The sequence below is a fragment of the Panicum virgatum genome, chromosome 7N (assembly GCF_016808335.1).
Source record: "Panicum virgatum strain AP13 chromosome 7N, P.virgatum_v5, whole genome shotgun sequence".
NCBI lineage: Eukaryota > Viridiplantae > Streptophyta > Magnoliopsida > Poales > Poaceae > Panicum > Panicum virgatum.
The window spans coordinates 28212535-28342098 of record NC_053151.1 but is presented as its reverse complement, the minus strand read 5'-3'; the positions used below and the strand labels follow the sequence as shown (position 1 = coordinate 28342098).

At 47.9% G+C, this 129564-nt stretch overlaps 10 protein-coding genes, 1 non-coding gene and 2 pseudogenes across 15 annotated transcripts in view; 5 read left to right on the top strand and 8 right to left on the bottom strand.

The window, feature by feature from the left end:
- Positions 1-46097: 46097 nt before the first annotated feature.
- On the top strand, positions 46098-48009 carry LOC120682967 (annotated as a pseudogene).
- A 6470-nt stretch (positions 48010-54479) lies between these two features.
- On the top strand, positions 54480-55150 carry LOC120680486. The gene has a single exon (XM_039961982.1). It carries the CDS (start codon positions 54551-54553, stop codon positions 54941-54943), a length of 393 nt encoding a protein of 130 aa, XP_039817916.1. The 5' UTR covers positions 54480-54550; the 3' UTR covers positions 54944-55150.
- A 4239-nt stretch (positions 55151-59389) lies between these two features.
- Positions 59390-60805, top strand: LOC120681098 (3-ketoacyl-CoA synthase 6-like). Its single transcript, XM_039962640.1, has one exon. The coding sequence runs from the start codon at positions 59390-59392 to the stop codon at positions 60803-60805; it is 1416 nt and encodes a 471-aa protein (XP_039818574.1).
- Positions 60806-63267: 2462 nt separating this feature from the next.
- On the top strand, positions 63268-73193 carry LOC120681905 (ABC transporter B family member 29, chloroplastic-like). Of its 2 annotated transcripts, none has more exons than XM_039963572.1 (10): positions 63268-63903; positions 64360-64446; positions 64531-64593; positions 64732-64998; positions 65491-65574; positions 65951-66167; positions 66251-66336; positions 66896-67083; positions 72424-72559; positions 72671-73193. In XM_039963572.1, the coding sequence occupies exons 1-10, from the start codon at positions 63283-63285 to the stop codon at positions 72818-72820; spliced, it is 1899 nt and encodes a 632-aa protein (XP_039819506.1). In that variant the 5' UTR covers positions 63268-63282; the 3' UTR covers positions 72821-73193. The 2 variants fall into 2 exon arrangements, with proteins under 2 accessions (XP_039819506.1, XP_039819505.1); XM_039963571.1 differs by having other exon boundaries at positions 64531-64638.
- A 93-nt stretch (positions 73194-73286) lies between these two features.
- On the bottom strand, positions 73287-79544 carry LOC120681904 (protein transport protein Sec24C-like). The gene is made up of 14 exons (XM_039963570.1): positions 79137-79544; positions 78972-79037; positions 78305-78358; positions 78026-78198; positions 77723-77909; positions 77453-77592; positions 77227-77381; positions 76520-76601; positions 76316-76431; positions 75703-75795; positions 75331-75454; positions 74806-75077; positions 74006-74214; positions 73287-73904 (listed from the first exon to the last, which is right to left on the bottom strand). Exons 1-14 carry the CDS (start codon positions 79468-79470, stop codon positions 73693-73695), a joined length of 2217 nt encoding a protein of 738 aa, XP_039819504.1. The 5' UTR covers positions 79471-79544; the 3' UTR covers positions 73287-73692.
- Positions 79545-82721: 3177 nt separating this feature from the next.
- LOC120683970 lies at positions 82722-84470 on the bottom strand. The gene has a single exon (XM_039966054.1). The coding sequence runs from the start codon at positions 84318-84320 to the stop codon at positions 83028-83030; it is 1293 nt and encodes a 430-aa protein (XP_039821988.1). The 5' UTR covers positions 84321-84470; the 3' UTR covers positions 82722-83027.
- A 673-nt stretch (positions 84471-85143) lies between these two features.
- Positions 85144-86278, bottom strand: LOC120683028. Its single transcript, XM_039965040.1, has one exon. The coding sequence runs from the start codon at positions 86177-86179 to the stop codon at positions 85391-85393; it is 789 nt and encodes a 262-aa protein (XP_039820974.1). The 5' UTR covers positions 86180-86278; the 3' UTR covers positions 85144-85390.
- Positions 86279-88139: 1861 nt separating this feature from the next.
- TRNAC-GCA lies at positions 88140-88211 on the top strand. The gene has a single exon. It is a non-coding gene; the product is annotated as a tRNA-Cys (tRNA).
- Positions 88212-88547: 336 nt separating this feature from the next.
- LOC120683977 (alpha carbonic anhydrase 1, chloroplastic-like) lies at positions 88548-91229 on the bottom strand. 2 transcript variants are annotated; one of them, XM_039966060.1, is made up of 7 exons: positions 90644-91229; positions 90496-90537; positions 90210-90327; positions 89796-90004; positions 89463-89672; positions 89163-89345; positions 88548-89062 (listed from the first exon to the last, which is right to left on the bottom strand). In XM_039966060.1, exons 1-7 carry the CDS (start codon positions 90842-90844, stop codon positions 88931-88933), a joined length of 1095 nt encoding a protein of 364 aa, XP_039821994.1. In that variant the 5' UTR covers positions 90845-91229; the 3' UTR covers positions 88548-88930. The 2 variants fall into 2 exon arrangements, with proteins under 2 accessions (XP_039821994.1, XP_039821995.1); XM_039966061.1 differs by having other exon boundaries at positions 90210-90298; positions 90644-90729.
- An 8517-nt stretch (positions 91230-99746) lies between these two features.
- On the bottom strand, positions 99747-103498 carry LOC120682120 (glucan endo-1,3-beta-glucosidase 14-like). Of its 3 annotated transcripts, none has more exons than XM_039963879.1 (4): positions 103135-103498; positions 100866-101905; positions 100358-100514; positions 99747-100054 (listed from the first exon to the last, which is right to left on the bottom strand). In XM_039963879.1, exons 1-3 carry the CDS (start codon positions 103214-103216, stop codon positions 100452-100454), a joined length of 1185 nt encoding a protein of 394 aa, XP_039819813.1. In that variant the 5' UTR covers positions 103217-103498; the 3' UTR covers positions 99747-100054; positions 100358-100451. The 3 variants fall into 3 exon arrangements, with proteins under 3 accessions (XP_039819813.1, XP_039819814.1, XP_039819812.1); XM_039963880.1 differs by having other exon boundaries at positions 100358-100566; positions 100866-101911; positions 103135-103445; XM_039963878.1 differs by having other exon boundaries at positions 100866-101911; positions 103135-103441.
- A 1984-nt stretch (positions 103499-105482) lies between these two features.
- On the bottom strand, positions 105483-108589 carry LOC120682122 (annotated as a pseudogene).
- Positions 108590-112659: 4070 nt separating this feature from the next.
- Positions 112660-113450, bottom strand: LOC120682121 (PLAT domain-containing protein 2-like). The gene has a single exon (XM_039963881.1). It carries the CDS (start codon positions 113364-113366, stop codon positions 112794-112796), a length of 573 nt encoding a protein of 190 aa, XP_039819815.1. The 5' UTR covers positions 113367-113450; the 3' UTR covers positions 112660-112793.
- A 15531-nt stretch (positions 113451-128981) lies between these two features.
- LOC120683782 (protein BIC1-like) overlaps positions 128982-129564 on the bottom strand; it is a 1068-nt gene continuing 485 nt past the window's right edge. The window contains exon 1 of the mRNA XM_039965866.1: positions 128982-129564. This exon is cut by the window's right edge and continues 485 nt beyond it. Coding sequence (XP_039821800.1) covers positions 129237-129564 — 328 coding nt within the window. The 3' untranslated portion in view covers positions 128982-129236.

Sequence of the window (129564 nt, the reverse complement as noted above, 5' to 3'; positions counted from 1 at the left end):
CAGTGCTGTCGGGTAAAATCCCGATTAAACCACTTGAAACAGGATCGACAAAGCAGTTCAGAGAATACAGCATTTCGCAATTTTTACTGTACAGAGAATGAAACCGAATTATTATTACAAACCAAGTTTGAATTTATAAAAAGACAATAGAGTTCAAGAGTGACGGAAAACGAACGATAGTCTAGCGACGAAACAAGACGTCATGATGAAGCTCGTACTTGACGTCAGCCCCATCCTCAGATGAACCACCTGAAAAACAAAGCCACAAGCAAGGCTGAGTATACTAATACTCAGCAAGGCTTACCCGACTAAGGGTATATTTAGCCCTTTATCTAGACATGCAAGGCTTTTGGCTTGAGGGGTTTGTTTGCCGAAAAGCAGTAAAGAGTAGATCCTTAATTTCAGGTTTTAGCTTCCAAATTCTAGTTCAATTAACCATTCTATGTGAGCATCTATCCAATAGCATACATGGTGGGAAACAATTATCTTTCATCATCCAGCCAACCATATTCATCATCATCATCTTTCACTTCTTACTCTATGTGGCAAAAGGGTTAAGCAGTCCCAAACCGTGAGAAGCTGACGATTCGAATCGAATTTGTTAACCTGGCCAGGCAGACCTAACACACACGCATGGGGATCGATATCTCGCTTCGCCCACGCGACTTTTCCCCTTTCTTTCCGGGTTGTGGATCAGGGTCACCCACTTCGACTACAAGAATCCACGCCACGGTACGACGCCGTGTCGTGAGCCTTCTTGCACCCGCATGTGGCCGGATGAGAACAACGTTCCAAGAGGGTGAGGGAGAAGTCCACTCGCCGGGCCGATCAGGTACTTAAGCTTACCGATTACCATATTTCTCGGCATGTGGTTAGTACGTTCAAAAGCTTAACCACCACTACCACACACTGTGGCCTTATCATCTTTCACTAAACAGACGGGGTACCACAAGTACCACAACCCCGCCCGTGAGCCTTATAGTTGCAGTATGTAGTAGACATTCAACTCCTATAGTTCTCGCGAGTGACAGGAAATCACTCGACTTCTACCGAACCATTAGCCTAGCCATCTAGCGACCTACACATACTAGTGTTCAAACATAGGTACCTAGGATCATGCAGCTAAGGTTCCAAGCAACTCCTGCAAACTTAAATGCGCAAGTAGATAAAAATAATAATAAGTTGCATAAATTTAAAATAGATAGGACATGCTCCGGGGCTTGCCTGGGAATAACACTAGGTTAGTGTTAGTTAAAGGATAATTGCTCGGCGACCATCTGCCTTCGGTCGTACACATTGGGATCCATCCGTCCATCTTCTGGATGTGTCCACCATTCATCGTCTTTTGGCTCGACACCAACGTCGCGTCCTTCACGTGATTCATCTATCGTACCTAAATGAAATGCAACAATACATATGTATGAATGCACAGTTTCGAGTTGCTCAACAATGTAGATGTTATTTTTTTCCCTCACGATAAAGTTGTAGTCCAACATGATGTGAGTTTGGAGAGGAAACTTATCAATTAATATTTCCTGGGCAGTCATTTATAGAGTAAGAATTTAACACAATTTAATTCATAAAATCAAAGTGGGGTTTTCATTATATACCAAAACATACAAAAGTTATTTCTTCTAACAAAACTAAAGATAACATGCTTTGTCCAAAACTATAATTACCCATAGCTCGTGGGGTTGAAATTTTGATGCAAGGAGCAAAACTGAAGTACCAACTTACAATAAAATTTTCAGCTATTTTCATGAAGCAGATTAAACATGAACAATAAGTTAAACAACTTTTGCTGGGATAAAAATTTATTTTTACAGGACAAAGTAGGAAGTTATTGATTCTCAAACTTGGCATGCAGGTTTATCTACTCAAAAATCAAGCTCTAGTAAAACTATGAGATTTTTCTAATGAAGGAAACTAGGGTTTTTTATTTGCAAAGTTTATTCATGATTAAATCGAAAGGACTAGTTATACATTACTAAAAATTCCCAAAAAAAAAATTTAGCATCTAGAAACAAAGATAAGGCTGTCGTAAAAATTTCAACTAAAGAAAACTAGTATAGAATCCTGTGGATTTAAATCTATTTAACATAGGCATAAACCAAGATCTAATGAAACCTATAGCTAGAATTGTCAAAATGTCCTCAAATTTTTACAGAAAGCTATTCATCTAGGGTGTAGCACACTTTCCAAAAACTAGCCTTAGTTCATGACTACAACAGGAGATACATTTGTGTGCTATTTAATATAATCTTTATCTTAAATTAAAATAGAAGCATAATATGAACATGTGACTGTAACAAAACTTGTAGGTTATGATCTAAGGATTCCAAAAAAATTTAGTTTTTATTTTTCTGGTTTTTCTACGATTTTATATGGAATTTACAAGTTTGCTGTTTTTGAAAACAAAAGAAAAAGGAAACGAACTTTTGCATCTAGGCCCCTGGAAGTTTGTTTCTTCTCAGGGAAGGTCCCTGGCGAACGGGATAGAACAGAGGAGAGTTTGCGCGGCATTTTCCGGCGAGGGGAGGCACCGAAGGTGGGGGCTAGGTTGGGGGGAAATGAAGAGGAGTTCGAGCCGCACCTGCAGATGGTCTCGATGGGGGTTGGGGTGGCCCGTAGCGGTCTGTCCGACGGCTGCGGCACTCCGGCGAGGGGGAGGCGGCTTGGCTAGGCTTGGGAGCTCCGTTGGGGCGAGGTGAAGCCGTTCCCGGGGTTGATTGGAGCTGTGGGAGGGCGGATGTGGGAGCTCGACGTAGAGCGGGCGGGCGGCGGCGGTCTGAACCGCGGCGGCCCTGGGCGGAGGCGAGCGGGTCGAGGAGCTGCGTCATGGCGAGAGGAAGCTCGCTGCGGGGTCTACTCGGGCGGAAAGGTGCCGGAGGTGGGGTCTCCGCGGTGAGCCCGTGCTCCGCGGCAACAATGGCGGCGGCCATGGCCGTTGTTCTGGGCGAGCTCGGGTCGGTTTGCGTGGGCCAGAGAGGGAACGGGGAGAGGGAGGGTGGGAACGCATGCTGCGTGAGCTCAAGGGAGAGGAGAGGGCCGAGGGAGCAGGGGAGATGGAGAAGTGGCACACGGCACGACTCGGCGCGTCGACCGTCCTCGGCGTGCGCGTAGGGAGATGGCGCCGCGTGGAGAGGTCGAGAAGCGTCGGGGAGGAACTGGGGGCACGGCGCGTGGCCGACCAGTGGACGGGATGCCGTCCCCGACATTTGCCGGCGATGAACGGCGTCGTCACGGCGAGAAACAGAGAGGAGGGAGGAGAGATGGTGGTGATGTCAAAGCTGTAAATAACTCGAAGTTCCAAAGTCCAGTTCGTAAACTCAGCTTTTCTCCTTCTTCATGGCCTCAAACGAAAAAATTTTGAATACCAAAGTTGTTCAAAATCTCTAGATCTACAACTTTCGTTTTAGGCAAAAGTTCATTTGAGGCTTCGTTTGAAACGTAAAATTTAAAACTTGTGTACGTTTGAAAAGTTACTATACGTTTCGAAATTCAAATTTTTCTCCCATTTTTGTGTGGCAACTCGAAAAACTTTGAATACGAAAGTTGTTCGTCTTTTGAAAACCTACAATTTTGGTTTTGGATAAAAATTCATTTGAGTTATATTTTAGAAATTATTTTCAAAGCAGATTAGTTTGAAATTTGACAGATAGTTTAAATCTTTGAATAATACGGTTCAAAGGACCTGTCATTTTATGTTCAAACTTTTATTTTCTCTCTTTGACTTCAACAAAACTTTGATTTAACATGATTTTAGAGAGATGCCTATTCGATTTCATATGTATACTTGCATTGGTTTACAAAATTATTTACGGTTTCTGACCTATGCATCTATACACATACACATGCATGCACACATAAATGTATTCGATTCCATTAGGATAAAGTCAAAATAGAGAAGGTTGATGTTGGCGATATAATCCTTTTGTTCTCACGCAGGGGAGGTGGAGTACCGGGTGTCAAAAACTAGACTGGAAGATCGTCTGAGCACCGATACCCTTCTTTGGTAACTTGTCTAACTTTGTGCGTTTTATGCCCTCTTGTTCCAATGGTAATGGCATAGATTGCTTGAGCATCTGGGAAGATTAAACGGAGTCCCTTGTCTACCACCTCTTGGAGTCTTCCCACATTCACATCTATTACCAGTTCCTTCGATGATTGTCCTCTTCGCGTCTTCAGAAGAAAGGCTTAGTCGATTTGGGATCCGATATATAGATCTCCATACAGACAATAGAGACAAAGTTGAGGAAGGCTCACGCGACACATGCGCGGGCCAAGTGATAGAACCTGGTGTTGGGTGTTCATAGAAGACTCTCACTCGTTTCTGCCGTAGTACTGCCAGTCGTTACTAATAACACCACTAAGGAGCATATCTCTAACAAGAATTTCCCGGGTATGGTATTATGAGAAAGATGGATAGCGAAATAATGCATGGACGAGTATTATGAGAAAGATGGATAGCGAAGAGGTGATCCAAATACAAGGTATGGTATATGAGTGGTAGAGATTAATCGTGCTACTGTGTGAACTAATCAATTGTTTTTCTACACTAAAAAGCTCCAGGGCTTCAGTTTTTCCAGCAAGAGTCTGTGGATAATATATGCGGACACAATCACCACCAAAGTTGGCTGAAAAGGACCGGTGAACTATTCTAGTACCAACATATAGCAAGATTTTGCAGAGAAGAGAGGATCTAAGTCCTGGAAGAATCAATTTCTCAATCTGGTGGTGAATCTAAATAGAAAATATATCAAGGTGAGTTTTTGCTCAAGGACATTCTTGCTCAAACTGGTGATTAAATTAAATAGTATGATGCGAGATGCATATGCTCAATGACCATAAGAATGATGCATGCTCGAGACGTATGATTGCAATGCTGGTGCAATGCAATGACGAAATGTTTTATACGCAATTCGAGACGTATGATTGCAATGCTGGTGCAATGCAATGACGAAATGTTTTATACGCAATTGAAATGGTGCTTATGACATGATGCAATTGCCACGATGCTGACCCAAATTTTGCATACACTATGATGCAACGATGATGATGTTCTTGACAGATGCATGTATGGGATGCATAAGCATGATGCACATATGAGTAAGTTGATGATGCACATAGCGCAATGCGCATACCGTACCCATTTTTCCGCGACTAAAACTCGTTAGCCCTATACCCTTGAGTAAAGATCAGAAGTTAGGACACTAATAAGGTTGCATATAAAGGGATTGCAGTGAGTTACGTCACACATACCTAGACACCAGCGCGCTCCTAGTAACTCAATCATGTGGCTGCAGCGCACACGAGAGTCTAGGTTCTGTCGCGGCATCAAGGTCACGTAACTAAACACCACCACAAGAGAAATCAAGAGTGGCAACCCAATAGCGCCAGCAACGACAAGATAGGAACCGAAGACAACCCACGAAGTGGTACTCAAACGCATACCCATTAGTCAGTCTATAGATTCCCGATCATGATGCAACACCATGCACTGACGAATGACATGAACTGAAGTGATGCGTGATTATTGCATCAAGGACCGTATTTCAAAAGTTATTATTATCATGAATCTTTTTAATTTATCCAAAATTAACTGAGCAAGAATGAAAATACAAATTTTTTAATGTTGGAATCAAGGTAGCCAGCAAGATCAGGCATAACACCAAGAGGAATAGAATGATTATTTATGGGGTTTTGTTAACAAACATCATGGCTTAGCCAGGGAGCCATGAAGGAAAAAGAAACAATGGTTTTGATAGGAATAGATTCAAAGCATTGATCAAGGGTTGGATCGATTGACAAGTTAAGATCAATGGTAAGGTTCACGCAAGACCCAAAGCCACTAACTTACAAAAGGACCTTCTCAACTCAAGATTGAACTTGCATATTACGTCGGTCGCATTACTACAACAGAAAACCTAGGAGGACATTCAGATAAGAGCAACACATTTTAGTAAAACAACATAACAAGAAAGGCAATCAACCAAACCAAGATATGCCATGATGCATGCACGTCCTATACGTCCTCACAAAACAAAACAACTACTAAATAACTTTGGACTTACGGGGTTAGCACCGGTGGCTTGGCACAAATTACGTCTCTCCCTATATATATTTAACCGAATTCTATTCATTCTTAACCTATCGAAATCGGGGTTAGCGTACCTACAGGAAATGAACAACATAATTATAGATAAATATTCACAACTGGACCCTTCGTGCCAGCACTCACAAACGGCCCCCATGTGTCCTACGCCACATGGGTAACGCATACGCAGTTGCCCACATATTCACCCATACATTACCGTTCACTATAGAAACGGCAGCCATACAATTTTCGCCGTATGGCCAACGTTAACATACGCCACTGAGGTAGCGTATTCACGAGTTCCTTTACTCCCAATATAATCGATTGATGGTCGGTATATTGGCAGCAGCTCAAGTAGGCCACTGCTTGAGCACAGTGTTCGGTTCGCATCACCGACGGGAAGGTCAGACTCACTCAGCTGACTGAGTATACTTTACTCCCAATATAGTCAACCGATAGTTGGTATATTGGCAGTACCTCAAGTAAACCACTGCTTGAGGGCAGCGTTCGGCTCGCATCACCGACGGGAAGGTCAGACTCTCTCAGCTGACTGAGGATCCTTACCTTCTTACCTTAGCGTAGGTGCGTCGTTACAGAATTTAAAGGTTGATTGTGCACAAAAGTAAAGTTTGACAGAAATGTAAAGTGCTGGAAGTCAGATATAAATAAACCATAAATAGATAGCCACCTAGCAACTTCCCATAATTTCCCCTAGGGCTTTACGAACTATGCACAATCCTTAACGGACCAACGCATTTGCAAATGCGATTTTTGTGATCAAGTTTTAAGAAAACAGGTTTTAAAGGTTTGTTACACTCTATGAAGTATGCTTTGTTGCTCTGAAACCAGCTGTGGCAGTCCTGCCTAAATTAATCTGGTTTAAGTGTGCTAACCATCATCGAAACAATAACTAGGGTTAACACGCACTTAAAACGGAGTAATCCGGCAGTGCTGTCGGGTAAAATACCGATTAAACCACTTGAAATAGGATCGACAAAGCAGTTCAGATAATACAACATTCCGCAATTTTTACTGTACAGAGAATGAAACTGAATTATTATTACAAACCAAGTTTTAATTTATAAAAAGACAATAGAGTTCAAGAGTGACGGAAAACGAACGATAGTCTAGCGACGAAACAAGACGTCATGATGAAGCCCGTACATGACATCAGCCCCATCCTCAGATGAACCACCTGAAAAACAAAGCCACAAGCAAGGCTGAGTATACTAATACTTAGCAAGGCTTACCCGACTAAGAGTATATTTAGCCCTTTATCTAGACATGCAAGGCTTTTAGCTTGAGGGGTTTGTTTGCCGAAAAGCAGTAAAGAGTAGATCCTTAATTTCATGTTTTAGCTTCCAAATTCTAGTTCAATTAACCATTCTATGTGAGCATCTATCCAATAGCATACATGGTGGGAAACAATTATCTTTCATCATCCAACCAACCATATTCATCATCATCATCTTTCACATCTTACTCTATGTGGCAAAAGGGTTAAGCAGTCTCAAACCATGAGAAGCTGACGATTCGAATCGAATTTGTTAACCTGGCCAGGCAGACCTAACACACACGCATGGAGATCGATATCTCGCTTCGCCCACACGACTTTTCCCCTTTCTTTCCGGGTTGTGGATCAGGGTCACCCACTTCGACTACAAGAATCCATGCCACGGTACGACGCCGGGTCGGGAGCCTTCTTGCACCCGCATGTGGCCGCATGAGAACAACGTTCAAAGAGGGTGAGGGAGAAGTCCACTCGCCGGGCCGATCAGGTACTTAAGCTTACCGATTACCATATTTCTCGGCATGTGGTTAGTACGTTCAAAAGCTTAACCACCACTACCACACACTGCGGCCTTATCAACTTTCACTAAACAGACGGGGTACCACAAGTACCACAACCCCGCCCGTGAGCCTTATAGTTGCAGTATGTAGTAGACATTCAACTCCTATAGTTCTCGCGAGTGACAGGAATCACTCGACTTCTACCGAACCATTAGCCTAGCCATCTAGCGACCTACACATACTAGTGTTCAAACATAGGTACCTATGATCATGCAGCTAAGGTTCCAAGCAACTCCTGCAAACTTAAATGCGCAAGTAGATAAGAATAATAATAAGTTGCATAAATTTAAAATATATAGGACATGCTCCGGGGCTTGCCTGGGAATAACACTAGGTTAGTGTTAGTTAAAGGATAATTGCTCGGCGAGCATCTGCCTTCGGACGTACACATCGGGATCCATCCGTCCATCTTCTGGATGTGTCCACCATTCACCGTGTTTTGGCTCGACTCCAACGTCGCGTCCTTCACGTGATTTATCTATCGTACCTAAATGAAATGCAACAATACATATGTATGAATGCACAGTTTCGAGTTGCTCAACAATGTAGATGTTATTATTTTTCCCTCACGATAAAGTTGTAGTCCAACATGATGTGAGTTTGGAGAGGAAACTTATCAATTAATATTTCTTGGGCAGTCATTTATAGAGCAGGAATTTAACACAATTTAATTCATAAAATCAAAGTGGGGTTTTCATTATATACCAAAACATACAAAAGTTATTTCTTCTAACAAAACTAAAGATAACATGCTTTGTCCAAAACTATAATTACCCATAGCTCGTGGGGTTGAAATTTTGATGCAAGGAACAAAACTGAAGTACCAACTTACAATAAAATTTTCAGCTATTTTCATGAAGCAGATTAAACATGAACAATAAGTTAAACAACTTTTGCTGGGATAAAAATCTATTTTTACAGGACAAAGTAGGAAGTTATTGATTCTCAAACTTGGCATGTAGGTTCATCTACTCAAAAATCAAGCTCTAGTAAAACTATGAGATTTTTATAATGTAGGAAACTAGGGTTTTTGATTTGCAAAGTTTATTCATGATTAAATCGAAAGGACTAGTTATACATTACTAAAAATTCCTTAAAAAAAATTAAGCATCTAGAAACAAAGGTAAGGCTGTTGTAAAAATTTCAACTCAAGAAAACTAGTATAGAATCCTGTGGATTTAAATCTATTTAACATAGGCATAAACCAAGATCTAATGAAACTTATGGCTAGGATTGTCAAAATGTCCTCAAATTTTTACAGCAAGCTATTCATCTAGGGTGTAGCACACTTTCCAAAAACTATCCTTAGTTCATGACTACAACTGGAGATACATTTGTGTGCTATTTAATCTAATCTTTATCCTAGATTAAAATAGAAGCATAATATGAATATGTGACTGTAACAAAAGTTGTAGGTTTTGATCTAAGGATTCCCAAAAAAATTATTTTTCATTTTTCTGATTTTTCTACGATTTTATATGGAATTTACAAGTTTACTGTTTTTGAAAACAAAAGAAAAAGGAAACAAACTTTTGCATCTAGGCCCCTGGAAGTTTGTTTCTTCTCAGGGAAGGTGCCTGGCGGACGGGACAGAACAGAGGAGTGTTTGCGCGGCGTTTTCCGGCGAGGGGAGGCACCGGAGGTGGGGGCTAGGTTGAGGGAAAGGAAGAGGAGTTCGAGCCGCACCTGCAGATGGTCTCGATGGGGGTTGGGGTGGCCCGTAGCGGGCTGTCCGCGAGCGCCAGCGGCGGCCCTGTGCTGCGGCTGCGGCACTCTGGCGAGGGGGAGGTGGCTTGGCTGGGCTTGGGACCTCCGTTGGGGCGAGGTGAAGCCGTTCCCGGGGTTGATTGGAGCTGTGGGAGGGCGGAGGTGGGAGCTCGACGAGGAGCGGGCGGCCGGCGGCGGTCTGAACTGCGGCGGCCCTGGGCGGAGGCGAGCGGGTCGAGGAGCTGCGCCATGGCGAGAGGAAGCTTGCTGCGGGGTCTACTCGAGCGGAAAGGTGCCGGAGGTGGGGTCTCCGCGGTGAGCCCGTGCTCCTCGGCAACAATGGCGGCGGCCATGGCCGTGGTTCTGGGCGAGCTCGGCTCGGTTTGCTTGGGCCAGAGAGGGAAGGGGTAGAGGGAGGGTGGGAACGCATGCTGCGCGAGCTCAAGGGAGAGGAGAGGGCCGAGGGAGCAGGGGAGATGGAGAAGTGGCGCACGGCACGGCTCGGCGCGTCGACCGTCCTCGGCGTGCGCGCAGGGAGATGGCGCCGCGTGGAGAGGTCGAGAAGCGTCGGGGAGGAACTGGGGGCACGGCGCGTGGCCGACTAGTGGACGGGATGCCGTCCCCGACGTTTGCCGGCGACGAACGGCGTCGTCACGGCGAGAAACAGAGAGGAGGGAGGTGAGATGGTGGTGATGTCAAAGCTGTAAATAAGTCGAAGTTCCAAAGTCCAGTTCGTAAACTCAGCTTTTCTTCTTCTTCATGGCCTCAAAAGAAAAACTTTTGAATACCAAAGTTGTTCAAAATCTCGAGATCTACAACTTTTGTTTTATGCAAAAGTTCATTTGAGGCTTCGTTTGAAAGGTAACATTTAAAACTTGTGTACGTTTGAAAAGTTACTATACGTTTCGAAATTCAAAATTTTCTCCCATTTTTGTGTGGCAACTCGAAAAACTTTGAACACGAAAGTTTTTCGTATTTTGAAAACCTACAACTTTGGTTTTGGACAAAAATTCATTTGAGCTATATTTTAGAAATTATTTTCAAAGAAGCTTAGTTTGAAATTTGACAGATAGTTTAAATCTTTGAATAATACGGTTCAAAGGACCTGTCATTTTATGTTCAAACTTTTATTTTCTCTCTTTGACTTCAACAAAACTTTGATTTAACATAATTTTAGAGAGACGTCTATTCGATTTCATATGTATACTTGAATTGGTTTACAAAATTATTTACGGTTTCTGACCTATGCATCTATACACATACACATGCATGCACACATAAATGTATTCGATTCCATTTTCTTGGTTGATTATGCATGATATCATATTTAATATTTCTTACTTAGCATTTTAAAACTCTGGGATGTCACAACGTGGAAACCCCCACCTTTCTTGGTGAAGCTCCTTTGTGGATAGCGGGATCAAGGTGGCCGTGGTTGTGTTCATGGAAGAGACAACGTGGATGTAGGTGTGCCTCTGTGGCTAACCGAACCACGGGATAAATCCTCGTGTCAAAGAGTTTGCTTCCTCTCATCCCTCCTTTCAAGTTTCCGCATTTCATACTAGCAATCTTTGTGTGCCTTTATTTTCATAGAGTAGTATCTTGATAGGATTGGCTATAGGTTGCTAAACTCTTTTGGGATGAGAGTTTCACAATAGAAGAACCGTAGTTGCACATTTAGATAGCACATTTTAGTTTAAGTTTTGTGCAAATTAGTTAGAGCCATAGGTTAAGTTTTTAAGTTGTCTAATTTATCCCCTCCCCCTCTTAGGCTAGAGCACCCGATACACTTTTAGGATTTTAATTCAGGGGTCCAGAAAAATTGAATGAGGAGAGATGAGAATTCACTCAAGCAAAGGATAGACACTTTAGCTACATAGTAATCAGCGGAAAATATTGAAATTCATCTAGATACTTAGCACCTTATTCTTTAGGCGATAAGAAAGTAGTAGCTTAGTATGGGTTAAGTAGAACGGTTTAAGCACTTGTGCACCATTAAAAAGAACGAAAGGGTGTCCTAGTCGTCCTTTGGGTATGGGACAAGCAGTGCTGGTGGTTATATTCAGTATCCTGCCTCGTTTTCTTTTCGATCGATTTGGTAACCTTCAGAATCAATTGCGCTATGCCAGGCGCCCGATGAAGCGCTCCAGCTACGTACATGAACTTGCTGGGTCGTCTAGCTCTGAAATAGTTAGGCAGCTAAACTAAAGAACAACCACTCGTATTCTCGAATGGAAAAAAGGTGTTGGAGAAATAGACAACTATAAGTTTAAATTCCGAACTAGATTTATCATGACGAGAATTAAACCTAGCATGCATGACTCTAACATATTAGACAATACGTATATTATAAATATGATCTCAAAAAACATGATTATGAAACAAATCTGATCACAAAATACGTACTGTGCGGGAGCCGCCGGGAAGACGAAAGGCGCAGATGAGACGAAAACAGTCCTTCGAAAAGAGCGCAGCAACCGGCGTTGCAGACGACGGTACGGCGCAGCTCCTGACTTGGACGGAGGACGAGCCGTGGCGAAGAAAATGAGCAGTCGTGCTTAGCGCTTCCCAAAAACCTTATTCGCCCTCTCCCGGTGCAGGATCACAAGAGCGAGCGGTTCCGGAGACCTGCTCTCCCGTTCGCCGGTGCACGCCGTCGTTCGGGATGGATTAGACTATGATGGCGGCGCAGCAGCGAGAAAGAGGCAAAACTCTAGGTTTGTAACCCTAGCTCAGTTTTGTAACTTTAGTTTGAGTTGATGTGTACTCTGATGGTAGCATATGAGTTAGATATATAGGAGATCCATAGGACCTCCTCAACTTCCCCTAGCAATGTGGGATTAAAAGTTTGCACCCTAGCTCACTTCCTTTATGCACTATGGGCCTTTGAGATTTATTTGGAATTTCTGAAATTGTTCATAGGCCTAGCCCAATTTCCATCAATCCCCCACCAGATCTCAAATACCCATCAGAGATTTTACCTATCTCTCATTACTGTTTATATACCAGTCTTTCAGCAAGGACTGTTAAGTTGAACTCTCACTTAGAGCTTCAAGCTACACTCATTCACAACTTGAACAACGGACTAAGCCTTGAATTACAAGTTTTGTGCGAATAAGATTCACTCAAAGCCCGAACCAGTACACGGCAGCCAGTAGCCTGCTCCGCGATTGGAGCATATACGTCGTACTCCCTGGTCTCTTCATGAGTTTACTAGAGATCACCCAAATCTCACAGAGTGCGACGTTAGACAGTCCGACTCATATAGGTGTGTTCTTTTAAGAATGCTCTGTAGGACAGCACCTTTGCTCATTAGAGCCAACAGAAACATATTAAGGCAAATAGCCAACCTGCCTTACAGCAACTGAGAGTATTGCATCTTTTCTTAGAGAGGATTTAACCATTACTCTCCTCAGTTCACTATCAGCTTGTTCTCCCCAAGTCCTAATTCACGGGATCTCTGATCATATAGGTTGGGTTACCACTGTGGCAACTTATACGGGTCTCACACTCATCTCTCTTGATGCACTATCTATCACATTCCGTGATAATCCTTTTGTAAAGGGATCTGCCAGGTTTTTGTCTGTTTGAATATAAGTCACACTTATCACTCCGGAATTTCTCAACTTCCTGACAGACTTTAGTCGTCTTTTAACATGTCTTGATGACTTTGCATTATCCTTAGCACTGTTCACTTTGACTATCACCGTTTGATTGTCACAGTTCATAAGAATGGCCGGCACTGGTTTATCAACCACAGGCAAGTCCATCAAGAGCTCACGCAGCCGCTCTGGCTCAACAGTGGCTGTGTCCAAAGCAGTAAGTTCTGCTTCCATGGTTGACCGCGTCAAAATAGTCTGTTTGCAAGACCTCCATGATATCTCACCACCTCCAAGGGTAAACACATACCCACTCGTGGCATATAGCTCATCAGCGTCAGATATTCAGTTCGAATCACTATATCCCTCAAGCACAGCAGGGTGCCCAGAATAGTGAATCCCATAACTCATAGTACCTGCTAGATAGCGCATAACCCTTTCAAGTGTATGCTAATGATCAGTACTCGGGTTTGACATGAACCTGCTCAATTTGCTCATAGCAAAAGATATGTCGGGTCTCGTTGCGCTAGCTAAGTACATGAGTGAATCAATAATATGCGAATATCTCAGTTGATCTTTGGCAATTTTTCTATTCTTCCTCAACATTACACTGGGGTCATAAGGTGTTGGAGAAGACTTGCTGTCGATATAGTCAAAACAGCTCAAGACCTTTTCCACATAATGGGATTGTGAAAGAGTAATCTCATTCTCAACCTTAATAAGCTTGATGCTAAGGATAACATCAGCTTCTTCCAGATCCTTCATATCAAAACTCTTTGATAGAAAGGACTTGACCTCATTGATCACATCAATGTTTGTGCCAAAGATCTATATGTCATCCACATATAAGCATAATATCACTCCTCCACTCCCACCATAGCGATAGTACACACATCTATCAGCCTCATTAATGACAAAGCCTACAGAAGTTAAAGTTCTGTCGAACTTCTCATGCCATTGCTTAGGTGCTTGTTTCAACCCATACAAAAACTTCAAGAGCTTACACACCTTGTTTTCTTGACCTTTCACTACAAATCCATCAGGCTGATCCATGTAGATCTCCTCATCCAACTCTCCATTTAGGAAAGCTGTCTTAACATCTATCTGATGAATGGTAAGACTATATGAGGCAGCCAAGAAAATTAATGCTCGAATAGTGGTCAATCTAGCGACAGGTGAATAAGTATCAAAGAAGTCTTTGCCTTCCTTTTGTGTGTCCCTGTAGCAACAAGTCGAGCCTTGTACTTGTCAATAGTACCGTCAGGCTTAAACTTCTTCTTGAATATCCACTTACATCCTACTGGTTTGCAACTATAGGGTCGTTCAGTGAGCTCCCATGTCCCATTAGAAAGAATTGAGTCCATCTCACTTTGGACTGCTTCTTTCCAATCATCTGCATCTGAAGATGCATGTCTCTGCAATGGACGTGGGAGTATTTTCCACAAGGTAAACATTGAAATCGTCACCAAAGGATTTTCACTGTCATCCTTCTCTAGGACATGCTCATGTTCATCGGATTGTTCAGAAGACTCGATAGGTGCTGCAGGTTGAGGAGTTATCTCTGTCGAAAATCTAGAATTGCTATGCATATCTTTCATAGGAAAAATATTCTCAAAAAAATGTTGCATAATGAGATTCCATAATAGTATCAACATGCACATCTGGTATCTCAGATTTAACCATTAAGAATCTATAAGCAATGCGCCTCTGAGCATATCCTAGAAAGACACAATCCACTGTCTTAGATTCCAACTTGCGCTTCTTTGGAATAGGCACATTAACTTTCGCTAACCACCCCCACGTGCGCAGATAAGTGATGGTTTTCTCCCATTCCACATCTCATATGGAGTTTGATCTTGATTCTTGTTTGGAACTTTATTCAAGACATGACACGAAGTCAATACAGCCTCCCCCCACCATGCCTTAGAAAGACCAGCTGTGTCTAACATGGAGTTAACCAAGTCAGTCACCGTACAGTATTTTCTCTCGGCAATTCCGTTTGATTCGGGAGAATAGGGAGGCGTCCTCTCATGAATAATTCCATGCTCCTCACAGAATTCATCAATATTTTGGAAAAATACTCGCCACCACGATCTGACCTTAGACGTTTGATCTTTCTCTCTAGTTGATTCTCAACTTCAGCTTTATAGATTTTAAAATAGTCTAACGCTTCGTCCTTAGTTCGCAACAAATAAACATAGCAAAATCTAGTCGCATCGTCAATTAACGTCATGAAATATCTTTTCCCACCTTTTGTCAACACACCATTCATCTCACATAAATCAGAATGTATGAGTTCTAGAGGTGCCAAGTGTCTCTCCTCAGCAGTCTTGTGTAGGGTTGAAAACGGTCGGGATATATACCGTTCCGTTCCGCTCCGATTTCTACATTTTACCGGCTCGTTTTCGTATTTTCGGACAAATTTGGAATAAATACGAAATACGGGATGTCAAATTCGAAAACGGGTCGAAAACAGTTTGCCCTGTATCCCGATCGTTTTCGTATTTCCCGTATTTGATCGGGATATCCCGTTTTCACAAATTCGAAATATCCCGTTTTTTACAGCCCAAACCCACATCCTGTTTGAGACTTTTGTTTTATTCTATATGTGGAACAAATTAAACTATTTGTCTATGAGATTCTCTCCTTTGCACTACTATGTGTGAAGTGTGGTCGTGTCGTGGCTGTGAATTTGTTCAATGTTCTATCTTTATGTGTGGGATTGAGAGTTGTGGTTGACTTGTGAGGTTGTTAATTATTACCATGTTTACAAATACTTGTGCTATTAATATTTGTCTAGTGTTTTCATGTATGCATGTCAAGTTTGTCAGATGATTGGGTACGATACGATCGTAGTGGGTCGGTGTTTCCGTTTTGCCTTTCCGTAAACCGTTCGCTTTCGACACATTTCCATTCGAATTGGTTCGTTTTCGAAATACCGTGAGTCCGTATTCGTATTCGTGTTCGACTTGTTCGTTTTCGATATCGTTTTCATATTAAAATGTAAAAGTGAAAACGATAAAGGGGTTATCCCGACCGATCCTGACCGTTTTCAACCCTAGTCTTGTGAGGCTTCCGAGGTTGCTTTGATTGCACACAACTATGGCACTTAGAATCTTTGGCAATGGAGAATTTCGGAATTAAACACATGCTGGAAAGCCGAGACATCAAACCAAAATTAACATGACACAAACTTGAATGCCAAACACTCGCATCATCGCTAACGTTGCCACAAATATGGTTCACCGACTTATTACAAAAATCAGCAAGAGAAAAGCAGAACAAGCCTCCGCAATCATAGCCTTTACCAACGAATTGTCCATGTTTCGACACGACACACTTATTGGACTCTAACACTACCTTAAACCCGTCCTTGCATAGGACTGACCCGCTGACTAGATTCTTGTTGATAGTGGGCACATGTTGCACGTTCCTCAGCTGCACGATCTTCCCCGAAGTAAACTTTAGATCTACCGTGCCAACACCATGAACAGAAGTATGTGAGTCGTTCCCCATCAGCACGAAGAAGTCCCGAACAGTCTGGTAAGAAGAAAACATAGAGATGTCAGCACACACATGAATATTAGCACCCGTATCAAGCCACCAACTCGTGGATTGAAAAAACTGAAAGAACTGTAGGTAAATTACCGTACCCATCTCCAGTGTTGCTCATGGTCACCATGTTGACATCTTTGGACTCATTTGCTTTCTTGGCCCTGCGGTCTGCCTGATCTGGGCACTCCTTGGAGAAGTGTCCAAGCTTACCACATGCATAGCACTTTTCCAAAGCCTTGTTCTTCTTCTTCTTGAAGGTAGTGGTCTTGTTAGCCTTTTTGTTCCCTTTATTCTTGCCACGTGGGAACTTCTAGACCAGGTTGACGCTGGACTGACCTTGATCTTCTTTCTCAGGTACGTCCTTCTTCCGAGCCTTTTCCTCAACATCAAGAGTCGCTATCAGATTTTTAACTGATATCTCCTGTCTCTTGTGTTTCAAAGTTGTGGCGAAGTTCCTCCACTGGGAAGGCAACTTTGCAATAATACATCCAGCCACAAACTTGTCGGGAATATGACACTTAAGGAGATCAAGATCCTTGACAATGCACTGCACCTCATGCGCCTGTTCCACCACAGAACGGTTATTCACCATCCTGTAGTCATGGAAACTCTTCATGAGGTACAGTTCATTGCCCGCATCTGTTGCATCATACTTTGCAACCAGAGCATCCCACAACGTCTTCGTCTCTGTCTCATTAATGTACACACGGACTAATCCGTCTGACAGATTGCTAATGATACATCCGACAAAGAGATTATTGGTCTCATCGTACTTCTTCTGCTCTTCAGCAGTAAGTACGCCCTCAGGCTTGCCAAATCTCATGTCTCAGATGTGCATAGCAGTAAACCAGAGGTGAACCTTGGACTTCCAGATCTTAAAGTTCACGCCAGTAAACTTTTCTGGCCTCAGTGACTCAGCGAAACTAGCCATTGTTAAATCAACAGATTGCCTATTATAAGGTTTTTGAATTGTTGGAGAAATAGACAACTGTAAGTTTAAATTCCGAACTAGATTTATCATGACGAGAATTAAACCTAGCATGCATGACTCTAACATATTAGACAATACGTATATCATAAACATGATCTAAAAAAACATGATTATGAAACAAATCTGATCACAAAATATGTATTGTGCGGGAGCCGCCGGGAAGACGAAAGGCGTAGACGAGATGAAAACGGTCCTTCGAACGGAGCGTAGCAACCGGCGTTGCAGACGACGGTACGCCGCAGCTCCTGACTTGGACGGAGGACGAGCCGTGGCGAAGAAAATGAGCAGTCGCGCTTAGCACTTTCCAAAAACCTTATTCGCCCTCTCCCGGTGCAGGATCACAAGAGCGAGCAGTTCCGGAGACCTGCTCTCCTGTTCGCCGGTGCACGCCGTCGTTCGGGATAGATTAGACTATGATGGCGGCGCAGCAGCGAGAAAGTGGCAAAACTCTAGGTTTGTAACCCTAGCTCAGTTTTGTAACTTTAGCTTGAGTTGATGTGTACTATGATGGTAGCCTATGTGTTAGATATATAGGAGATCCATATGACCTCCTCAATTTTCCCTAGCAATGTGGGATTAAAGGTTTGCACCATAACTCACTTCCTTCATGCACTATGGTCCTTTAAAATTTATTTGAAATTTCTGAAATTATTCGTGGACCTAGCCCAAATTCGATCAAAAGCACTGTCAGCGAACGACAGGGAACTTCCGAACCACACCGACCGTCGTCAACTTGACCTGTTGTTCGTTCGTTGTCATTGCCCTTCGATCATATCGTACGTGTGCTCTCCAGCTCTGGTCGGTTCCAACCTCTGATGCGACGTCGATCCGTGTCCATTATTCCTTTCCGAGCTCCAGCTACCTCTCGCACTTTGCTATGCACGTTAGTTCTCCATCCATCTCATTATTCCCTCCCGAATCGACTCAACAGCTTTCCTTTTGCGCAAGCACAACACGATCGCCGCCGGCCAAGGGAAGTGAAGGGAGATGCTTCATTCACGCGCGCACTATAGGTTCGTCCAGTCCATAAGTTTGTCATATATTACCTTTATCTGACGAATCTTTAATTTTCCCGGTCTTGAAATTAAGAGGCATCAAGTAAATTATGATTTGAATTTTGGTACAAGTAAGTATATATATATATATATATATATATATATATATATATATATAATGGAAGGTGGTTAACTCTTAAAGGATGATAAACTTAATTCACAAGATCTTGTAGAACAAGTTTCACTACCAGAAAAATGATTTGTAGTAATACCCTATTTCATTTTAGGGGCGGATACAAAAGTAACCCGTTCCTACGAATGGTGGAGGGTCACCGTAGCTTTTGACCTGCTCCACAAAATACAATTTAGGTGCAGGTGACACCATCAACCGCCCCTACAAATGAGCCTCATTTTCAGGACGGACGATGGTGTCATGCCCGCCCCTAAAAAGAGCATTTTTAGGGGTGGGTGACGCCATCACCCACTAAAAATGGTGGCATTTCTATGGGCAGGCGAGGCCGGCCTCACCCGCCCCTAAAACTACATTTTAGGGGCGGTTGATGGTATGACCTGCCTCTACAAATGGTATCACGCGAAAAATTTTATAATTTTTTCATATGATCTCGGATAAAGTTAAATTTTATATCAAAATTATAGAGAATGACGAGATCTAAAACTTTGTAGTTGTTAACCTTTTCATTTAAAATAATTTAATGGTCTAATAAATTATTATAAATTCTTTATTAGCTATAACCTTATAGTATCTCATATAACTCAAGTCATATTTTGAGATTTCCACAATCTTAGCCTTCATATACACCGAAATGTACTTGGCATATTTCTTTTGCTTCTATAGTTCACAGTAACCAAAATGTAAAAGTTTCACTTTTTTGTTTGTTTTGTTATATGTAAAGATTTAAATGAGTTTTTTTATAAAATAGATAAATACTTTTAGGAGCGTGTGGTGGTGTCACCTGGCCCTTGAAATGAATTTGTAGGAGCGAGAATTTCAGACTTAATATAAAGAGTGATATACCCCGTCGCGAGGTTTGAGTTAGGTGGTTCGAATCGCAACTCAATTTTTTTGTATTTTTATTTTCTGGATATGGATTTGTAGGGGCGGGCTATGGCATGACTCGCCTGTAGAAATCGATTTCTAGAGACGGATCACGCGATGACACCCCCTAAAAATGGTATTTTTAGCTGCGAAAACTAGGAGTGCGTACCGTATCCGCCTCTAAAAATATATTTATTTTTACCCGCTCCTAAAAATGTTTTGTATAGTAGTTTTATAATAGCGCAGTATCATGAGAAATAGTAATAGGGTTTCTATATGGATCATGCAAAGGTAATAATAGTGTTAATACATGAAACATAATGGGGGAATCCAGGTTTGAGTCCTCAACTTGGCACGGGTGCTCATATTTTTCTGGATTTATTTAAGGATTTAACCGGCACTATTCTTTCTGTGGTTGTCGATAGTGAGATGCATGTAGTGATTTTGTCAATCTCGACTATCTGCAGCTCAGTCTCTCGGAGGTGCTCATAGAGGTAGGGTTGTGTGCGCGTATTCATAGATATGAGTGTGTGTACGCACATCTGCATATGTGTTTCGAAAAAAAAGAAGACATGAAACACCATCTCCCTACATGGACTACGATGCACCTGTGAAAAGTAGATTTTGGATGGCCAAATGTTTGCCTTGTAGCCCCAGATGATCCAGCCCGTTTAGGGTCAGAAATTCCTTAGATACTATGTCATGAAGAAAATTCAGTGGGAACTGTCCCCAAATCTGCTCCCCTGCAGACCTATCCTAGATGACCGACCCGTGGGTACCCAAAGCATCCTACAGATCGAGATGACCTGCAGTTCCTTGGCTCTTACTGCGCGTTTGCATCATCAGCTCGGCTCCAACCTCCAGGAGAAGTTGGCTCAGCTCTCATCTGATGCTGGAAACTCATTGCCCCGCCACCGCTCTGCATGCGTCCCGCAGGTCTGCAGTCTACCACTACCACTTGTGGGTTAGCACCCCGCCACATCCACCATCGCCGCCGTCGCCGGAACCGCGGGCTCCCCCATTGGTACGACTTGTGCCGGTAGGAAGCGAGGTCGGTGGTGAGGGCGGACACCTTGATGGTGAGCACGTACGGTCGCTAGCTGTGTGCATTGGTCCTACTCGTGGAGAAGAGCGTCCATGTTGCGCTAGTCATGCTCACATCATCAGCTCGGCTCCAGCCTTGAAAAGATCTTGGTGATGTTTAGAGGGGGTGAACAGGCGAACCTGAAAAACTCGACAAATTCTTCGAAATAATTAGTCCTGTCGGAACTTCCGAATCTGTGTAGTAAGTTCCGACCCCACAAAAATATATATGAACAAAATTCAAAAACTAATATAAAATCAAAAAAACCTGTTTGAATCAAAAGTTCACTAAGGTGTAGTAGAGCAACCTGCAAGTGATCTTGTGAACTAGAACAACTCAAGTGAGTAGATCGAGTCAAAATAAGCTCTAGGTCAACCAGAACAAGTATCAACAATGAAATGCGAAGACACAAGGATTTGTTCCCAAAGTTCACACCCACAAAGGATGCTACGTCTCCGTTGAGGAGCTCACAAAGAGCCGGATTGCCCTATAACCCTTATCCTCACCCAATCCACCATTTAGGAGGATTGAGTACTCACTAGCTCGTGTCCACAAAGAACGGGATAATACAAACTTCCCGGGGCACACACACGAGAGGGCGCTCCACAGGCGATGCCAAACTGTTTAGGAGCAAGCTCCAAGAGTAACAAACGCGAATCACCAAATGGAGATGCTTCTAGTGCCTTGAAAAGAACTTGGATGCTCACTCTAGGTCAAGAACTCAAGCTCACTCACAAATCTAGTTCACACCCAATCCCTTGCTTGGATTCACTCGAAGATTTAACACTTGGAGGGATTGGGGAAGTGTTTTGAAAGCTTGAAAGAGTGTGGTGTTCGTGGGGAATTAGCAGCCCTGAATGGAAGAGGTGAGGGGGTATTTATAGAGGCCCCTCAAAAACTAGCTGTTGCATAAGTTTTATGTGATTGTCGAAACTTCCGACACTTGGTCGGAACTTCCGACCAGTTCATTTTCAAACAGCCGAGAGGGGTTTGTCGGAGACTACATAGGACCTCCGAAGAGGGGGTCGGAACTTCTGACCCAACAATTTTTCTCTGGCCGAGGACCCTTTGTCGGATGAAGGATGATACTTCCGTTTGGGGGGGGGGGGGGGGTCGGACCCCTACTGCATTTTTTAGGTTTAGTGCCAAACTGTGCATTGTGTCGAAAAACGGATTGTTAGTTTCTTTTCTAGACACTATAGCATCTCTAGACTGTAGTTTCGCATCTCTCTTAATAGCACGGTGCTTCCTATACTCAAATTCAAAATAGGAAATAATGAAATTCCACAATGAAGCTTATGCACCGATCCATTAGCGAATTTAGAGTCGATACTTGCTCTTTTCAATTCCAATGATTTTAAATCCTGCTCATAACTCAATAAACACATTAGCTCCTTAATTGTGCATGTCATTATCATCAAAACCCACTTAGGGGGCCAAATGCACTTACAAGCCTCCCCCCAGGAGAAGTTGGCTTGGCTCTCATCTGATGCTGGAAACCCATTGCCCTGCCACCGCCGCTCCGCATGCACCCCGCAGGTCAGCGGTCTGCCACAACCACTTATGGGTTGGCACCCTCTCATCCACCATCACCGTTGTCGCCGAACCTGGGGGCTCCCCCATTGGTATGAACTTGTGCAGGTAGGAAGTGAGGTCGGTGGTGAGGGTGAATGTGACATCCCAGCCCAGGGCTTAATAAGATTGATAGAATACTTATGCCAACAAGTTGCAACTTCTTTTTCCAGAAGCCGATCTCCAAAGAACTTCGAGGTAAGTGTGCTTGGCCCGGAGAAATTTAGGGATGGGTGATTGACTGGGAAGTGCTTCCCGGGTGCGCACGAGTGAGGACAAAGTGTGCAGAAAAGATTGGTGTTAGTATGTGAGGGTAGTCTATGTCCTTTTTTTAGGAACAGGGCAGTCTATGTCCTAGCTAAGCTGCCAGATGTAAGCGGGCCCAGCCTCTAGGAGGTGGGACGTTACAGAATGATATCAGAGCCGACTCTCGTGGTATCACGGGCGCATGTGGGTCAGGGGCACAGGCATGGTCCACGGGCGCGTGGCGGGTCTGTGCGCGGACATCTGGGATGCACCGTTGGCACAGATTAATCGGTCTCCTATGGAGGTGAGGATGTGACATCTCGGCCCAGGCCTTAATAGGATTGATAGAATACTTATGCCAATAAATTGCAACTTCTTTTTCAGAAGCCAATCTCTAAAAAACTCCGAGGTTAAGTGTGCTTGGCCCGAAGAAATTTAGGGATGGGTGACCGACAGGGAAATTCTTCCCGGGTGCGCACGAGTGAGGACAAAGTGTGCAGAAAATATTGATGTTGGTCTGTGAGGGCAGTCTATGTTCTAGTTAAGCTGCCAGATGTAAGCGAGCCCGGCCTTGGGGAGGTGGGATGTTACAGCGAATGCCTTGATGGTGGCGACCGTGGTGAGCGCGGCCACTAGCTGTGCGCATCGATCCTGCTCATGGGGGAGAGCATCCATGATGCGCTCGTCACACTTGTGTCATCAACTCGGCTCTAGCCTCCAGGTGAAGTTGGCTCTCATCTAATGCTGGAAACCCATTGCCCCGCCACCACCGTTGTACATGCACCCCGCAGGTCTACGATCTGCCACCACCGCTTATGGGTTGGCACCCCCCCTCATCCACCATCGCCGCCGTCACCAGACCCGCGGGCTCCCCCATTGGTAGGAACTTGTGTAGGTAGGAAGCGAGGTCGGTGGTGAGGGCAAACGCCCCGATGACGACGATCATGGTGAACGCGGCCGCTAGCTGCGTGCATCGGCCCGGCTCGTGGAGGAGAGTGACCATGAGGAGACAAGGAGGGTGAGGTCACTGCCACAATGCATTGTGATGATGAGCACAACATGGACGAGAGAGTCCTGATGAGTGATGACGCCCGCTGGTCTTGAGCTCGGCGTCCGCCATGGTCGGCAAGTCATAGAGCTTGAAGAGGCAACGACGCTTGATGCACTGCTTCAGCGGCTCACGCCGCTTAGTGTTGAGCATGGCTTGGTTGAGTTCTGCGAGGGCGGTGGGAGCTAAAGGAGCAGCAGTCCTCGGATTGCTGCAATGCCCACAAGTCAGGCATCTGGGATGGGTCCTCACGGGTCGTGGTCTAGGGACCATCCGCACCAAATTTTTTCCCTGTGTCAAGGGCCAATAGTTTAGAGTACGGATAACCCCTTAGAGGCTGCAGATGTTCGTGGTGGCGCAACCCTGATGCAATTACTACAAGGATAGCCATACCAATAAGGAAGAGTAAAATGCACGAGTGGTCCTCAAACTTGTCTTGATGTGTCATCCCAGACCACGAACTCCCAAATCATCCCCTTACCGCACCTAAACACTGTTTGGGTCTCATTAGAGATCCTATTGGGTCTAAACTAGAGGTTAGTGCATACGTGGCTTGCCAAGTAGGTCAGCTGACGTGGATCTAGCCATCTTAGTCACCAAAAGGAATTGCAAAACCCCCCACATCCCTATTGTCCTTTCATTCCTGGATATTCCCGCCTATTCCATCTCCTCCGGTGGCGGCGAGGTCGATGGAATTCCTAGCCACGGCGGCTCTCGGTGGCTTGACAAGGGGATAGGACTAGGTGGTGGTGATTTGAGCACTGGATAAGTCCGCCGCTACTACTATCTAGGATGGTGGCGCGATTGCGTGAGGAGGGAGAGGTCCCTCCCGAGTACGGTGAGTTGATCAAGACCTCCAGTCAGTCCTGTTTAAGCTATGTAATTCGGTAGGTTTAGGGCATTGGTGGTGTAGGATGCTCTTTGTTAGGCTTGTTGATTTGGGTGTAGTACTATGGTTTGGGCAATTTAATCAAGATTTTTCTTTTTGCCTGCAATGTAGGTGAGGGTAAGGAGTTCACTGTTGAAGTACACCATGGCTGTTTCTTTGTTGGTGCTGGTTAGCTACTATCAAATGTGGATGAGAAAGTCGACTGGTTCGATCATGTGGAGACAGATACATGGTCTTTGCTCTAGTTTAAGGATTTTCTAGAGCAGTTGGGATATCCTACCAATCCAAGTTTGAAGTTTTACTGGTTATTACCAGGCAAGACATTAGCAGATGATCTTAGGGTGCTTGTTGGGGACCATGACATAGCTGTGGAGCATAACTACAAGAATATGGTGGTTTACTTTGATCATGAGGACAACATTGGGGGGTCTTGATTGGGATGATATTGTAGTGAAACCCCATAAGAGTTGAAGTTGTGGACAAAATACCTAGTGAGAAGCTCCCTGTTTTCTACACTGATTTGGGGAACATAAGAGTAGAACAGAATGTGACAGCATCTGCTGAAGACCCTGTACATGCAGATGGAGAAGATGATAGTGATATTTCAGATGATGACTCTGTGGTTAGTGATTCTGAGTTGGAGGATGATGATGATGACCATATTTCAATTTCACATGATGCCCCATGTTGATACATGAAATTGTTCAAAATTCTCACCTAATAAAGTTGGCCTCTCATCCTTTGTTATTAAGGACTTAGAAAAATCTTCAAGTCTTTGATAAAATCCTAACAACTATCCATCTTTGAGTTAGCTTTCTACAATCCAAACATAATCAACCCAAGTGCTTATAGCTATACCATTGTGATCCCCATCATGATCACTTCATTTGTTTATCTTGACCAAAAGTTGAGTGTTTAGGCAAAATTTAAAATTTCAAGCTCCCAACATTGCATTTCTTGAATCTAGTTTGAGTCTTTCTCCAGGAACATGAGTTTAAAGTATCCAAAGTTGTTACATTTGACTCAATCACGCCCTTTTGTAACTTGTTTCATTATAGTTGACTTGGTTAACTCTAGGGTTGACTTAAATTTGATCACCTCCTCCTTGATCCATGATTAGCTTCATATCCTTTCATGTGATCTTTATTCGACTTCAGAGTTCACAATTAATCCTTTAGTGCTTAATACTTGGGGTGTTACATCGTATTTTACATGGACTCATTATACATTTATTTTGCCTCCAAGTTCATATGGAAATCAAAATACTATTTTTCTATAAATTTTTGTTTTATATTTTTTATTAATTGTATTTGTCGTGGGGTTTCTAGGGGTACCCACAGCCGGGTGGCGGAGCGCACCCGCCTATTCCCAGAGAGGGAGTATTCGGGGAAGTACTAGGCGATGGGGCTGAATCTACGCTGAGACAAGGACTCAAGAACACACGGTTTTAGAGTGGTTCGGGCCGCCGGAGCGTAATACCCTACGTCCACTGGGAGATGTATTGTTCTTGGTGGTGTGTATGAACCTATCCTCCGCTGGCCTTGGCTCTTGCTCAGCCTGAGGTTTTCTAGCGGCGTCCCCCCCTTTTATAGATCAAGGGGGAGCGGATACATAGGGCGTTGATGCCCCGACAGGTGGGCCCAACGTGACTGTGACTACAGTGGTAGCGAATCTTTACTGCTGCTCTCCTGACTCAGGGGGGTCTTTTCTTGTCCCGTCAACTAGGCGCCCGTTTGAGTAGCGTAGCTTGCGGCGTGGCCTGCTGAGGCTATTATGTAGCGTCATAATGGGCGAAGCTGAGCCGTCGTATCCATCTGGTAGACGCAGTATGGGCGGCGCCGGCGGCTCCACTGCCTTGGTAATATGCGATCAATAGTATCCCCTGGTCAATGAAACTCCTCAGCTTCTGTCATATCAATGCAGACGTTCACCTACTGCAATAAATGCAATGGTGGGTGAACGTTGGTATGGAAACCCAAACGGCCATGTCTGGCAGACACGTGGCGGCCCCGGACCACCCCGACGCGGGGCGTCGATCTCTTCCCTTAGCGAGGGGCCCGGTTATTATACAGGGGGTCCGGGACCCCATGAGGGGTCCGGGACCCTGCGGGGGTCCGGTCTCCTCGGGGAGGTCCGGAGCCCCGACTGCTTGCGCACGAGTTCCTGCCTTTTCCGGGACACGTGGTGTCTCCGGACCTTTCCCTACTGAAGATCGGACCAGGCCGCTGCTGGGAGAACAGGACTCCGGACCGCAGGGGTCCGGCTGCTTGGATGTAGTTAAGGATAACTACAAGATCCTTGCCTAGACACAGCAAGAGGGGGTACCCCAGTCCTGGGGTACCGACAGTGGCCCCCGCCCTGTCGTGGTGCTGCAAACCACAGCCGGGTGGCGGAAGGCACCCGCCCTAGCCCAGAGGGTGTGTACTCGGGGGTTAGCTAGTCTTAGATCAATCTTCCTCAAGAACTCGATGAATACAACCGGATTTAGAGTGGTTCGGGCCGCCGGAGCGTAATACCCTACGTCCACTGTGTGTTGTATTGCCTTCCACAAGAGTGAGAAGGTGCGAGAGTTTCAGCCTGTCTAGATTGTGGAGATTGTCCTGTGCACTGCGGGCACCTCCCTTTTATATCTCAAGGGGGCGCGTACACGGCTGTTGGATCCCCGACAGGTGGGCCCAACGATGCGATAAAATAACGAGGTGTTCACACCTTATGGCGTTGCAGGCGAGGGAGATCTCTCTCTTGGATTCGCTCGCCTGCTCCCGGAGCCCTCCGTCCATCATGTCTTGGCGCTGTCTTGTCGAGACGGAGCGCGACGCAGCTAGTAGCATCGCCTGTTATGTAGCTGAGCGGCTATGTAGGGAGCGGCGCAGGCGGCATGATGGAAAAGTGCCGGGCCGTCGTATCCATTTAATGCGGCAGACGGGCTCTGCGCGGCGCGGCTCAGGCGGCTCCACTGTGCTCCTTGGTAATACGCGGCGCGCAGCGGGGCCTGTCAAAAGGCTGTCCTGTGTACCGCGGTGGCAGAGCACGCCTTGTCCATCGCATTAAATGCGGTAGGTGGGCGAGTCTTCCTGCGGAAGACTCGCGCACAACCCCACGTCTCCGGGACACGTGGCGGCTCCGGACCCCTACATGGTGAGGGGAGTCCGGACGGGCGCAGGAGGCTCCGGACCCCTCTGGGGGTCCGAGGCCCCGGCGGTCAGCTCGGAGCTTCCCTTTTGTGTAGACACGTGGCGTCACCGGACCCATCCTCAGGCGGGGAACGGTCCGGGGCCGTTGGCCTGGTGAGGGAAAAACCTGGCCTGTGGGGCCTGGCTACTCCATCTTTCCCGCGCAGCTACGGGTAACTACGCGGGTCCTGTCTTGCTGCAGTAAGAGTGGGTATCCCTGTTACAGGGTACCGACAGTGGCCCCCGGGCCCACTTTGGGAGAGGTACAAACCCACAGGTGGGGCCACTTCAGCGATTTGGCTCTGTATAGCTTGAAGCTCCTTTCTGCAGGGGTCTCGACCGGCCTTGACCACCCGTCGGGTTGGATGTTGCCTCATCACGTCGCAACGGATTACTGACCAAGGGCCCCACGATAAGTGGTTCACCCAGTCACACGCGCGACGCTCGGCATTGTTGCGGCCGGAGTAAACGAATCATTTACCACCGGCGCAGCTCCCGGAAAGCTCGGCCGCGCCTACGATTAATGCGCGCACGTCGGCTCGGCTTCCGCCTTGCTTTACGCGCGTGGGCGACGGTTCGGATCCCGCCTTTTCGCACCCTCGTTGATTACCCACCCTCCTTGACAGGTGGGCCTGGGCCCCCACGTCATGGACTGGGCGGCTAACTCCGGGTGCGGGCGTCGCTTGAGTTCTGGCGACGGTTCCGGGGCGCGCTGGTTGAGTCAGGCTTTATAGCGGGGCATACCGCATTCCACGGTTGCTTTCCCGCATTCGTCTTCTTCCTCCAGCCTTTGCGCCCCTTTGCCTCCGAGCCTTCCTCGCTCTTCTCTCCCCCCTACACAAGCTCCTTCCTCACCCACCAAGAGATGGCGTCCCTTGTTCATCCCCGTCGCTTCCAGACCGAGGGAGAACTGAACACAGTGCGCCGCCTGCTTGGGTGGAGCGCTCAGGAGACCGGCTGGGGCGTGCGAGCAGGCTCGGTTCCCCTTGGCAACCTCCGCGCCGGGGAGTTCGTGCTATTCACCTCGCACATCTCCGCCGGCGTGGGACTGCCGATTTCTTCATTCTTGCTGCTGCTGCTGGAAGACTTCGGCCTCCAACTTCAGCATCTGACACCGCACTCCCTCCTCCTGACGTCCATCTTCGTGCACCTATGCGAGATGTTCGTAGGAGTTCGGCCCTGCGTCATCCTCTTCCGCTACTTCTTCATTCTGGTGAGGTCCGGAAGGAGCAGGGACGAAGTGGGAGGGTACTACTTCCAGATAAGGAGCGACCTGCCGACTCCTTACATTCCCGGCCTTGCTGGCGGAAGGTGGGAGGAGTGGCGCAGGGATTGGGTGATCGCCACCACCGAAGCCAACGAGCGCCTTGCCCTGCCGACCGCGGGGCCCGCCACCGACAAGGCATCTTGGAGGGCCAAGCCGTCACTGCAGCCGGAGTTCGACTCCGTGCTGGACAAGATCAGGTCACTGGCGGAGAGCGGCCTCACCTCATGGCACGTGCTCGGCGACTTCGTGAAGCGGCGGATCGCCCCCCTGAAGCAGCGGCCACGACCGGCGTGGAGCTTCACCGGCCTCAACGACTGCAGCAGGACCCACCGCGGGGAGGGAAGCGACCTGACCCAGGAGGCCTTGGAGGTCCTGGTGCGGAACGTGACGGGAGACACCTTCATCCCGGAGAACCTGATCCCCCCGCAGGGCATAGTCCCCCTCTGCGAGGACTCCGCGAGGGTGGCAGTGCTGGCAACCCTGCCGACTCTGGACGACGGGGGACTGGCCCCACGCCAGACCGGAGGCGACGTGAACCGCGAGCTCCGGATCCCTGGCACGTCCGGGGATCAGGCTACGCTGGGCGCTGCGGGGTCCGGCGTCACTACGAAGGGGAAACAGGCCGCGGCTAGCAGCGCGGCCGCGGCCGGTTCTAGCCGGGCTCAGAGCAGCTCCGGTGCGTCGTCGGGGGACGCAGGCCGGCGGAGGCTACTCCGGGGCGACGGGACCCTGGTCTCGGAGCCCGCCGCGAAGCGCCAGAGATCTTCTGAAGGCGCAGGCCAAGGTAGCTCCCGGGCTGCCGGCCCCCACGGGTCCTCTGGCGCAACTGGACCACCACCATCGCCGCCGAGGAGCTCATCGCGCCGGCAGCGAGAGCAGCAGCAGCAGGAGCAGCCGCAAGAGCAGCGGCAGCAGGCGCACGGACGGCAGCAGCAACAACAGGTGCGACCCCGAGTTGCGCCCATGCCGCAGCCGCAGGAACAGCAGCAACGGGTGCAGGCCCGGGTTGCGCCTGTATTGCAGCTGCACGGGCAACAACAGCAACAGCAACAGCAGCAGCCACAAGAGAAAAGGCCCGGGCTCTGGGGACGCTGGGTACCCGGTACTGTTGGGTTAGTGTCATCCTGCTCTCCTTGCCTGTGCCGGTGTTCTGTTTGTTTTTGTTGATGGCTTTTCTGCTTTGCTACCAGGGCTTCCCGCCCCAGCGGTTCTTCTACCACCGTTGGCACATCAGCAGGTGCCCGGGCGGCGGCGACCTCGGCATCGACAGCGACGGTGGCAGCAGGTGCGGGACCCTCAGGTACGGCGTCCTGCTGCTTACTTCGTGGCACATGATGCGATGCTGACTGTCATGCCATTTCCAGACTCTGCAGTGCTCAGTGCAGCAGTGGCGGCGGCGGTGGCGCCGGTGCTGGGTGCAGCCGCACCCGACACGGTGGTGGAGGTGCCAGTGCAGAGCGCAGCCGCTCCTGACACTTCGGTGGAGGGGGCACCCGACGCGGCCGCGTCCGCTACGGCAGCAGCGGGAGTGCCGGAGTTAGGCTCGGCCGCGCCCGACTCGGCAGCAGCAGCGGGGGCGCCGGAGCTGGGTCCGGCCGCGCCCGACTCGGCAGCAGCAGGAGCGCCGGAGCTGGGTCCGGCCGCGCCCGACTCGGCAGCAGCAGGGGCGCCGGAGCTGGGCTCGGCCGCTCCCGACTCGGCAGCAGCAGGGGCGCCGGAGCTGGGCTCGGCCGCTCCCGACTCAGCAGCAGCAGGGGCGCCGGAGCTGGGTCCGGCCGCGCCCGATTCGGCGGCGGCGGAGGCGCCGGAGACAAGTGCCGCAGCGGAAGCCCCTACCTCCAGCTCCGGTCCTGTTGCGGAGGAGGAGTTGGAGGTGGTGTTTGGCAGACGGCTCCTGCAGCTCCAACCCCCGGAGGAGGATGCGACTCCGCTTCCTCAGGTGCTGTTGCGAGTTCGGCGGTCGATCGAAGAGGCAACCTCCTCCGCCGAGGCGGCCTTCCGGCGGGAGTGGTTTGCACTGGAGAGCGAGCGCCAGCGCCTCTCCAACTGGCACACCCGCCTGGAAGCGCACACGAAAACAGAAGCCTCCCGCGCTGCGGAAGCTCGGTCGAAGCTCAAGTCGGACCAAGAGGCCTACCGAGCCAGCCTTAAGAAGGTGTTTGACCGAGAGCTCGCAGTGTCGACCCGGGAGAAATCCTTGGCGCAGCGGGAGCAGGACTTCACCCTGGAGGTTGTTGGCTTCGCTGCTCAGCGGTCCGACCTCGAGGCTCAGCTCGCAGTTCAACAGTCCGAGCTGGAGACTCGCAGCGAGGACCTCGAGTTCCGGAGGCAGGAGCTCGACGTCTTCTCTGCGACTCTGCAGGGATGGCGCGAGCAACTGCAGGAGAGAGCCAGCCAGCTGGCTGCCGACGAGGCGGATCTGGAGGAGGGCCGGAAGTCCCTCGCTAAGCGGGAGGCTCACGCCACCGGCATAGAGAAGGAGCTCGGGCGCCAGCGAGACTCGCTCAAGAAGCAGAAGGCATCGGTGGAGCAGAGGGAGGCCAAGCTCGAGGAGAGGTCCCGCGAGCTCGAGGAGAGGTCCCGCGAGGTGGAGGTGGCCAAAGCGACCCTGGACACCCGGGTGCAAGAGGCTGTCCGGGAGGCGGTCCAGAAGCACCAGGAAGACCAGCGCGCTGGAGCTCAGCGGATTGCTGACTGGGCGGCCGAAGCGAGCCTCGCACTGGTGCCATTTGGAATGAGCCCGATCCAGGTGGCGGAGCCGCCAGCTTCGATAGCTGACGCCCTCCCAGTATTGAGCTCTGCTTCGGACAGGCTCCAGCGCCTGGGGCCGGTCCTTACTGGACAGCTTGAAACCGAGGGCCGCGAGCTGATCCGGATGGTGGCGGAGCACATCCTGACCTGCCTCCGGAGCCACGACCCGGCCATCTCGCTGGCGCCCGTGGTCGATGGCCCTGTAGCAGAGACGGAGGCCGCCGCTCGGGACAGCGTGCGGGAGGTCGTTGACTTCGTCGCCGCCTACTTCAAGCGAGAGCCTGCGGACCCTTAGGCTGGGGATTGTATCTTTTTTCCTTTGCATTATGTAACAAACATTGTATTAGTTGAAAGTTTTTGAAATAGAAGAAACTTCAACTTAGCTATTTGTCGATTGTTGATTTGCGGTATGCGGCATCCTGGCGCCCCTGGCCCCCTGGCGGATAGGTTCAGTTGTTTGGACCTGTCTGCCACGTGAGCCGTAGAAGATACTCCGGACCTCCTTGGGCACAGGTGTCACATAGTTTGTAAGACGAGCAAGCTTCTTGTTCCCTGCGTAGCATACAGAACTACAGAGAGAAGAATCAAATTTGCTTATATGGTAGCAATGATACTGCAACTTAGCTGTTTGGCGCATGCAGAATCCATTCATGGTGTCTGGGACAAGGTGGATGCTCGGGCCCCCTGGGAGATAGACTCAGTTGTTTTGAGTCTGTCTACCATTGAAACCAGACCTTGGTCTGCATGAAGGCTTTGAAGCGGATGCCAGGACCCCCTGGTAGGTAGGCTCAATGGTTTGAGGCTGGCTACCACCCTAGAGGCGGCTTAACCTGTGTACCACTTCAAATTCACAGCTTAGTAGCAGGCCCGCGGGACTTATCCCTGACCAGTGCCAAGCTGGTACAGGGTCCGGGGCTCAAGATGCGCAGGTCCAGGTTGGTCAGTGCTTGTTACAGAGTGGTGGAGTGCGTAGGCTTAGGGTCGGAACCAGGCTAAAGCGCTACGCAGGGCTCCGGACCATTCCAGGAAACAGCACGATCTTTCCGGACCTGGCTCCACTGTCCCAGACCCTTCGCAGCAGTGGGTGAGGCCACTTTGCTGTGCTCGATCCTTTGAGATATAGTGCTGGACATGCCGTGTTGGACTTAGGAAGCCAGCTCTTGAGTTGGGACGAGGTCCGGGCCCCTAATTACCCGGCTCCAGGTACTAGAGCACTCGTTACAGGGTGGTGGAGAGTGCAGGCTTTTGGGTACGGAACCAGCTAAGCGGCTACACTGGGCTCCGAACCGCCCCAGGAAACAAGTACCCGCTCCCCAGAGTAGGTCTCTAGGGGCCCGGACCCTTCTCCAGCAGCAAGAGGGTCCGGACCTGTACGGTAGTCCAGCAGCTCAATGCGGATCTTAGTTGCAGCAGCAAGAGTGGAGGTCCCGCGGGGGTTAGAAAAAGGCGAAAATTCCGAGAATCGAAATACGTAATTTAGCTTTGACACAAAGATAGAACTAGGAGAAATTCTTTCCTTTGCAATCTCGATGTTCATGGCTTGCACGATGGATACCAGAGGCCGGGTTTATGAGGTCGGACCTCTACCGCTCTGAGTCGCGCGTTAGCCGACAGTGCGATGGGTGCTAGAGGTCGGGTTTACGAGGGTGGCCCTCAACCGCTCTGGGCCGCACGCTGACTCTATCTTATTACAAAGGAAATGTTATTTCCCTGCTCTGCCTAGGTGTAAAACTTACGCAGATGCTCTATGTTCCACGGGTTGGGCAGCGGCACTCCGTCTTCTGTGGCGAGGCGAACGCATCCGGGCCGGCATACCTCCGTAACCTTGAAAGGCCCCTCCCAGCTGGGGGAGAGTTTGTGGAGCCCCGCTCGGTTCAGGATCCGCCTGAGGACGAGGTCGCCAGCCCGGAGCTCCCTACTGTGCACGAACCGTTGATGATAGCGCCGGAGCGCCTGGTTGTAACGTGCATTTCGGATTGCTGCTCGCCACCTTCGCTCGTCAACGAAGTCCACGTCATCGCACCGCAGCTGCTCCTGCATGGATTCGTCAAAGGCCTGGACCCGTGGGGAGCCCAGGTGAATTTCTGGGGGAAGGCATGCTTCGGCCCCGTAGACCAGGAAGAACGGAGTCTCCCCGGTAGCTCGGCTGGGTGTGGTCCGGTTGCCCCATAGTACACTCGGAAGCTCGTCAACCCATTTGGCTCCATGCTTTTTCAAGCAGTTGTAGGTGCGGGTCTTGAGTCCCCTGAGGATCTCTGCATTCGCTCTCTCAACCTGTCCATTGCTGCGGGGATGTGCCACGGACGCAAAGCATAGCTGGATGCCAATGTCCTCACAGTACTCTTGGAAGAGTCTGCTTTTGAATTGGGTCCCGTTGTCCGCGATGATGCGGTTTGGGACGCCAAATCTGCACACAATGGACCTGAGGAATGCGACTGCTGATTTCTTAGTAATATTCACCACAGGAGTAACTTCCGGCCACTTGGTGAACTTGTCGATGGCGACATAGAGGAACCGGTACCCGCCGACAGCCCGGGGGAAAGGCCCCAGTATATCCACACCCCACACAGCGAATGGCCATGAGGGTGGAATCATCTGCAGGGCCTGAGCTGGGGTGTGTATTTGCTTTGCATGGAACTGGCATGCTTTGCAGGACCTTACCAGCTCAGCCGCATCCTGGAGTGCTGTTGGCCAGTAGAAGCCATGCCGAAAGGCCTTGCCAACAAGCGTGCGAGAGGAGGAATGACTTCCGCACTCGCCTCCATGGATCTCCGCGAGCAGTTCGCGGCCCTCTCTCTGGGAAATGCATCGCATGAGGATTCCGTTGGCGCCACGGCGGTAGAGATCCCCTTCTACCACCGCGTAGCGTTTAGCCAATCGGACTATGCGCTCAGCGGACACATCGTCATCAGGGAGGATGTTATCCTTCAGGTAACCCCGGATCTCGGAGATCCATGCATCGGGGGCTCCCAAAGCAGGTAGGAGTGGCTCCGTGAGGTCACCAGGTTCCTCATCAGAACACACAGCCCCGGTTGGGCACCATAGGTGGAATGCTGACGGGATCGCTAGCTTCGAGGTGCCAGCTTGGTCCCCCTCACCCGGCTCGGTAGGCTGGGCGGTAGGTTTCAGCAGCCGTCTTTCAAAGACACCCTCGGGCACAGGTGCCCAGGTAGATGCTCTCGCAGAGAGATCATCTGCTGCTGAGTTGTGCTCGCGGGGAACGTGTTGCAGCTCCAAGGCGTCGAAGTCCTTCTCGAGCTTCCTCACGTGAATGAGGTATGCCGCGAGCTGGGGATTGTTGCAGTTGCAATCCCCTCGGACCTGCTTGATGATCAGCTGGGAGTCCCCCTTCACCAGAAGCTGCCGGACCCCCAATGAGAGGGCTTGCGTCAGGCCGAAGATCAGAGCCTCGTATTCCGCCATGTTGTTAGTGGCCTTGAACTCAAGGTGCACCATGTACTTCAGCTGATATCCGTTTGGGTCGATGAGGACCACTCCAGCCCCGGACCACTTCTCGCGGGCGGACCCATCAAAGAAGAGTGTCCAGTGAGGCTCGGTGAAGACTGGTGTCCTGATTTCCGGCTCCGGGGGTCCAGCATTTATGACCGGACCCCCAGGGTTGCTTGGGGAAGGAGTCCACTCCGCTATGAAATCAGCCAGGATCTGGCTCTTGACCGCGTGGCGTGGCTGGAAATCCAGTTGGAATTCTGCCAGCTCTGCTGCCCACTTGGCGATATTGCCTGTGGCGTTGGAGTTGTGTAGGATTGCTCTTAATGGGTAAGAGGTCACTACAACAACTCGGTGTGCTTGAAAGTAGTGGCGCAGTTTCCTGGACGCAATAAGTATTGCATAGATAAGCTTATGCGTCTCAAGATACCTGGCCTTTGCCTCGTGGAGGACTTCACTGACGTAGTAGACTGGCTTTTGGACGGTCCGGACCCTAGTCCCTGGGTCCGGCTCGTCCTTGTCCATCACATCCGTCCCTTGGGCCCCCAGTGGTTCTGGGTTCCCACCGAAATGAGGCTCCCCCGGACCTGCCTGTGCAGGGCCCGGACCTTCAAGCTGGGGCGAGGCTGACGGGCCCCCGTGTCCGGGGTCCGGCTCACCACCCTTGGCCAAGGAGTCCTTGGTGCTCCCCTGGGGAGTTTGCTCCATCCTTTCGGCGACCAGCACCATGCTGACCGCCTCCGCAGATGCAGCAAGATACAGAAACAACGGCTCACCGGGTTCTGGAGCCACCAGTACTGGCAGCGAGGTGAGGCGCTGCTTCAGCTCCTGGAAGGCTTGTTCAGCCTCTTCGGTCCATGAAAATGGACCGGACCTCCTCAACAGCTTGAAGAAAGGAAGGGCCCTCTCAGCCAGCCTCGATATGAAGCGGCTAAGAGCAGCGAGAGATCCAGTAAGCTTCTGGACATCCTTGATACGGCTAGGAGGCCTCATTGCTTCGATCGCCTTGATCTTGGCTGGGTTTGCCTCAATGCCTCGATGTGAGACCAGGAAACCTAGCAGCTTCCCCGCTGAGACGCCGAAGATGCACTTCTCTGGGTTCAGCTTGGTGCGCGTGGCGCGAAGACGGTCGAAGACGAGGGACAGGTCCTCCACTAGTGTTGACCCTACCTTAGTCTTGACCACAATGTCATCGACATAAACCTCAACAATATTCCTAATTAGATTACAGAAGGTTTTGTTCATAGCTCGTACAAACGTGGGTAAGGCATTCCTTAGACCATACGGCATGACAATGTAGCAATAAAGCCCATCTACTGTTACAAAGGCAGTATGCTTCCTATCCTCTCTAGACATCTGAATCTGGTGGAAACCAGAGTATGCATCTAGGAAAGACAAAAGTTCACACCCGGAGGTGGAGTCCACGATCTGATCGATACGCGGAAGAGGATAGGGGTCTCTTGGACATGCCTTGTTGAGGCTGGTGTAGTCGATGCACATCCGGAGCTTCCCGTTGGCCTTTGGGACGACGACCGGATTGGCCAACCACTCGGGATGGTGGACCTCCTCGATGAAGCCGGCGTGTAGGAGCTTGTGGACTTCTTCGCGGATGAAGTTCTGCCGCTCCACGGACTGCTTCCGAGGCTTCTGGCGCACCGGCGTGGCGTCAGGGTAGATCCTCAGATTATGCTCGATCACTTCCCTGGGGATCCCGGGCATCTGTGACGGTTCCCAGGCGAACACGTCGACATTTGCCCGGAGGAAAGCGATGAGCGCGTCTTCCTATTTCTCCTCCAGGTTTCCCGCGATGCGGGTGGTCCTGGTGGAGTCTGTTCCAATCTGTACCGACTTCACGAGAACTTGGTCCGGGTCAGATGGTTGGACCTTGGGAGCCTTTGCAGGCGCCCTGGGTTGCGAGGTGGACGGATCCTCCTCGGAGCGTGCAGCCTCTGCCGCCAGAGTATGCAGTCTCTCAACTGCAGCGACGGCAGCGGTGCGGTCACCCTGCACGGTGAGGACTCCGGCAGGGGAAGGCATCTTCAGGACCAAATACCCGTAGTGGGCAATGGCCATGAAGCGGTAGAGTGCCAGTCGGCCAATGATGGCGTTGAACGGAAGGTTCACCTCCGCAACATCGAACATGACGCTCTCTGTGCGGAAGTTCTCCTCGGTCCCGAACGTGACCGGCAATGTGATGCTCCCCAGGGGGAACACCGGGTGTGGGCCCACTCCGGAGAATGGGCGAGAGGGAGTCAGCTTGGACTCTGGGATCTGCAGCTGCTTAAATGCTGCATAACTGATGACGTTGAGACCAGCTCCACCGTCAATCAGCACGTGGTAGAGCCTCACGTTGGATATGACAGGGGCGGTGACTAAAGGTAGCACACCAGCTCCGGCCATATTCTCCGGGCAGTCGGATGGCCCGAAAGAGATGGTGGTGTTCATCCACCTCTGGTGCGGCGCCGCCCTCGGGACCCCCGGCTTCACCGAAAGGACCTCCCGGCGAAGGGTCTTCACGTCCCGCCGGGAGACAAGCTCCCAGCTCCCGCCATACATTACGTACAGCTTCTTGCGGCGGTCGCCGTTGTCGGAATCGGAGTCGTCGTTGTGATAGACGCCCTTTAGCTCTCGGGCGGGGGATTGGTACCCCAGCTCCTTCTCCCCGGCCGCGGCCCCACTGCCAGAGGCCTTCTCCTTGCCGGCCCGCTGGCGAGGAGGGGGTGAGCCATCCTTAGAGGACTGCTCACGCCGCCCACTGACCCGTTTCGCGAGCTTTTGGATCTCGCGGCAGTCAGCGGCGCTGTGGCGAGCGGTGGGATGCACTGGGCATGAACCTCCGCTTCCACCTTGCGGGCGAGGGCGTTTGCCGTGTGTATTCTGGCCTCCAGCCGCTGCAGCCGCAGCCGGCGCCGCTGCTGGCGCTGCTGCTGCAACGACTGGTCCGCCGGAATGCGGCTCCCCGCAACCTCGGTTCTTCTTCTTCTTCTTGCCACCGCCCTGAGCGGTAGCACTGGAGCCACCAGCTTTGGTGTCTCCATCTTGGGGGGCTGAGTGCCATGCACGGCCCTCAGCGGCCCTGGCACACTTGTCTGCCAGGGAGAAAAGCGTAGTGACGCTTTCCACCTCGTGCGTCGCCAGCTTCTCGAGCATCTTCTCATCACGTACCCCCTGACGGAAAGCAGTAATAATAGATGCATCGGAGATACGAGGAATGGTACCCCGTACCTTGGTGAAGCGCGAGATGAAAGCCCGAAGCGTTTCCCCGGGTCTTTGCCTCACGGCGTGAAGGTGTGCCTCCACACCATGCTGCTGGTAGGCGCTGGCGAAGTTCGCTGTGAACCTCGCACAGAGCTCTTCCCAGGACTGGATCGTCCCGGGTGTGAGATTCATGAGCCAGGTCCGGGCTGGCCCAGACAAGGCTACATGAAAGTAGCTTGCCATGACGGCGCCGTTGCCACCAGCCGCTGTGATGGCGGTAACGTACACCTGCAGGAATTCCGACGGGTTAGTAGTACCGTCGTACTTTTCCGGCAGGTGGGGGCGGAACTTGGGTGGCCACGCCACGGCGCGGAGGTGCTCCGCAAGCGCAGCACAGCCCACCCCGGCCACCGGTGCGCCCGACTGAATCCGGGCGTTCACCGGAGGCCTGGGTGCCGCCGCGTCCAGATCAGCATTGAGGTTGCGTCCCTCAAAGTTGAGGCGGCGCTCTCGCGCCCTCACGACAGCGATGCGGGCATCCTCCCCCGCGCGCCGGCGGTTGAGCTCCGCCCGCAAGTCTTCTGTTCGTGCACCCCTCACGGTAGGGGAGCGCACAGATGCCGATGCACCGCCCTGACGCTGATGGTAAGGTACCACCGCGTTGCCAGGCGGAGGTCGTTGCCCAGTCTTTGCAGAACTGGGGGAGGCCTGAGCCAGATGGAGGAGACGATCGACGTCGTCCCGCCACTGCCTCAGGGCGTCTGGCGAGGCTGCCTCAGCCGGGGGGTTGCGAAGCAACTCCCTAGCAGATGCCAGCGCTCCGCCGCTCGCAGCCTGTGAGGGGACCCTTGACGGGCGCCCTGACTCTTGCCGGCGGGCGGCACGCGCCACCGCCAACGGTGCCTGCTCCACAGGCACAGTTGCCCCTGGAGCAGGGACGCGAGAGGCATGTGGCGTGGAGGACGCCACCCCCTCCGTCATCTCCACGTCGTCCACGCGAACCATGGGGACGAAGAAGATGATGGAATGCGACCAGCTAGAACCCCCTACCTGGCGCGCCAAATGTCGTGGTGCTGCAAACCACAGCCGGGTGGCGGAAGGCACCCGCCCTAGCCCAGAGGGTGTGTACTCGGGGGTTAGCTAGTCTTAGATCAATCTTCCTCAAGAACTCGATGAACACAACCGGATTTAGAGTGGTTCGGGCCGCCGGAGCGTAATACCCTACGTCCACTGTGTGTTGTATTGCCTTCCACAAGAGTGAGAAGGTGCGAGAGTTTCAGCCTGTCTAGATTGTGGAGATTGTCCTGTGCACTGCGGGCACCTCCCTTTTATATCTCAAGGGGGCGCGTACACGGCTGTTGGATCCCCGACAGGTGGGCCCAACGATGCGATAAAATAACGAGGTGTTCACACCTTATGGCGTTGCAGGCGAGGGAGATCTCTCTCTTGGATTCGCTCGCCTGCTCCTGGAGCCCTCCGTCCATCATGTCTTGGCGCTGTCTTGTCGAGACGGAGCGCGACGCAGCTAGTAGCATCGCCTGTTATGTAGCTGAGCGGCTATGTAGGGAGCGGCGCAGGCGGCATGATGGAAAAGTGCCGGGCCGTCGTATCCATTTAATGCGGCAGACGGGCTCTGCGCGGCGCGGCTCAGGCGGCTCCACTGTGCTCCTTGGTAATACGCGGCGCGCAGCGGGGCCTGTCAAAAGGCTGTCCTGTGTACCGCGGTGGCAGAGCACGCCTTGTCCATCGCATTAAATGCGGTAGGTGGGCGAGTCTTCCTGCGGAAGACTCGCGCACAACCCCACGTCTCCGGGACACGTGGCGGCTCCGGACCCCTACATGGTGAGGGGAGTCCGGACGGGCGCAGGAGGCTCCGGACCTCTCTGGGGGTCCGAGGCCCCGGCGGTCAGCTCGGAGCTTCCCTTTTGTGTAGACACGTGGCGTCACCGGACCCATCCTCAGGTGGGGAACGGTCCGGGGCCGTTGGCCTGGTGAGGGAAAAACCTGGCCTGTGGGGCCTGGCTACTCCATCTTTCCCGCGCAGCTACGGGTAACTACGCGGGTCCTGTCTTGCTGCAGTAAGAGTGGGTATCCCTGTTACAGGGTACCGACAGTATTGGCATAGTCTCTTTGATATTTTAATTATAATTGCATGATATATTTATTTAAATATAGTGCCTTTCTAGCTAAAGTTGAATTGGGATCCTATTTTTCTATTGTATTAGACATGAACTCTTTATTTCTTGAGTTAAATATACCCGTGACCCTCAAATTTGTCCCGAGATGCCACTTAGGTCCACGAACTCGTAAAACCGAAATATGACACCTTAAACTTGTTAGTTGTGGCACTTAGGTCCATACCCCTTGGCATGGTGCCACATGACATGAATATATGCAAAAAAAAAAAGCCCCTCCAAATTTGCCATCTTCTCCTCTCCGGTCTCAGCGGCCTCCCAGCGCTGGCGGCAGCCCACCTCCACCGGGTCCGCCGCCTCAATGGCCCGGACCACCTTGAGCGTGAACAGCTCGTGGTCCCCGATCCCAACGCCGCAGCCCTCCTACTCGGCGCCCTCCCCTTGGAAGCCCTTAGCACGTCCAGGAGCCTGCGCAGCTCCAGCAGCTGCTCCGGCATCGGAGGACGATGACGACGTGGGCTTAGAGGAGCCGGCGGCAGCGTAGGACCAGATGTCGCGGCGGTAGCGCGAGAGGAGGTGGCCTCGGGCACGGATAGCTATGCCGGCGTGGGGCCTCACATTCGTGGCGGTGGAGACGGAGGAGATGGAAGCGGGCACCAAAACGGCGGCCGGCCGCGGTTGGAAGCTGGGCGCACGGACGGTGAGAGCCATGGCGACTCGATGGGGCGGGGGCGGCGGGAGCGGGCGGCTAGCCATCGCGGGGTGGTGCGGAGGGGCTCTCGTGCCGGACCAAGGCATCCGCCGGAGCGCCGCCGCCCCATCGCCTCCCCTAGTGTTGCGCCGCCGCGCAAGGCAGGGGCCGGGGCCCTGCCCGGCCACCGGGCCTGACAGCGCACAGGTGGAGGTGTGCGGCTGCCGGCGCTGGGAGGCCACCGGGACTGGAGAGGAGAACATGGCAAATTTGGAGGGTTATTTTTGCATATATTCATGTCATGTGGCGCCACGCCAAGGGGTATGGATCTAAGTGGCACAACTTAACAAGTTTAGGGTGGCAGATTTCGATTTTGCGAGTTCGTGGACCTAAGTGGCACCTTGGGACAAGTTCGAGAGTTGTTGGTGTATTTAACTCTTATTTCTTTATTTTCTTATCAATATAGATGGAAAATTACTTTTATAATTTTCTACATATTTAATTCCGAATTATGTTCTATATTAATTGTATTTAACATGGACTCTTTGATTTAATCTTATTCGATATGGGCCCTTTTGTTTAACTACATTCGACATGCATTCTTTAGTTTATCAGATTCAAAATGGTTTTTTTTGGTTAATCTAGATCGTTATATCATCATAAAATTTAATGGTGCATATACTTTTTCCAATAATTTCTACCATTTATCGGCAAACGTGGTAGATTCTAACACTTTCGAATTTTATTACTTCATTTCTACGAAGATAGGTAAGCAACTCCTCCCCCACCCCACCCTTAAAAAAACTTAATTAGGTTCGTTGTAGCGTCCAAAATATATTGCACAAAGAATGCATTAGTACCATTTGGGCCAGTTGGATAAATTACATGTGCATTCAATTGCCTGTTTCTTTTTTCCATCCCAAGATGGATGCACATTTAGGCCTCATTTAGGAGGGCTTGTACCGGCTTGGACTTCATCTATTCTGCGCAAATTGAGGCACTATAGTATGGAGTTGTTTTGTAAGTCAAGATAAAAGTAAACTGGACATCGGATGAAGCCACTTTTTCCTTCACCGGTGAAGCCGTTTGGGGGGAAGTCCTCCCAATGCTAATTTTACCTTCGTCCGTGACTTCCGTTTCCAGCGGTCAATTTTTTCAACAATGTTCTCACGTGGCGGGGCCACCACTCACCACCCACTTCTTTACTGCCTTCCTGCATCTGGCAGTGCCCCCCACTCATCTTTCTCCTTCCTCCCGCTCCCCCTCAGATCCATCCCTGCGCGCCCTTCCTCCTCCTTCCTCTTGCACTCTCGGCGCGGCGGCGGCGGCCGCCGCGGGGAACTCCGCCGGCAGCGCGGCGGCGGGGAGCTCCGCCCGCGAGCTCGCCCACGGCAGCGGCGGCCCGGGGTAGTAGCGGTGTTTTTTCTTTTTATTTTGTGGATGCAAAGTTTTTAAAGAAAATTCACAAATTAAAAAAATACCAAAGTTCTTTTGTTTGTTGGATGCAATTTTTTTTACCTCGAGTTTTTTTTGTTTTGGATGCAAAAAAATTTTACCTAAATTTTTTTGTTCTGAGGCAAATTTCCCTCTTCAATTTTTCGCAATTTGTTTCTCAAATTTTTCTATCTGAATTTTTCTCTATAAAATTTTTCTCGTCAAATTTTCTGTCTATTTTCTTTTCAAACTTTTTTCTTGAAAAATTTTCTTGAAATAAAAAAATGACAAAAAACTTACTAAAATAGGAAAAAATGGACGGTCGGAAAATCGACCGTAGGGAACTTCTCCCTACGATCGACCGTAAACTAGACTCACCCGGAAGTCCTGGCAAATAATTGCTTGGCTTCTTTTCCTTCCCTAGATGCATGGCCATTTAATTTCCTGATTTTTTTTTCCTTTTCAAGACTTGGTTCATTAAGGTGCACACAGCAGCATACGGCTTGTTTGTACCTCATAGAGATTATGAGAATCTAAATAGTGGATATGGATTATAAGAATCCGGATAGATTCTGACTAATAATAATGTGAGTTGTTGGATATCTATCTGGAGTATAATCTGAATCCACCCATAAAAAATGTTCTCTCTCTCTCTCTCCAAATAATCTTCAAATAGTAAGGTTTAGCAGGATGGTGGGATTCTTGTAATCCTGACGTTTTGATCCTTATAATCCACACAAGAATCTGGACTGTTTAGATCTTGTTGGAATCTTTAACTGATTTCTATGATCTCTATGCATGAGACCAAACATGCTCTTAGTTAATTAACAACTTTAGTTAAGTCACTAAGTGTACCTGGGCATTCTTATTCCCTGACAAGACTGCTAAGAGTCAAGGCATATTTTCTTCTCCTCCTATTTTTTTTAGGGAAATCAACCGGGGGGGCGAAAGATCCCCACCTGAATATATTGATCCACAGATGCCGACAAGCCGGTAATGGACACTAATTACATGACTGACATTCGCAGGTCCAGAGAGTACAAAAGGGGAGAAGAGAGGAATCACCAAACAACATCAGAACAATACACTCCAACAAGGTCAAAACTACAAGACTAAAGGTTAGCCCCCCACAACGGGTGCAAGTCGACATTTGCTGAACAAAGCCACCACCAGGTGTTGGCACTCCCACAACCTCCATTCCACATGCGACTGTAAAGCTTTGAGTCGAGAAGACAGACAACAGTCGTGATTTGCAACATCTAGGGAGTACATCCGGGATCCAATCGCCATCCGCCAACGCCGTTTGAGGGGAGGAATCCCCAAAAGGGGGAGGACCAACGATAGGAGAATGAGGAGATCCAAGAGAGGGGATCATGGTCCCGCAACCCAGCATAAAGTGAGATGACGCAATCAAGGAACATGGACGATGGCTGGAGCACATCCACTGGTGGCGGACATTCAGGCAGTAAACATCTTGAGCACCATTAAGGGAGGGATTGCCCGAAGGATCTTGTACGTCACTTGGTGACGAACTGGTAAGGTGCCTCCACAACGACGCCTGCGGCGGTCATCCAAGGGAGGAGAGCGCTGCGATGACGCCTTTAAGAAGGTGAACGGCGCCCGAGGGCGTCGCCGTCGTCGGCCCGACAAATCGAGCTTAGCTTTTGCCATGAGCTCTCCGGAACCCTGTAGCCGCAAGAACCAAAGCACAAAGACCATCCTCACCTCCACGGAACCCGAGCATTCGAGCACCACCGACAGGCATGGTGTGATTTAGCATAGCCAAGCTGGCGCCTCCACGGCCACGCCATGCTGCTTGAGCCCTTAGCGGCTCGCACGAGTAGCAGGCAGTAGCGACCACGCCATGCTGCTTGAGCCCTTGGCGGCTCGCACGAGCAGCAGGTAGTAGCGACCACGCCTTGCTGCTTGAGCCCTTGGCGGCTCACACGAGCAGCAAGGTGCAGTGGGGAGGAACGACTCAAACCTGGCTCTGCACGGTGGAGGAAGCTGGGGCAGCCAGCTGAGCAATCCCTGTTGGAGCCGCCCGCCATAGTGCCGGCACTGCGCTGCTTGAGCCCTTGACGGCTCGAGAGCGAGCAGCAAGGCACCACACCATGGCCTGGAGCCGCAGAAGCTCCAACCCGGCTAGCAGCGCCACCTCAGGCCACCGCAGAAGCTCCAACCCAGTCAGCAGCGCCATCTTCGCGCAGCTGGGAGGCCTCGAGCCCCGGGGGCACCAGATCCGGTAGGAGGAGGACGGGATCCGTCCCTAGGGACCCTAGATCTGTTGCCTCGGCAGGCAGCCATGGTCACGGACACCATTGTAGTAACAAGCTTAAAGGGGAAGAAAGGGGAACGGAAGAAGGGAGTAGCAGGGAGAGAGGAGGCTGCTGGTTCCTCCTATATCAATACTCATATCGAAACGGATTTCCCGGGAGAGTCATATCATATCCAACTTTTGCTGCTGGTAGCCCACTGCACAGATCTCTGGTATTTCCAGTCGTATTTCTCCACGTGGAAAAGGTATAGCACACATGGCCTGCGCAGGCACAGCGCTCCGGCCTGCGGCTGAACCAGTATAAGTAGCATAGCGCCCCTCCGTCCTCCGCTCATCGCATCCTTCGTTCCCCGCCTGTTCTTGCATTGCCAGCTAGCACTATACGTGAGCGAGGGCAATGTTAGCTCCTGTAATAATAGGGGTTGCTTTCGCGTGGTTGCTGCTGTTGCAGCTCGCCGGTGCGTCCCATGTCGTCTACAAGGACGTTGAGACGGCGGCGGTGGCGGCGGCGAACGTGCCGCCGTCCATCGTCGACCCCCTCCTGAGGACCGGGTATCACTTCCAACCCCCCAAGAACTGGATAAACGGTAATGAAAACCTCCTGAACTTGCTACTATCGTCGATCCGGCAGCAACCAACACGAACTGAACAAGTTTCACAACTCTTTATCTTGTACCTTAGAGGTCACATACAGTGAAAAGAAGACTATACCATTTTTACTGCTTACTGTACTTGTTGCCAGCGTTTAACTCCATCTTTATCTTTTCCGGTGTGCTTTGCATCGGCGGCGTAACTTTGCAACTTCAGATCCCAACGGTATGTATCTGCTGGACTTTGTATATGTCATGCATACCTGGCAATTTCATTTATGAGGATCACAGCACATTCAATAACATGCAAATGGAGGAACTCTGCTCTGTGCTCTCTCTCTCTACTGTTGCTGCTAGCTGAACAAATTTTAGTTTCCTCTCAATTTATTAGTTCCATCTCGATTCATGTTCTATTACAAATTTCGATTTGACGAAACTGCAGCGCCCATGTACTACGAGGGCTGGTACCACTTCTTCTACCAGTACAACCCCAAGGGCGCCGTGTGGGGCCACATCGTGTGGGCGCACTCCGTGTCCCGCGACCTCATCAACTGGGTGGCGCTGAAGCCGGCGATCGAGCCCAGCATCCCGTCCGACAAGTACGGCTGCTGGTCGGGCTCGGCGACGATCATGCCTGACGGCACGCCGGCGATCATGTACACCGGCGTCAACCGCCCGGACGTGAACTACCAGGTCCAGAACGTGGCATACCCGCGGAACAAGTCCGACCCGCTGCTCCGGGAGTGGGTGAAGCCGTCGCACAACCCGATCATCGTGCCCAGGGGCGGCGTCAACGCGACGCAGTTCCGGGACCCGACCACCGCGTGGCTCGCCTCCGACGGCCAGTGGCGGCTTCTCATCGGCAGCGCGGCCGAGGGCGGCGCCCGCGGCGTGGCGTTCGTGTACCGGAGCCGCGACTTCCGGCGGTGGAGGCGGGCGCGGCGGCCGCTGCACTCGGCGGCCACGGGGATGTGGGAGTGCCCGGACTTCTACCCGGCCGCCCCGAGCGCACCGTGGCGGGGCTCGACGCCTCCTCCGCGCCCGGACGCCCGCAGGTGAAGTACGTGCTCAAGAACAGCCTCGACCTGCGCCGCTACGACTACTACACCGTCGGCACGTACGACCGGAAGGCCGAGCGGTACGTGCCGGACGACCCCGCCGGCGACGAGCGCCACCTGCGCTACGACTACGGCAACTTCTACGCGTCCAAGACGTTCTACGACCCCGCGAAGAAGCGCCGGGTGCTCTGGGGATGGGCCAACGAGTCCGACACCCGCGCCGACGACGTCGCCTAGGGGTGGGCCGGAATCCAGGTCCTTTTGGATCTTCCACGACGTGCACGCGTGTCCTTGCCGGCGATCTCGAGCTGTCCGTCCATTTTGCTCGTGTTCAGAAGTCAAATCATCACAAGATGTCGAATTGTCGATGACGCCAGTGTTGAGATGTTACTGGTTGTTGCCAGGCGATCCCAAGGACGGTTTGGCTCGACTTCAGCGGGAAGCAGGTGATCCAGTGGCCGATCGAGGAGGTGGAGGCCCTCCGGCACCAGCCGGTCACTCTCAAGGACACGGTGATCAAGCCAGGAGAACACGTCGAGGTGACGGGGACACAGACGGCACAGGCTGACGTGGAGGTGAGCTTCGAGGTGTCGAGCCTGGCGGGGGCGGAGCCGCTGGACCCGGCGCTCGCCCACGACGCGGAGAGGCTGTGCGGCGCCAGGGGCGCGGACGTGGAGGGCGGCGTGGGGCCGTTCGGGCTGTGGGTGCTCGCCTCCGCCAACCTCGAGGAGAGGACCGCGGTGTTCTTCAGGGTGTTCAAGGCCGCCGGCAGCGACAAGCCCGTCGTGCTCATGTGCACCGACCCGACCAAGTAAGTTAGAGATGCAGCAGACGCCATGGCTACACACGTAGTCATCACATCACATACTGATCTAGAACTGCACTGGCTTTTTTTGTCTCACTCTTTCTCTTGGACACAGGTCATCTCTCAACCCAGATTTGTACCTGCCGACATTTGCAGGTTTTGTAGATACAGACCTTTCAGACGGCAAGATATCTCTGAGAAGCTTGGTAAGCTTGCAATTCGACAAAAAAAAAAGATCCATTCGCAAGCTGGACAATTCTTTTCATTCCTTAACCGTTGTTCTCACACATTAACTTTGTGTGCAGATCGACCGGTCGGTTGTTGAGAGCTTTGGAGCCGGGGGCAAGACCTGCATCCTCTCGAGAGTCTACCCGTCGCTCGCCATCGACAAGAACGCCCACCTCTACGTGTTCAACAACGGGAAGGCGGACGTCAAGGTGACGCTTCTGACGGCATGGCAGATGAAGAAACCACTCATGAACGGCGCCTGAAAATCTTAGATGGACCAATCACAGCAGTGTCTCCTGGTAATCCTTTTTGTATTTCAGATGTCATCCAGAATGATTGTCGTGGTCTAGCATGCTATAATCTTTCCGGTTATGGATGAGTCTTCTCTGAATAGAGATTTGATGTAAAAATATCCTCCAACATTTCTCACTAGCTAAGATAGATAACAAAAATAACTTTCTAGAGTGTACTACACAAGATATAGAAAAGCTATTGGAGAATGAAAACATATAGAAAACGATTTTTACGTAGAAAGCTCTCTAAATAATAATTTAATTTTGTGCAATTTAGAAAGACTCTTGGAGATGCTGACATCTACCAGTGATATATGGATCCAGATCCACGTGCTGTGGTTCCTTCCATTTGGTATTTTGGTTGCATCTTTTAATAGCAAAAAAAGTCCTTGACCGTATATATTATCCTCATATATAACATTTTTGTTCCACTAGTCTATCAACCCGTGCGGAATTAGAATTAATATAAAAAGGAGGTTAATAATAATAATTATCTATCTCACGCCTTTTTCATATTTTAAATACTCTAACACATACTTTAAAACATATATTTATCATTATCTAGTTACAATAGATTTCATTTTGCATCACACCTCCATATGTATTCAATATATGTTTAGTTGAACTATTTGTTTGTGAATTGGTATTCTTATCTCTTCCATCATACATGAATATATGGTAACATATATTTTGGGTAGTATTTTTATATAAATAATAATAATAATAATATATTATTAATAATAGAAATAGTAATTTATAATTTTATATTGATGCACTTTAATATATTATTATAATTATACAATTTAGATTCAAACTTATGAGTAATTTAACTTGTAATAATACTGATATAATTGGATAATTTATATGCAAATTTGGGGAGGTATTTGTATTATTTTTATAATGGCATATGTGAGTAATTTACACAAATATTATGGGTTACTTTATATTATTTTCGTAATGGCAGATGTGGGTAATTTAGATACATGTTTAGGGGGCTATTTTAGTCTATTTTCATAATGGCAAAGGTGGGTAATTTATTAGGAAAGATAATAGATCCGATGATTATTATAATTAGAATTGTTGGGTTGATGGCCGGATGTTTCTGATTTTTGTGAGAATTTATAGAATTTCTCTATTTGTTTCAAAGTGTCCACCTAGGATCATAGGTGGCTTCATGTGCCAGAGGAGTCTCCAATTAGTAATAGTAAGATGTCACCCAAATACAAACAATTTATCTTCTCTAACAATTCAAGGTGAAAACGGTGGGGAAAGCCCCCAAACTTGTTCTTGGATTCAAAATTTTCCTTAGCAAAAAAGTTGAATAATCTCTGAAAATGGATATCGTAGCAATGCTTAGAGAAAATAAGTTATTCTAGGAATTATAAGACTGATTAATAAGGAAATAAAATGATCTTACTTGCCCTTATTTATTATGCATATTTGGCATTAATTGACTGTTGCATGCACATGGCCACTCTAAATGGGGTAAGAATGACTTGTTTTTAAGAAAAAGGTAGAATCCCAAAATGGCTTGTTATTTATTTATTTTTTGAGATGAAGGGATTAGTTTGTAACATAACATATATGGAGCTTTCCCATGATTTGATCCAAATTTGTATCATATGCACCTGTTTTTAAAACATGGTGCCACCAATAACTACTATCTCTGTTCTTAAATATATGATGTGATTGATTTTTTTTCATTTGTTTGACAAGTTAAATATGTTTTGATAATAAACATAGTGATACTTATATTAATTTACTTAATACATTTATTAAGTGGATATTATTGGTCAAAGTTTGAGAAAAATTAACGGTATCAGAACAGAGATAGTAAATTTGTAGAGCAGAATGGAGCTTAAACATTTTTTCTGAGATGCGTGCTGATCTAACCCAATCCTTAAGGGTTGAACTTGTGCAGCTTACCTTTTTTTAACATTAGTTTATTAGCGTCACATAATCACCAAAATTCCAGCAGTAGAGATGGAGCACTCCATTTGTATGCCAAGTCAGTAAGCCACTAAACAAATGTAGCATGTTTACTAGGCGGCTAAAACAAGCTGCTAAAGGCGCTACTATATCCGCGAAAAGGGAAAAGAAAAGTCGAAAAGACACAACACCAACAGAGGAAATAGACCATCAACTGAACCTATCATCGTTCGCTACCCTTCACACCCACACCCACACCCACACCCACACTGCTCTCAGTTCCGATCATGAGTTGTAGCCTTCGATTCGTCAGTCGTGTCTGTTTCTTTTTCGACTACTATGCATGCATGTTCTTCAGCATAACATTCCCTCTACATTCTCTATTTGCTCGACTGTGGCTGGCGGCTGGTGCTAATTTATTATGAAAAAAAGTACCGCTGACTGGCTGGTGGCTAATAGTTGGTGCTAATTTGGTGTTTGAGAAAAAACACTACTGGCTGGTTGGCTGATAAAATAAGGGAATAGAGTGGCAGCAAGAGGAAATGCTTCGCACACTGAAGAACAGCAATCTTGTGGCCCTTGCATCGATGGCGCAGACTCACAACGTCAATTCTCCGAATCAGTCCGACCCACTTCTCAACTACCGATCATTAGGACATTTTTTTAGGTAGACTGTGCTTAAATGCTAGTGTTTTTCTTTTTTCGCACAAATTGAAAACAACACACTTGCTCCAAAAAAAAGACACTTTTAGTTTAGTAATTCTTTTCAAATAAGTCAGATGAACAAATATTTTGATTTTTGACGAGCTTATAATATTAGTTCTAAGATATAAAGTTTTGTTTCACTCAAACAAATTTTATTGCAGTTGAAGTAATAGCATTTTCCTTCTAAGACAATTTATCCAAAATATTAATTATTTTTCATCCTAAAACTTAAACATATGTTCAAAATTCATCAAAAATAAAGTTCCACATCCATAACAAGTGTTGTTAAGAAAAAGTCATCCAAACATATTAAACTCTTGTCCTGATAAACACGAAAATAGAATTAAAAATTCTAATTCTCAATTTAGGAATTATGATTTTTTTATTATATGTGAATGATGTCATAGTTTTGAAAAGGAGGGACATCATGAGTTATATTAAAACATGTACATTAGTGTCGTATAATAGACGGTATTATATATGTTGCTATATAAGCTTAAGATGATTTAACAAGACAATTTATATTGTCTTTGGTAATTGTATATGAAAAGAAATATTACGGACAACATACTAGCAACAACTCAAAGAATTATGAGGGAGTATCTACTATATTTCTAGTAGTTGTACATTTTAACTTATGCCGGTTGGTTCGCGAAGCAACCATCCCGTTCTCTCATCTTCATCTCACTCCTCTAAATTATTACAAAAATAGATTTTTTTAGTATTCTTAATCCTGCTTTGAAGTACAATTGTAGTTTTACCTTTATTTTTTAACTTTATCATGTTGCTCTCTATTTTTCACAGTTATTAGAAATTTAACCTTGGTTTTTGAGTATTTGTCTCTACTTTGACCGCTGACTAGGGCTAGAATTGTATTGACTTGTGAATAGTAAAGAGTAAAATTATAAAGCTAAAAAAATAAACGTAAAATTACAGTTTTATTTTAAAGTATGGGTAAGGACGCCAATAATCCAAAAATCTATGTTAAATTGTAGGTGGTTTGGAGGTTACGACCAACCGAATTTTCTTTTATTTTTAACCTATTTTTCAATATTATTTTAAAAATAACCCACCCGGATATATATTTGCGGATCTAACCCTTTTGGTCGCGCCGGTCTGCGTGGCGTGACAAAAACACGCTGTCGCGCCACATGCATTGGCGTGACAAGATGTGCCACGTTGGCATGCTTCGGAGCGCTCGGAAGGGGTCTGCCAGCTCATATTCCACATGTCAACCTTGTCACACCACTCCCACCGGCGTGACAGTACAGCCTTGTCATGCCACCCCCGCTGGCGTGACAAGGTATGACTTTACAAAAAATCATATCTTTTTCATACGAACTCGGATGGAGATGATTTTTATACAAAAATTGTATATCTCATTGAGATCTACAACTTTGTAGTTTTGAGTTTTTTCATTTGAAGTCATTAAGATAGTTAAATAATTGATTTAAACTTTTGACAGCATATTAAGCACTTTACCTCTATCGGATCATCTTTAACTTGACATGTTTATCATGGTTCTACAAATTAAGTTCTATATAATGTTTGATATATGAAATAATATGGACTAAATAATAATAGTTCGATAAGAGATACAATAAGAAATCAAACTATATCATCCTTGTGTATGAAATATAATGCAACACCCTAGATATTAATTATAGTTATAAGCTAGATCAAGTATTTTTTTGAAAGATTAAGATCTTAAAATATGATAACAGTTTGAAAAAGATACAAATGTGTAAGTTTTATACTAGTAATTAAGTGGTTTAGATGAAATGAGTAATTTGTTGTTCTCCATCTTATGACCTTCTTTTCACTGTATCTCCTTTGGTCAGTGCAACGCTTATCAATTGCACTGCTTGATTTGGCTAGCCAAGATCATCGCTCAAGGTGCCTCCATGGTCCCACCACTCTAGATATATATTATATTAATAAGCATGTGTTGTTATAGAAAAAAAAGAGCCACCATGTTCGTCGAGAGGGTCTAGAAATTTATACATTAATCTAAAAAGGAGAAGGATTTACACCATTGGATTTTACGAAGAACTAATGATCTAAACTGACTCAAGAGGCCATATCATATACAATTGAAAAATATCTAATTTCATAATTAAAAAATTAAAAAATTAGAATATAATTATAGAGTCCATGCCGAATACAAAAATTCGTCAGACTTTCCCACCCAATCAAGACTACGTCGTATGGCACGTCTAATGGGGATCAAAACAGGTTGATCCTAATAGATGGAAGTAAAATGATGGGGCATGATGACGGGTCAAAACAACATAATATATGGATGCAAAAGAATGACACAATTATTGATTGTTTTATATGCTTATTTGTATATGGGCTTCCAACAGCGTTTGGGACCGTAAGAAATTCGGCACAACGGTAGTAGAGAAGTCTCCATACAGGTGATGGTGGCAAAACGGTTGTACATATGCACATGTACCTTCGGAGTTGATTTGTATAAAATAGATATAATGTATATGCACATAATTTGATAGGCAATGTGAAAATATGTATAATAAGACTTAGTGATGTATAGTGGTTGAAGAACAAACTCTAGGGAAACAAACAAAATATTCTGCTACAACAAAGTATTTATAATAAAAAAACAAAATGTAGCAAAACTAGCCACGCTATTAGCATGGACCAACTCACAAGTTAAAGCTATAATTAATAATACCTAGAGTGTTGCATTATATTCCGTACTCAATGATGATATAGTTTGATTTCTCATTGTATCTCTTATCGAACTATTATTATTTAGTCCATATTATTTCATATATCAAACATTATATAGAACTTAATTTGTAGAACCATGATAAACATGTCAAGTTAGAGATGATCCGATAGAGGTAAAATGTTTAATATGCTGTCAAAAGTTTAAATCAATTATTTAACCATCTTAATGACTTCAAATGAAAAAAGTCAAAACTACAAAGTTGTAGATCTCGTTGAGAGATACAATTTTTGTATAAAAATCATCTCCATCCGAGTTCGTATGAAAAAAGATATGATTTTTCTAAAGTCAGACCTTGTCACGCCAGTGGGGGTAGCGTGACAAGGCTGTACTGTCACGCCGGGGTAGCGTGATAAGGCTGTACTGTCACGCCGGTGGGAGTGGCGTGACAAGGTTGACACGTGGAATATGAGCTGGCAGACCCCTTCCGAGCGCTCCGAAGCATGCCAACGTGGCACATCTTGTCACGCCAATACATGTGGCGCGACAGCGTGTTTTTGTCACGCCACGCAGACCGGCGCGACCAAAAGGGTTAGATCTGCAAATATATATCCGGGTGCATGGGTTATTTTTAAAATAAAATTGAAAAATAGGTTAAAATAAAAAAACCCGAGCAGCCAAGGTACGTACGTACCTCAAGGTATGCACGAAGCGGATGATGGCATCTAGAATTCTGAAGTCCGAAGCGAGTCTTCTGCAGGTTTCGTTCGAGGACCGATCAGAGTTGAAACACCGCGCCACTCTATTGTAGAGCTAGATCACCCGCGACAGAGGAGAGGGCGCATGCATGTATAGCTCAGCAATAGACCCTGCGCTCCGGTGGACTCGCTCTCCTGCCTCGCCGCCAGCACGGCGGCATCTCACTCCCATTGCCTCGCTCGTCTCACAGTCACAGGTAGCCCGCGCCCGCTGCCCCGCTCCGCAGCCGCGCGCGCACCCACCACGTACCCTCCGCGCGCGACGCCCGTCAGTCCGTCCGTCATCCCGCCATGGCGCCCTAGCCGCTACTTATCCCTCACCGAGCCTCTCCCCCGCCCGCCCTGCCTCTCCCGTTCCCGTGCTCCCCGGCCTCCTCCTCGCCTGACCACTCGGCTCCGACGACGACGCCGGCCCCGCCACCTCCACATGGCGGACGACGCCGTCGCCGGAGCGGCCGGTCGTCCTTGCGCGCGCCCGGCCCCGCCGGCGGCGTCCAGGAGGCAGCAGCACGTCGACGACGGCGCCGGCTGCGACGGCCACCGCCAGCACGACGTGATCATGCTGAGGCGGACGAGGAGCGGGCGGGCGTTCCCGCCGCCGATCTCCGTGATCGGCAAGGGCGGGCGGCCGTGGCTCAGCCTCCGGGCGCACCGCGAGGGCGGCCGCCTGGTGCTGCGGGAGATGCGCCTGCCGTCGCAGGAGCTGCTGCAGCCCTGCAAGGAGGACGGCAGGTTCAAGCTCCTCATCCACCCGGAGGCCGGCGGCCGCACGGCGGCGGCACCGCAGGAGAGGCAGGGGAAGGATAAGGGCTGCTCTTGATCAGCTGATGCCTGATGACCAGATGATCTGCCACCACGTCGTGTGTATGTACGGGCTGGCTCGTTGATAAATTAATTCGGGTAGATCTCCCTGTTTAGTTATTGATGAGAGCGCTCGAGTTCTTGCTTTTGCTTGCCTGCAACCATTGTCCACAATCTTTGATTGCCTTCCGGCAAGTTAATACAGCATGGTCGGAGCATTGAGTCATTCCTGTGTTGTCCAAGCACTTCGCACTGTTGAGTGTATTTGTTTTAGGGCAAGTTTAATGGCTTCGCCTGCTTCCTGCTGGCTGCTGGCGGCACGTGCGCGCCATAGTGGTGGATCCCTCAGCTATTTAATGCATTGCTAGCTAGCTGGCTAGCTGCTCAGCTAGTAGCGGCGCGCGCAGCACCTCTTCACTGGCCGCGAGACAATCTTTTGACGGTTTTGATCGCATGATTAGTATGTGTCGGTTAATGTAGTATTTATGGCTAATCATGTACTAATTAGGTTTAAAAGATTCGTCCCGTCGTGTACATCCAAACTGTGTAATTAGTTTTGTTATTTAATTACATTTAGTGCTCCATGTATGTGTCTAAAGGGAAAGTCACAAATTTCGAGATGAAAATTTTTTGAAACTAAACGCGCCTATAGATTCTAATTTGAAGAGTGCATATATAAATGGTGAAAATTTTATTGTAACAAGTATTTTTAATTTTTTTTTTGTGGGTGCATTAGCACCCACTCCTCCCTATATAGCTTCGCCCCCTGTTCCCGTGGCACCAAACAGCAACCCCTTCAACATGCCTGCATGGCTGCATCAAGCGCGTTCGCTTCGTGTTGGCAAAAAAAATTTAAAAAAATAAAAAATCCACTTTTTGTCCAATGGTAACCATGCATCTACAGAGATCGATCCTAGGTGTTTTTTTTTCCGCTAAAGCTAGCTGGTGCTAATGTCATGGTAATGTTCATGTGCATCTAAAAGTATCCATTGGTGCCATGTGACCCGATGGCTAGCTTGCTGCTAATCTTACTAATTATAAGTTACGTAGCAAACTACACTTAACTACTTAAGAGCCCCCCGGTTAAAGTTCAAGAAAATGTACCGACCAGGCAATCAAGCTATATCCAGACGGTTGCCATGATAAACATCTGGGTAAGAAAACAAAATGAATGTGAAACGGGTTGCCATGATGCATATATGCTAGACACACGTGTGTCGTCGTGGTGACGGGTGACAACCACAAACCGCATGCACACTAGAAAAAAAATCCTTATCCTTTTTCAATTTGGGTAGATTTTTTTTTGGAGGGGGTTGTCTTTAACACCAAAATATCTCTACCCCCAATTCATGGTGTCTATAGATGATGCTTAAAGAAAAAAAAAAGAGTACTCATACACACTACCTTCCCAATACATAGTTTCTGTGATAAATTAAAAAAAAATCTTATCCAATCCTCTCTCTTCTCTCTCCTTGCCTAACTCTATCACTCTTCTCTCTTTTTTGATTCTTGTGTAGACATGGTGTCTTGTATGAAAAACTATGACCCTGTTTGGAACATTAGCTCAAGGCTAATTTTGAGGGTTAATATTTAGCCTTGAATTGGTTGGCTAAGAATTAACCCAAGATAGACTGTTTGGATCCATGGGCCCTCTCTCTCCCATTCTTATGTCTAGATTTGTGTGCATCCTCACCTTTTTGTGGGGACCATATAAAATTAACCTCATTATCACCTCCGGTATAAGAATTTTGGGAGGGATAATCCACTTTATCCCAAAATTATCCCACATATTTGGATGCATAAGGGATAATTTGGGGGCTAAAATGTGAGGGCTAAGGATTATCCCTAGTATCCAAACAGGCCCATATCTATCTTTTCTTTCATTAATTCTCTTGTCATGTCACCAAATTGTTTATGTGGCAGTACCATTAATGCTAAGCGTGGCGGATAACTATCCACGGATCAGGATGACCTACATGCAGCATAGATGACACCAATATATTTTTAAAACCGCTAGATCCAGCCTTGGCTCTCCAATCTTCTCCAGACCAGATATCTAAAATTGTGAACTGGTTTTATGTTTTCAACATTAATTACTTGAAGCACATGAATCCATATGCATGATTGATTCGACACACATTTATGAATTTTCAGTATAGGCCGCCGGACCATACCACTGACCACTCCAAATCTCAACGTATGGGCAGAAAACTATATATATATTCTGGAATTTTTTATCTTCCGTGAGATCTGGGTTGATAGACCTTCCACTGTTTTAGATTAGTGCTACAGTAGTAGATGGATAATTAAGATGCGGCAGAGGAACAAGCCAACTAACCATGTCTATAACACGATGCACAATTTGATTGAAGGGATGTCTGGGTGATTAATTATTTTAAATTCCAAATTTGAACTGCATTTCTCTCTCAAACCATTAATATATTTTTATGCTGTTTGAACTGTCATATTGTTTAGAATGAAATAAAATAATGACGTCTAATATGTGCACAATTTAATTCTTTTCTATTTGAATATTAGGAATATATATACTGCTTCAACATTTCAAATATACGTTCTTAAGATTGTAAGTATATTATTTCGACGCTCCTGTATATATAGGATGTTGAGCTACTTTATCCAAAATGTTATTTTATTATCGAATTTAAGAAAATGTTGGCATATATAAATGTATGAATCTATTATCTTAATATTTGATCAACAAACGGAGTCTCCACGTTCGCTTTTCAAAGTCTAGAAATTCTCACGTTAATCACAGAAAAAATAAAATAAAATAACCCACCACTGTCATTACGAAAGTTAGCCTAAAATACACATATACATATTTATAAAATACTCACCAGTGCAATTAAAATATATTTCTATTTATAAATATAAATCTGTACATCGTTTTGCATATCAAGCTACACAAATAATTAACATATTTTACCGCACGTATATCTTATTATATTACCAAAATCCCAAATGCACCTTCACGATTATATTATTATTAGTAAAAATAAACAAGATAATTCTAGGTTTTGCACTATATTAGACTACCACCTAACCTGCAGTGATCATGATGAGAGGGTGACCAAAGTTGGGCCAGCAATGAGGATCATAGAGTTGGAGGCTAAGTGCAAGGGTAAGCACCGCGCCGCAATGTTCTTCATTCTTCGTGGAGTCTGGAGACTGTCCATCACCTACTGCCTACTGGTGATGTCTGAACGTGCATGTCCTCAGGCCCAATGCAAGCACAAGGCCACTGCACGTCCAACCTAACCATTTTTCACAATCCACCTGCATCTCTGTCCTTGCCGAGGGAGGGTCATTGACATTACTCCAAATATTTGTTGCCGACATTGCTACAAGATACTACCGCACCTCGCAATTAACACCACAAGCTCAAAAAAATTAACACCACAAGTAGATCAGGAACTAGGACAATATCGATCATGCCATGATTGATATAGTAAACTCATCAGGCTTGAACATGAACATAGGTTGCTGAAATTCTAAACGAAATCTTGTGCTCTGCATTATAGAGATTTGTTGGCTTCCGAAAAGCAATAAACTTGGATCAATTGTTCTCCAATAGAAACTAGGCCATGGAGGCATGACGCCATGCAACAGATGATAGAATTAAACATAGTGCAACAAACGACCAAGAGAATCATAAAATAGGGAAGCTAGTAAAAGAACAACTGAGTCAGTTAAACTAAGCAGTGGGCAGCATTACTGCAAAGGCTGGCGGATAAGAAACATGTTTACTACTACTACTAGCGAATGGTAGCAGCTAAGATCGAGGAGATAGGCAGTCGTGACATGATTAGGGTTAGCCATGCGGCCACATCACTGACAAAGAAAGATGTAGACAAAAGGAGACACCACTGCACTAGCAGCAGAGAAGCACTCTTGATTACTAAAGCAAGTAGCATATATTGCAAGAAAAATTTAAGTTTATGAATAATAATTAGATAAAAATGTAAGATATATTTAGAATATCATTACTAGCCGTCTAAATGCGCGTATCACCTCACTAGTTATACATAAGTACATAACCATAGTTTGATATGGAGATTAGACTAAAAATAAAAATTTAAAATATTTCCAGTACCTTGAGTTTAGGAGGTAGGCATGCATTGCAAGCTTGAATTAAAGATTGTGCTACAAATCTAAAAATTTCTGAAAATTGGCCTAGGAGTTACACGTTTCCTCATCAGTCATCACTAGATCTTTAGTCAGCATGTGAGGATGGGGAGGGAGTGATAGATGATACTGATGTGTCGCACTTCGCCAACTCCCAAACTCCCAACCAAACCGTTTGTCCCTAAGTTAATACCATTGGCTTTCCCTTTAAATAGTCCTCGTTCCACTTCCACCACACCCATGCATAGATAGAATACCGTGGTGCAGAGTGCAGACCAACCCAGACCAGCTCGCCATGGCGGTGGTAGCTGCAGTCACTATGCTTCAGCGAGCATGGACAGTCAGCTACGGCGAGCTCGTCGGCTTGCTTTTGCTTACTCCAGTTCACGTCCTAATGGTAGTGATCCTGCTGGGGGCCGGCATGGCCATGTTATGGCGAGCACGCAGACCACGGGACGTGTACCTCGTGGACTACGGCTGCTTCCTGGGCGAGCCGCACCACAGGATCACCTTCGCGATGGCCGTGGAGCACGCGCACCTCATGACCTCCCTCATCGACAATGAGAGCGCCAGCTTCATGGTTCGGCTGTACGAGCGGTCCGGGATCGGCGAGGAGACCAGCGTGCCGGATTCCTTTCGTTACATGCCCCCCGAGCAAGGCATCGAGGCATCCCGCGAGGAAGCCGAGCTGGTCATCTTCTCCGCAGTCGACAAGGCGCTCGCCAGGGCCGCCCTGAACCCCGACGGCATTGACGCGCTCGTCGTCGCCTGCAGCTTCACCACGCTGACGCCGGTGTTCGCCGACGCCATCGTGAACAGGTACAAGCTCCGCGCCGACGTGCAGAGCGTGAACCTGTCGGGGATGGGGTGCAGCGGGGCTCTCATCTGCATCGGCCTCGCCAAGAGCCTCCTGCAGGTGGCACCGCCCGGGAGGCGCGTCCTGATCGTGGCCACCGAGATCCTGTCGTCGATGTTCTACGCCGGGACCAAGCGCGAGATGCTCGTGCCCAACGTGCTCTTCCGGATGGGCGCCGCCGCCATGATCATGTCCAACTCGCCGGAGCGCGCCCGCTTCCGGCTCGGCCCTGTCGTGCGCACGCTGACCGCTGCGCAGGACAGGGACTACCGGTGCGCGTTCCAGGAGGAGGACGACGAGGGGGTCACGGGCATCAATCTCTCCAAGGACCTGCCCGCCGTCGCCGCGAACGCGCTCAGGAGGAACATCACCGCCTTGGCTCCGGCCGTCCTGCCCGCGTCCGAGCTCCTCCGGGTGGCCTTCTCCTTCCTCGGGCACAGGTTCCTGGGCGGGCGCGCGGAGGAGAGGTGCTACCGCCCGGCCTTCCACAAGGTGTTCCAGCACTTCTGCATCCACCCGGGCGGGCGCAGGGTGCTCGACGAGGTGCAGCGGGGCCTCGGCCTCTCCGACGGCGACATGGAGGCGTCGCGCATGACGCTGCACCGGTTCGGGAACATGGCGAGCAGCTCGTTGCTGTACGAGCTCGCCTACATCGAGGCCAAGCGCCGGATGAGCAAGGGTGACCGGGTGTGCATGATCTCCTTCAGCCCCGGGATAGACTGCAGCAGCGTCGTGTGGGAGTGCATCAAGCCGGCGGCGGACCCCGAAAACGGACCGTGGGCTGGCTGCATCCACCGCTACCCTGTCAAGCTCCACCGCCAGATTCTCAAAAGGACACATGAGCAGCAGGAGCATCACATGCGTCCAATCAAGAACTGAAGGAAGTGTGTGTACGGGAATGTGTTCACGGAGGACACAAATAAAGCTGGGTTTTGATTGCCGGCTCTTCACCACCGGTCGAATGATTACGTGATGGTCACGTTGAGAAGATCTAAATTTTTAGTAATAATCGCTGAGCGAGTCGGTTCAGTAATTTCTATTCATGTTTTGTTATAATTTTAGGATCAACGTTATTGGGTTGTGCTGATTTAAGATGAACCGGCAAAAATGCAGTGCCTAATTCTGAAGCGTGAAAAACCTCAAAGCAATGCGTGTCCCTTTCTGATTCGCAAAAGTGAGAGAGCACAGCACAAGCATGCACAGGTTTTTTTTTTGCGAATAAAGAGAGATTTCAATAATTGCTCAAAGAACTGTTACAATCCTGAGCAATTAAGTGTTCGATACAAAAAGGAGAACGCTCTCTCCATACTGCACTATGGTTAAGGCGCTTCGCCATTTGCGCGAGCTCATTAGCAACCATGTTCCTATCTCTCTTTATATGCTTCACAACTAGCTGAGGGAGTATCTTCACAAGATAAGGATGTATGGAATTATGGATTTTTTCTGAGGAGAACACACCGCAGTTGCTCGCAAATACACACACAGTTACTCCTATGAATACACGCATGCAACCCTACCCTCATGAGCATCTCTGAAAGACTAAGTTGTTAGATCCTCGAAATTGATGAAATCACTATATGCGTTTCACTGTCGAGGCCGCGTCGGCTACCACTAAAATAGTGTCAGTTAAATCATAAAATAAATTTACGAAAATACGAGTACAACGTGCCTATAACTCAAATCTAGGTGGATAGGTCCCACCACAAGGAACCTTACCAGTCGATATGCTCAAGTCAAAGGGCTGGAGAAGCAAAAGAACGAGTGGCACCCATTTTGGACATCTTAGAGAAGTGACATCGCAAAGGATCTTTCTGTTGTCCTGGAAGTAAGGATGGATTCAGATTTAATATGGATGAAATCAAACCCGAATGTCAACTTTTACCATATTTAATATTTTAATCTAAATACAGATTTTATCGGATACAAATACGAATATAAATGAATAGTTCAAATTTGAATTTGGATCTGGATCTGGATACCTCGTCGATTTGAAATATAGCACCATCATAGTATCAGTTTACTTTGTCAAAATTTTTATAGTAGATCGAAATTATTTTACAAGTACAGAGTAAAGGATTAGAAGATACTTATCTATGTATAGCTTTTATAGTTAAACATAAAAAACTAATTTTAAATGCAAAGTAAATAAATATTCAATAAATAGTAATTAAGATATATGAAAAAGATTTCACCATTTAATAAATAATTAATTTGACTCATATAAAATGTTTTTTCATTAAATAAAAATATTAAAATAGTTAAAATTAATTTTATATCATTAATAATATTGGTATTAACATTATTATCCACCTAGCTTTTTAAATAATTTAAATGATGTACATCATTAAGTAATTAGTTATAGAGATAATTTAAGATGGTTTCACTAGTCACTTTTTCTTTGTGGATATGATATGGTCATATATTCCATATTTATTTCTGATATGGATATGGAATTGAATATAGAAAAATTACAAAAATCAGATTCGGATACATCCACATTAAAAACAGATACAAATAGGGATATTCAGCGATTTAAGCGAACATGAATATTAATCGGATGTTCAGTCATCCATTCTATATTTATTTCGGATATGGAATCGAATAGAGAAAAATCCTGAAAATAAGATTTGGATACATCCACATGATGATATCCATATTAAATCGAATACTAATACCGATACCTATATTGACATTTTAAATGGATATGAATACAGATAATTTGGATGTTCAACCATCTATATCCATTCTTACGTGGAAGGTTGAACAAATCGTCCTCTTTCAAGCGACTGGTTACCCGTAGGCCGCAGCCACCATTGCCACTCAGTTTGCCACTAGTATCCGTCTATCACTCCCAAAGTCTCACGTCTCCTGCACAGCACAGACACAGTAGCCACCAGCCGTTCTCTCCGCCAAAGATAAAAGGGCTTGTTGTGGAAGAAAGGATGGTGGTAAAAGTCAATTGATTTTGGCTGATTCAATATTATTTTCGGAGAATCGACTGAAATAAGGTAGGAATAAATCGAAAGGAGATAAGCCGAATAGGGTGAAAGAACAAAGAAGACGTCAATGTTTGCTTTAAAGTTGAAACCCGGCCCGTCCAAAACAAAAACTTGAAACCCGGCCCCGTCCAAAAAAACCGGCTCTCCCACTGTGTGCCGTACCCGGACAACACCCGGGGCCACATGGCAGAGACAGTGGTGGCACCGAGCACGACCAGTTCGGTTTGTTTCCCGGTGCCACCGGCGTCACCTCTTCTTCCCGCACCTTCGCATCGCATCCCATCGCATGCCACGCTGCACAGCGCGCCCCACGCAGCGCAGCGCCGCGACAGCGAGCTCACGCCATGGCCATGGCCCATGGCTCCGCCTCTCTCGGCCCTCGTCTCCCGAACCCTAACCTTAAACCCGCACCTCTCGCGGCCGCGGAGCCGCGGTGGCGGGGCCCACGCGCGGGCGCTGGCCCTGACCCGGGGACCGGCGGCGGCGAAAGCCTTCCGTCTCCGCGCCACCGCCGTTACCGACTCCTCGCCGCCGCCACTGCCGCCGCCGCCGCACCCTCTCGCCGAGGTCCTCCCCTACATCTCCGCCGAGTGGGAGACCATCGCGAAGGGCTGGGCGTGCGCCGCCGCCGCCGTGTACTGCCTCTCCCGCGCGGTGCCCGCCGCGGGGCGCCTGCCGCGCACGCTCGCCGCCGCCGGCGCGGGCGCTGGCGCCGCGGCTGACGTGGCGGTCAGGGGCGGGCTCGCCCTCGCGGCGCTCGCGTCCGCGCGCGCCGCCGCGGCATACGCGCAGCAGGCGCTGCTCTGGGAGGCGGCGCTGCGGGCGGCGGGGCGGCTGCGGGAGCGCGCCTTCCAGCGGCTCCTCGAGCGCGACCTCGCGTTCTTCGAGGGCAGAGGAGGGGTGGCCGCGGGCGACGTCGCGCACCGGATCGCCGACGAGGCGGACGACGTCGCGGATGCTGTGTTCTCTGTGCTCAATGTGAGGTTCCTGAGGCCCTGCATTCTTCCCTGCTTTTGTTGCCGATTGACACACTTTAGTCTTTAGGGAGCAACAATCTTTCCTGGAAATTCCTGCTTATATGGGTAGGCAGTAGGTTGCTGGATGCGTCAGTTCCATAGAATGTAGGTTAGCTGTTCGAGGATATGCCTACTTAGCAGTCAGTATATTTTCTGATTAGATGTGGCCTTATGGATCGTAAATTTAAACTTTCCTGATTTGTGTTTTCCGGAGACCTCCACCAGTAATCTGCTGTTTTTCACAAAATTCGATTGGTATATCTAATATCTTTCGATGATGTTTGAAAATCACACGTGCACGAACATATCAAAATAACACCGCATTTTGGCTACTATGATGGTAGCAGGCAGGCTCACGCCGGTTGTATCAACGAATGATCACTACACATGCATGGATTCTGACTAATAATTTTGACAGACAATTGTGCTGACAAGCTTGCAGTTGATAACGATGGGTATTCAGATGGTGACAATCGATCCCATGCTCTCATTGCTTGCAGCAACGGTAGCCAAGCTCACAGTTAAGATTGTTGTTTCACAATCACGTCTATCTTTACTGTCTAATTTTCCTTGTTTATTGTGTGGACAGGTAATTCCATGCATGTGTGTCGTCATAGCAAGTCTTGGTAAAAGACTTCGTCAAATGTCCAAGGAAGCGCATCTTAGCCTTGCCATGCTCACAGCCTATCTCAACGATGTCTGGTTTAGTAGCAATTGTTTGCTCACATTCCAAAAATGAAATCCACATCTGTGAAGGGACGTCTATTGACTTTACAGATCTTCTTTCTAGGTAGTTCCGTCGATGCTCACTGTGAAAGCAAACAATGGCGAACTCAAGGAGATGCTGAGATTCCAAAAGTTAGCTCGTGATGATCTAAAAAATAATTTGGATAAGAAGAAAATGAAGACTCTCATACCTCAAGCTGTTCGAGCAACATACATCGGAGGCCTGCTTCTGCTCCGTGCTGGGTCAATAGTTGTTTCAGGCACGTCCTTTCATGCTGAAGGTTTTCTGTCTTTCCTGACAGCGCTTGCTCTTGTTGTGGAGCCTATTCAGGTCAGTTCAGCATTTTATGTCAATTACTCTCCTACTCTGTATGTTGGTTCCTCACCCTTTTTTTCTTTCTATGACAAGTTACACTTTTCTATTTCAAAACAAAATGGATACACATCTATTATTTATGTCAATAAAGATATTTTACTGAATTATAGAAATGTATTAATGAACTTGAAGGGCTGGGCATTGATTGGCAATGTTCATGGGATTTGGTGTCCTAAATACTTTTGAATTTTTCTTTAACCTTCCCATTGGGGTATTCAGCATCTTTCCCTTGTAGACTTCCTCTCCTGAGAAGGAATTGTCAAAGGGCTCTAGCATTGGAGAATGAAGAAACCATTCTTGTTCCAAGAAAACCTTTTGGAAATGTTTAGAAAATGTAATATGATATTGACGTTTGTTTCTATCATTTTCTTGCACGTGGTTGCTCGCCACATTTTTATGCAAGAACGATCTTGATTAGTTCTGCTTGCTATTTGTTCAAACTCATAGGATTTGGGAAAGGCATACAATGAATACAAGCAAGGAGAACCAGCTTTAGAACACATATTTGATCTTATGAGGTTCAACCCTGAGGTACTCACTAATCACTATCTCTTGTTTCTTACCATCTTGATTTTTGCCAGTTTGGTTAAAATACAAGAAGAGTCTTGAGCAAGTCATTAGTCTATTTTAAAAAAATACTGCATTTCCTATTTAACTATTTTCTTTTGGGTAAGAATGTAAGATGATTGAATGGCTTTACACATCCTTTGGCAGAGGGGAACTGCTTGAAGTAACACAGAAATTTACTAGGATTTGATTAAAGTTAATTCAAACATTTCAGTTTTTTTTTGAAAATTTGTGCAAAATGTGCTTACTTTTGAATTTTGATCAACACTTAACCAAGAAAATGCAGTACATAATTGTTGGTTCTGTCTGTGATAAGTCACTTCCAGCTTTGTGTTGCTAGGTGAATGATAAGCCCAGTGCAACTTATTTACGACGTGTTAACGGGGACATTAAGTTTCATGATGTTACATTTAGATATATTGATGGCATGCCTCCAGTAGTAGATGGTGTGAATCTTCATATCAGACCAGGAGAAAGTATTGCTTTTGTTGGACCTTCTGGTGGAGGAAAAACTACTCTTGCCAAATTACTCCTCCGTCTTTATCATCCACAAAGTGGTATTGGACTAAACACCAGTAAAATAATGTGTATATGTCTCCTCCTTTTACTATAATACGGATTTAGTTTTATTTCCTTTTAGGATATGTGCTTCTGGACAATCATGATGTTCAGGACATTCAATTGCAATGTTTGAGAACACACATTGCTTTTGTTTCACAGGATGCTGTAAGTACTTATCCGGTGTATGCATGATATCCCCTTCTACTGTCATCTCTTCGAATGCTGTTATCTTCCTAGATTAGATCATTTGCTACATGTACACACGTGGCTACTAGAATAAGCTTCATTTTTTTTAATTTTAGTTTGTTTTATATGTGCTAAACAATATTATCGGGGCTAGGTACAGCTGAGGCTAGATCATTTTATCATTTCAATAGCAGATCTTGTGCTTCTTGTGCAAAAAGAAAAGCACGTCATATTTGGTGTCCAATGGATAAGTTCATTATACCAAGTGTGTTCTTGATCATAAATTATGTGTTCAAGCATGGGACTCTTAGTTTTTCAGTTTAGTGATTGCTGATCTGCAGCATTAGATTCTTGCCGTTTGATTTGATATTTTGTTAACCTTTCCTGTGCACTTCAATGAAAATTAGCTTAGTAGTGGTCAATAGTCGACACAAAATATGGTTCTAACTTCTAATTGTCATTAGTATTTGCACGTATGTACTATGTATATTGTGCACTGTCATGTTCCTGCATTATTCATTTCTTGTTTATTGCATAGATGCTGTTTTCTGGGAGAATTGCGGAAAATATTGCTTATAGAGACCCTCTGGGAAATATTAATACGGCCAGGGTTGAGTATGCTGCTAAGATTGCGAATGCTGAGGAGTTTATTAAGATGCTGCCAGAAGGATATAGTTCAAATGTTGGACAGAGCGGTTCTAGTTTGAGCGGTGGGCAGAAGCAAAGGTAAGATACTCCCTTCTTAGAGAAAAGTGTAGGAGAGAATAATATATTGTATTCTTCCAAATCCTAGAAGGGTGGGATATATAGATCCTATATATGAGCCTCTATATGGGCCTCTATACATGGGCTCACATATACACCAACACCCCCCCCCCCCGCAGTCTGAACTACCGGCGCAGCGGTGTTTAAGACTGGACAACAAGAAAGTCAACACCCCCCTGCAGTCTGAACAACCGGCGCAGCGGTGTTCAAGACTGGACAAGAAGAGAGTACAAATAGAGTACAATGGGCAAATACCCCCCCCCCCCCCCCCCCCCCCCGCAGCCACAACTAGCCACCGGCTACGTTGAGACTGGAGCGAAACTCCGAGAAGGTCGAGGAGGGCAGCCCCTTGGTGAAGATGTCAGCAAATTGGGAGGTAGTCGGGACATGGAGTACCCGAACATCGCCGATGGTGACTCTGTCGCGCACGAAGTGTAGGTCGATCTCCACATGCTTCGTCCGCTGATGCTGGACGGGGTTGGTGGAGAGATACACGGCGCTGACGTTGTGGCAGTAGACGAGCGTGCTCTTGGCGAGCGGGCTGTGGAGCTCCGCCAAGAGCTGTCGTAGCCAGGACGCCTCCGCCACGCCGTTAGCAACAGCACGGTACTCCGCCTCAGCACTGGAGTGGGAGACAACCGGCTGCCGCTTGGACGACTAGGAGACCAGGTTGCCGCCCAGGAAGACGGCGTAGCCGGAAGTGGAGCGACAAGTGTCCGGGCAGCCAGCCCAGTCAGCGTCGGTGTAGACCACCAGCTCAGCAGAGGACGAGAAGCACTAGGCCGAGGTCCACAGTGCCACGGACGTAGCGGAGGAGACGCTTCATCGCAGAAAGGTATGACTCCCGGGGATCATGCATATGGAGACAGACCTGCTGAACAGCGTAGGTGAGGTCCGGCCTGGTGAAGGTGAGGTACTGCAAAGCGCCAGCCAGACTCCGGTAGGCAGTAGGATCAGCCACCGGATCACCCAGATCAGCAGACAGCTTCGCCTGAGTGTCGACAGGAGTGGAGCAGGGCTTGCAATCAGTCATCCCAGCCTGTTCCAGAATATCGAGTGCGTACTGCCACTGGTGAAGGAAAAGACCAGACGGGCGGGGCTCAACAGTGACGCCCAAGAAGTGGTGGAGCTGACCCAGATCCTTCATAGCAAATTCCTGTTGCAGAGAGGAGATAACACTCTGAAGCAACTGCTGACTGGAGGCTGTGATCACAATGTCATCGACATAGAGCAGCAGATATGCAGTCTCACCCCCACGGCGGTAGATGAAGAGTGACGTGTCAGCCTTGGCCTCGGTGAACCCCAATGTCAACAAGAACGTGGCGAACCGAGAGTACCAAGCCCGAGGAGCCTGCTTCAGACCATAGAGAGACTTGTTGAGCCGGCAGACCATATCCGGATGACTCGAGTCCACAAATCCCGCTAGCTGAGAGCAGTAGACAGTCTCTGACAGAGTGTCGTGAAGAAACGCATTCTTCACGTCCAGCTGGTGCACAGGTCAGGAGCACGAGAGCGCAAGCGAGAGGACCGTGCGCACAGTAGCAGGCTTCACCACTGGGCTGAAGGTCTCATCATAGTCCACACCAGTTTGCTGAGTGAACCCCCGGAGAACCCAGTGAGCCTGGTAGCGCTCCAGTGTGCCATCAGCCCGACGCTTATGCGTCCAGATCCACTTGCCAGTCACCACATTGCAACCAGACGGACGCGGCACGAGGTCCCGCGTCTGGTTGGCAAGAAGAGCCGCGTACTCCTCTTCCATCGCGCGATGCCAGTGAGGATCCGCCGAGGCGTCGCGGACAGAGGAGGGTACCGGAGAGACCCGCGGCTCTCCCTCGGTGGCGAAGAGAGTCGCGGCCTGAGACGTCATCCGCCGAGTCACCATGGGATGGATATGCCGAGAATCCCGATGGACAACGGGCGGGTGGTACACCGCCGGCTCGGCTCGAGAGGGAGCCGGTGGAGGCGGCGGCGGCGACGGCTCCGGTGGAGGCATCGCAGGAGCCTCCGGAGCAGGAGGCGGCGCCGGTGTCGGCACCGAACGACGCCGATACACCTGCACCCGCTCAGCGTACCGCGGCGGCGCCGGTGTCGGCATCGAACGACGCCGGTACACCTGCACCGGCTGAGCGTACCGCGCAGGTGCAGGGGAAGGCACCGGGGCCGCGCGTGGCGCAGCAGGAGACACCGGGCCCGCGCGTGGCGCAACAGGAGACACCGGGTCCGCGCGCGGCACGATCGGAGGTCCAGGGGCCGCACGTGGCGCGACTGCGGGCACCGGGGCCGTGCTTGGTGCAGCAGGGATCACCGGGAACGGTGCCGGTGTACCGGGAGAACATGCAGAGAAAGGACAGACAGGAAAAGGTGGCTGAACCACCGTGTTAGTCGGAAACAGAGACTCCAGCTCGGGTCAGGAGAAGGTGTGGAGGAGGTGGAGTAGGGGAAATCCGACTTGTCAAGACGACGTGTCGGGAGATCAGGATGCGGCGAGAGGTGAGGTCAAAGCATCGGTACCCCTCGTGGTCAGGGGAGTAACCAAGGAACACACAACGAGTCGAGCGGGGCGCCAGTTTGTGAGGAGCAGTGGCGGAGGTGTTAGGGTAACACGCACACCCGAAGACCCGAAGGTGGTCATAGTGAGGAGGGGTGAAGAGAGCGTGGTGTGGAGTGGGAGTAGGAGAAGCAGTGGACGGAAGGCGGTTGAGCAGGTAGGTGGCAGTGTGGATGCTCTCAGCCCAAAAACGCGGGGGGCAGAGAGGCCTGGATCAGAAAGGTGCACACGACGTCGTTCGTCGTGCGAATCATCCGCTCAGTCTTGCCATTCTGAGGAGAGGTATACGGACAAGACATACGCAGCTGAACACCCCGAGACAGGAAGAAGGAACGGGAGGTGGAGTTATCGAACTCACGCCTGTTGTCACACTGGACGGCCTTAACGGTGATGCCGAACTGAGTGGACACCCAGGCAAAGAAGTGGAGGAGGGTGGGGAAGGTCTCAGACTTGGCGCGCAAAGGGAAAGTCTAAGAGTAGTGCGAGAAATCATCGACCACCACCAGATAGTACTTATAACCAGAAAGGCTAAGTACAGGAGAGGTCCACAGGTCACAGTGAATAAGGTCAAATGCATGCGTCGCATGCGAAGAAGAAGAAGAAAAAGGGAGCCGAACATGACGACCGAGCTGGCACGCATGGCAGAGGGGCTCAGCAGGAGCCCTAGTACCAGGAACATCGGCACTACGACTGAGCTGAGCCAGAACGTCGTGGCCAGGGTGACCAAGACGGCGGTGCCAGGTGGTGGAAGACGGCGTCGCGGCAAAAGCGGCAGACCATGACGGCCAGGGCGAAGAAGAAGGCGAGAGTGGTGCAGCGGAAGAAGGAAGGCGAAGGGTGTAAAGGGGCCCCGTGCTGTCACACCGGAGTAGCTGACGCCGGGAGGCCGAATCCTTTATAGTGAGGCCAAAAGAATCAAACTCGATGGAACAAGAATTGTCAGCTGTAAACTGACGAATGGAAAGAAGGTTATAAACCATCTGAGGAGCCACAAAGACATTGGTAAGACGAAAAGAACCAGGAGCAGAACCCACGGCGGTGACAGGAAGGCAAGACCCGCCACCAACCATGATGGAAGAAGGACAAGAGGGTTGTGGGGGTCGAACAGAATAGAGGATACCGGCATGTGGGGTGGTGTGGAAGGAGGCACCCGAGTCGGTGATCCACTCGGTGCTGACCGGCTGCGTCCGCCCCGTGGCGCTGAAGGACGGCGCCAGTGCGGCCTTGTCCCACCCCCAGGCCAGGTCGGCTGCTGGCTGGGTGGAGCGGGCGGGGTCCAGAACGGCGCGAACAGGGGAGCAGCGGCGGCGAGCATGGCCGCCGGCTGGGGCTGAGGACGAGGGCCCCTCTGACCCTGAACCGGCCACATCGGGATGCGCCCTGACCATGGGGCGCTGAAGGATGGCCAGGGCGTACCTCCAGGGCCAGGAGCAGGAGTGGGGGCCGGAGTCGGGTCCGGAGTGCCCCGAGCACCACCACCACGTCCCCTCCGCCGCCGACACCCTCGGCCTCCCCAGAAGGCGAAGCCTGGTGGGAGGATGAAGTGCCGTGCTCGGTGAAGGGGACGACGGGCGGGACAAGGAAGTAGGGCTTCTCCGCGGCGGCGAGGGAGGCGGCGGCCTGCGCGGCGGTGAGGGAGGCAGCGGCCCGCGGGGCCTGCGCGGCGTGCGCGACGGCCTGCGCGGCGTGTGCGGCGGGCGCGACGGTGGCCTACGCGGCGGGCGCGGCGTCGTGAGCGGCGTGCGCCCGCTCGGCCTGCACGACGTGCGCGGTGGGCACGACGGTCTGCGCGGCGCGCGCCCGCGCGAGCTTGTCCTCGAGGTCCCGCAGCACCTCCTGCATGCGCTCGTAGGCCTTGAGGTGCGAGTCGGCGCTGCGCAGGTCGTCGACCGCGGCGGGGCTCACCTGCAGCCCTGGTGGCGGCTGCAGCTCAGGGGGCGACGGCGGCAGCGATTCGGCGAGGAAGCGCGCGGAGGCGTCGGCCTAGAGCGCGGCGAGGGAGCGCGCGGAGGGGAGCGTGGCGAGGGAGCACGCGCCCGGCGCAGCAGGGGCCGCGCACGCGCCTGGGGCGGCGCTGGTGGCGCCGAGGCCATGCAGGGGCGGGGCGGCGGCCAGGCAGGGGCCTCGACCGACTGGCGCAGCCACCTCCACGCCCCCCCCCCGGCTCCAGGCGGCGGCGGCGGCAGCAGGAGCAGAGGAGTCCGGGTCCGGGCCGCGCCAGGGGCCCACGGCGGCCGGGCCGCGCCAAGGGCCAGCGGCGGCGGCCTGGAGCAGAGCAGGCCCGGCGCCGGCGGCGGCTGGCGGCGCAGATCGGGGCGCGGCAGATCCGGCCGGCGACCAGGCGCCCAACGCAGAGGAGGCAGCGTTCATGGCTCCAGCAGAGGAAGAGGAGGGATGGGGAGGGGAGGAGGAGAGAGGAGGGGGGCCGGCGGCCGGCCATGGCTGCCAGCGACGGCGGCGGCGGCTGGGGTAGAGGAGGGAGGAGAGGGAGAGGATCTAGGCTAATGATACCATTTAGGAGAGAATAATTGATTGTATTCCTCCAAACCTTAGAAGGGTGGGATATATAGATCCTATACATAGGCCTCTATACATGGCGCACATATACACCAACAAAAAGTACCCTGTATCACAAGCAAAACAAGTGAACATTGTGAATACACACTATATAGTAGCTTCTTTTGTACTAAGACAGTTTATCTTACTATTTAATGAAGTGTGTTTAATTGTACGGCGCATGTTTTTACGCACAGGTTATCTATTGCCAGGGCAGTCTATCAGAACTCTTCCATACTGATAATGGATGAAGCAACTTCTGCTTTGGATATCAGGTCTGAGCTGCTGCTGAAAGAAGCACTGAGGAATCTAGTGACAAACCACACAGTAACTGTAAGTTGTTTTTGTTTATGTTTTGTTGTTTGGCCATTCCAGGACACATCTCATCATGCATTTCATTATAAATATTTTGCTAAGTGGCTTTCTTGTTGTGACTGAATGCAGGTTCTCATCATTGCTCATCGACAGGAAATGGTGCTAATGGCTGACAGAATTGTTTCGCTAGAAGGTGGTAAATTGCGGGAGATCACAAAGTTGGCTTTCTTATCTCAAACTGTGCACTCTGGCGAACCGAAAATCACCAGTCCTGATTAGAGTGAGGTTTGATATGGTAATGGTAGGTTCTCTCCAGAAGATATTCATATCTTTTCACCGTGGAAGAAAACAGCCGACAATTCTATTCTTGTCTGACCCCTGCTTTTATGACTCTTCGAGCCATGTTTAAGACCAACAAATCTGTCAATATTATCAGAGAGTTAGTCTTCTGGACGCAAGATTTACCTGGTGCAAGATCCTAACAGAATGGATCATAATTTTTACACACATGTACAGCACTACCTTAACTTTTTTCCACCCTCCTCCCCGTCTATATGTATGCAGGCTGTATTCAATTTAGATTATTTTTTAGCTTCTCTTCCCCGTTTATATGTATACAGGCTGTATTCAATTTAGATTATTTTTTAGCTTACTCCCCAACTAAATGTATTCAATTTAGATTGTTTTTTTTAGCTTACGTTGCAACTCGTATACAAAGTAGTAAAAAGCAATATACCTGAGAAAAAAATCAGTAAATTGCATTGTCTAACACTGAAAATGACATCAAAATGCATCCGGAGCAATCAACATGCAGCGAACGAATATTCAAGCAAGATACAAAATACAGATATGAGTATTCAAAACGACAGGCCCGGAGGGATCAACATGTGCTTTCGGTTCATATGGCATTGTAGCCCTGCCTTACTCATGCAGCCTAAATTCACCTAGCTCGTTGGAAAATCTGACAAAAAAAGGGCCTTCCAGGACACAAATATGGGCGCTAATATGTCTTCTAGGTGACAACCAAAGCACTGCAGCGCCAACGCTTTCTGTGCATGTTATGATAAAGACTTCTTGCCTGCCTTGGTTGTCACTCATGACTCATACAGCATCACAGTTCAGCTGATCATGAAACAGGTGACATGGGTCCTTTATATGCCATGCTCTGCCACTTTGCTTGCAACCTCGTCAAGGAATGAGCTAAAACCTGTGGAGCCAGGTAAACGGGAGCCATCCAAGGCCTGGTCCTCAACAAGGTATGTCTCGAATTCTGTAGTGTCATTACGTCCTCCATGAATGAACATGAGTTTGGGTGTTATTTTCCTTTCTTGCTTTAATCTATCAATTGTTGATCTCAGTAGACCTGCCAACATCAGATTGTTTCATTGTTAGGATGCACATTGGTTGGATAATGACTTAGTGAGGTGCATGATGAATGAAAGAAAGGGATGATGCTGCACTCACAGTCACGTGGAGGAAACGGGATTTCACTACTAGCTGTAGGCGAGTAATAGACCAGAAGATCTTTGTATGCATCAAGAAGAAATATTGGTCTCTCACTGGTGAACACTGTACGACTTAGTGACTGGTGCACTTCTGCTTCTACATCAGGGGAGGAGTACGAAATCAAGGTGGGCCAAATAGCTTGCCGAAGCGAAGCTGGCTCCAGTGCACTGTCAACAAAATAAATGTAAATAATACTGAATGCTCTAATGTCAATTGAAATCAAGTTAGATGCTCGCAAACTAATCAGCAGAAATTGGACAACCAAAACTAAGATGGGATGTGGGGGATATTAGAAAACAAAACAGTTAAATTTGAAATATTCAATTTCTAGTCAAATCATTGATCAGTCACTATGATCCACGAAAATTCTAATGTATGTACACTCAGGTTCAACTACGACCCATTACTTAACTCAAGCTTCATGCATGCTGTTTACAAACTTGCATGCAATGCCCTTATCATGTGCCTCCAAATTTACAATGAGATGTATTTGATAAAACATATCCAAATTGGGATATGTAACACCACACTTCCATAGCTCAATAAGAATAGAACAAGAGAACACGATTTTAGATACTCCTCATTATTATGCAGTCCACAGGTGGATCTTATCATGGGTTCAAGAGCCTTGTTCTACTTAGAAACAATTACAAGCTCTCATCTTCAAAAGATCTTTGAGCTCAACAAACTTCATCAAAATTTACTCTATGTATTAATCAGTTCTAACAATTCAATTGTATGAAGAAGACTCGCATTACCTGAAGAGGCATTGCAAATATGTCACATAGTCTGGATTAATACGCTCGCTGTTGACTTGAAGCAGGGGGCTTAATAGAACAGCAAATACAAATCGTGACAGAGGCTGCAGTTGTGAGCAGTGTGAGAAATTAACATCAATATCATACATCCCAGTACCACCTCCAGATGTAACATTCTTGTATGCTTTGTTGTACTGAGCAATGACAGCTACCAACCAATCTTCGAGCCACAGCCTTGTTTCTAGCACATCACTTAAAGAAGACAAAATAACCTGAAAAATGGACTCTGATCAGATCTGAAACAAAATGATATTTTGTGCAATAACGACTGTCCTTGGTGGCAAAGTTTTTCTATGGGTGTCACTTGCTCACAGCTTTTGACAATACACCCGCTTGCTACATACAGAAATTCATCAAATTTTTTAAATATGGCCCGCATGCCCATTAATCAAAATTGTGTGACTACAACAAACAAGTTTTGCATCAGACTTGTGCCGGATCAACAAAATATAGATAAAGTTGTACCTGGTGTACCAGTATTGTCAAAACAACATCTGGATCAACAAAATCATAAAGGTCCCAGATATTAGCGGTTGTGTTGTACTGGATAGTCCGGACTCTTAGCCTCCTCTCCAACGAATATTTAGATCTGCAAGATATATTTATGTTACAAAAGATAACACCACCCTATTTTCGTGTACAGAATTTCCGCTAGAATCTAAACTCTCAAGCTACAATTAGAAAAGGTTTAACAAGCAAGTTGCGAAGCAAGCATCAAAAACCCACAAATACTGAAAGATGGACATCTCTCACATAAGGTTGAGATGATTGCGGCATAATAATATTGACACTGAAATGGTGACACCAAAAGGTATACATTACAAAATACAAATGTACCTGCTACCAGAACTTGGAGCATCTGATGTATCACCATTGTGCACAAGCACTGTGTACTTAAATGCGATTTGAAGAATAGGAGGTCTTGACTTCCTGCAGGCACAAAGAAAATGGTGACCTAAGTTTAGAACACATTTACAGAACAACTCAAACTGTTTAGCTAGCTGAAGATTTACAGTTATCTTGTGTGACAGATGTAGTGGGCTACTAGCCATACCCATACCTGCCCAGCTAGCTGTTTACTTTTATATGTTAACTGTTGGAATTTGTTTCTAGTAGAATAATAGTAATTGCAATCAATCTTTACAACATGTTTCTTAGACAATTATCTCGTTTGTGGTAGATGTATATGCGTAGTCTAATTACTTAGGATCCTCGTAGGAAATATCCTCAACAGACTAAAGTTACTCTGGCGATAACGGGCTGTCATTCCCAGGAATCCACATGGGCAGGAAGCTTTGGCACTTCAATTATACTGTCTTTATTATTGTGTAGACTCCTTTTAAATCTCAATTATAATAATGATGTCAAGACATCAAATTGTTACCTGGAAATTCCATGCTATTGTAGTTGGAAAAAAACATATGAGCTACGAAAATGGAATGCTTGTTACCTGGAAAATTGAGAATCCTTTTCAAACTCGAAGTCATAACTGTATGTAGCAAAAGAGTCGCAGCAATTTATGTGCTGAACATGCATGTATTGAGGATCTGGGAAGAAATGACCATACTGTTGAATAAAAAATATAAACATATCAGCCACGGGTATATATGCAAAAGCTGATGTAAGTAATTCACACATCACTTAGAGTATTTACAGAATCAGCTATCTTGAATTGTGAAGATGTTCTCAATCGCATCACGCATCCAAACGCATATGGATGGCTCAACATCTTGTATCTGCAGAAAAAAGATGAAGATCAGACTGCTGTGGCACTACTTTGTAGCTACTTCTTTTCATGATAGAAAGATTATTTGCTCTTATTCTTGCTTCAAAATACAAGGACCTAGGAGAATAAAGATTTTCCCATCCATGGTAGCATCAAAGTGATTTAGTGACGTCTTTTTGATGGGTGCAGGTCTGTCAGCCTTTCAACTTGGTTTCACCATTCCTTAATAAAAGTGGAATGGAGCCTTACATGCAATGAAATGTAAGGAGTATATAATAACCGATGCGCATAAAGAATATGAATATAGAAAAATATATTCTGTATTTTATGCATTTGGGTGTCTATCTTATAGCATAAACATTTGGTTAGCGCGCAACAAACATCAACTATCACTGGACTATATGGGTTTATGAAATCCACCATAATCCATTGCTAAAACATTGATGACACGGTAAGACTTTTTGTAATCTGTTACTAGGGTTAGATGTCCATTATAGAATTAAAAAAGAATATCCTCAGCTACCCAGTAAATCTTATTAGACTATGTAGAGGAAACAATGAATCATCCAAATGTAATCTACTTAAGTCTGACAGCTGAATGAATAGAGAAACATGAAGATGGTTAATTTACTTACATATCTTGTGGAAGTGTTGATTCATCTGTACTTGAATACAGAAACAATGACCCACCACTCTCGACACTAAGAGCTTTCAGGGAAGTAAGACCAGTGTATTCATTTGTAATTGCAAAAAGGTCCACGCACACACCTGCTTGAACAGCACTAGTAGCCTGTGATATGCCAATCAGACATATTCTAAAATATTCACGTAGAATATTGACTAATCTCTACACAGAATTACCAGGTTTTTGTAGAAACTTGTCTGCTCCTGAAGCAATATATGATCAGCATCCCCTGCTTTACCAGCATTTTGTTCCTCACTTGTATCCAGTTGGCCAGCCCCATAATTTGGTGGACCAGATAAAAATGCAAATATCCTAGCTGTTTTTGAAATTATCAGGATAATGAGTTATAGTGGAAGATAAGATCAAGTTCAGCAGACCCACACAGTAGTATAGCCTTCAAAAAGAAATCTTGAAACAAAACAACATTAGTGTGGTCAAGTCATTACCAAGCTCAAATGAATTTCCATATTCTGAACCTAGGTAATTGACAAGAACATCCAACGCTACACCAAAACCACGGGTATGATGTAATACATGATCCTGTCCTTCGGCTGCATTTGCTGCTACGTCCCAGGAAGACATCGGTTTAATTGTTTCAAGTGCTTCAGTTATGCGATCTTTGCAACTATCAATCTGTTAAGATGTAACTTCACATTAGCACATACAAGAGAGATAAACATTCTGGGACCACAAGCCAGAGACAAAAACAAATGAGGAGAAAACTGTTATTGTCAGCACAACATACATACAGGAGCCAAAAATGAACAAAGGGGCATGATATCTTCAAGGTCAATTGGTAAGGCACCGTCAGAATCAGGAGGGATGAACACATTCTTCACAATAGGTATTGGACCTTGGACATCATACAATCCTATCTTGCTGCTAAATGTCAAAAGTCCAAATAATGATCCTGGCGAAAGAGCTGCATGGGATCAAAAGGTCAGTGTATATAGTATATATAGCTTTATGAAAATCCCAAGTATTATGCATTCAACAAACATTAGCATGGTAAACATATGGCAACTCACCTTCCAGAGCTGCTTGTAGAGCACTTTTTACTAGCTCCAAAAACTCCTCTGAACCTAAAATGCAATATGAACAAACAAAGCATCAGAACTAAAAAAGTAAAAAGAAAGCACGAAAGGTCTGGGAACTCACAGGTGACTACTCTCGAATATATATTTACAGCAAACTTAAAGACTCATTCATCAGATTAAAAAAACGCAACTTAAGCCACTTAGCTTAACAAATTGAGGTTAGACATTTGATTGCCTACAAACACCAATAATTCGGCAGCATCTCAATGGAAAACAGATTCCATCAATCAAAGGGAATTTTGGAACTTGTGTTCACCATAGTTCTGCAATGATGCTTTCTTTTCTTACAATTAAAAGCAAACATTTACACAACTGTAAGTAATATAAACAGGAAGCCCATGGTAATATCAATCACTAATTGGCTGAGTTCAGGGCATGAGCACAGTAGGAATCAACTCGTTTCCAATCTATGATGACCCCTCTTCAGACACGCAATATATTCATGTTGGACCACAATGGACTAAATTCAAGGCATGACTACCGGTCTATTTTGCCGTATTTTTCTACAGGGACAAAGTTGTGCGCGCGTATCAGTTATCACTAAAATTTGTTGCTAGAACTAAACATGAACAGCTTGCGGTGAACCGCGAGATCTTACAGGACAAGTCGATCGCCGCCACGTACACGGGTGTCGGAGCTGCCGCTCCCGCCTCGCCCTCCTCCCCTGCAAAAGTCCAGCACCACCACCACCAACTCATCGCATACCGCACCGGACCGCACGGCGCTGCGTCCAATCAGAAAGGCGAGAGACGCAGACGCGTACCCTGGAGTAGGAGGTCGACGAACGCGGAGCGCATCTCGGGCGGGTCGTGTGCGCCGTCGCGGGCGTACCGCGCGGCGGCGTCGGCGGGCATGTCGTTCTCCCCGCCGCAGACGGCGCAGGTCCAGGACCAGCGGTCGAGCGGGCAGAGCAGACTGAAGTAGGCGAAGCAGGACTGGCAGCGCGGGAGGAGGTGGCCCTCGTCGCCGGTGGCCGGCGGGGAGCCGCGCTCGTCGGCGGCGGAGAAGGGCGTGACGGCGACGCCCCACGGCATGCCGCAGGAGGCGTGGAGAGTGGGATCGGAGGGGAAGCAGCCGAGGCTCGCGCGCACCGCCATTGCCGCCGCGCGGATTCGGGGCTCGGATTTTTTTTTTTTTTTTTTGAGCAGTTCGGGGCTCGGATCTGGTGGGCGACGAGAGATCTCAGGCAGGCTGTCGACTGTGTCGAGTGCTTTGGGTGGTTTAAGACCGTCCACAGCGATAGGAGGAAATGGAGGAGTAAATCTACTGTTTGGTACTGTAGATACACTGTTTGACACTGTAGACAGAGAGGGCGTGGGAAACGAGGCAAGAGCAAATTTACTCTTGCTCTTGCCATTGTGGACAGCCTAACCCGTGGGCTTTGTGCTGGAATGGCAGTGCGGCAGGCCGCGGCAACGGATCAGGAGCGTCTATTGTTATCCTGACGGCCGGGATGAAATAAACAGCCCGTTCGGATGGCTGGGTACTGTTCCAGCTGGTAGGCACAGTTCCAGGCAGAAAGGGCGGCTGCCAGCCAGCCAGCCCAGCCGGCGGAGGCGGCCCAACCAACCAGTTTCCACCCATCTGAACAGAGTGACAGAATGTGGCATTTTTCAAAAGAAAAAAAAAGAAGTAAATGATGTGGTAGCATGGAGGGTTTTATGGAACCTCTAATTACACGGGGCGCTCGTGTTAAATCTGATTACCGACTTTGAACTTTCAGAGCCTCCCTAAATCCGGAAGTTTCAACTCCGTAAGCCAACCCCAATTACCTCTTTTGTAATGATGAGAAAGAAATTCGATGGCACTTTGAACATCTTTAAATAAAAAATTGATCTCTTGCTTGGAGTTAGTGAGGATTTACACATAGTTTTTTTTAGCATAGGATTTACACATTGTTGTGATTATCGACTTCGAATTCAAACGAATTGACACTTTTTAACAATTAAATGCGATTTTTAACACCGAGTTATCTGAATTTGGTATCTTTATGTAGTTGGCATATCAATTTTTAACTCCAGCGTACATGCATGCATTCACCTAAACAAAAATGATAGAAATATAAAACTAGAATTACCTGCAACCTGCTAGAGCGCTAATGCTAGCGCCTAGGCAGTAGATGCTCGCGTGGGCTATGGTGCCGCCACGCCAACCGGCCTGTGTTTGCATGAGTGCATTGGACTCTGATCTCCGGTGTCGGTGTCGGGTCGTCGTCTAGAGAAGGAGAACACCCGATGTCGGGTCCAAGCGAAAGCAGATGAAAACAAAACACCAAACATCGAGTCACGATCGCGGCGTGGAAGGGGGGAGTCCATAAGACCGGGCGCTACTCGGACCCCGAATGGATCTATCACAGAAGGCATGATGAGCTACTTTCTTCTTAGATGGGCCGAAAATAAGAAGTTAGATTGGCCTAATATATCAATTTGTGGTACATATAAAAAATAGGAACACTTTTTTAACATGGATCAATTTTCCAAAATCAAAAGATTATTCCGTCATGTGTGATAGTTTGATTGCCAGTCACACGTGGGGACTCCTAACATTTGCCGAAAAACCTGCATGCCTGGGCTCGTATACTCCGAATTGAGTCAAGTACTACTACCTAGTACCTACAACATACTAGATGTTGGGCCCCCCTCCTCCGTGAGCCCGGGCTATCGCCCCGGCTGCCCTCCCCCTTAAGCCAGCCCTGATTGCAAGTCATATAAGAAAGTTACGAAGTTTTTTGTGCACCCCATAACAAGGTTCTGAAATAAAAAATGTCAATGACCTACTTTTAAACACAAATATGTGTGTAGTCTAATGGTAGAGAAGAGTTTATCATGTTGGGGATCGTGGGTTCGAACCTGTGTCTTGCCCCTTTTTTGTCGACAGCTCCTGTGTATATTATTTTATTAATCATCTACCTCATACACAGCGCATCAAAAGAGCTTGCTTGCTGTAAAAAAAAATTAAAAAAAAACACTAAGTCCCGCATAGCTGACAAAGGCACATAGGAGTGCGGATATGCTTCCAACGGTTTAGTAAACGTTGCTGTCTTAGCGGATATGCTTCCAATGGTTTAGTAAACATTGCTGTCTTATTCCTTGCAACAAATAAATTATGTGTTGCCATCTATCCGTTGCAAAAGGGGGTGTCAATTTGTAGTGCTAAGTTGGCAAACGTAAAATAGCGATTCAAATAATATCTAGGATAAATGCACTATTATTTGCATGGAGAACTTTAGTGTACATGGCTATATGCATGGCTAAGTTGGCTAGTTGCTTCTCTCTGGGTCAAGTGCTTACTTATCAATAGACTGAATCAAAAATAAAATAATTATATTGGAAACTGCTCGTGTGCAGGGGCGAAGCTATGTAGGGAGGAGTGGGTGCCAATGCACCCACGAAAAAAAAAATCAAAAACACTTGTTACAAAAAAAAAACACCACGTATGCGTCTTTCAAATTAGAATCAATGCATCCTTTAGAGCAACCTAGAGCTAATGGTGCACCCCCTCGTGTTCGCTCTGGCTTCGTGTGCTTGCATATGATCAAGGCAACAAAATATAGTAGTTTTGCGTTATATATCTAGAGTGAATGTATTATTCATTGCATGGAACATCCTATGTGCACGCATATGGCTTAAGTGATAAATATAAAATAAAGTTGGCATGGTTAATGTCTTACTAGTAATTTTCAAAAACAGTTTGTGTACATGAAAAGTTCCACCACATATATCTAAGATGAATGTGTTATTGGTTGCAAGGCGACAGTTTATTTTGTGCTAAGATGATTCCTAAAACTGCATTTCTACGCATAATGTATTTGTTGTGTTGCAGGCGTGAAAGAATTACACTGCGATCATTGGCATTCCCCCTATGAAAAAGAAAAGGAAAGTGCCATAATGCTTGTTTGACGCCAAGTCATGATGCAAAACTTTCGCAACTTTGCCACTGTTCAGTTTTCTGTTAGAAGAATAAAAATGAGGTTAATCCTAGGATGACAGCAAAAAAGGAGTTCAACCCAGTAGTTATGACTCCATGAAAGGGAAAGCTGACTATTTCATATTAGGATGTGAACTTCTGGTATGCGTTACCTAGCTTTTGTACTTAGTCAATACCCATAGATTTCATATGTCAAGATCCATGTCCAGATGCGGCTCAGATACGAAAGGGAGATTTGTGATGCAAACACATTTATTTGTTTTGTTCCAATGCCGGAAAGTTAGGAGCATAAATCTCAAATGAACAAGTATCCAGTTTGCAAAATTGTGCTCAAGCACTTTTCTCAGCAAATTTCAGAACACAATTACAAAAAATTGCTTAGGTTGTCTTCATTTGTCTTCGCATTTCAGTACTGTTTCAGTTAACAAAGGGCAACTCAAATGGAAGGAGAATTGACATGGGAGCAATTACATCTCACATCAACACAGAGTCAATGAGAAGCAATTAAGTTACAATTTATGAATAAATTAGGGAATTAAACTACATACGAAACAATATGAATCAGTCCATATTACAATGGCAGCTGTTGCTGAGAGCAACAAGCACTTGGCGTCGCAAAATCGAAACCAGCCGGGTAGACAGGCAGATCAACCCAATGCAACACAACAAAGCTTCCACACCACCAATCGCCGCCGCATCCACCCCGCAGAGACAATCCCGTCGCGATTCAGGAGCAGATCGGGCACCGGACGAGGCCGTTCTCGTTGCACTCGCCGCACTGGACCGTCTCCCTGCGGTCGACGTCGAGGAGCACCTTGCGGCTGCCGTTGCAGTCGCGGCACATGACGAAGCGCACGCCGGCGCAGCCCGCGCACCAGACCCGCGCCCGGGGCAGGCCCTCGAGCAGCGCCTTCAGCTTGCCCTCCTCCTCCAGCTTCGCCACCTCGGCGGCGCCGCCGACGTGCCTGCCGCGGACGAACACGGCGGGCACGCGCAGCTCCCGCCCGCCCAGCAGCAGCCGCAGCTCCTCGCGGTAGCCCGAGTCCATGGACACGTCGCGCTCGATCACCTTCACGTCGTGGGCCTCGATCGCCTCGCGCACCGCGTTGCACTCCTCGAAGGTCCGGCGGATGCCGCGGAGCGTGGTGGTGTAGAGGACGACCGCGTCGGCGCCCCCCGGCGGGCACTTGCCCTCGGCCACAATCGCCGGCGGCGCCGCCTTCGGGTGCCTGGGCTTCTCGGACCCGACCATCCGCTTGATGTGGGCGCCTTCCTCCGACAGCTCGCGCTCGATGGACGCCAGCAGCTCCGGGTCGAACAGCGGGCTCAGGCTGCGCCGCGACGACGACATGCCGCCGCCGGTCTCGGCGGTGCCGCGTTTGCGGACGACCCGGGCGCTCCCCGGGGAGAACTTCCTGGACGCCATCGACAGCTTGGAGTTGTCGATGGAATTGTAGGGCCGGAGCACCCTGTCGCTGTCGCCGTCGCCGGGCTTTTCCTTGGTGCCGTTGTTGTTCCCGGAGCAGCGCTGGAGCGGACTGTTCTCCTTCCCCGGCGTGTTCCTCCGCCGCGCCGCCGACCTCTTGGGCGACGGCAGGGCCATGGCGAGGACCCTGGCCGGCGACCACCGGCCCGGCTTGGACGGCTTCTTCGCCGGCGACCCGGCCGCGGAGTCCTCCTCCAGCCCGGCCATGATCTCCCACGCGTTGATCACCTCCAGGCCGGCCTCCGGCTTCCCCGCCGCCGGCGGCGGCTTCTTGTCGGCGGCCGGGACGACGAGCGGTGGCGGACGCATGCTGGCGCGCTTCCGCTCCTTGCTTATCGGCTTGTCCGGCGGCAGCGGCGGCGGTGGCAGCTCCTTCTCCTCCCCTCTCTCTTCGGGAGCAGCGGCAGGTGCGGCGGCGGCACCGTGCTTGGGGTGGAGGTCGAGGACGCCGTAGGTGGTGGATGTGAGGGAGACGACGTGGTCGACGCGGCCGCCGGGGCCCGGCGGGAGGAGCTTCGAGGAGATGCACCCCATCGGCTCCCTCTATCGCTCGCGGCCTGCCTCTGCGGCTCTCGCGCTCTTCTCGCCCTCTGCCGCGGCGGCTTTCGCTTTCTCGCCCTCTGTCGGGGTGTGCGTACGCTTGACCGGCCCGGGGGAGTGGCCGTTTTGAGGGGTTTGAACTGTGCAACGGTCATGCTGGAGATGTCGGTTTCTTTTTCCCATTTGATTTTTTCCCTCGTGCGGGTGGGTGGGAGATGCGGGCGGGTTCATCCCAACGGTCGGCTCCGGCACACTGCAGACGGTGCGTGGGTTCGGCCGTGCGGACGGGATGCAGGAGGGAGGCGCGCGGACCGAGAAAAAGTTGCGCGGCCCGCGTCAGGGTGATCCGGTGATCCCGTATCCGTTGGATGATGATTGGATCGTTTATCCTACTCTGAGTATGTGGGCTGGTTTTCTTTGGGGTTTCTCGTTTGGGCCTTTTAAATCTCGCGTGCGAGCCCGTAAAGTTTAATACAACCTTATGCGGTTGTCGTTTCTCAGGAGAACCTTTCTTTTCCCGGTTTTTATCAGCTTTTCTTTTGTTGTCAAGCGCGCAAACCTTTTGAACTTTTCAGTTCACAAGCGCCCAAATTCAAAAATGAATTTCATCGTTTGCTTGTAAATTGCGAGACGAATCTAATTAATCTAATTAGGATATAATTAAACACTAAATTGCTATAGTACACATGCTCTAATGATGGATTAATTAGATTGTCTCGTAATTTACAGACGAGTTCTGTAATTAATTTTGTGGTTAGTTTATATTTAATATTTTAAATGTGTAAAAATTCTATTTCAAAAACTTTACGGACGCACCTAAACGAGGCCCTAGTCCAGTGACAAAGCAATGAGACTGATTGACCAAAGTCCAATGTCAATACACAAACACAACTACACAAGGCACGAGACGCAGCTTGCGAACAAGCACAAAGGTCAGTCACACATCCACACACGACAGAAGCAGGTCCGAGGAGTAGTCTGTACATCGCGACCGTGGTCCGTGGACGCAGTACAAGACTGCTGCCCGAGTGCCCGTGCCGAGCTTCTCGAAGCGCGGAGCACATTCAAACCGGGCCCCGTCCTTCGGCGGCCATGGTCTCCGGCCACCGCCGCGAAGCGAGGCGCTTCACGTCTCCCAGCCCGGCCACCGCCCGCGGCGGCGACAGGACAGCGGCAGGCGGTGGCTCCGGCGCCGTGGCAGCCTGCGGACTCGACTCGCTCGCACCTGGTTCGCCTTCACCAGGATCGCCGTTGCGGCATAGGCCGCGCAGCGCGGCCGCCACGCTCGCCCAGCACCCGCCCCGCTCCACTTCTTGCTCTTGCTTATTACCGGGCGGCGCCGCGGCGCCGCGCGACTCCGGCAGTACGGCCCCGAAGCAGGACACCTTCGGGGACACGGGCTCCGGCCCCACGGCCTCGCTGGCGAAGACCCTGGCCCCGGCCGCCGGCCGGCGCCAGGCGCGGGCAGCGACGACGCGGCCGGGAGCGCGGCGCTCCTTGGCATTGGCGACCACCTTGCCCGCGGCGGGCAGGACGCCGATGACGACGGCGGCGGCGGCCTTGCCGGCTGTGGTGCCCGGTAACCTCCTCGGTTCCGCCCTCGGCACGCCCTGCTTGCGCGTCGCCGCCTCCGCGGCCGCCTTGGGGTTGGAGCTGCCCTTGGTGGACCCGTCCCGCCGCAGCACCGCGCAGAGCAGCTCGGCCAGGCCGGCCCCGCCCCATACCGGGATCAAGACCGACTCCGCCGGGGCGTCCCCGTCGTCGTCGGCAAATGCGCTAGCGCTCGCACCGCCGGACCCGCCGTGGCTGCGGGCACCGACGCAGAGGACGTGGTCCGGATCGAGCTGCGGCATTTGCTTGCTGCTCACGAGTGAGCGAGCGGGAGTGACTGGCAAGCGATCGAGGAGCAGGGCTGGAGCGGGCTTGGTCTTAAAGTGGGCGACGCGCCAGAGGCGTGGAGGTTTTGAAAAAGGCTTCGGGGGGGCACGGTGTGGGCGTTGAAAGTGCCGTTGGGTTTGGAAGGTTGATTAGTGGAGTAAGCGTTGAGGCCAAGGGAGATTTGGAGGCTAATGACGGGTTTCTTGCGGTGCTTTGGCTGATTGGCTTTGTGCCAAATGCAGCTTCCCATGCATCCATCCAACACGGACAGGCGGAACGGAGCATGCAAGAGCAGGCGCCGTACTGGCGTCCCTAGACAGAGTCTCCTACTCTCCTACTAGTTGCTACTTGCTAGATGTCGTTTTTCTTCTAGAAGATGCCGTTGCCACGTGGACGACACATGATGGCCCCCGGGAGGCCGGGATGATCTTTCTGCTTCTCAGCTTCTTCGGTTCTATCTGTTCGGCTCTACTACTAAGTAATCGATAACGTGTCTTTGAGTAGTGGCCAAAGAAGAGAGAAAATTGAAGCATCACTTCATATATGTGATGCTAATTTTGAGTGGTGCTCAAAAAACTGGGAACAAGGCTTGTTCTTGCATCGGGGCCCAGTTACTAAACTAGGCAAAAGTGTATTTTTCATCCCTTAAGTATTGCTAAAGTGTGACATTCATCCTTCATATTTCATTTGATGCAAATCAATCCCTTAACTAGCTAAAATGATGCATTTATCATCCCACCTTATTTTAACAATGATTTAGTGTCATATAATATTGGTTTAGGTCATGTAATTATCTCACTAATCATGGCCTAGCAACATCTAATGTTAAGTTAATCGCTATAATAATTCAATGTGAATCAGTTAAGTTAATTGAATTTTTATGGGGTACCCAATTTAGAGAATTTAATGATTTTTTACGCTACATATTAATTGCTAAGAGGAGATTAGTCAAATGATAGTGTGGCATAAACTGCCATTAGATTGTACTAAACCATTGTTAAACTAAGGTGTGGATGATAAATGCACCAGTTTAGTTAGTTAAGCGGTTGATTTGCACCAAATGAAATATGAGGGATTAATGCCACACTTTTGTAATACTTCAAGGATGAAAAATAAACTTTTTCCACTAAACTATATATGATATGTTTTGTTGTAGCACAAGCTCGGAAAAAGGTAACAGAAGGCAGTGCTTTTTTTACTTCTTGTAGGTCCCACTGATAGATAGCTTCGCTGCCCAACATTACATGTTTGGGGCCGTTTAGTTCCCAAACCAAAATTTTTTGGGTGTCACATCAACAGTTTGATTAGATGTCGAGAAGATTTTTTGGACACTAATTAAAAAACTAATTTCAGAACTCATCTGGAAACCGCGAGACGAATTTTTTGAGGCCTTTGACCGCATCATTAGCACATGTGGGGGTACTGTAGCACTTATGGCTAATCATGCACTAATTAGGCTCAAAAGATTCGTCTCGTCGTGTACATCCAAACTGTGCAATTAGTTTTATTGTTTAACTACATTTAGTGTTCCATGCATGTGTCCAAAGGGAAAGACACAAATTTCGAGGTGAAATTTTTTGGTAACTAAACGCCAGCCCCGAAGAGTGATGCTCATTTTCTTCTTATAGGTCCCACATTTTTTTTTTTGCATCGCTACCACACTACGGAGGGCCCCCTGTGCAAGTGCAAGCAAAGTAGTAGATGTCATTTTCTTCTGCCAACGCATTGCTATGATGAATTGAAACCGGTAGCAATGTGCTACATACGCTAGCTACTGAGCTGAGCTAATAGTGGACCCTCGATCTTGTCCGTCTCTGAGACTCGTCAAGTTCTCCATTCCACCTGTTCCAACGAATGGACGCACAGATCATGGGCATGGAGTCGGTTGCTGAAAACCATAGTTGTATACAGTCCTGGTTACCCCCCTGCATCCAAGGGTCCATAGCTCAGTGGTAGAGCAATTGACTGCAGATCAATAGGTCTCCGGTTCGAACCCGGATGGGCCCTCATTGTCTGTTCTACTTTTTGTATGTTCTCCGTCATTCTTCTTTTTTTTTCTTCCTCCCTCTTTCCTCTTGTTTTTATTGTCGTGAACAACATAAACCACTCACCCCAACAGATGAAAAATGCTCAAAATGGTACGTCGGTAACGATAGCGAACGAATGAAAGTGGCGACCTGCTCCAATTTCAGGCAGCTCCAAAATCCGTGGCTGCGTGGGGCGTTTCGTGGATCCCATTCGGCCGTCATTTCGGCTCGAGCGATCGATCAATTCACGCGCGTGCTTTTGGCACCGAAGGTCGGCACAGCAGTCAGAGTTGTATATGATGATCAAGACAGCAACTCGTTAAACTGAAACCGTTCGATCGATTCGCATCCCATCATCATAATACAGATAAGAAGGATCAGCACCAGCTTGTGCAGAAACCAGAAGCCCGTGCATGATCTACTAGCTAATTACCAGTAACCTACAGACCCTGCTTAGACCTACCGACCAACAACTTTCAATCTTCAGACTTCAGAGTACCCAAACCGGACCGGACCAGGGACGACATGGCCGGCCGGCGACCAGACGAGAGACCGGACCTAGAAGACAGGACGACGGACGCAGAACACAGGAGTCACAAACCACCTGGACGCAGAGAAAACAACTGATGACAAGTTGACAAGAAGGAATCCAGCCACAACAACTGATGACGCCCACGGCGCGCGCCTTGTCGCCGCTCTTCATGGCCCCGCGGCGCGGTAGACCTGGACGACGCGGCCGTTCATCGGCTGCGTCGGCCTGTTGTTGCGCCGGTAGTCCTGCTCCAGCGGCGCCGTCAGGGCGGCGGCCTGGTCCACCGACATCTCCCTCACCTGCGAGCCGCACGCAAGAGCCAAATAATCCTCAGAGCGTGATCACTCCGCGGCCGATTCGGGATCCAGGAGGCGAGGCGAGGCGAGGGCGAGGGCGTACCTGGGCGAGGATGCTCCAGACGACGTTCTCGGTGCAGGGCGGCGTGGTGAAGGACCCGACGTAGCGGTAGTACATGTGGGAGCGCAGCCTCAGCGGCCACAGGCTCACCACGCCGGCGGGCACCGGGGCGCCCTTCTCGGCATCGCAGCCCTCGGCGTAGAGCGCGGCGAGCTTGTCCTGCAGCTGCCGTACCGTTCGCGAGCGGCAAGACAGCAAGCGCGATCGGATTCAGTCGCGAGCACGCGGCAGGGTGGGCAATCGTGGTACGTGAGTCTCAAAGACATGGGGGCGGGAGAGTACCTGCGAGAGGAACGGGTCCGGCCTGCCGAACCGGTAGAGCATCGCCACGACGGTGACGTTGCCGTCGTCGCTGGCGTGGACCATGTGGAGCTCCACGGGGAACCTTTGCCCGTCGATGGTGTGCTCGGACGGCGAGTGCCAGTGCATCTGCTTCAGCCGGTACTGCTTCCCGTCCACGGTCACGTTCCCGCCGCCGGCGTCGAACCGCACCTGCATTTTGCCGACAACAAGATTTGAATTGCAGGCACCAGATGACGACGTACGTACGATCGAAATTAAACATGCTTGGCTTGCAGTTCAGTTGGTTGGAATTTGGAAAAAGACGACACGCACCGCGATGTTGAAGACGTTGTCGACGAGGGTGCCGTTGGCGACGGTGTAGCCCCGGCGGAGGGGCTGCAGCGCCGGGTTGCAGACCGCCGCGGCCGTCGCGATGTCGATCGGGGACTGGTTCGTCCCCACCGCACACGCCCTGAAGTTGGGGCTCAGGGCGCCCCAGTGGTCAGGGCCCACGGAGCCGACGTACCCGAACTTGGCGCCATCTGCTTGTACATTTCAGTCGTCGAGAGGTTAGAGAAGGTCGATGAATTCACGAATGGCCGTTCTAGCTAAGTACTGATGCAGGTTCTGAGAAATGGATGGAAATGGAGTGACGAAAGCGAGCAGGCAAGAGCTCTGAACTATCTAGACGAACAGGCGCGTCACACGTACTACTACAGGGAATGCAGGAGGAGGAGAATCACATACTCGGGTCGCAGGCAAGGGTGGCGGCGCAGCAGGCGGACAGCAGCAGGAGGAAGGCTGCATTTCCAGTCAGAGCCGGCATCTTCGATCTCCTGCGCTCGGTGGATCGCCCGGCCAGGACATGAAAACTCTCAAGTCTCAAGCCAGAAAAGGGATGCGGATGCGGCCACACAAAACTCGCCACAGTACAGGCAGAGAATGCAGGAATATATAGGGGACGAATGCACAGTGCGCATGGCGTCGTGAGCTAGACGGTGATCGATGGTCCAAGCCTGCCATCGTCTCTTACCTTTCGCTGCGTGTGCGGATCGGGTTCGATCTCGCTCCCTCCCTGCAAAAGGACACGCACAAGACGGGTTATTCCCCGTATCCGTCAGGGGATCCATCGCAAAAGGGCGGCGATCGATCAATCATGCAAAAGCTCGCAGCGACCTGACCTGATCGAGAAGATGAGGTCGATCGCGGACGGGACGCCGACGGCCACACACCTCAAGGAGCCCCCGATTGTCGTCGAGCTGGACAGGATGGGCGGCGGGAATCCTCAGTGGTCTGGGCCGGGACGGCGGCGGCGGCGGCGCTGGTGATGGGCGGTGAAGGTGCTGCTGCGCTTGGACGCGATCGGCTAACTGACCGGGCATTATATATACAGGCCAGCAGCACGGCAGGTCGCCGCGCGCGCGCTTGACGATGCCGCCCGTCTTCTTGCAACCGCTCCTTTTTCGGAACTGCTCCTACTGGCGATGATGGCCGGCCGGCGCGACGATCCTGCGTGCGGGCAGAGAGTTCGCGAGGACATGGAGCAGGAGCACGTCCCGCGTCATGCGCGCGCGTGGAGGGGAGTCAACGACGCTTCGCGCTGGAGGAGGCTGGACGACGGGTAGCGCGCGTCGATCCAGCATCTGCTTCTCAAAGATCCACCGTCCACCGCACGATCTGACGACCGGAGGGCCTCGTGCACATCCGGTCCAGACAAGCTTGCTTTCTGGCGGTGCCGAACCGGTGCCCTGGAAATGGCGAGGCACCACGCACGCCACTGTGGCGGGCAGGAGTGATGGGGAACGAACAGGTCCCCACTGTGTGTGGTGACGGGGTGCAGGGCCGCCCCCACCGGGATCTGAGCCTTTCTTTTCGCAAGAGCTGCGATGCCCGTAGCTCATTCTGGACGGAGTGGTGGTGGCCTTGTGGGTGCGCCGGGACTTGGGGAGCTTGAGCACTACTAAAAAAAACATTGATTTGTCTTGGCTGGGAAACCGCTGTTGTCCCGGTTTCCCAACCGGAAACGTCTGTCCGGGACAAAAAACGGTGCCCTTTTGTCCCGGGTGTGGCAACCGGGACAAAAAAGGACCTTTTGTCCCGGTTGGTAACACCAACCGGGACAAAAGGTGCAGCCAACGCCCACGTGGCTGGCGCACCCTTTTGTTCCGGTTGGTGTTACCAACCGGGACAAAAGGTCTCTTTTTGTTCATGTTTTTCTTTTCTCAATTCTTTTTCTATTTCAATTATACTTTTGCATTTCAATTAAACTTATGTATTAGAATTCAGTGTGTATGATCTCCACTAATATATACATATATATAGTTACTTATATAATATTTGTCCTAGATAGTTTTCATATATAAATTAATTCACTTATATATATATATGTATACACATATCTATACATGTGAATTCCTTTACATATGAAAATGTCTAGGACCAATATTATATAAATATATATATACACATATATATTATTGGAGTGCTTATATATATAATACATACATACATACTCCATCATATTTGCATAGGTATATTCGTTCTTAATTACATAGTAGAATTCGCCTTTTGGAAATTTAATACATACATACATACTCATAAATAGAAATTTAATACATAGACACACATATATATTTACATAGTTATATTCGTTCTTAATTACATATATACGCGTATATTGTCATATTTACTGTGATTGTCAATATTAGATATTCCATCATAGTAGAATTCGCCTTTTGGATCGAGGACTTGCTCAACAATAAATCCGGAGATTTGTTCTTGAATCGCCATAATCTTTTCCTCCGGTATGAGTTTATCGCGCATCTCCCCGACCTATGAAAAAAGTGGATAATTAATTTCGACTAATTAAAATACGAGTTCAAATATTAACAAGTTTTTTTACTTACTTCCTCCTCCCAATCTGTCCAGCCCTTTGGAGGACCTACCAGACCATGGATGTTCTCGCATACATAGTATGCGCACAATACAGTGCCTAGTTTCTGCCTCATACACTTTAAGAGAGAAGAAATTATCAGATATTTACATGAATATATAATAAAACTAATGAATCGTGCAACGAATCATCCAAGCGCGTACCGGAAAATCTGTCTTGATCTTCAATTCCTTGTCAAATTTGCCTGGATGATTTTTAGCGAATTCTTTCCAAACCCTGTGCATGATTAGAACAATTATAGTCAAGTAACAAAGTGATTCAAATTATCGGTCATGGACGGAGTAGTGGTAGAATTACTTTTTCATCATGTTAAGAAGATTTTCGTATTGTTCTGGAGGTCTCCTCAATGAGTCCATAACCACGAGTAGGCTCTTCTCGGGAATTATGATAATTAGGACAAAGTGTTCACTGCAAGATTATACGGAGGCAGTTCTTGGTAGTTAAGGTTTAAACAATTCGATTAAAGAATAGAAAGAGTTAGACGGAAGGAATCACTCACGCAAAGTTGTAAGGAAACAATATCATTTGCTTGTTGTGATGAACGCTTATGTACTTGAACAAGTTTTGGAATATCTCATCGGGATTGTCACGTAGAAGCCTCCAATTACAAGTAATTGGGTCGATGAAGCCGAGATGAGAGTATCCCTTTCTTCTGCAAGTATGTATCTCCATTATACATGATACCGAATAAATCAAGATATCAGTATGTTGAGATCATGCAAAACAATACGTAAGGAGAGTAAAATACTTACAGAACCCACAAGCCGACCATAGAGATGTCGAGGGCCTCCTGATGGAATAGTTGGTAAATTTCTTCCCAGTTTATCCATATAATGGCCTCCCCCCGTAAGAAATCGTCATCTTTAATCTTTGCGCCCTGCATGAAGATGCAATCGGCCATCGCACGCATGTAGTGCTGGTGCAGCTTATACATTTGCGTTGGAAGCACAGACACTACTTCGGGGGGTACAAGAGTTTTGCCGATCTCAAACGTCCATTTGACGACCACATCGGCCTTTGGAATATCTTCTCCCCCTGCAATCTGAGCGGCCGTCAGGTTTGATTCTTTCAGAAATATAACAAAGTCTTGTTCTTGCGTCGTCTGTCCCACTACGAGAGGCTCTATTGATTGTTTCTTTTGGGCTCCGAGCTGTGGAACGTCGGACGACGACGACTTTGATTGTCTCTTCTTTTTCTCAGTAGTTTTGATAATTGTGCGTTCGTAGTCTGAAGGGGGGGTCTCTCGGAATGAATTTTCTCTTATTTGCTTCGCACATTCCCTTAAAAAATTTCAAATCTATCGGATTTATCACTTTCTCGGGCTCCGGCTTCGGCTTCGGCTTGAAGTGCTCTTTAACTCTTTCTTGAGTTATCCGATCGCATTCTTCAAGGCTCATGTCCCAGGGTTTAATAGGAGCCTCCTTGGTTTTCTTCTCCTTTTCCTTCTTCTTCTTTGGAGGCTCCTTAGCCGGTGCAGCTACCTTCTTTGCCGGCGGCCGTTTCTGCTTCTTTGCCGGCGGCGGAGGGGGTGACCATGGAGGCGACGGTGACGCTTGAGTGTTCATCGGCGCATGAGATAATGGTGATGGAGAATGTGCCGGTGAACCTTGCTGAGACAGTGCTGCCCTTGGGGAGTTTTGCGGAGATGCCGGTCTTGGAGAGGCATGCTGAGATGCCGGTCTTGGTGTTTGATCATCCGACTTTAGGACAATGTAGCGCTTATCCCATAGGATGTAGCCATGAATGGCTTCTGCTAGTGTCCTCTCCCCCATCGCCTCCAGGAATATCAAGCTCGAGCGTCTCCCAACCCTGGCACACCTGCTCCACGCCAACTCTTGTGTATCTAGGCGGAATTTGTTGGCCGTGGTACACGTCGCCTGGTTCGGTTGGCATGGCGGTACCGTACGCAACAGTGAACATTAAGTTCTTAACGGCAGTCTGCAGGTCACAAGGTGTCCGGTGGGTGATCTCATCCACTGGAAATCGCTGGGGGGCTGACGCTTCAACTGCGGCCTGGATCCCCGTGGGCTCGGCGATGGCGACGTCTGTGGAAGCGCAGCTGCTTTTCCGCTGAGACAGGTGATCGGCTGCGACACTAGGCTCTGGAGGCACCATTTGCGCTTGCTGTTGTTGGCTCATTGCTACGGCCACTTGGCGTTGAATGTCTTCCTCCAGTCTTTGATCGTGTGACATGAGCCGTTCCTCTAGCCTTCGCAAGTGCTCCCGCTCATCATTCTTTCTTCTTTGCCGGCTTCTATATGAATCAATGTAATCCCTGAACCCATACTTCCACGGAACCACGCCTTTGCCTCTTGTGCGGCCCGGATGCTCTGGATTCCCAAGGGCGTAAGTCAGCTCGTCCCTCTCTCTATCCGGCTGGAATGTTCCCTCGGCCGCTGCTTGTATGGCCTCCTGTAGTCTCTGGGCTGCTCGCTGGATGTTTGGCCCATAGATGCAGTCACCAGTCATTGGGTCCAAGCTTCCCCCATGACCATAAAACTAAGTCCTTGACCTTTCAGGCCAGTTCATGGTCGCAGGTTGGATGCCTCTATCAAGCAGATCCTGCTCCATCTTCTCCCATTTGGGTACTGCAAGCTTGTAGCCTCCTTGGCCTAGAGTGTGATGGTACACTTTCTTCGAGGCGTTGTCTTTGGCCTTCTGCACCTTCTGAAGCCCAAGCTCTGAAGACTTGTATTCCACAAATGCATCCCAGTGACCCCTGAGCTTTTCGAGCTCGCCGGTAAATATGGGTGTGGTCCCGGTCTTGATATATTTCTTCGTCAAAATTTTCTTGAATGATCGCAGCTGTTCGGCCATCTTACTCAGGGTCCAGCGCTTGCATATCTCTTCGGATTCAGCTGGAACCGTGAAGTTTTTCTTAAGCTCCCGCCAGCACCATTCTTTTTCTCTTTCGGGTACCGCATCCCGTTCCTCACTTGGATTGGAAGCTTTCCAGAGCCTGAAGCTGATCGGGATGTGGTCCCTGACAATACATCCGGATTGTCTTATGAATTTTTTGGCGGCAGCTTCTGGAGCGATCGGTTCGCCATCTGGACCAACTTCCGTTATAATGAACTGCCCTTCCAGTTTTTTTGTTGGGCCTCGCTTCGTCTTTTTCTGCTGCGACGATGATCCAGACGGCTATAAAAAAACATTCATAGTATTCATATAGATTCAGATAAAAATATGATTGTCACTACAAATAAGTATAGTTGTGATGTGTACATTAGCACTTTGTTCAGCAGCAGCGTCATCCTGAATAGATGGTGCCTCAATTCCATCACCGGACATATTCAAATATATGTCGGTATTGCTGCCATCATCAGCTTGTTCAGGGACATCTCCTTGACCTTCGCCAATCATATTCAACAGGAACTGTTCGTCTTCCGCGTCTGTGTGTCGCGGGTCCATCATAACTAAAATATGAATACAAATAAAACCCTTAAAAAATTCTCTAAATAATCCACATATTTGCGAGCATTTAACTAAGTACCGATCGATGGATGAGGTCGAGTAATATTCTCTAAGTAATTCAAGAAATAAACTTGAAATATTCTATATATGAAATATTCTAGACGGTTTTTTCACTAAGTACCGATCGATGGATGAGGTCGAGAAATATTCTATCTATAATTTCATTAAGTATCGACTGTGAAATACTCTAGATGGTTTTTTCACTAAGTACCGATCGATGGACGAGGTCGAGTAATATTCTCTAAGTAATTCAAGAAATAAACTTGAAATCATCTATATATGAAATATTCTAGACGGTTTTTTCACTAAGTAATTCAAGAAATATACATGAAACCGATCGATGCCGCGATGACATGGGAGCATGGTAAGTGATGCACCTTTGGCTTCTGACATCGGCAGAACACCCTCCCGTCAATGGTTATCAAAACTTCTTGAATTACCCTTTGTCTGCGGACACCCGGTCCGGTCCTGTCCCGGCACGATACCTCAAATATTTGCTCCTTTGTGCCCATCGATATGACTGAGTGAAATCGAGCCTTTTCAATTTTTTTCTCCATGTACTCATTGACCCTTCTGCAAAAATGCACTCCTGGATCATTAAGTAAGGGAGCGGCTGATGTGTATCGCTCCCGAAAATACCTTATATATCCATACATGATGAACTCAACAATGCCAACAAGAGGAAATCCACGAACACGACGCATTACCATATTGTAACATTCAGCATGGTTGGTCGTCTCGATCCCATAACGTCTCCCATCTGTGTCATACAGAAGTGACCACTTCTCTTTAGGAGCACCATCAATCCACTATGAAAATGGTTTAGCATGCCCAACTAATGAATCTGTAGAACGTCTCTTGCTGGATGATGAGGCCTGGCTCTTAAGCAATTCAGCGCTCATGTCATCAATTATACCCCACAAAGCATCAAACTTCCTCTGCTGATTCTGAGTGCACAATCGCTTGAACAAATTCATCAGATCTTTATTCTTGAACCGCTCATAAAAGTTAGCAGCCATATGCCTCACACACCACCTATTGACAACATCTGGCCATATAGGACGTGAAGATTGACTACCTTCTTGGAGCTGCCTTATAGCTGCAAATAGACCTGCATGTCTATCACTGCTAAGGCAAACATTAGGCCTTCCAGCAACAACGTGAATCTTCAGACGTTCAAGAAACCAGTACCAGCTTTCTGTGTTCTCATTCTCAACAAAGGCAAAGGCGATGGGAACTATCTGCTTATTGCAATCAATTCTGATTGCCGTCAATATTGTTCACTTATATTTCCCTGTCAGGAAAGTGCCGTCAATACACAGAACAGGAAGGCAGTAAATGAATGCCCTCACAGATGCTCCAATGCAGAAGAAAGCTCGCAGCAGAATGCTTGGCCCCCCTGACAAGCTCGGTACACTGTATGTATCAAAAGCACTTCCAGGATTTCTGTGCACAATAGCTTCAAGCATACGAGGTAGGTTGTCATATGATGCTTCATAAGTGCCAAACCTCATCTCAAATACTTTTTGTTTAGCCCGCCAAGCCTTTGCATAGCTGATCACATACTGGAAATTCTGTTCAATGTCCCTAATTATCAATGCAGGCTCATAATCCATTTTGTCAAGAATCACCCCATACATCTTCTTAGCCACGAAAGTTGATGTGATATTACGATGATGTCCCACAACACCTGTCAATCTACAAATATGTGGTGTAACAATTGAATATTCCCAGTGTGTCTTGAACTTTCCCTTATATGCATGCACTCGCCATGTACAGTCTCTATCTGCACACCTCACCTCGTATTCTTTGCTGCTAGACTTCAGTACTCTGAATTCCTTCCTCAGAGATACAGCCCAGAGCTTCACAGCATCCTTCACATCCTCAATGGTACGATACTTTGCCCCTTGTATGACCTCATTCACTCTATATTCAAACTCCGGACATCTAATATCTTGTACCACTGGATTACCAAAACCCTCTTTACGCCATTCACCTAACACTGGAAAGCGCTCATCGTCCTCATCGTCCGATGAGTCACCACATTGCTCTATTATTTGTGCATCCTGGTCTTCTTTCTCCATGTCCTCCACAATTCCAGGTATCCGCTCGCCTTCATCTGCTAAACCTTGTGGTTGTGGTTGTGGTTCTTGTTCTGGAGCTTGCATGTTCTCTTCTTCTTCTTTATCATCTTCCATCTCTTCATTACAGTCAGATGTTGTGTGTGTTGACCCTTCACCTAAATCACCGGTCTTCTGGTGAATCTGAATTACTATTGCGAGAGGCCACCCACTTTCAAGAGCTGCGTGCATGTAATGTTGCCATTCTTCCGTACTACTTATATGCGTCAACTCCCAGAAATCCCCATTAGCTTCCCAGGAAGTCAAGGTATGAACCGTAAGCAAATGGGTCTTTGAATTCACATTGAACATCTTGTGAAGACATTTCCGTATGGACTCAAAACTCCTCTCTAGGGGTTTGTCTAGACTGCACTGTCTTCTTTCCAATGCTGATAGATTTACTCCATAGGAATCATGAGTAATTCTATAGAAATCACCGTAATGAACTTGAAATGCCACTTTGCTCGACATATCTGGCCATGCAAAGACTTCATTTTAGTTAATCTAATATCTACAAATATACTATGCCTTCAATTATAACCACTAATCCGAACCCTAAGTGCTTACAATAATAAAAAATACTAATCATAAAATTAAACATACAAAAAAATCTGGAATGACAAAGTTGAGAAATATTGGTTACCTGCGGTTTGGATCCAAAATCCTGTAGGGCTTCGCCGGTTTTTTTACCTCCCTCACCCCTCCTCTCTCCCTCTCCCCTCTCTGGATCTCGTGGGCAAAAAATGAGGGCGCAGAGGAAAGTGGCGGAGTTTTATATTTGAGGAGGGAGGCTGCCGCCCCCCTGCCAGGCGGCAGTCCCCCTGCCGCCAACTGGTAGGGCGGCAGGGGGCCTGCCGCCCGACGGGGGGCGGCAGGCCCCTACCAAGACCTGATTCGCAAATAAATTTTGTTTTTGTTTACAAACAGGTCCCTACCGCCCGGCAGGGGCGGCAGGGGGCCTGCCGCCCCCCTGCCGAGCGGTAGGGGTATAGAACTGTAAATTTTAAAAACCAAAATATATTTCTGAATTTTTTTTTTGAAAAATGTAAAAATAAAAAAGACGCCTACAATCGCTCTCCTTGGAGAATGCTCGTGACCTAATTTGTGTGCGGACGGACAGCCGCACTGTGGTGTGTCGGGAGCTGCAGCCCACCAGAGAGTCTGGGCCCAGGTTGCTAGTTCGTTGGGCCAGCGAGGCTTATTGCGCAACCAATCTTGTTGTATTCCTCCCTTTGCCTCACTTTTTAGCTGAGCTGCTTTTTCCCCAGCCGCTTGATTCTGATAACCTCGTGTCGAAATAGGCGCGTGGTTCTGCTACCACTCTACTAACCTGCTACCACCTGAATGGGGACGCCGTGCATTGGATTCAGATGGCTTATCAGATCTCGCTTCTCCAGTACTCGTAAACTAAGACCCTGTTTGTTTTCGCTTAGTTGATCGAGAGAAGCGAAGATTTTTTCACTTCTCAATTCTCATTTCTCGTAGTTTAAATCTTTGAACCGGATTACCACAAAAACGAAAATAAATGAGGTGTTTGGTGGGATTATCGTTTATTTCCATCTATAAGCTGATTATAAACAAAAACAAACAGAGCCTCTCCCGAAGGGTAACGTGTGTCTCGGTGACCCCATGGGCCATGGGCCATAGGGCAACGTTGACTTGTTTGTTGTCTTCTGAAAATTTGAACCGGCTCCAGCTCCATGTTCAAACAATATTGCCAGAGGGAATAGCACCGTCTGAGGTAACAATGGCCAGCCTTGACCTGAATTAATGTCCTGTCTGTTCGACCCATATACAAATGTACAGTTGCGTAAAGAAGACATCTCCCGAATAAATCAAAGAGAAAATTCTATTAAAAAAACAATGCGTGCAATGGCCACTTATCGTCCCCAATCTTCAGTCAGTTCTACTTCACTATCAGTCTATCAGTGTGGAGCCAATTTTGGCTCCTGGATGCTAAAAAAACAATCCATCTGTTTTGGCTGGCTGTGTGTGTCTGCACCAATCGAAATCATAGCTGATGATGTTCGTCTTCTGGAGATTCCCTGATGGAACATGTCCCTTAGTTAGTTCTCTGAAGACTGCATAGTAGCGTAGGAGAAAAAAAATATGGAAAAGGACACAAGCTTATATGCTCCTAACGAAAGGTTGTCCAAGCTTAAAGGAATCGCCAATTTTGTGCAGTGGATGCTAAAAATCAAAAGTTCACTACTAGAACATTTGGCCTCGTACAGGGTAATTTTGGTTAAAGTTTTTTTTTTCCTGCAGTCATGAAAGGAGCAGGTAGATAACTAGCTGCCAGGAGTTCATTTCAAGAGGATCGTGTGAATACAGGATAAGGTTCTTACCTTGAGGTCTGCAGGTGTAATCCCAGCAGCAAGAAATCCTTGGGCTCCACGCTTTCTTCATCAACTTTAACGCAGTCGTCACCAGTATATCCTCTCAGGATAAGCTGAGAGCGATCGCAGCAACGGCTATGAGGATGAGGGCAAGCAAATGAACCGCCTGCAGAGGACGAAAGCGATGCGCCGTTTCTTGTCAGGTCTCATCATCTCATCTGGAGTAGAAATGCAAGAGAGGATGGTATGGAAACTTTGCCGGCGATGCAACCTCTTTTTGACAGTTAGTGCAGAGTTCTGTACTTCTATTCCCATTTCACTGCCGGTATCACTGTCACGTGAAAAGTGTGACAGCAACGTGGTGGGAAAGGGCAGGCAGAGGTTTGCAATAATTGAACTTGCCTTCACTCAGACACACTAGCTAGTAACTTATTCAGTTAATCTACGCATCAGAAGCAGAAAGTTTGTAACCGATTTACCGACTTCATCAACAGAGAAAGACTGGAGATGATCGTACCTTTCTCGTGCCCTGCGAGTAATCCATGGGTGGAAGGTACCCCCGCAGGCCGACGTTGTACACCGGCGTGCCGTCGGGGTAGAAGAGCCCGTAGTTCCGCTCGGATGCCGGCCCGGGCTTGAGGTTCTCGTTGAACAGCGCGAAGACGTAGACGTCGATGGGCACCGACGGCCGCAGCGGCGTGCCCTGCTTCATCTCGATCCTCCGCAGGAGGTTGCCGATGTACGTCCCGGCGTACTCCGGCGTGGCGCCGGCCTCGTCGGGGTCGCCCCTGGACGGCCACCCGGTCTCGGAGACCTTGACGTCGATGTCGGCGTGCCCCAGCGCCTGGATCGCGGCGTACACCGAGTCCACCTGGGCGTAGAGCATGTTGTTGTAGTTGAGCCTGGTGTTGGTGTCGGTGACCCCGGCGTTGGGCTGGAAGAGCACGTACTCCAGCGGCACGTTGCCGGGGTCGGCCTTGTAGGCGAAGTAGGGGTAGCAGTTGATGAGGAACGGCGACCTCGCCATGGACAGGAAGCTCAGGATCGGCTGCAGGTACGGCGCGACGTCGGCGCGGAACGCGCCGGCGGAGGGCGGGAAGGAGCTGCCCATGATGTCGAGGGAGTGCGCCGTGGTGACGTTCACCGTGCCCTGCAGGCCCAGCGCGGCGAGCGCCTGGTACACGGACTGCATGGCGGGGAGCAGGTTGGCCTTGAGCTCGGTGTCGTTGCCCTTGAACACCTCGTTGCCGACGGTGATGCAGGTGATGCGCGTGGCGGGGAGGTACGGCTGCACGTGGCGCTGGATCCACGCCCGCGCCGCCGCCGGGTCCACCATCGCCGACACGTTCTCGTTGCCGATGCCCACCACGAACTCCACGCCGGTGTCGAGGAAGGCGCTCAGCACGTAGGGGTCCGCGTCGTAGAGCTTCACCTTGCTGACCTGCATCGACCGGAGCAGCCACGACACCCGGGCCGGGGAGGGGAGGTTGTCGGCGATCTGCCCGTAGTTGATGCCGATCGGAGTCGCTTCAGCCCTCAGCAGCACTGATGCTCGATCTGCAACTTCGTCCAGCGTCGTCACACTCTTGTGTTAGCATTCAGCAATCATTCAAACTGAAAATAAACAACCAATAATCTAGCATCTCTGCGCAACGAAAATCGTAGTTAACCACACACGATCCAATGAGAGTGTTCCGGTCCACATGTGGTCATGTGACTGGGGGCGTCCTACCGAGAATCAACCCAATAAAAGAAACCAAGTAGTACGTTTTCAAACCCATTTCGATCTGCGTCTTCTTATTTTATCTGCATTCCAGTGGCCACAACTGATCAAAAAGTTGATCGCATTTAGCTGGCGACTGTGGGCGAAGCAAACCGTGCATCATCCTTCCGGAGGCAAAACTTTTGGGGGGAAATTAAAGGGCTATTAGGACAGCTCAGAACCAGATCAGATGCACGTCGAGTTGCGGCGAAAAGGCGGCAATTTGGCCCATTTTCTTGGGTAAAATAGCGCGATTAAAAGAGCTCCGAGTAGAATGAGGATTTGGGAGATGCCGTCTTAGTGGGCGGCCTGCCTGCCTTACGCCATGGAGCACTTGGGGACCATGTGATCTCACTAGATATATCAGTTAAAAGCTCAGATAAGATAATAGCTCAGCAAGTACACCTAATAACCACCGTTTCGCAATAAGGCATAGTCTAGTACCGTCGTAACAGACTAAGTATAGATGCTGCCTCATGAATTATTCCTTGCTGAGGCAAATAAAGTATAGGGTGGGAAAATTCCTCTAACATACAAAAAAAACAGGTTTAAAAGGAATAAAACAGGTAATATGAAGAAGTACCATCCCTACTCCCTAGTATACATTTCAAGATCAATGATATATTTCTGCACTACTATGTAGGTAGATAGTGGAGTGAAAGAATGGCACATGAAGAAGAAAATATAGGAGGAGCTTAGTATGATACAATTGATTGGGCATGAGTGACAGTTAACTCTGCAGTTCAAATTGAGGCACCGTGAACATCATGCAGATTAAAGGTCATGGTTATCACCTAAAAAATGAATTCGTTTTTTATGCCATAAATGCGCGCCCAGAAGATAATCTCAGGCACTGAGTTTGGCCGCTCAATTAAGACTCGAATTTTGTGAAGAAAATAGCATTTGCTAGCGTATTAATCTCAGATACACACTGTGTATGTGAGAGCTGAAATGGAACCACGATGCATTCAGAGCCGACGGTGGGCAGCTAGGGAAAAGAGGCGCGAGAGATTGCGAGGCTCACCTGTCGTCAGGACGAGGAGCACCACGGCGAGGACGAAGCGGAACGGCAGCCACCGTGCTTCGAACCGCTCCGCCATGGCCATGGACGACACGACGGCGGCAGACCGATCGACGAAGCTAGCAGGTCGCTCCGATCCGATCAGCAGTAGAGGAACGAAAGAAAACCGAGAGCTCCAGGCCGGTCGACGCCGCCAGCGGCCAACCGAGCGAGCGCGCTTGCTTGCGTCGGTGGAGCGGCGCGCTCTCCGATCGACAAGAGTTGCCTTCTCTCCTTGTCGCGTGCCCGGCCGCGTCGTCGCGCTGCGCTTGCCTTTGCTTGTGCTCTAGTCTGGGCTCTGGAGCGCGCGGGACGGCGGCCTGCCTGACTGCCTCGGCTCGGCTCTATTTAAGCCGCGGCGGGCATGGCATGGCAGTGACCGAGCAGGCGACAACTGACAAGCCGCGTGCCCGGGCTAGCTAGCCACAGCTGTTGGGTAGCCGCGCGGCGTACTAACTCAATTCGCGCCGCGCCCGTCTCCCGCGTCGCGCGCGGCGGCCAGGCGTGAACGGAGAGGGGAGCCGCGAGGAGCCCGGGCGGGCGGGGGAAGCACGAGGTCGTAGCCCAGCAGGTCGACGCGTGGCCGCCGCGGCGAGATCCCCACCGACCACGCCCTCCCCTCCCCCTCCGTCTGGGGGCCGCCGTCCGCACCACGCACACCCGTCGCGTGTGCACGCCCACCAGGATCGCATTGTGGGTGTGGGGTGCCGTGCCTCCCCGTCACTCCGTGCCCTTTCCGGCGTGCAGGATCCGGCGGTTGCCGCGCGTCGGCGCCCCGGTCTCCTCGAACGGGGCGCGGCCGGCGCCGGCGCGAGCCTTGCTGCCGCCCCTGTTTCGGGGCTGTGCGGGCGGCATCGACGCGCAGGCAGGCAGGCGGGCGGTTACGTTCGCGCGAAGTCAAGGCCTCAAAGGCCAGCCGGCCAGGCGTACCCGTGACGGTGACGGCCCTCGGGGCGGTCTCCGGATGGTTTCGCCCGGAAGGATCCTGGCGGGACGGCGGCCTGGCCCGCGGCCGGAATCCGAGCTCGCTCGGAGACGGGGCGGGGCGGGGCGGGATGGACCACGACGCGGGGAGGCAGAGGCAGGCGTCCCGTCGGTGTGGGGGTGATGGGGCGGTGGCGATCGGCCCGACTCGGGTCGGGTGGGTGTCCGGTGGCCCTGCGGCTGCAGCCAGCCGGGAGCGAGCGACCCGCGCGTGACGCCGCTCCGACGGGGCGGCACGTGGACCGGGCCCGCGCACGGCCGCGCTGGGCGCGCGTCAGAGTCCCCCCATCCGGCTTCACGTGGGGCCTGGACAAAATCCAGCTCCCCATCTCGCCGCCGCCGCCTCCTACTGTTCCGCAATCGCTCGCGCACAGGGTACTCCGGCACCGCCAGTTCGGGCACGAGTAGAGGCAGCGAAGCCGTAGCAAGTCTTTTACCCGTGGTAAAATCAGGGGCCAAAAATTACCCAGAGAAACGGCATGGCAGTTGAGAGATACTACTACATTGCTCATGCTCCAGACGAGCCATCCGTCTCAAACGTGACCGTGGGGCCGAGCAATCTGGAAGTAGCTGGCAAAGGTTTTACAAGTGGACGACACCTGAATCATCACCCCCTTTTCGCGGTTTGGCACCGCCGATTCGGCACCACCATGGCGCTACAAAATCGGCCTTCGACGAGCCAGTTCATCATCTTTTGTTCCATTCGATGACCTTTTGGTTTTGGGTGCCGCCGGCCAGCCAGACAGACGGTCGCTCGCACACCTAACGCTGATTGGAATCGGATGTGTGTGGTGCGGGGGGGATCCCCTCGGACGTGCAGGCAGGCATGCGTGCTCCGTGGATCCAATCCCGGCGCCACTTCTTTCTCATCGCATCGACCAACCAACAAATACCAGCCAAGAGGAGGTCGCAACGAAATTCGGAGTCCAGAAGGGGGAAAAGCGCGAATCCTCTCATGCCTCCAACAGCTCTTTTTCAAAAGAAGAAGAAGAAGAGAAGAGTTGTCTCCAGCAGCAACCGGCATCTCCCCAATTTGTCAACATCGCAGGAGCCCTTTTCATTGTTTTTTTTTTGTTCAGTCTCCATGTGACACGTCCTCCAGTTCCTGTCGAGTAGCACCCCCAAAGCATCCGAATTATTGCGCCCTCCGGACGGCCTTTCGGCGACGTGAACGCCGGCCGCCTGCGTCGCCGACGTTCCTGAAAGCTCCGCCTGTTTCTTTCCCGTGGACGTCGCCGGAACGGCCGTGAAAAACGGCTGCCGTCGATTTCGAGACATCAGCCTTGGCAGATTCCGAGTTATCCAGAGAGAATCGACACGGGAAGACATGCATCACACGGGCACCTACAGTTTGCTCGTGCCAAAATTACGTAGATCCAGCGACAACTACAGATGCGAATCGCAATGTCAAGAGAACTCGAGATCGAATCTGAATGGAGCTGTGGGGAGTGACACCGGGCTACTAGCTAGTACAGGTCCGCCTCCCGGTGCGTCTGGATGACGCAGTCGGAGGTCGGGTACGCGACGCAGGTGAGCAAGTACCCGGCGCCGACCTGCTCGTCGTCGAGGAACGACTGGTCCGACTGGTCGACGGAGCCCTGCAGGACCTTGCCGGCGCACGAGGAGCAGGCGCCGGCGCGGCAGGAGTAGGGCAGGTCGAGCCCGGCCTCCTCGGCCGCGTCCAGGATGTAGCTGTCCTCCGGCACCTTGATCACGCTCTCCTTCCCCTCCGGCCCGATGAGCTTCACCTTGTGGACGGCGGCGACGCAGACGTCTTGCCTCGCTCTGAAGCCCGGCAATGCCGGCGTGCTCCTGCGGAAGCTCAGCTGCAGGGGCCGGTTCGTGCTCTTGTTCAGCGGAAGGGTGTTGTTCTGTGCGATGGCCAGGAAGTTGCAGAGAACTGGAGGTGTCAAAGTTGCCATCTTTGGGCTGGGACCTGTAAATTTCGTAATCAGAACAAGAGGTGAGCATTACGTCCAGCTGTGCGATGGCCAGGAGCTTGTATTCGTAATCAGAACAAGGGGTGTGTTTTCATTTGGCCAACAAATTTTGGAACGGAATCTTGCTATTTCGGACTACAAAATGAAGTCTATTTACAAAACTTTTTGTGTGAATAGATTATAAATCACGAGACGAATCTAATGAGCCTATTTAATCCACAATTAATCCATAATTAGTGAATGCTTTTTTTGAACAGTAATTAGTGAATGGTTAGTGAGTATTACTGTTGCAAATCATGGATTAAGTAGGCTCATTAGATTCTTCTCGCTATTTACAACCCATCCGTATAAAAATTTTATAAATAGACTTCATTTAGTATTTCATGCATGTGTCCAAATGTATGATGTGATGTTTTTTGCCAAACTTTTTTTGGCATTTAAACACGGCAAAAAGTTCCAATACCTGAACCTTCTTTCTTTCTTTTTCTTTTGAAATGGAACTGGCAATACCTGAACTTTCATGTAGAAGTGAGCTTCCAGTTTCCTTCTGAAGAAAAAGAACTAGAAATACAATAACATGTTCACTGCCAGAAAAATTCCCGCGTGTTTCATTGTTTCTTTTCGCGAACGTTGTCTGTCTGGGTACATCTTTCATTAAGACCGTTCATTGTTTTTTCTAGGCAATTGCTGAAAAGCTGGATGGGTGCCGCAAAATTACAGACAACAAAGTAGCCTATGAACTGAAACAGTATGTGAACTTCTGCTTCTGAGCAACTAGCCAACATAAGTATTTCTGGTAATACATGTGTGGTGCTGAATTGGTTAGCTATACAGTGCGGCTAAGCAACCAAATAGGTACTTCTAGCTAACTCGTACAGCTCAAGGCAAGCACTAGTGCGCTACTGAATTAAGCAGTAGCATCTGCTTGTGTGGGTTCTAGCAATGTTAGCGGTTAGCACTATAAAAGAGAAGAAAGCCTTTCTGGCAGGTCATCTCTCAAAAACTATCTTTCCTGAGAGAAATTCAGCTTATCCATGCCGATCCCCTGGCTGCTTTGATGATGGCTAAAAGTGATACTTGTAAAGTTAAATAAGCAATAAAAAATGGACACTAGAAGTTTTGGAGCTGCAGGATGTGGTTGGAGACCAGATTTTCCTTTCTAACAATGACCTAAATCTGTGGCCTACACTTCCTTAAAGTACAGTTTTTCAAAAAAAAAACTTCCTTAAAGTACAAATAGTGGTATCACAGTCAATCACCTGATCAAGAAAAGGAGTCAAGTTCCAACAAACCAATGGCATTTACCAGCTGTTCATTTGGATATGGATGTGGATCTTAGAAGTGCATGACACATATCATGATTCATCAGGACCCTATTAACGAAGAAGCTTTTCCATTTCTGCAGGAAAGGCGCTCTATGTGGATCCCTGTCATCCCCACTTGAATTCCCATGACCCCATCCTAATAGTCTAAAGCTACCTTGGAGTAAACAGAACCTTAAAGGGCAGACTAATAATAGTAAATCCTTCTGCCGTAAGCAACACCAATGAGTCAATGAGAGTATGCAAGTTCCAACCAATACCGTTCACCAAATGTTCTATTTTGGATGGGGATGTGGATATCAGAAGTGCACGCATGACACATCATGAATCAGAACCATCGTGAGGAACAAGCTTTCCACTCCTGCAGGGAAAGGCTCAATGTGGATCGCTGTCATCCCCACTTGAGCAACCATGACCCTATCGCGGCAACCGCAAGATACTTTGGAGTGAGACGGAACGTTAAAAGACTGCCTAACAGTACTAGAATGCTTGCATATATAAGCAGTAGCAATAAGGGTAAGCAAGTCAACTATCGCAGCATATACTGCATCCATTGGAATCTGAAGCACAGCAAGTTTTTTCCACCACATGCCCACACTACAGTTACCACTTCTGCGTGTAATGGAAACAAAGACTGAGTTTTCTTCAAAAAAAAAAAGAGAGGCTAGGGTAAGGTGTTAAGGTGCGATAGTACCTTGTAACCTTCTAGGTGACGCTGCTGCTAGTCATGGGGATTATTTGCTGAAGATCGGGTTCTTTGATTAACTGACTCATAATGTTGTCAGGCAACTCCAGAAATAGAGATGGTAAAGCCATGGAAACGGACCATTGCCCCTTGATGATGGTTTGGGTGGAGGTCACAGACCACAGAATTACAGGAAAGCAACTCAGGACAACTGACCTACTTGGACACAACTTTCTCGACAAAGCCAGCAGAGAGCTGCGCGCACGCATTCAGAAACACGAAACCTGCAGCACTCCAGGAGTTAGGATCAGGTCCTTCCCTCCCTAACTGAAAGACGCAAATGGATAACGCGAGAAGCATGTGGCCCGGAAATCCAGCGCGGCGCCGCCGCCGGCACTTCGCCCAGAAACCTCCTTCCCGTTCCCCGCAGGCGGTGCATTGTTACCGGATAAGAGATGGTTGACGATAAGAGCAGAGGAGAGAGGAGGGCTGACCTCGAGGCCGCGCGGGCGCTGGGATGGGACCGTCTCCGCTCTCCGGGGCTTCCAAGAATGGAGCGGTTACAGGGGATTGGGATACGGATAGGGATAGCAGAGTGGAAAACGCTCCGGCGAGGAGGCCGGTGGTTCTCGTCTTAACCGTGGCGCACCGACCGCGTGGCACCCACCTGGGGCCACCCACACCCACCGGAGCGCGGCCTCACCCTGCCGCAGTGCCCGCCGCGCAGAGAGAGAGAGAGAGAGAGTCTGGGACCCGTGAAGAAGGACCTGGAGGCTCGAGCGCGCTGCCACCACCCAACAACAACGGCGTGTCGCTCCATCTCCTGTGGGCGGCTCGCGGCGTCGGCCCGTTGGATCGTCGGAGGAAATAGCATGGGCTGGTCCGCGTCCGGCTGGCTGAGTGGCTGCCACTGCAACACGTCGGGCCCGTTGCCAAACGGCAATCACCTCGATCTGCGAGCATGTAGGCAGGGCAAAATCGGCACGCGTAAAGAAGCATTATTACGTGATGAAAACCAAAATAGCTTTGTTTAAAAAAACAAAAAATAGCAGATAATTTGATAGATTATTGTAATATTTTCACCTCTACGATGAAATAGGAACTGAAACAAAATCCCCCCCCACCCCGCAACCCCAACCTGTGCCCAATCCACTATTCGAACCTCAAAAACCCCAAACTGGGAACTGTATAGTGGATAGTATGAACCTCAACTTTTGCGACAAAATATTTCAAGACATGATTTCCGAATATTCCAGGTTTCATATTTTTTTTGGAAACTTCAAAGTACGTTGTTGATGAATTTCACTATTTCCAAAATATAGGATCTTTTGGCTACAGTTGCACCGGTACTTACTCAATATATAATATGTATGTACCAGTCCATCAATACGGTGGGTTACCAATTTCAGGAGACATATTGTATTATATAAAAGATATGACATTACAAATTGGTGGATAATGAATTACTGATGGATTTGGGGAAATACATGTGATTAAAATTATTTTTATATGTTTTGTTCTCTCTCATTTGTTTAGCCTATCAATTGCTCTATATATATGCACTTTCATCCCCATTCGTACTTCTCCATTTGTGTTCAGCATATGTTCAATTAGTTGAAAACTTTGCTTGATCTATGTTAGCTCTTATTTCGATCCGCTCTAGATTTTGTTTTCTATAATGGCATATCTGTGTAATTTAATGCACTTTAATCTTAGGTACATAATTATTAGATGTGAATTTGTATTAGGAGTTACTTTAGGTGACTTTTCATATAGCATAGATAGGTAACCTAGATTGAAATTTTGGGATCATAATGGCAAAAGATTGTAATTTTTTAGAAAATGCTAGATCCAATGATTGTTACTTGTTAATGGCATGATAGGATATATACCGAATTAATGGCTGAATGTTTCCGCATCATTAGAGTTTATTTCTAGTAATCTTTTAGCACATGTCATGAGGATTAATGGATTTAATGTGAGGATGAAACTTAGTAATAGTTAGATGCTAGCTGTCTTGCTTTTTGTTGTAAAATGATATATTTCTGACATCTATGGTCATTTTGAAAGTTACAGAAAATATTGGAGGATCTTCAATTCTTGATATATATCAACCAATACAATCTCGAGTCCAGCACCAACACTCAGGAGAGGGGTAGATTTGGTCGGAATTTTCCATTTGAGACTTAGTAAGGGATTGTAGCTTCGGAGCAACGTTGCCCGCTGCTATTTTCATTACGTAGCGGCGGGCCGTCCCACTGCCCGCTGCTACCTCTGAGCCACTTAGCGGCGGGCCGTCCCATTGCCCGCCGCTACCTTTGGTCCGCGTAGCGGCGAGCCGTCTATTCGCACGCGGCTACCAACAAGCTAAATAGCGGCGGGCTTTGGCACAGCCCGCCGTTACATTATTTTTATAAAAAAATAAAAATTAGCATTCCTAAAAATACCAGAAAAACACCTGCACAAAACAATACATATACTGATGCTCCAGATTCACAACCGACAGCATATACATAATTCACAATGATCAGAATTCACTCCCATCACAATATACAACCACACATTCATATTACATATAGAACCATACTCATTTGTATCAATTCAAGACCAAAAATCAACAACATGGATATAGAACCAAAGTCACAAGGCCGAAATATGCATCATCACAAGACCAAAGTCACCGACATATAACATCAAGATAATAAATGACATTGTCCCGGCACCTAGCAGCACTTGTGGTTCAATGTGGCATAACAATTCCTCAACATCGAAATCATCTTCCATATCCATCGCTTCTGCTCCCAGATCTCCTTCCTCGGATGATTCTTCTCCTCCCACATCTTCTTCTACTTCAACAGGCCCATCGACTTCATAAGGCTCATCCAATGCAACATCAACTTCAGTAGGCTCAGCGACTTGAGTAGGCTCCTCACCATGATAGGTCCACCTAGTGTACCCCTCAACAAAGCCCCTTCTAACCAAGTGAGATTTGATGACAGCTCCATCTGGCCAAAGCTTCTCATTCTTGCAGTCAACGCAAGGGCAATATATGTCCGTTGTCCCTTCATGCTCAGCATGTTGTGTGGCCCGCTCGACGAAATTTGAGACTTCCCGTAGAAATAATGGTTCCGGCCTTCGCGCCTCATACATCCACGATGTATCCATCTCGAACCTACGCAAAGGTGTACAAACTTTCTTTTTTACAAGGACAATACATATTTATGACATATTATGACAAATTAAGTTATGACATAGGGGAAAATAGTATCAATTAAGGAATTAAGCTTCAAAAATTTAGTAGTGGAACCACAATTTAAGGAGACACAAAGATTATTAACACATGTGGCAAAATTTTATAAGTGGTAAACTCAAGAATTAAATTACCTAATGAATTTCAACATTATTGCATATTTATTTTAAATAAGTTCAAAAATAAAATTTTAGAGTAATAACAAGTCAAAGTATGACACATGGCAAGATGTTATGATTTACCTAAGATAAACAAGAAGTTATCTTAAACAACACATTAGTTTTTTTTAAACACCATTTCTATCTCCCTCTTGCCCTAACCCTAACTTCCCTCATCTCTCAAGAGCAAAATCCCCATTTGGATCTTATGAAAATGGCCACAAAAACATGATTTCTTGTTAAGGAGAGGGCCATACTTGAGGTATAGTTTCATAAATTCCAAGTCAAACTCACCAAAACAACACAAATCTTGAGATGTTTGATGAAATTCATTCAAACCTTCAAACCCAAAATTGAGCTTCAAATCAAAACCATAGCATGCAAAAACTTGGAAATGAGTTGGTCTTAACTTGGACAACTAATTTCTGCAAAAAAAATTCAAAACCTCCCCCCTCGACTTTTTGGAAATTTCCCGAAAATTCGGGCCGCCACTGTTCTGCTCTGAACAGGGCGGCCCGACAAACCTTATATACTCGGCCCAGCTTACCGGCGGGCCATGGCCTTGCCGGCCGCTATATGGCCCAACGTAGTGGCGGGCCGTCGCACCGCCCGCCGCTAATCAGTCTGAATAGCGGCAGGCCATGCCACAGGCTGCCGGTACTAATGGCCCGATTAGTACCGGCGGCCTGTGGCATGGCCCGCCGCTATTCAGACTGATTAGCTGCGGGCGGTGCCACGGCCCGCCGCTACTTGGGGCACATAGCGGCGGGGCTTGGCTCCTGGGGGCTGGGCTGGCTTTGTAGTGGCGAGCCGCCTCCTTGGCCCGCCGCAACCTTGATTTGGGCCTCGCCGCTACAGTGAAGAATTCCTGTAGTGCAAGTATATCTCCGATCGACAAGGACTAGCTAGCCATTAGAGCCCATCTCAAGGGATAGAACCCCCCTCAATCACTCACAAACACGGAGCGAACGAGGTGATTAATAAAATCACCAGGGAACGAATCTTATGCCGATTATGTTATTCAGGCTTGTTAGTAGCGGATTTCCACAGTGCATTAGAACAGAGCTCCACTCAAAAAGCTTAGTCCTCTACTCTTATGCTTAGAAGATAGGTAGAGTGAGGAAGAAAGAAGCAATCATATACAATGGTGTGTGTGCAGGCTATAGCTCCGAATTATTTGATGAGCACGTACGCACGCAGGCCCCGGCTGACGATGGGAGGGTAGTTTATACATATCCATACCGTATATAGGTGGACCATTAATTCCTCGCAGGCCATTATTAATTACATTATTGCCGCGTTATCGGCAGGCAGTACAGGGGTGTCGTTGATCAGAGTCCCGCGATTATTGTAAGAAGAATTGTAACTATCCAACCAGGCAGTACATGTGTCGTTGACAAGAACCCAGCGATTGTAAGGGTAACTATCTAACCAGTCCTTCACCACGAACTTGTGGTAGTACGTGTACTCGGTTGCCGCGCGGTTCGGGTACATGTACGCCTCTACGTACTCGACGTACCATCCGGCTCCAAGGCCCCTCATGTCTGACTCCAGGTAGAGGAGGCACGGCTCGTGCCTCAAGCACAGGGACGGGCAACGGAACTCGTCTAAGCTGCCCCTCTCGAAGTAGTTGTGGAACCTGCCGCCCGTGCCGCAGTATTTGGCCAGGTCGTTGGTTGTGATTTCCCGTCCGCCGTCCCCCATTGTAAAAGTGATGCGGGAGTCGGTGCCAGCTTTCTTCTGCCATCCTGTCTGGATCTTGACGACATAGTAGCATTCGTCGTCGTCGTCAGAGGCGATACTGCTTCTGGCCGAGAAAACAAGAGAGATTAGCAAAATAACGAAAATCTTCCCCATGTGGAATGTGTGTGTGTGTGTTTGCTATCCAGGTATCGAATTTGAAGGTGCTCACGGATCGATGATCAACTGCGTGCTCGAGGGTTCGTTATATATAGCTGCATGCCTCCGCGGTTACGTTTTCTTCAGAGCGCTGCTTTTGACCAGAGAGATGTAATTGGATAAGGGACGTCTGGCGTGAAATCAACCGGCGGCAGGATCACGTATATTATTGCGTCTCTATGCATGCTGCCATACGGTTTTGCGAGCGTGTTTCACGCCCTTCGTCTTCAACCCGTCGTCTCGTACTTGTTGCAGCCGGTTCTCACTTGGCATATTGCATGTCGTGGAACACGAGTAGGCAAGGTTTCACGTGGCTCTGGACCCGCATCGCCGTATCTTTGTGCACTTACTACCAACAGGCATCTACTGATTGTCTGGATAGAAGTGAAAGCGATCGAACCGCGCTCTAACCTAAGAGGGGGAGGGGATGAATTAGACAACTTAAAACTTAAACCTATGGCTCCAACTAAATTGCACAATATTAAACTAAAACATGCTATCTATATGTGCAACTATGGCTTTGCTAGTGTGAAACCCCTATCCCAAAAGAGTTTAGCAACCTATAGCCTTTCCTAACAAGAAACTACTCAATGAAAGTAAAAGCATAAAGATTACTAGTATGAAATGCGGAAGCTTAAAGAGCGGGATAGAGATAAGCAAACTCTTGACGCGTGTGTTTATCCCATGGTTCGGTTAGCCACAGAGGCACACATACATCCACGTTGTTGTAGCACTCACTAAGAGTATTGCTAATCAGCAATCAAGTCTCTTCCGCGGACTCAACCACAGTCACCTTGATCCCGGGTTCCACTAAGGAGCTTCTCCACAAAGAATGAGGGTCTCCACGTCCCCCGCACAAAGTTGTCGTCATCGCTCCACACCAAGTCGGAGGGTCGATGACGTTGCCGGCGAGCTTCAAAGCTCCAAGGGGCTGGCGCACCAAGCTCTTCTTGTAGGTTCAACAAAGAACCACAGCACAAAGGCACAAAGCCTTACTCTCACTCACTCAAGAGCTAATCTAGCACTTTACACTCTTGAAGCTAGTGCTAAACATAAGGATGTGATCAATATGCACTTGGGTTGGCTTGGAGATGTTCTTGGATGTGTTTGTGATGTCTTGGAACTCCAGCAATCTTCAAATGGCCGGGGGATAGTATATATATAGGCCTCCAAAGCGAACTAGCCGTTTAGAGCTATTGGCCACTTTTCTGTGCATGCACCGGATAGTCAGACGCTAGGGCACCGGTTCATCCGGTCACACTGCGCGCAGAAGTATTATAATATTTTATAGATTATTATAATATTTTAACAATGAAATAGGAACAGAAACAAAATCACCCCCCAAAAAAAACTTGGAACTGTATAGTGGATAGTATGAACCTCAACTTTTGCGACAAAATATTTCAAGACATGATTTCCGAATATTCCAGGTTTCATATTTTTTTTTGGAAACTTCAAAGTACGTTGTTGATGAATTTCACTGTTTCCAAAATATAGGATCTTTTGGCTACCATTGCACCGTTACTTACTCAATTGATAATATGTATGTACCAGTCCATCAATGCGGGGCTCCTGTATGGGTTACCAATTTTAGGAGACATATTGTATTATATAAAAGATATGACATTACAAGTTGGTGGATAATGAATTAATGATGGATTTGGGGACATACATGTGATTAAAATTATTTACATGTCTTTGTTCTTTCTCATTTGTTTATATCCTAACCCAACATTATATAGGTACTTTCTAAACTTTAGTGGCTTGCAATATATTTAGCCTATCAATTTCTCTCTCTATATATATGCACTTTCATCCCCATTCGTACTTCTCCATTTGTGTTCAGCATATGTTCAATTAGTTGAAAACTTTGATTGAGCTATGTTAGCTCTTATTTTGATCCACTCTAGATTTTGTTTTTTTATATAATGGCATATCCGTGTAATTTCATGCAATTTAATCTTAGGCACATAATTATTACACTACTACAAAACAGGCCTTTGTTCCTGGCCATTTGTCCCGGCAGCCTTTGGGCCCGGGACAATAGGTGGCTTTTGTCCCGGGTCCAACGGCTAGCCGGGCCAGCGGGGGGACGGGGGCCTTTTGTCCCGGTTGGAGACACCAACCGGGACAAAATGGGAGCCTTTTGTCCCGGTTGGTGGTTCCAACCGGGACAAAAGGCTACGCGGGCCTTTTGTCCCGGTTGGAACCACCAACCGGGACAAAAGTCCTCCCTTTTGTCCCGGTTCGTGCCTCCAACCGGGACAAAAGGCCTTGCGCCCCTTATCCCCTTCCCTCTCCCCCCGCCCGAGCCATTCAGCTCACTTGTTTTCTTGCTGTTCTTGGCTCGGGATAGAGGAGTTCTTGCTCATTTCTTCACCACATTTGTGAAGATCTTTGATTCCCCGTCCATCCATCTGCTCTAAAGGTTTGGGGCTTGTTTTTCTCTTCTTCCTTGGCTTGTATAGCTCATTTCATACTTTAGAAATAGAGAAAATGTGTAGCTAGCTCATTTCTTGGACATTTAGCTAGCTAGATTGCATATATATGTAGGTGTAATTTTCTTTTAGATTTAGATGAGTATATGGATAGTAGAAATTTTTAGAATGAGTGTAGATACTTCATGTGATGTACTTGTATATATGACCATATTGTGGATAGTTGATTTTTTTATTCGTGAATGAATTAATGAAATGAGTATATTATAGAATTTTTTGTATTATGAATGGATTATTTTGACACTCTAGTGATGTACTTGTATATATGACCATCTAGAAGCTAAAAAAATCTTTATTTCGAAACAAGTATACGTCGTTAATCTCCATCCAACGGTGATGGCACTACCTTTCAGGGATACACGATGCGCTATAAGGACGTCGCAAATCGGTTGGTCGCATCACCAGCACTTCCGATTGATAAGAAGACAGCATTTGACGCAGTCAGCATGCCCGTTGTTGTACTGAGAGCATATCAACGAGCATGCTGCCTGTGCCAAGTGTTGTGCCTATTAATCGTAAATGTTGGTGCTGCGACTAGCCGATTGGTGACATCCTTGTACCGCACCGTGTCCCCCCGAAAGGCAGTGTCATCACCGCAGGGTTGAGGTTACTGACATATACATTTTCAGAAATAAAGGTTTATTTTTCTTCTAGAGGGTTTCTGGATATTGAAAAGAGTGTACTCCTGGAACTGAAGGGTGTCAAAGTAATTAGAAGTTATAGAGATTTCTTTCAATTAATTATAATTAGAGATTTCTTGAGGATTAATGATACATTTCGTCTTTTTTATATAATTTCATTGTTATTTGCAAGAGTTATTAATCTGATCATTGTAATTGTAATAGTAAATAATTTTTGCTTTGTAATGGTAAGAATTTATAATTTTGTGGAAAATAAAGGTATTTTTCAGTAAAATATGGCTTCAGCAGCTGGAGGGAGTGGCGCCGGTGGGGGTGATCGTTGTCCTTCTGGAGAGAAGGGCACAACTCGAGTAGGTCGTCGGTCCAAAAAACCTAGTGCTTTTCATAGGGCAGCGCTCCGTTATTTGGAAAAAGAATATAGAGAATGCATGGCAAGGGGCGAGGAACCTCCGTTTGATCTTGAGGATTTATTGCGGCGTTACGGTTCGTCACCACCAAACTCGGAGGTTTCAGCTCCGCCATCTTCTTCTGCGCCAGCAAGAAATCCGTTAGAACATTCTGCGTTCCAACGCAAGGACGGTTGAAAACCTATGTGTTGTTGACCGAATTTTTAAATTTCATGTATAGTACTCCTTTGTTAAGTTCTGTAATGGATTAAGTACCCCTTTTAATTAATCAAGATGTTTGATGGATATTGCATATCTTTTAATTATTCATGTTATGTTACATTTAGTTTAATTTAGGTTTGATATATTTTATTTATTCGATACATGTAAAGAATTCAAATCGATTTATTTAAAATGCAGATGGACCGGCAATGGATGTACAATGCTGACCGACGTTCAAAAGAATTCATTGATGGCCTGCATTATTTTTTGTCTGTGGCTGAGGCAAACAAGCAGAATAGTTTTATGTGCTGCCCGTGTGTTCATTGCAACAATAACAAGGATTACCCATCTTCAAGAATCCTACACAGCCACATTTTCGCAAATGGTTTCATGAAAAAGTATGTTTGTTGGACGAAGCACGGAGAACAGGGGGTTACCATGGAAGACAATGAAGAAGAAGATTTTGACGACCACTTTCCCGGGAATGCTGGAATCGGTGCATTCGATGACGATATTCCCATGGAAGAGCCCGAAGTAGATGTAGCAGAAAATGATCCCAGCGACGATCTGGGGCAAGCATTGCACAATGTGCAGGCAGACTGTGAGAGTGAAACGGAGAGGTTGAAGTTCCAGAAGTTGTTAGAGGACCACCATAAGTTGTTGTACCCAGATTGTCAAAATGGATTTAAGAAACTTGGCACCACCTTGGAGTTGCTGCAATGGAAGGCGACAAATGGTGTATCCGACAAGGGATTTGGTGAATTACTCAAACTTGTTAAAAAAATGCTTCCTAAGGACAATGAATTGCCTGCCACAACGTATGAAGCCAAACAACTTGTTTGCCCTTTGGGACTGGAAGTGCAAAAGATACATGCATGCCCCAACGACTGCATCCTCTACCGAGGCGAGTACGAGAATTTGGATGCATGTCCCGTATGCAGTGCATTGCGTTACAAGATTAGAAAAGATGATCCTGGAGATGTCGAGGGGTAGCCTCCCCGGAAGAGAGTTCCTGCGAAGGTCATGTGGTATTTGCCTATAATACCACGTTTGAAGCGTCTGTTTAGAAATAAAGATAATGCTAAGTTGATGCGATGGCACAAAGAGGAACGCAAGAAAGACTCGATGTTGAGACACCCCGCTGATGGGTCGCAGTGGAGAAAAATAGATAGAACGTACCCTAAATTTGATTTGGATGCGAGAAACATAAGGTTCGGTTTGAGTACGGATGGCATGAATCCTTTTGGTGAGATGAGCAGTGGTCATAGCACTTGGCCTGTGACTCTTTGTCTGTAAATCTTCCACCATGGCTCTGCATGAAATGAAAGTTCATCATGATGCCAGTGCTTATCCCGGGTCCAAAGCAGCCCGGAAATGACATTGATGTGTACCTAAGACCATTGGTCGAAGAACTCTTATTGCTCAGGGGTGATGAAGGTGTACGGATGTGGGATGAATACAAACAGGAAAACTTCAACCTACGAGCATTGCTGTTCGTAACGATCAATGACTGGCCTGCTCTTAGTAACTTGTCAGGACATTCGAACAAGGGATACAAAGCATGCACACACTGTTTAGATGATACCGATAATATATGGTTGACTCACTGTAAGAAGGTTGTATACATGGGTCATCGTCGGTTTCTTCCCATCAGGCATGCGGTACGAAAGAAGGGCAAGCATTTCAAAGGCCAAGCGGACCACCGAATAAAACCGATGCACCGTAGTGGTAAAGACGTCTTCAACATGGCGCCCATGTTCCGAACGAAAACGGAATGGCGCCCATGTGGAAGAAGAAATCTATATTTTGGGAGCTACCATATTGGGAAGTCTTAGATGTTCGTCATGCAATTGATGTGATGCACCTCACGAAGAATTTTTGCGTCAACCTGATAGCATTCTTGGGAGTGTACGGAAAGACAAAAGATACAGTAGAAGCACGTCAAGAATTGCAACATATGGAAGAACGAGATGCCTTACATCCACAACAGCGAGATAATGGACGACAATACTTAAGTCCTGCCAGCTATACTCTTAGCAAGGAAGAGAAAGAAACCATGTTTGACTGCTTGAGCAGTATAAAGGTTCCATCTGGATACTCATCCAATATAAAAGGAATCTTAAATTTGGCAGAGAAGAAATTTACAAATCTTAAGTCCCATGACTGCCATGTGCTTATGACCGAACTTCTTCCGGTTGTGCTGCGGGGGATTCTGCCTGATAACGTCCGGTTAACCATCGTGAAGATATGTGCCTTCCTCAACGCAGTTTCTCAGAAGATAATTGACCCGGAGAATTTGATAAAGCTGCAAAATGATGTGGTGCAATGTCTTGTTGGCTTTGAGCTGATATTTCCACCATCTTTCTTCAACATCATGACACATCTTCTAGTGCACCTTGTCAAAGAGATTGATATTCTCGGACCAGTATTTCTACACAACATGTTCCCATTCGAAAGGTTCATGGGGGTACTCAAGAAATGTGTTCGTAATAGAGCTCGTCCAGAAGGAAGCATCGCCAGTGCCTACGGAACTGAGGAGGTCATTGACTTTTGTGTTGACTTTATTGATGACCTTAAACCGATTGGAGTCCCTGAATCACGATATGAGGGGAGACTAACTGGAAAGGGTACATTAGGAAAGAAATCTTATGTCTGCACAGATGATTTCTCATTCAAGAAAGCGCATTATACGGTTCTTCAACAATCATCCTTGGTTGACCCATATATCGAGGATCACAAGAAAATTCTGCTCTCCAATTTCTCGGAAAAGTCTGAGGCATGGATTACACGTGAGCACATGAACACTTTCTGCAGCTGGTTGCGGAAGCATCTAATGCATAACATGGATATAAGTGAACAACTGTTCTTATTGGCTAGGGGACCATCTTGGAATATCTTAACATACCAAGGGTACGAGATAAATGGAAACACATTTTATACGATAGCCCAAGATAAAAAGAGTACCAACCAAAACAGCGGTGTTCGTATGGATGCCACGGACAATAATGGAAAAAAAGACACATATTACGGCTACATTGAAGAGATATGGGAGCTGGATTACGGTCCCAATTTCAAGGTGCCTCTATTTCGTTGCCAATGGGTTAAGCTATCTGGAGGAGGGGTAACAAAAGATGAGTATGGGATGACAATAGTTGATCTCAACAATCTTGGGTATAGAGATGAGCCATTTGTCCTAGCCCAGGATGTCGCTCAGGTTTTCTACATTAAGGACATGTCCAGCAAGCCAAAGAAGGGGATCAACAAGCAAAAGGATGAGCCTAAGCGACACATAGTTCTATCAGGAAAGAGAAACATCGTTGGAGTGGAGGACAAGACAGACTTTTCAGAAGAATATAATAATTTTGTTGCCATTCCACCTTTCGAAGTAAATGCTGATCCATGCATCCTGCTAGCCAATGATGATGCTCCATCCTTGCGCCGTGATCATAATCAAGGGACATTTGTGAAGAGAAAGTCTGTTACCGCTAATCCTTCATGTACTTGAATCATTTTATATTATTGTATAAAAACATAATCGCAATTCGAATACTTTTATTATATATGTACTGTACAATTATACTTTATGTGTTATTTATATTATTTTATATATTTTTCACTTAATTACTAGACTCAATTATAATTTTCATTCAATAATGGATTACTCAACTAATTTTATTTATTTCATGAAATTACATTCACATTAACACACTATACTCTCTCACTAACACACACTATCTCTCAAACTCACACACTACTCATTAATATCATGAAATTGCTTAATTTTATCTAAAATTCACTTTTTAAACGTTAATATCGTGATAGAATCCACTTTCTATCGAAAAGCAACAATTTGAAAAAAAAATTCACCTAATATATTTTTGCATGGTCAAAATAACAAATATGATTTCAAAAAAGTTAGATATTTTATTGACCCAATCACTTGAATGAAAATTAATTATTTTTGTTGCGTGTATCAAGTTTATATAGAGATAAGAAATTTTGTTCCATAATTTTTGGAATCATAATTTTATTAACTGAATTAACAAATAAAAGCCAATTTTAAAAGAGAAGTAAAAAAGAAACAAAAACAAACATAACATTAGGCGGGAACGAGGGAAAACGGGCCCCTTTTGTCCCGGGTGGTAGATCCACCCGGGACTAAAGGTGGGCCGCAGGCTGGGAATTTTCCCGGCCCGCCCAAAAACCCCTTTTGTCCCGGGTGAAGCCACCACCCGGGACAAAAGGTCCTTTTGTCCCGGGTGGTGGCTTCACCCGGGACAAAAGGGGGGCCTTTTGTCCCGGGTGAAGCCACCCCCCGTGACAAAAGGTCCTTTTGTCCCGGGTGGTGGCTTCACCCGGGACAAAAGGGGGGCCTTTTGTCCCGGGTGAAGCCACCACCCGTGACAAAAGGTCCTTTTGTCCCGGGTCGTGGCTTCACCCGGGACAAAAGGCCCCCCCATATATTTCCTTCCTCCTTCGCCCTTCTCTTAACACTTCTCATCTGCGCCCGTCCTGCTCCCCCCACCGCGCGAGCCGAGCACCGCCGCCATCGACGTCGCCGCCGCCCAGAGCCCCGACCTCACGCCGCCGCCCAGAGCCACCGCCGCCGCCGTCCTGCTCCCCCCACCGCGCGAGCCGAGCACCGCCGCCATCGACGTCGCCGCCGCCCAGAGCCCGCCCTGACCTCACGCCGCCGCCCAGAGCCACCGCCGCCGCCGTAACGCCCTCGCCACCATCCCCTGCTCGCCGTCGACCCGCCGCTACAGGCCATCCCAGCCCACGCCGCGTACCCAAAGGTAGAGCTCGATCTCGTCCCCTCCAACACTAACAGAATCACCATGCATGCTTGTCTCTGCTGCTCTCAAATGTAGGTGCATTGATGCTTGGTCATCAAATAGGAAATGAGGCTTCACAAAACTATTATAGTGTTCACCCTGAATCTGACTTAAATCATCTGTCACAAATAGGAAATGGAAGGAAATAAGCTCACGGATCGACACAAATGCACCGTGTAAATCATCTGTCAAACTTACAGTACCACAACAATGACTAACATAACTTTCTAATTATGATCTGCATGAGAGAAAAATTATTGATAAGTAATTGACATGAATCTATGAATTTACTATAATAACATTCAGGGTCCAACTTAATTGACGTAAATTGCTGACTTCGATTTACTAGAAAGAAAACTCTTGGCAAGTAAGTAACATGGATCCATAAATTTTCTATAACATTTACTAATAAAAAAAACTTTTAGTTTCGTGCTACTTAGACCTAAGTCCATAAAATCAACCACAACAAAAGAACCTGATGAAATCGGCACAATTCAAAGAAAGTAGCAAATTATATGGTTAATTTAGCATTGTACAGGATCAATGAAGGTCTAGAAAATTACGAGAATTGTGTACTAAGAAGCATGGTAAACTAGTATAAGAGCGATCAATCATTCAACAATACATTTGTTATACCTAAAAGGTAAAAGTAATGCAGCAGCCTGGTACATAAACTACTAAAGCTGCCTGTACCTAAAAATAGATGGAATCATACTGGAGAAAGGCCGAATCCCACTGCATTTGACACCGAGGTTTCATCTCCTAAAAGATCGTCCTACTACGAGAGTCCCCTCAACACCTTCTCCATTCCATTGAACCCCAGAACCTCTCGCTACGTTGGGAAGCTCCTGCCTCTGTATAGTTCCCCAATGTTCTTTAATTTTTAGTTTTCAGAGTGTGTCGAGTGTTTACAGCACTGAGATCGACATCGTCGACCAATTATGGCTCATTTTCAGTAGCTAGGAAGCTACACTCATGTAACTTTGGGACATGCTCATAATTTGAAATCATAATTTAGAGTTCATGTTATTTAGAGTGAAATCATAATTTGTTGTTAAGAGTGAAATCATAATTTGTTGTGTAAATAAAGGTATATTTACAAATTTTTAAATGTATGAATGTATGTATGTATGTATGTGTAAAGTGAGTTTACAAATTTTCTATAACATTCAGGGTTCAAGTTCATTTCTTGAATTACTTAGAGAATATTACTCGACCTCGTCCATCGATCGGTACTTAGTCAAATGCTCGCAAATATGTGGATTATTTAGATAATTTTTTAAGGGTTTTATTTGTATTCATATTTTAGTTACGATGGACCCGCGACACACAGACGCGGAAGACGAACAGTTCTTGTTGAATATGATTGGCGAAGGTCAAGGAGATGTCGCTGAACAAGCTGATGATGGCAGCAATACCGACATATATTTGAATATGTCCGGTGATGGAATTGAGGCACCATCTATTCAGGATGACGCTGCTGCTGAACAAAGTGCTAATGTACATATCACAACTATAATTATTTGTAGTGACAATCATATTTTCATCTAAATTTATATAAATACTATGAATGTTTTTTATAGCCGTCTGGATCATCGTCGCAGCAGAAAAAGACGAAGCGAGGCCCAACAAAAAAACTGGAAGGGCGGTTCATTATAACGGAAGTTGGTCCAGATGGCGAACCGATCGCTCCAGAAGCTGCCGCCAAAAAATTCATAAGACAATCCGGATGTATTGTCAGGGACCACATCCCGATCAGCTTTAGGCTCTGGAAAGCTTCCAATCCAAGCGAGGAACGGGATGCGGTACCCGAAAGAGAAAAAGAATGGTGCTGGCGGGAGCTTAAGAAAAACTTCACGGTTCCAGATGAATCTGAAGAGATATGCAAGCGCTGGACCCTGAGTAAGATGGCCGAACAAATGCGATCATTCAAGAAAATTTTGACGAAGAAATATATCAAGACCGGGACCACACCCGTATTTACCGGCGAGCTCGAAAAGCTCAGGGGTCACTGGGATGCATTTGTGGAATACAAGTCTTCAGAGCTTGGGCTTCAGAAGGTGCAGAAGGCCAAAGACAACGCCTCGAAGAAAGTGTACCATCACACTCTAGGCCAAGGAGGCTACAAGCTTGCAGTACCCAAATGGGAGAAGATGGAGCAGGATCTGCTTGACAAAGGCATCCAACCTGTTACCATGAATTGGCCTGAAAGGTCAAGGACCTGGTTTTATGGTCATGGGGGAAGCTTGGACCCATTGACTGGTGACTGCATCTATGGGCCAAACATCCAGCGAGCAGCCCAGAGACTACAGGAGGCCATACAAGCAGCGGCCGAGGGAACATTCCAGCCGGATAGAGAGAGGGACGAGCTGACTTACGCCCTTGGGAATCCAGAGCATCCGGGCCGCACAAGAGGCAAAGGCGTGGTTCCGTGGAAGTATGGGTTCAGGGATTACATTGATTCATATAGAAGCCGGCAAAGAAGAAAGAATGATGAGCGGGAGCACCTGCGAAGGCTAGAGGAACGGCTCATGTCACACGATCAAAGACTGGAGGAAGAGGTTCAACGCCAAGTGGCCGTAGCAATGAGCCAGCAATAGCAAGCGCAAACGTTGCCTCCAGAGCCTAGTGTCGCAGCCGATCACCTGTCTCAGCGGAAAAGCAGCTGCGCTTCCACAGACGTCGCCGCCGCCGAGCCCACGGGGATCCAGGCCGCAGTTGAAGCGTCGGCCCCGCAGCGATTTCCAGTGGATGAGATCACCCACCGGACACCTTGTGACATGCAGACTGCCGTTAAGAACTTAATGTTCACTGTTGCGTACGGTACCGCCATGCCAACCGAACCAGGCGACGTGTACCACGGGCAGCAAATTCCGCCTAGATACACAAGAGTTGGCGTGGAGCAGGTGTGCCAGGGTTGGGAGACGCTCGAGCTTGATATTCCTGGAGGCGATGGGGAGAGGACACTAGCAGAAGCCATTCATGGCTACATCCTATGGGATAAGCGCTACATTGTCCTAAAGTCGGATGATCAAACACCAAGACCGGCATCTCAGCATGCCTCTCCAAGACCGGCATCTCCGCAAAACTCCCCAAGGGCAGCACTGTCTCGGCAAGGTTCACCGGCACATTCTCCATCACCATCATCTCATGTGCCGATGAACACTCAAGCGTCACCGTCGCCTCCATGGTCACCCCCCTCCGCCGCCGGCAAAGAAGCAGAAACGGCCGCCGGCAAAGAAGGTAGCTGCACCGGCTAGGGAGCCTCCAAAGAAGAAGGAAAAGAAGAAGAAAACCAAGGAGGCTCCTATTAAACCCTGGGACATGAGCCTTGAAGAATGCAATCGGATAACTCAAGAAAGAGTTAAAGAGCACTTCAAGCCGAAGCCGGTGCCGGAGCCCGAGAAAGTCATAAATCCGATAGATTTGAAATTTTTTAAGGGAATGTGCGAAGCAAATAAGAGAAAATTCATTCCGAGAGACCCCCCTTCAGACTACGAATGCACAATTATCAAAACTACTGAGAAAAAGAAGAGACAATCAAAGTCGTCGTCGTCTGACGTTCCACAGCTCGGAGCCCAAAAGAAACAATCAATAGAGCCTCTCGTAGTGGGACAGACGACGCAAGAACAAGACTTTGTTACATTTCTGAAAGAATCAAACCTGACGGCCGCTCAGATTGCAGGGGGAGAAGATATTCCAAAGGCCGATGTGGTCGTCAAATGGACATTTGAGATCGGCAAAACTCTTGTACCCCCCGAAGTAGTGTCTGTGCTTCCAACGCAAATGTATAAGCTGCACCAGCAATACATGCGTACGATGGCCGATTGCATCTTCATGCAGGGCGCAAAGATTAAAGATGATGATTTCTTACGGGGGGAGGCCATTATATGGATAAACTAGGAAGAAATTTACCAACTATTCTATCAGGAGGCCCTCGACATCTCTATGGTCGGCTTGTGGGTTCTGTAAGTATTTTACTCTCCTTACGTATTGTTTTGCATGATCTCAACATACTGATCTCTTGATTTATTCGGTATCATGTAGAATGGAGATACATACTTGCAGAAGAAAGGGATACTCTCACCTCGGCTTCATCGACCCAATTACTTGTAATTGGAGGCTTCTACGGGACAATCCCGATGACATATTCCAAAACTTGTTCAAGTACATAAGCGTTCATCACAACAAGCAAATGATATTGTTTCCGTACAACTTTGCGTGAGTGATTCCTTCCGTCTAACTCTTTCTATTCTATAATCGAATTGTTTAAACCTTAACTACCAAGAACTGGCTCCGTATAATCTTGCAGTGAACACTTTGTCCTAATTGTCATAATTCCCGAGAAGAGCCTACTCGTGGTTATGGACTCATTGAGGAGACCTCCAGAACAATACGAAAATCTTCTTAACATGATGAAAAAGTAATTCTACCACTACTCCGTCCATGACCGATAACTTGAATCACTTTGTTACTTGACTATAATTGTTCTAATCATGCACAGGGTTTGGAAAGAATTCGCTAAAAATCATCCAGGCAAATTTGACAAGGAATTGAAGATCAAGACAGATTTTCCGGTACGCGCTTGGATGATTCGTTGCACGATTCATTAGTTTTATTATATATTCATGTAAATACCTGATAATTTCTTCTCTCTTAAAGTGTATGAGGCAGAAACCAGGCACTGTATTGTGCGCATACTATGTATGCGAGAACATCCATGGTCTGGTAGGTCCTCCAAAGGGTTGGACAGATTGGGAGGAGGAAGTAAGTAAAAAAACTTGTTAATATTTGAACTCGTATTTTAATTAGTCGAAATTAATTATCCCCTTTTTCCATAGGTCGGGGAGATGCGCGATAAACTCATACCGGAGGAAAAGATTATGGCGATTCAAGAACAATTCTCCGGATTTATTGTTGAGCAAGTCCTCGATCTAAAAGGCGAATTCTACTATGATGGAATATCTAATATTGACAATCACAGTAAATATGACAATATACGCGTATATATGTAATTAAGAACGAATATAACTATGTAAATATATATGTGTGTCTATGTATTAAATTTCTATTTATGAGTATGTATGTATGTATTAAATTTCCAAAAGGCGAATTCTACTATGTAATTAAGAACGAATATACCTATGCAAATATGATGGAGTATGTATGTATTATATATATAAGCACTCCAATAATATATATGTGTATATATATATTTATATAATATTGGTCCTAGACATTTTCATATGTAAAGGAATTCACATGTATAGATATGTGTATACATATATATATAAGTGAATTAATTTATATATGAAAACTATCTAGGACAAATATTATATAAGTAACTATATATATATGTATATATTAGTGGAGATCATACACACTAAATTCCAATACATAAGTTTAATTGAAATGCAAAAGTATAATTTAAATAGAAAAAGAATTGAGAAAAAAAACATGAAAAAAAAGAGACCTTTTGTCCCGGTTGGTAACACCAACTGGGACAAAAGGGTGCGCCAGCCACGTGGGCGCTGGCTGCACCTTTTGTCCCGGTTGGTGTTACCAACCGGGACAAAAGGTCCTCTTTTGTCCCGGTTGCCACACCCGGGACAAAAGGGCACCCCCTTTTGTCCCGGATAGGCGTTCCCGGTTGGGAAACCGGGACAACATCGGTTTCCCAACCGGGACAAATCAACGTTTTTGTAGTAGTGTTAGATGTGAATCTGTATTAGGAGTTACTTTAGGTGACTTTTCATATAGCATAGATAGGTAACCTAGATTGAAATTTTGGGATCATAATGGCAAAAAAATGTAATTTTTTAGAAAATGGTAGATCCAATGACTGTTACTTGTTAATGGCGCCATAGGATATATACCAAATTAATGGCCGAATGTTTCTGCATCATTAGAGTTTATTTCTAGTAATCTTTTAGCACATCTCATGAGGATTAATCGATTTAATGTGTGGATGAAACTTAGTAATAGTCTGATGCTAGCTGTCTTGCTTTTTGTTCTAAAATGATATATTTCAGACATCTATGGTCATTTTGAAAGTTATAGAAAATATTGGCGGATCTTCAATTCTTGATATATATATATATATATATATATATATATATATATATATATATATATATATATATATATATATATATATATATATATATATATATATATACTACATGCTGTTATTGTTACCTTGGACTCATACTGTTTTTTTTTTACTTGGATCGGAGTTTTAGAGTTAAGATCAGACTACCGGCTGGTATAACATAAAGAGCATGTTATTACTCCTACTAAATTGGAACAAAGGAGATATCATGGTTTCTCTCCACTTCGAAAGAAGTACAGTGGTGGACAAGTCGACAAGATTTGGTGGCACACCTTAGTCCACGATCACATTGAATCGACCATGCACGCATGATCTTCTGGAAACACAGCACCCACATATCCGTCAGCAAAGATTCCTGCAGTAGCTTGAACTTCAATGCGATCGAACCGCAATATCACATCGACAATTTGATCTTAAACCTTTTCGAAGCAAAAAGGTATATGCAAGTACCCAGCTTGCTTGCATGGTTACGTTTTCCTTGAAGAGAAATGCACAATGAACAGCACGCAACAGCCAAAAGCGGCAAGCAAAGGGCAAGAATATGTTCATCTGTAGGGGAGAGACGAAACGAAAGAACGGCAACAAACCACGTCTTGCATTACTACGCCAGGAAGTGTTCACTTGAGTACCTGCAACTACTAACATGCACAATTAAATCCAAGATGGCGATCTAAACCTAACCTGCAGCAATCCGATCGGAAGACTCATTAACGGCTATAGGTATTTTTCCTTACTAGCAGCTAGCCGTACTCACACACACAGTGTGTGTACTGCATGTCCAATCAATCAACGCGATGAACTAACAAAATCAAAGCCACATGCGTACATACGATAGTAACCAAGCAATGGCACCTGCATTAAAAAAAATTCAAAACAATGTCGAGCAAGCAACAAACAGAAGTATGCATTCATCGATCACTTTAAACAGATAGTTATTAGCGGTACTGGTAAGCTAATCAAGTTTGTTTGTAATTTACATTGTGATGATCAGAATTCAGAAATTAAACACGAGAGACTAGACCCACCTTCTCTCAACTCAAGAAACAAGAAGAAGCTAATAAAAAGGAGAGAAGCTTATTGACCAGGCAAGCTAGCTAGCTAATGGAAGGTAGAGAGGATCGGAGGATCACTCGATCAGGAGCAGCCGTTCGGCACCCGCAGCGGGCTGGATCCGGCGGAGGAGGCCGGCGACGACGTCGGGTCCGGGCGGCGCGTGCAGCACTCGGCGATGAGCGCCCGGCGCGCCGTGAGCAGGCCCGTCGGCACCAGCGGGCGGTCGAAGACGGCGCAGTCCACCCAGTCCTTGAGCAGCTTCTCCTGCCCCCACATCTCGGGCACCCACACCCTCCCGGCCATCTCCCGCCTGTGCCGCTTCAGCCTCTCCCGCGTGCTCATCTCCTCATCATCGGGCTCCACGACCTCCTCCTCAGCCACCGGCGTCTCCTGCTGCGGCTTGGTTGGC

Coding starts and splice junctions, on each gene's coding strand:
- LOC120680486 (XM_039961982.1), top strand. CDS start 54,551: ATGGCGGACGACGCCGTCGCCGGAGCGGCCGGTCGTCCTTGCGCGCGC.
- LOC120681098 (XM_039962640.1), top strand. CDS start 59,390: ATGCTTCAGCGAGCATGGACAGTCAGCTACGGCGAGCTCGTCGGCTTG.
- LOC120681905 (XM_039963571.1), top strand. CDS start 63,283: ATGGCTCCGCCTCTCTCGGCCCTCGTCTCCCGAACCCTAACCTTAAAC. Junction 64,999..65,490: donor TTGTTGTGGAGCCTATTCAG/GTCAGTTCAGCA, acceptor TCAAACTCATAG/GATTTGGGAAAGGCATACAA. Junction 66,337..66,895: donor CTTTTGTTTCACAGGATGCT/GTAAGTACTTAT, acceptor TTTATTGCATAG/ATGCTGTTTTCTGGGAGAAT.
- LOC120681904 (XM_039963570.1), bottom strand. CDS start 79,470: ATGGCGGTGCGCGCGAGCCTCGGCTGCTTCCCCTCCGATCCCACTCTC. Junction 77,910..78,025: donor TTTGTTCATTTTTGGCTCCT/GTATGTATGTTG, acceptor ACATCTTAACAG/ATTGATAGTTGCAAAGATCG. Junction 76,432..76,519: donor AATTCAAGATAGCTGATTCT/GTAAATACTCTA, acceptor TTTATTCAACAG/TATGGTCATTTCTTCCCAGA.
- LOC120683970 (XM_039966054.1), bottom strand. CDS start 84,320: ATGGGGTGCATCTCCTCGAAGCTCCTCCCGCCGGGCCCCGGCGGCCGC.
- LOC120683028 (XM_039965040.1), bottom strand. CDS start 86,179: ATGCCGCAGCTCGATCCGGACCACGTCCTCTGCGTCGGTGCCCGCAGC.
- LOC120683977 (XM_039966060.1), bottom strand. CDS start 90,844: ATGCCCGGTCAGTTAGCCGATCGCGTCCAAGCGCAGCAGCACCTTCAC. Junction 89,346..89,462: donor CGGACCCGTTCCTCTCGCAG/GTACTCTCCCGC, acceptor ACGGTACGGCAG/CTGCAGGACAAGCTCGCCGC. Junction 89,063..89,162: donor TCTGGAGCATCCTCGCCCAG/GTACGCCCTCGC, acceptor TGCGGCTCGCAG/GTGAGGGAGATGTCGGTGGA.
- LOC120682120 (XM_039963878.1), bottom strand. CDS start 103,216: ATGGCCATGGCGGAGCGGTTCGAAGCACGGTGGCTGCCGTTCCGCTTC. Junction 101,912..103,134: donor GCTCCTCGTCCTGACGACAG/GTGAGCCTCGCA, acceptor CGCTGGACGAAG/TTGCAGATCGAGCATCAGTG. Junction 100,515..100,865: donor ACTCGCAGGGCACGAGAAAG/GTACGATCATCT, acceptor CGTCCTCTGCAG/GCGGTTCATTTGCTTGCCCT.
- LOC120682121 (XM_039963881.1), bottom strand. CDS start 113,366: ATGGGGAAGATTTTCGTTATTTTGCTAATCTCTCTTGTTTTCTCGGCC.